This window comes from Pituophis catenifer, unplaced genomic scaffold, assembly GCF_029215685.1.
Source record: "Pituophis catenifer annectens isolate HBS135680 unplaced genomic scaffold, rPitCat1.0.hap2 SCAF_3, whole genome shotgun sequence".
Classification (NCBI taxonomy): domain Eukaryota; kingdom Metazoa; phylum Chordata; class Lepidosauria; order Squamata; family Colubridae; genus Pituophis; species Pituophis catenifer.
The window spans coordinates 69071509-69191062 of record NW_027256883.1 but is presented as its reverse complement, the minus strand read 5'-3'; the positions used below and the strand labels follow the sequence as shown (position 1 = coordinate 69191062).

The following is a 119554-nucleotide window of genomic DNA, read 5'->3' as shown; positions in this document are numbered from 1 at the left end:
AAAGTGAAAGTAAAATAAGCCCAAGTCCTTCTGAAAAGACCCTTCTGAGTATTTGTGGTACAGAACTGATGGTTAAAGATTTTCCTCTTCAACAATTCAACATTGTTTGAATCAGATTTTTTAAATACAAGTTGATGACCCATTGATTTTGAATTGTGAATAAGGTTATAGAAATATTTGGTCAAAAAATTATAGGAGTTATTAAGATGGATCCATCTAAAGATGAATCGGTACGATCTAAGGTCAAAGAGATTTCTCAAACTAGTATTGACTCAGCTCAAATTGTGTTGGCATTAAACAAATTAAGTGATAAAATTGAAATAATGGATACAGAATTTCAAAAAATACATTTAAAAATGGATAAAGAAAAGAAGGAAAGATCCAATCAGCTGGAACAAATAGTTCAAGAAATTAATGTTAATTTTGCTAAATACACAGCAGAAGTAACAGTGATAAAAGATAATGTAGAACAACTAAAGTGCAAACAAAAAAAATTGATAAGCAAATAACTGAATTTTTTTAAAAAAATGAAAAACAAGATAGAAGAATATGTACTCTGGAAGAAGAAGTTAGGAAGTCCAATATTATTATAAGAGGCATAGTGGAAGAAAAAGTGGACAATGTTAAACAACATGTTCTGAAATGGCTTAATGAACTCGGATTGGATAAAAATTTTACAACTACAGATTTGATAAGTGTCTATCGAATTGGATTTAGAAGACAACGTGAAATAATAAATGTTTTGGTGAGATTTGCAAGTGTTAATGATAAATTACAAGTAATGGCAAAAATTAGAGAAAATGGTGATGCTGTGCTGAAGCTTGAGGGAAAACAGGTCCAAGTCTTCCAAGATATCTCAAGAGAGGAAAGATCATGGGGATATTATTTGAAGCCAATTACTAAAATATTAAGAGATAGAGGTATTAAGTATAATTGGAGACCACCACAGCGAATGAAATTTTTCTATAAAAATAGAATGCATATATTTACAATAGAAATGGATGCGGTTCAATACCTCCATGAGCTTGGCTTTTTGGAAAAAGAGGAAGAACAAAGTGAACTAAGATCACAATTACTCAAAATGGGTGGAATTGAAGTATATACATCAACACCAGAGGAAGAAGGAGGGACGGTCGGAGGTTTAGGACCAAAACCAAAGAGGAAAAGAAAACCTGTTGAGCGTAAAGCAGCACTCGACACTATGCTCGTGAATGGAAAGAACGGAAAGACAGCAGCCGCCGGGGGGGGTTGGTGCGGGTGTGGGAGGCGTGGAAGGCACAGGGTGATGGTGATGGGGGTGCGAGGAGCGATTAGGAGTCTGGGGCGCACGGGGGGAAATTAGCGGGGCTCGCGAGTAGCTGCTTGAGCGGCGCAACGAACAACGAGCATGCAGCAACGATGCCGACGGAGGGCAACCGAAGAGTCTGGGCCGGTAGTGATGACGTCAATGGTGCGCGCCCGGAAGTAAACAGCGGGACCTTTAACTGCGCCCAGCTGACCGGCATTGGCCTAATCTATAAAGAGATACTGCCGGTGACCATTGATAGCCGCGTCTTCGCGTTGCTGTGCATTCCGGCCTCCTGGCTGAGCTGTTATCCCTCAGTAAACCAAGTTACATTGCTAAATCTTTCGTGTTGCTGGTTTTTTGGTGATCACGGGCCAGCGGAGGCCGAGAGAAAGACGCGGCTATCAATATGTCCTCACCGCTTAGTCGGCATGCCGGACGAGCGCTATGGCGGAGGGGGTTTCCGCGGACGGGCTGCCAGAGGAGATGGGGGAGGAGGCTGCAGAGGACACGATTATCGAGGTGTCTGACCCGGGTGTGCAGCCTGTGGTGCGGCCAAAGCAACGGGACCCCCCAAAGGAGGTAACCACCGAGCCCCGGGGGGCGACGGGACTTGAAGACACGCATGGCTTTGGGGCGGTAGCCCCTGCTGGGGCCAACAGATGGTGGCACAGTTCGGCCCTGACTGGCACACGGGTGCAGACCCCCCCCCATACACTGGAGCCCAATTCCAGGGCTGGAGGGAACGCCAATGGGTCGACGAGGACGATGGAGAATGGAGTTACTCCACCGGCCCAGGAGCAACCACAATGGACGTACTGCGGGACAGGTTCGGGGAGGCTAGTTTCCGTGATGCACCTTCCTGGCAGCCCTGGGCGCCCAGCATAGAGTCAACCAGGACGTGGCAGGGGACCGGGCCCAAAAGCAGGCCACGTTTTGCCAGTCCAAAGTTCAAGCTGGAACGGAGGATGAGCCGTGCCAGCGGTGAACACCTCCCAGCAAATACTGGTACCCGGGTTGTCTTTTGGCGGGGATGGTGCCCGTGTACCACCAAGGTCGGCTGCCCGACCCAGTAGGGAGAGAGGGGGACCAGATATGGATAGGCAATGACCCCCAGGGGGGGTTAGACCACCACCCCCTCAGCTGCACCAAATAGATCCGTTACCACAACGGGGGCCCGGGTTCTGGGCCCCACAGAACCATTGGGGCCTACCTCCAGTGCAGGCTACTTTTGATGGGACATCGGAGAAGGTAGCATTATTCCTTAGTCAGGTGATTAGTCATATGGACCTGTATGGCAGGTTATATCCCTCACAATGGTCCATGGTAGTAGCTGTGACAGCAGTACTCACAGGCGAGGCCGCGGACTGGGTCGCCGATCTTCACAGTGAACATGCTCGTGAATTGACAGACCTCGGACTGTTCTTGGAGGCGTTACAGGCCTGGTTTGAGGACGAGACCCGAACCCAGGTGATTGAAGGGGAGCTTGTAGGGCTGCGGCAACGTGGTCGACCTGCCAAGGACTACGTTAAGGAATTCCGCAGTCTAGCTGGGAAGTTACGCTCATGGCCAGAACGCCTCCTTATCCACCAGTTCCAATCCGGACTGGACCGGGAGATACGCCAAGCATGTGTGTACCGCGGTTTAGGACCTCGCCTGTCAGAATGGTACAAGGCGGCTGTTGCTTTGGACGTCGGCCTTAGGGAATTCAGGCCCAGGGGTGTGAGTCAGGTTCAACAAAGGCGGGGTCCCAGTCGCCCGACCAACCCCGTTTACTGGAGCCGGAGTTGGTGAGATAGGCAGGCACCCGTTCCGCTGTTTCCGGTGCAACCAGGAGGGGCATAGGGCAGCTGAATGTCCCTTACCGCCACCGCAGATGTCCACCCCAAGACCACAGGGACTGAACACCGTACCAACGGAGAGGCCTGGACGTACACTGGAGCGGTCTAGAGCAGCAACCCACGCTTCCCTGGCAGAGAGGACACTACAGTCGAGCGTGAGTGGTTCGCCTGGGATGGCTCGTGCTCCCGAAACCACGGTGACTAGCGAGGACGATGAAGACATCCAGGACCCCATGGTAAGTGAACCTGTACATCCGTTTCTGATACCGGTTATCCTACGCCATCCAAAGACGAAACAAGAGTGTAAACAGATGGCTCTAATCGATTCTGGGTGTACCAGATGCCTGATCCACCGTGTTCTGGCGGAGGAGTTAGGACTCCAGATATTCACTTTACGCAATCCCATTAGATTTGAACAGATGGACAGGACTATTCTTGGTGGAAAACCAACCGCCCACATAACTGAACCGGTTGTCCTGGGGGTAGGGGAACACCGCGAGCTCATCCGCTTCATAGTCGTCCCACAAATGGTAGAGCCTGTAATCCTCGGGCTTGCGTGGTTGGATAAATGGGAGCCAACCATTTGGTGGGAAGGAGGTTTCCGGAAGTTGCGGCTACCAGTAACAGCAGACCCATGTGCAAGAACACAACATGGGGTGGCGGATGCTCAGGTATACCCCCAGGTGTATAACGACCTTGCCCGAGTATTCAGTGAGGATGATTGCGATATCCTACCACCACATCGTGAAAAGGACTGTGGCATTGAATTGGTCCCCGGGGCGAAATTGCCAAAACCTCGGATGTATTCAATGACACCAAGGGAGTTGAAAGAGTTAAGAAAGTATATCGACAAAAACCTGGCATGAGGCTTCATACGCCCCAGTTGATCACGTCTGGCTACTCCAGTGCTTTTCCGGGAGAAGAAGGATGGAGGGCTATGCTTGTGCGTGGATTACCGGGGATTAAACGCTGTTTGTGTTGAGCCGTTATACCCGCTACCCTTAATAACTGACCTGTTAACAACGTTATCCACTGGGAAGATCTTTACCAAATTAGACCTTCGCGAGGCATACTATCGAGTACGTATCCGCTCCAGTGACGAATGGAAAACCACTTTCAACAGTCCCCTGGGGAGCTATCATTTCCTGGTGATGCCGTTCGGGTTACAGGGGGCCCCAGCCGTTTTTATGCAACTAATCAACGGGATATTGCATGATTATCTATATCGCGGGGTGTTAGTTTATTTGGACGATATTCTTATTTATTCAGACTCTCTGGAGGAACATATCCAGCTAGTGAGACAAGTACTTACTAGGTTACTGGAGGCACGGTTGTTTGTGAAGCTCTCGAAATGCGAGTTCCACCGTACAGAGATAGACTACCTTGGGTTTAGAATTACAAACACAGGCATACAGATGGACCCGAAGAAAGTGGAGGCAGTATTAGATTGGCAGGCCCCACGGACATGGAAACAATTGCAAAGTTTCCTAGGGTTCGCAAACTTTTATCGATGTTTTATCCCTTCATTCGCTAAGATGGCTTTACCGTTAACGGACCTCTTACGCACAAAGGGGCTGTTACCACCCGGGGTTAAACCCAAACCGGGGCGCGTGTTGCCCTGGACCTCTGCATGCCAAAAGGTGTTCGAAAGCCTCAAGCACCTGTTTTCCAAGGAGCCTGTCCTAAAACATCCAGACCTGTCACTACCTTTTATTGTGCAAGCTGACACTAGCGACGTAGCTGTCGGGGCAGTCCTCTTACAGGAAGACACATCTGGTAACTTGAGGCCCTGTGCATATACGTCGCGGAAATTCACAGCGTCGGAGCGGAACTGGGCTATTTGGGAGAAGGAAGCATTTGCCGTAAAATGGGCATTGCAGACCTGGCGACATTTATTGGAAGGTGGCAAGCACCCGTTCGAAGTATGGATGGACCACAAAAACTTAGAAGCCCTCCAGGTGCCACAGAAATTATCCCCGAAACAGGTGAGGTGGGCACAGTATTTCCAACGGTTCCGCTTTTCACTGAAATATAAACCGGCAGGGAAGATGTTCTTAGCCGACGCTCTGTCTCGAATGCCGCAGTATGGAAGCAAAAGAGCTAGTTCCTTACAGGCTTTGATACCGTCTGTACAAACGGAAACATGTGCCGTTAGAAAGCGGCATGATGATGAATGGCTTCCCATGTTACAAAAAGCATCAGCTTCCGATGACTGGCTATGCAGCAATCGATCGGTACTGACTCACCGAATGGGAGTAGCATGGTGGGGAACTAAGTTGTATGTCCCCGCTACGTTGAGACAACAAGTCCTAAAACAGTGCCATGATGTAAAGCCCGCAGGGCATTTCGGTTTCCTGAAAACATTGCACCTGGCCAAATGACAATTTTGGTGGCCTAGAATGCGGAAGGAAGTTGAGGAGTATGTTCAAAGGTGTCATGTTTGCACTCTCTCCAAACCAAGACCCGGGAAACCCTTAGGACTGCTCCAAACCGTAGCGGAACCCACTTGACCTTGGGAAGAAATCTCGATGGATTTCATTGTAGACCTCCCGAACAGCAAGGGCTATACCGTGATCTGGACGGTACTAGACCTCTTCTCAAAACAAGCACATTTTGTCCCCTGTAAAGGGCTACCATCAGCACGACAATTAGTGAAATTGTTTCTACACCATATTTACCGCTTGCACGGGGTACCCAGGTGGATTATATCAGACAGAGGGGTGCAATTCACGGCTCGGTTTTGGAAGGGGTTCCTCCATGACATTGGGGCCACTCAAGGACTAAGCTCTGCTTACCATCCCAGTATGAACAGGGCTGCCAAAGAGCTAACGCCATGGTAGAGTGGTATTTACGCTCCTATGTGTCATATCAACAAACTGACTGAGTAGACTTGTTACCTTTTGCTGAGATTGCCTATAACAATTCGGTACACCGTAGCACGGGGTACACCCCCTTCCAGGTCGTTATGGGGCGGGAATTTACTGCCATCCCAGAGTTGGAACTCCACACCCCAGCAGACACGACTCCCCAGGACTGGTCCCATAATGTACAGAAAGTATGGCCACAGGTAAAAGAAGCCCTTGACAGGGCGTCACAGGAATATAAACAACAAGCGGATAAAAAACGGGCTGCCTGTCCATCCTTCAAAATAGGGGATCAGGTGTACCTTTCTACTAAATATATACGACTACGACTACCAAGTCGAAAGCTAGGCCCCAAATATATAGGTCCTTTTCCCGTACTACAGATCATAAATCCAGTAACAGTCAAACTAAAACTACCACCTTCGCTAGGGAAAATCCATCCAGTGTTCCATTCCAGTTTACTGAAACCGGCTAGCAACCCCTTTGTACCCCAAAACCTCCCCGGACCAATAGAAGGATCGCATTACGAGATCAATGATATCATTGACTCCAGATACCATAGAGGACAGTTACAGTATTTAGTCAGGTGGACAGGGTATCCCGAGTCGGAAGCGTCCTGGGTTCCACTACCCGATATAAATGCCCCAAAACTATTAAGAAAATACCATTAAAAAAAACCCAGAAACCGCAACCAAAGCCAAAACGTAACCGATAATGAATGTTTCTTTTCTATCTTCCCTAGGTGGATACTTGGTAAGGGGAGCCGCCTGTCGAGCGTCAAGCAGCACTTGACACCATGTTCGTGAACGGAAAGAACGGAAAGACAGCAGCTGCCCGGGGGGGGGTTGGTACGGGTGTGGGAGGTGTGGAAGGCACAGGGTGATGGTGATGGGGGTGCGAGGAGCGATTAGGAGTCTGGGGCGCACAGGGGGGAATTAGCAGGGCTCGCGAGTAGCTGCTTGAGCGGCGCAACGAACAACGAGCATGCAGCAACGATGCCGGCAGAGGGCGACCGAGGAGTCTGGGCCAGTAGTGATGACGTCAATGGTGCGTGCCCGGAAGTAAACAGCGGGACCTTTAACTGTGCCCAGCTGACCGGCATTGGCCTAATCTATAAAAAGACGCTGCCGGTGACCATTGATAGCCGCGTCTTCGCATTGCTGTGCATTCTGGCCTCCTGGCTGAGCTGTTATCCCTCAGTAAACCAAGTTACATAGCTAAATCTTTCGTGTTGCTGGTTTTTTGGTGATCACGGGCCAGCGGAGGTGAAGGTTGTTGAGAGTGTGATTGCACAACAGCTCCCCCAGCACCTGGATGAAACGACGTATCTGGATCCGTTCCAGTCGGGCTTCAGGCCCGGGTACAGCACGGAAACGGCATTGGTCGCGTTGGTTGATGATCTCTGGAGGGCTCGGGACAGGGGGTGCTCCTCTGTCCTGGTCCTGTTAGATCTCTCAGCGGCTTTTGATACCATCGGCCATGGTATCATGCTGCACCAGTTGGAAGAGTTAGGGGTTGGAGGCATTGTGTTGCGGTGGTTCTCCTCCTTTCTCTCTGACCGGTCGCAGTCTGTGTTGACAGGGGGACAGAGGTCGACCCCGAGGCCCCTCATATGTGGGGTGCCGCAAGGGTCGGTCCTCTCGCCTCTCCTGTTCAATATTTATGTGAAGCCGCTGGGCGAGATCATCCGTGGTTTCAGGGTGGAGTACCATCAGTACACCCAGCTGTACATCTCCACCCCGGATCACTCCAACGATGCCCTTGAAGTGATGTCCCGGTGCCTGGAGGCCGTACGGATCTGGATGGGGAGGAACAGGCTCAGGCTCAACCCATCCAAGACCGAGTGGCTATGGTTTCCGACGTCCCGATATAGTCAGTTGACACCATCACTGACTATTGGGGGCGAATCATTGGGCCCCACGGAGAGGGCTCGCAACTTGGGCGTCCTCCTGGATTCACGGCTGTCTTTAGAAGAGCACTTGACGGCCGTGACTGGGAGGATTTTTTATCAGGTTCGCCTGATTCGCCAGTTGCGTCCCTTTCTGGATCGGGACTCGTTACGCACGGTCACTCATGCCCTCGTCACCTCCCGCCTGGACTATTGTAATGCTCTCTACATGGGGCTCCCCTTGAGGAGCACCCGGAGGCTCCAACTGGCGCAGAGTGCGGCCGCGCGGGTGGTAATGGGAGCGACATGGCGCTCCCATGTAACACCTCCTGCACGAGCTGCACTGGCTCCCGGTGGTCTTCCGGGTGCGCTTCAAGGTTTTGGTTATCACCTTTAAAGCGCTCCATGGCTTAGGACCTGGTTATTTACGGGACCGCCTACTACCACCAATAGCCTCCCACCGGCCAGAACGCTCTCATAGAGAGGGACTCCTCCAGGTGCCGTCAGCCAAACAGTGTCGACTGGCGGCCCCTAGGGGGAGAGCCTTCTCTGTGGGGGCACCTACCATCTGGAATGAGCTCCCCCCGGAGATACAGAGGATCCCGGATCTGCGCTCCTTCCGCCGTGCTGTGAAGACCTTTTTATTCCATCAGGCGGGCTTGGCCTAATCTCCTCCCTTTTTAAATATGTAAATTTTAATCTGTTTTTAAATTATTGGGGTGTTTTAATCTGTCTGGGCCAAAATGATTTAATTTGATTTTATCTGGTTTTTAAATTTTTTGTATTTATGTATTTTATTGTTGGCTGTTCACCACCCTGAGTCCTTCGGGAGTAGGGCGGTATACAAATCAAATAAACCTAAACCTAAACCTAACTGAGAAGGACATTGAAGTATATAAAAAAAAAATAGATAATTTTGTAATGGGGATAAAAAATCAAGATTAAGAAAATGTGGTATCAGAACCAAAAACAAGGTGGTTTAGGAATTCCAAAATTATTAAACTATTATAGAGCATTTAATATAAGAACAGTAGTAAAAATTTTAAAAGGAGATGTTGAACTTTGGGGTAGTTTGGAAATGAAGGAAATAAAGAAGTTTGGTTACAAATGGTTTTTGGAAAATTTTAAAGGTAAGGTTAAAATTTGTAATTATTGGTTAAATAGTTTGACTAAAAACTGGGACAGAGTAGCAAAAAAATTAATACCAGACTTATTGTATTTAGGTAAACTGAAAGAGAATTGCCCAATGAAATTAAATAGTAACAGAGAGGATTATAATAGAAGAGAAAGTGGAAACAATTAGTGAATGGTTGAAATTTACAGAAAATGAAATGAGGAAAGAGGAAATTTATGGAAAATTAAACATTAATTGGTTCAAAAGAATTCAAATGAATAAATGGAATAGGAAATGTAAAGAAAGGAATGATGAGAGTAGAAAGGAAACGGAATTTGAAAATTTGACATCTCGAATAATAAAAGATGAAATTGGGCCAAAGGGATTAGTTAGCAAAATTTATAAAATTATTAACTTTGATAATAATTCACAAATGGTAATGAAAGAGAATTGGGTAAAAGAACTGGGTATTGAAATTTCTAATCAAAATTGGAATATGAACTGGGTTAGCAGAATAATGAGGACATTATCAATAAGGATTAAAGAACATAATTATAAAGTTCCCTGGAAGTGGTATCTGACCCCAATAAGACTTTTTCAAATGGATAATAAAGTGGATAAAATGTGTTGGAGATATAAAGTGGAACTTGGGACATATGCTCATATGTGGTGTAAATGTAATGGGGTTGAACTTTTTTGGTCTAGGATAGAAAATGAAATATTTGAAATGATTAAGAAGAGGGTCAAATTGAAATTGGAAACCATATTATTATTAATATTGAATGAAACAACACTAACAACTGGAGAAAGAGAATTGGTGAGGATTTTGGTTATAATGGGGAGAATTATAATTGCTAGATATTGGAAATTAAATGTTGACTTAAAATTAGAAGAATGGTATAATGAAACATGGAAATTTGCATTAAATGATAAATTGACTTGTGATATTAAAATTAGAAGTGGTATATATAAAGAAAAAGTTTTTTGGAACACTTGGCAACCATTTGTGGACTTTGCACTTGGGAGATTGGATGAATCGGCGCCAATACCTTATCAAACAGATTTCTGGAAGAATTGAAGACTTTAATTTCCTAAAACTTCCTTTCCATTTGTATAGCACGTTGGGAGGAAAAAAATTTTCTTTCTTTACTATTGATTTTTGTATTGTTTTTTTTTCCTGTTATTCTTTAACAATAAAAATACAATAAAAAATTCCAAAAAAAAAAAAAGGCCATTGAAAAACAAATGGCCGAAGCCGAAAAGGCTGGAAAAAGCCAGGGCCTGGGAAGCCCTCCTAAGGGAGGAGCTGTCATTCCCCACCTCCAGAGGAACAGCTGTTAGAGCCATGCAAAGAACCAAGTCTCTTGCAGCCAATATGCTATCGCGCATGGTCACCAGGTGGCGGTAGAGAGCTGCTTTCTGCAATTCATATGGAGACACTTGACAGAACTGAAGCTTTCTCTAATACAGCTTCCAGCCTGTCTGCAGCAGGAACAGAGGGCCAAATTCCTCTTTACGTATTATTCGAACAGACACAGATCATAATCCAGAACTGATATAATGTGGATGTCAACGGAATTACAATCGGATGTGAAAGAAGTGGAAATTGACACAAATTTTTGGGCAGACCATAATCCTATGAAAATTAGTTTGACAGGGAAAAAGAGGGAAGCAAGATGGACATTAACAAGATAGATTTTAAAAGATGAAGAATTTAAATTAACAACTAAGTCTCTTTTTTAAAGAAAACAAAAAAGAAGATAGGTCCCTACAAAACTTATGGGATATGGCAAAGGCATACATGAGGGGAGTTGCCATATCTTATATGGCAAAGGAAAATAAAATAAAAAAGCAAAGATGGAAATGCCTGGAAGAAGAATATAAAAGATTGGAGGAGAAATTACAAGATGAGCCACAAAAGAAAAATATAAAACAACAAATGGACTTAATTAAACATAAACTGAATCTACTTGAGAAAAGGACTTGGCACAACAGTTAAAAAGGACTAACAAAAATTTTTTTGAGAATGCCAACAAACTGGGGAGATGGTTAGCATATAAACTAACAACACGTGGACAGATCATAACCCCCTTGAAAGGTGTAGGTGGTTGGCTGAAAAAAGAAAGTGAGGCGTGGATTATTCAACAATTGGAAGATGCGAGGGGGAACATGTAGAACAAAGAAGAGGACAAAATGAAAATAGCACAAGACTACTATACAGACCTTTATAATAAATAAGATATACCAATAGAAAGGATTGAGAATTATTTAAGGGAGGAAGAGGGGAGGACGAAAGAAAAATGTTGAATAAAGAAATAACAGTAAAAGAGTTAAGAGTGGCAATTTCGAGACTCAAAAACAATAAAACCCCAGGTCCAGATGGTTTCTCAGGAGAAATTTATAAAAAATTAGATGAAATTATAAAACCAACATTATTGGAGATCTGCAATGAGGTCTTATTGGAGGCAATGATACCAGAATCGTGGAGGGAAGCATATATTACACTACTTCCGAAAGAAGGTACAGATAAAAGCCAGATTAAAAACTATAGACCGATATCCCTTTTAAATGCTGATTATAAAATTTTTATGAATATAATTGCAGAAAGATTGAAAAAGATATTAAATGCTATTATACATCCAGATCAAAACGGTTTTCTCCCGGATAGACAAATAAAGAACAATATAAGAATAATTGTAGATACCCTGGAGTATTATGAAGCACATCCAGAAAAACAAATGGCCCTCGTTTTTCTGGATGCCCAAAAAGCCTTTGACAATTTAAACTGGTAATTTATGATTGAGCAAATTAAATTAATGAAGTTTGGAATTAAATTGGAGAAAATGATAGAAACAATATATAAACTACAAAGGGCAAAGGTAATAATGAATGGGGATATTACAGATACTTTCCAAATAAGGAAAGGGGTACGACAAGGGTGTCCGCTGTCACCACTGCTATTTATTTTCATATTAGAAATCCTATTAAACAGAATTAGGAAAAATTGTGAGATAAAAGAATTAAAGATTAGAAGAGAGGAATATAAAGCGTAGGCCTTTCCAGATTGTCACAAGTGTTTTCAGAATTGCTGTAGCTACTTGATCAGTCACAAACAGTATGGACCCAATCAAGCCATCTCCTGTTTGCAATTAACTGCAAGCCTTCCCCGCCCTAGTTAATTGCAGGTTAACTCCCCATATAAGCACGGACCTTTCTGCTTGCTATTTGGGCCTAGATGCTGTTTAGGCCTAGATGCAGAGCCAGTGCTGAAGCACCTGGACGCAGAGCCCAGAGCAGAGCTGCAGAAGGGAGGAGAACTCAGCTAAGGAGTCCTGACGGCTGCAGCAGAGATAGCAGCAGAAAAGGAGCCAAAGAGCTGTGTAAAGATACTCCCACGGAACTAACTGCAACTGTGAGTTGAGATAGCTGGGAGCCTTTTGAAGTCTCCAATTTCGGCTTGCCTTTTGCTGAGTTGAAGCACGCAAGCCAACATCTGAACTGTTGCTGCTGTTGGAGCTACGATCGGAGGGAGAGCTGGACAGTTTCCCTCCCAGGAGCTTCAAGCCACGTTTGCTGATTGAATTGTTTTTCACAGGTGACTTTTAGCTGTGAAGCTTATGCTGCTGCCCTTCTACCACCTCGATGATGTATCGACACCGAAGCTGTTTAATGTCATGTTAGTTTTTTTCTTATGGACTGTTTCAGTATTGTGGAGAGGAATTTAGGGAGATGGCCTGGCTTCATTTAACCAAGATAAGACTTTGTTGTTAATGTGCCTTTTTTAAAGATATGGTGTTTTTTAAACGTTTTGAAGTAAAGTATATTTTTATACAAGACTCCTCTGCTAGTTTTATTTCAGTCCTAGTGTGTTTGCTTGTGAGCTGGTTCACGGTTCGGGGACAACCCTCAACCCCATCCTCACACAGATGATGTGACACTTATTATTGAGGATCCTTTGGAATCGGGCCCAATTTTATTGCAAGAAATAGGAAGGTATGGGGAAGTAGCTGGATTTAAAATTAATAAAGGGAAAACTAAACTGTTGGTTAAAAATTTAACAATAACTTAGAAAAAAGAATTAGAAAAGGAATTAGATCTACAAATTGTTAAAAAAATCAAATATTTAGGGATTTGGTTATCAGCGAGATGTTCATCATTAAAAGAAGATAACTATGTGGCCTTGGTCCAAAAAATAAAAAGGGATCTGGAAAAATGGGGGAAACTACAAATATCATTTTTAGGCAGGATAGCATCTATTAAGATGAATATCCTGCTTAAAATATTATATTTATTTCAAACGATACCTATTATTTTGGATACAAATTTTTTCACAGAATTTAATAAAATTATCATGAAATTTGTCTGGGCTGGGGAAAAAAGCAAGAATAAGGAAAATCAATACAAAATGCTTTACCATTGGCACCTAGCCCTAGCAAGGCTGGCTAAAATGTACTCAAATTTAAGACCAAAATGTTGGAAATGTAATCAACATCAAGGTACCTTCTTTCATGCTTGAAGCATGTCTTGAAGTGAAAAAGTACTGGACTAAGATACAAGGATGGCTACAAAAGACAATAAAATGTCAAATAGAACTAAACCCGGAAACATTTCTCCTGGGAATACTTAAAACAAAATTTGATAGAAAGATATTAGATTCTACACATATTAACAGCGGCAAGAATTGCATTCGCGCAATACTGGAAGGAACGCAATACACCACCAGAGGGATTGATCATTCAGAAGATATATGAATGTGCCGAAATGGATAAACTTACCCTAGAACTAAAAGAAAAATAATAAAAAAATAAATTGAAAAAACAGAGAAGAAATGGATCAACAAACTACAAATTAAAGAGGGGAATATATGCTACCAAAATGAGAAGAAAAACATAGTCCAGGAATTTTATGAGATATTATATAAAGAGATTGACTGCCATACAGAGGGAAAATATTACGATGTTTTGAGAAAGCAGAACTACCAAAAATCCCAGAAGAAATAAAAAATATGTTAAATGAAGAAATAAGGATGTCGGAATTATTGGAGGCGATCCAAAAACAAAAAAATAATAAGACACCAGGCCCTGATGGTCTACTAATAGAATTATATAAAGAAATTCAAGATAGCCTAGGACAAGTCTTACTTGAAGTATATAAAGCAGTTAGAAGAGGCGAAAATACCATCATCGTGGCTCACAGTTGCTCATGCCCTCATCACCTCTTGTTTGGACTACTGCAATGCACTTTACATGGGGCTGCCCTTGAGGAGCACTCGGAGACTTCAACTGGTGCAGAATGCGGCTGCACGGGTTGTCATGGGGGTGCCTTAGTACTCCCATGTCACACCACTCCTTTGCGGTCTGCATTGGCTCCCAGTTGTCTTCCGAGTGCAATTCAAGGTGCTGGTGATCACCTTTAAAGCCCTACGTGGCCTAGGACCAGAGTACTTGCGAGACCACCTCCTGCCACCTGTAGCCTTCCATCGCCCGGTTCGCTCCCACAGAGTTGGCCTCCTCAGGGTACCTTCGGCTAGACAATGTCGATTGGTGATCCCTAGGGGGAGAGCCTTCACTGTGGGAGCCCTTACCCTCTGGAATATGTTACCCCTGGAGCTCCGGATAATCCCCAACCCCTGAACCTTCCACCAGGCCTTGAAGACCTGGCTCTTCCAACGGGCAGGCCTGGGTTGATTCTAAACTGATTTTGTAGCTTTTTAAATTCTTAATTCTTAAATTTGAATTTGTATTCCCACATTTAACCTTATTTATTGGATATTCTGCTTTAATTTGTCTTTTAACTTTTGTATTTACTGTTTCTTATTGTTGTGAGCCGCCCCGAGTCCTTCGGGAGAAGGGCGGCATACAAATCCAATAAATAAATAAATAAATAAATTTATAAAGAGGACAGAGTCCCTGTTTGTTTCCTTTTGTTGTGGTCCACCAGCAGCCTGCAAAGCTGACAGCAGAGTTGGACAGCGATGAGGCTGAGGAAGAACATGGGCCAGTCCTGGAGGCTGGGGAAGGCCCGGATGAGGGCTCTGTGTCGGAGGCAAGAGATAGGGCCAGGGCCATCGGGGAGTGATGTGCGGAATTCGGAGCCTCCAGAGGCTGACAGTAGAGAGGCAGAGGAACAGGAGGAGCCTGTTCCTAGAGCACGTATGAGAAGAGCTGCCAGAAGGCAGGAGCAGCTAAAGCAGAGAGGGCGACTCGGAGTAGGGCCAAGAGATGATTGGCCCCTCCCATAAGGCTTAAAAGACCAGCAACGGCTCTTGGCCTCTTTGCTGGAAAACAACCGTTGGCTGTAGTTATTTCTTCTGTTCCTGAACTGTTGCCAAGAAAAGTCTTTGGCAGTTTGCCTAATTATCCCAAGGTCAGAGATAAACTAAAGACTGGTGTTTTAAGGACTTTGCTTTCATTTCATTTAGAATATGCTGAAAATGAGTTAATTCTCAGCTGTTTTAATAAAATCTGATTTTTGGAACTGTTTGCATTTAATATTAACTACTTGGGCCTGGGTCACAACACCTTCCAGCCCTCTATGGTGGGACAAAAGGTTGCTCCATCGACCATGGGACAGTGGATTCGGGCATGCATTGCCAAGGCCTACGAGCTTCAGACTCTTCCAGTGCCTCAGAATGTGACGGCCCATTCCACCAGGAGTGCGGACACAACAGCGGCATGGGCAACACAGGCTTCTATAGCTTGTCGAGCAGCAACATGGTCCTCTCCATCCCCCTTCATCAGACATTAGAAGTGGGATGCCTTTGCTTTGGCCAAAGCGGCCTTTGGACGGCAAGTCCTCCAGAGGATCCACACTGAATGGGGGCTGAGGACCACATGCTGCTTCTCACCCATAAAACAGGCCGGCTTTGGTAAGTTCCATTCCTGGATTCCATTCCTCCCCAGCACAATGGAGAAGGGGCATTGGTCCTACCTGAACGCTCCTTCTCATGGCATTGGGAGAGAGAATCCAGCCACACCCTGGCAACTGTGTGGTCCACAGTCCAGGAGGGGCCAATGTTTTCAAAGGCCACAAAAGCCTCATCATCGCTACGCCTTCACCGAACTGGGAGGTCACCAGGCAAAGGACGCGCCACCAAAAATGATGACAGGCTCAGTCTCCAGGCAGACGAGAAGAGCAACACCCATTCCTGGATTCTCTCTCCCAGCACCATGAGAAGGAGCGTTCAGGTAGGACCAACACCCCTTTTCACTGAATGCAAGAAAAGAGGATGCCATCTGAATGTCCAGGATTCAGTAAATATTCCCATAATATATGGGCAATCTCTGGGAAGGCGTGCTATCTTGTCCAAGTCCCATAAACCTCACAAGAAAGGACTCTCAGGTTTCCTTGCGGTATCCAAACTGGATGAATGATGTTAAGATGGTGGCTGATGTAACCCTTGCTGTATCATACAGAACCGTATTAGCAATATTTTGAATTGGATCTGGAAACTAATAGGAAGCCAGTATGAGTATCACTGGAACCTTTGGATCATTTCCAAAGGCTGTCCCATATATATCACACTGCAACAGTCCAATCACATAGCAATCAAGATATGAGTTTCTCACAAAGCATCCTGGTTGAGATAGGGCACAACAGGTGTATAAATCAAAGTTGAACTAATGTCCCTCTGGCCATGAATTCTGCCTCCTGTTTAACTAGAGGCTAAATCTAAAAAGTGCTCCTTGTTGAGATCTATCCATTCAGGCAGGTATGGCATAGTCTTATCCAGAAATATAACTGGAATCTTTGTTAATGGAGTCCTTTAATGTTATTGGTGACAAATCATTTCATCTTGGAAGGGCTTAGTTTGAGCTTGTTTTGCCCCATTCAAATGATGACAAGTCTCCAAGGAGATGTATCTTTTAAAAGCATTGTTTTTGAATGTATTGTTTGTAGTAAGATTTTAAAATGTAAATGTTATGTCCTTATAAGGACATCCGCCGGGGATTGGCTAATCCTCCGGCGGGAGATTCAAAGAGCTGTCATTGGGCGGCTGAGCCTGCCGGAGCATATAAAAAGAACCCCGGCAGTACAGCCGCTTGTCTTTATTCTTGTGCTTTAATAAAGTGCTGAATTGGACCAGAGCTGGTCGCGTCTTCCTTTCCCTGCACCGATCTAACACTGGCGACGAAGGACTGAACCAAGCGACGAACCTCGTGGCGCGAAGCCAACCTAGAGAGCGAAGTCACTCAACAGCTGAAGTCACTGTAGGCATCTTCCAGAGGCATGGCAGCAGTTGAAGCCACGTTGCCAGCCCTTGCTCCTTTCCGCCCAGGGAAGGACAAGTGGAAGTCCTACGTGGTGAAATTCCGGCAATTCCTGAGAGGCAACAACATCAGGGATGCCGACGACGACCGCAAGAAGGGCATTTTCTTGGCCAACTGCGGTTCGGAAGTCCTCGACATGGCCGTCGACCTGGTGGCACCGCGGGACATCGAAGAAGTGCCATGGACGGACCTGCTGCAGATCCTGCAGGACCACTATGCCCCAACGGGAACACCGGTGGCGAACCGATTCACCTTCCATCAGAGGGACCAGAAGGAAGGTGAAACCATCAAGGAATTCGTGGCCGCCCTACGCCAAATCGCAGCCAGCTGTGAATTCGACCACGTTGACAATGCCATAGCTGACCGCGTGGTTTTTGGCATGAGGGACAGAGCCCTACAGAAAAAGTTCCTGAGCAAGAAAAAGCTCGTGCTCAAGGACGTGGTGGAGGAAGCTACAGCAGCCGAGATTTCCGAGAAGGCGGCAGCCGCAGTCATCCGGGCAAAAGGAATCCACAAGATTCACAGAACTGCACAGTCATCAACTGAGGATTCCACGGCTGGCTCGGAGTCGGAGGAAGAATCTGCCATCCACAAGGTATCCAGACCCCCAAGGCGGGAAACCTCACAAAAAAACTACAAGGGGGAGCGCTGTGCCAGTTGCAGAGGGGACCATGCCAGGGCAAACTGCAAGTGGAGGGATGCGACCTGCAGACGTTGCAACAGAAAGGGTCACATCGCCGAAGCTTGCAGAGCCGAAGAACCAGCCCCAGAACCCTCCAGCCACCGACCTCGTGAAAATCGGGAAGACAACGCGAGGTCATCCAAACGGTCCTCCTACCAGTCCAGACGGGGTGAGAGCGACGGGACCCGGAGGAGAGCGGTGCACCAGACGACCTTACATCTCTCCGACGACAACGTCGTCACCACCAAGTGCCACGTGACCGTACACCTGGAGGGAACCCCGTGCTCCATGGAGGTAGATTCTGGCTCAATCTACTCCATTATGGATTGGCAAAACCTCAAGTGCATCAAGCCAGACATCCGCAAGAAGGACCTGACACCCCTGAGATCCAGGCTGGTCAATTTTGGGGGAAACCCCATAGGAATCCTGGGAAGAACTTCTCTACAGACCTCATTCCGCGGGTTCCAAGGCAACCTCCCCATCACCATAGTTGAACACAGCCGCCCGACCCTGCTAGGCATGGATGGTTCAAGCCATTAGGGCTCAGGATTAAAGGGGTTAATCAGATCCTGCAGGATGAACTCGACACCCTCCTCGAAGAGTTCAAGGAAGTCTTCGATGGTTAGCTGGGGAAATTTGTGGGAAAGCCCATTTCCTTCAATCTTGATAAGACAATTTGGAACCTATCGATCATGCGGCATGGGAGACGCCCATTGTGACTCCCATGAAGCATGATGGATCTGTGCGCATCTGCGCTGATTATAAATGTTCAATAAATAAGGCCCTGTCGCAGAGCGCATACCCAGTCCCAGTGGTGCAACATCTGCTGCATTCACTTGGGAGTGGGACAATATTTGCCAAACTGGACCTGGCCCAGGCTTACCAGCAACTGCCAGTAGACGAAAAAACTGCGGAGGCTCAAACTATTGTCACCCATAGAGGCGCATTTAAGTGTAACCACCTCCAATTTGGAATTAGCGCAGCCCCAGGAATTTTTCAATCCATGATGGAACGCCTTCTCCAAGGCATTCCAGGGGTGGTGCTGTACTTTGATGATGTATTGATCTCCGGGCACTCTAAAACCCAACTACTTGAATGGCTAAAACAAGTTTTATAACGTTTCAAGGAGAAGGGCTTAAGAGTCAGGAGAGACAAATGTATCATTGGGGTCCGGGAGGTCGAGTTCCTGGGCTATCTCATTGATGGCTCTGGCATCCACCCCACCAAAGCAAAGGTTAGGGCAATACACGAAGCTCCAGCCCCCAAAAACAAAGCGGAGCTTCAAGCCTTTTTGGGTTTATTGAATTTTTATGCTGTGTTCCTAAAACAAAAGGCAACAGCTGCTGAGCCGCTCCATCGCTTGCTGGGGAAAGCGGTCCCGTGGAGATGGGGAGCAGAGGAGGAAACGGCGTTTAAGACCATCAAAGGGCTCCTATCATCAAACTGCATACTCATCCAATACCACAAGACGCTTCCACTGCTGCTGACCTGCGATGCATCACCATACGGGATTGGGGCAGTCCTCAGCCACCAACTCCCCAACTGATCAGAGGCACCCATCGCCTATTTCTCCAAGACAATGTCCAGCACGGAGAGAAATTACAGTCAGCTGGACAAGGAAGCCTTGGCCATCGTGGCGGGCATCAAGCGCTTCCACGAATACCTGTATGGCCGAAAGTTTACAGTCATCACCAACCACAAGCCACTATTGGGACTATTAGCGAGGAACAAACCCACACCCGGTTACATGTCACCCAGGATGACACGCTGGGCCATCTTCCTCGCCGGGTATTCGTACGAACTCATCCACAGACCTGGCAAGACCATCGGAAATGCCGACGCCCTGAGCCGATGCCCATCCCAGGAGCTGGTGGAGGACCCCGCACCCACACTCGGACTATTCCACATTGACAATGACCCCATCTGCCCAGTCACCTCCGCAGACGTGGCAGCGCAGACACAGGACAAAACTCTCAAACAGGTACTCTCCTGGGTCCTGCGGGGGTGGCCTACGGAGAGGGTAGCAGAGCAGTTTGCCCCATTCGCTAGGAGGCAGCAAGAACTAACCACAATGAAGGGCTGCATCCTCTGCGGCGACAGGGTCGTGATCCCTCGGGTACTCCAGCAGAATACATTGGAGACACTGCACAAGGGGCACCCTGGCATCGTGTGCATGAAGGGGCTGGCACGAAGCTACGTGTGGTGGCCCTCTCTGGACAAGGACATTGAGACCTGGGTGGCCAAGTGTGACCCATGCCAGGAATCTCAACCAGCCCCCCCTCGCGCACACTAATCCGAATGGGAGATGCCCAGCAGCCCGTGGTCAAGAATCCACATTGACTTCGCGGGGCCAATGAGTGGGAAGTACCTCCTCATTGTGGTGGATGCCTTCTCCAAATGGCTGGAAGTCGTGCCCATGGCATCCACAACAACAGAAGCCACCACGAGGGCACTCCGGAGACTTTTCGTGACGCATGGGCTACCGGATGTACTCGTTTCCGACAATGGGCCACAGCTCACCTCCAAGCCCATGGAAACGTTCCTGGCAGGACTGGGCATCCATCATGCCCTGATTGCCTCCTACAGGCCAGCTGGTAACGGGCAAGTTGAGAGGATGGTGAGGCTCACAAAGGAAGCCCTCACCAAGATGGGCACCGGCGATTGGCAAGAGAGAATTGACCAGTTTCTCCTAACCCAGCACATCACGTCGCACACAACAACGCGAAAAAGCCCGGCCGAACTGCTGATGGGGAGAAGACTGAGGTCACATCTGGATCGACTACACCCCCAGTACAACCCAGAGGTGCCATCAGATGCCAGCCACCCACCCCGCGCCTTCGCCGCAGGAGACCCGGTCTTCGTGCTTAACTTCCATGGGTTTCCGAAATGGCTTAAAGGCAAGAAGGAGAGCTCAACCGGCCCGAAATCCTACACAGTGGAGTTGGAAGATGGACAGGTCTGTAGACGTCACATCGACCAACTCCGGAAAAGGTGGAGGGGAACAGAAGGAAACCAGCCTGACGAGGGAGGCCTGCAACACCCTGACGAGGTAGGCCTGCAACACCCCGGCGAGGTAGGCCTGCGACACCCCGATGAGGCAGGCCTACCACATCCCAACGAGGTAGGCCTGGGACACCTTGACGAGGCAGGCCTACCACGCACTGACGAGGTAGGCCTACCACACCCCGACGAGGCAGGCCTGTGGCACCCCGGCACGGTAGGCCTGCAGCACCCCGACAAGGCAGGCCTACCACACCCCGACAAGGTAGGCCTACCATGCACTGACAAGGTAGGCCTACGACACCCCGATGAAGCAGATCAACGCCACTACCATGAGCTGAACCGGCAAAGGTCCAGAGCGGTAGACCGGTACCCACGGCCTGAGGGACATCGACTCCAACCCAGCGAGGAGGGCACCTGCCAGCCCAGCAAGGGTGACCTCCACCGCAGCACGGAGGTAGACCAGAGACCACCCAGGGGGGGAGAGCCACACCCCCCCCAGCAGGGGCAACAAACGACACCCCAGCCAGGGAGACCTCCGCCCCAGGCGAGTAGACTGGGAACGACCAGGCGAGGGGAACACACAACGACCTGGGAGAGCCAGCCAACAACCGACCGGGGAGGGAGACCACCAACCCAGACGAGTAGACTGGGAACTACCCGGCGGGGAGAGCACACAACACCCCAGCAGAGCCGACCGACGACCGACCTGTGAGGGAGACCTCCACCACCGGCCCGACCAGGCCGGCCAGCGCCAACCCCGTGAGGTCGACACACACCAGCCCAACAGCAGAGGCGAACACCACCCCGGCAGGGTCGATCACTACCAGCATCAACACCATCGCGAGCCGCAGAAGTTGGAAATAACACCAGTGGATTTACTGGACTTTGGACGGCACCCACTGGACCGCAGTGATGTCCAACCGTGAGGGTCCGGAGACTCTGGGCGAGGGAAGGACCGGCGACACCAGCAGGCAGATCCAACCGTTGCGGCCGGAGGTGCTGGGGCGGGCCCCGCACACTCGATGGCTGGACTCCGGGCTACCCCAACCGGGGAGCCGGAAAGGACAGGAGCTTCGCCCACCCAGGTCAGCGGCGAAGCTCAGAATGAACTGCGCAGGTCTTCCAGGACCATCAGACGCCCCGCCTACCTGCGTGAGTTTGTTACGCATATTGGTATTGACCTTGATGGACAACTTCCAGACTAAGGGGGAAGGAGTGTTATGTCCTTATAAGGACATCCGCCGGGGATTGGCTAATCCTCCGGCGGGAGATTCAAAGAGCTGTCATTGGGCGGCTGAGCCTGCCGGAGCGTATAAAAAGAGCCCCGGCAGCACAGCCGCTTGTCTTTATTCTTGTGCTTTAATAAAGTGCTGAATTGGACCAGAGCTGGTTGCGTCTTCCTTTCCCTGCGCTGATCTAACAGTAAAGATGTCAATGACCTATCTAGTATCCAATGAGTCTCACCAGTGATATTCATAAAGCCGTATCTATTGAGAAACACTTTACTAGATCAAAGAACAAAAATCTATTTCTGAATAAGCTTGAATATTTATGTCTAAAACAGCAGTTGGTAAATTTTTCAACTCTGAGAACTATTATATAATCTCATATTTTGTTTCATATGCAATAAACACAATGAAGTAATCTCTCATAAATTTACCCCTCAAATTTCAGGCATTTTAAATGTTTTAATACATATGTATTTAATTTAGAGCAGAGGTGGTATTCAGCAGATTCTGACCAGTTCTGGAGAACCGGTAGCGGAAATTTTGAGAAGTTCGGAAAACCGGTAAATACCACCTCTGACTGGCCCCGCCCCCATCTATTCCCTGCCTCCCGAGTCCCAGCTGATCGGGAGGAAATGGTGCTGGAAATGAATTCAGCCAACGATGATTGATGAAAACAGATTTTATTAGAAGAATAAAAGCAACTTTGCAAAATAGGGTGGTATCCCAGCAGAGATTTCAACAAGGAGTTTGAGCCAGGAAGCCACACCTAAAGTTTCAAAAGCATTACATTTTATAGTTCCCTATCCCGATGCCCACCATGCCCTTCCTACATCGCATCCAGTGACTGATCATGGCTAATCCGAAGCGCCTTTTAGAGAGAACATCATCTCTTTCTCTAATTACATGTTCATCAACACCTCCCTATAACTACCCATAAAATATTTTGCAAGCATGGCTCTTCCTTATCTCTATTGCTTTGGCATTAAAGAGTGGGCCTCTTTCTAGGGCCTCAAACAAAAGAAGATCTATTCTAACACAACATTGTTACATATTGGTATGCTTTCAGCATGTCTTCTCTCCAACTACCTTAAAGCAGAATAATGTCTAACAAATTTAACAGAGTAGCAGAGCGGGAAGGGACCCTGCAGGTCATCCAGTCCAACCCCCTTGCCTGAGCAAAATTGAATCTTTACTTATATGCATTTCTAACCTATATACCTACATACTATTTTATTTTTGAATTTTCTCATATCCTACAATGGGGATTTTGTAGTAACCTTCCCTTGGAGTGGGGTGGGAATGGAGATTTTACAGTATCCTTCTCTTGCCACACCCACCAAGCCACGCCCACAGAACCGGTAGCAAAAAAAATTGAATCCCACCACTGATTTAGAGGCTCTGGAAATACTGCCTGGAGTACTTGAAAAATCCTGAGGTTTATGAGGGAAGTCTTGCCAATCTCTGGCCTACATATTGCCCTTCTAGTTCCTTGGCCTGATGACCTCAAGAGGCCCTTCAACATTTGCTGTTTACCAGAATTTATGCTGGACTGTTGACAGGAGAATTCTGCCAAAAGCAGAAATGCAGATAGTCCTTCTTATAGCAAACAAATTTTGAGGGGAAAAAATTCTTTTGAAGGATTTATGAGATTTCTTGGAGGAAGAAGAAACGACACAAATAAGGAAGTCACCCTCAAATTTATCTTTTGATACATTCACGTCAACATCCTCACACTAAAATTAAGAGATCGTTTCTGCATATTTTTTGCCACATGGGGGCACCTCTCAGCCAAGTTTGTTAATGTGCCATCCCTTCTGAAAAGCAACAGGCTTTTTTTAGCGTGAAAATTCCATTAGTACAGTTTCCTCTGTCTATTTTAAAAAACAAACAGTGAACTAATAATGGGGATACCAAATTTCAATTTGCAGAACTGTGTAGAATTCATTTCCTTCTTTAAAAAAAAAAGGCTTGGATTGTTTAGGATGTAATTCAGGCCCTTATATCAAACTTCTGTGAGGCTGGAACGTTTTTTTTGTTGGAACCGACCATCACTGCCAGAGAAGCACCAGGATTTCCAAAATTGTGAACCTGCCTATCAAGCTGTGTTGGGTATGCTCTTCTTCAGTCTTCAGCTGCCATGTCAAGCTGCTGCTAAAGAAGTTCGCTTCACAATGTGATATTTTTGTAACCAAGGTAATAGAGGTTGCCCAGCAGCTAAGGAAGCCAGAATCAGCTTGCTAAAAAAAAAAAAAAATGCTTGAAACTTCCCCAGCCTAACAATTTTGAAATATAGGTACAAATAAGGCTATCCGATATCGCAAAATCCTTCAAATTCCAAAAGTTCAGTATCTTCTTTCTAGGGTCCATCTCTTGAAATTCTACAAGGCTCTCTCCCATGCAAAGGAGCAATTTATTTTTAAAGATTTATATGGCCACCCATATTGTATAACCCTGGGTGGCACACACACACACACACACACACACACAAATTTTAAAAAATCAAAATCAGTAAAAACTTTTAATTTTTAAAACATTCATGCACCCTGGGGCAGAACTTTCCCATATGTCTCCACACATTTTTGCTGGTCTCTTAGCCTCATTTTACCCCAGTGCTTTACCTCAGAAGGCTTCAAGGTCTTCTAGAGCAGTTGTCAGGGTTGGAGACCCCTGTTCTAGAGGGCAAAGAGGGAGGGGGACTGCAGGATCTCTGGGGGAAAGTGTTCTCCAAGGGCAAAGTCAGCTACAGAGAAGACCCACTTCCTAAACGTCTTGCTAGATGGCAACGTTTAAGGGAAGCAAGCTGGAGCAGGTCTGGGGAGCAGTCCTGCAAATAGCCTAGTCCCATGCATATTTAAGGCTTTAGAGATAATAACCAGCACCTTGAATTTATACCTGGAAGGAAACTGCAAGCCAGTGCAACCTATGTAGCAGTGGTATAATATGGGCAAAACTGCCCAAATGGCCCACCACATTTCTGAGCCATTTGTAATTTCCCAATGGTCAAGGACAGCCCCATGTAGAGCACATGGCATCAATCCAATTTTTCTACCCGAGGCATCCAAAAAGCTGTCTTATCCCTGCCTCCCAAGTTCTATTGGAGAGAAATCAATCATTTTACAAATGCCAGCCCTGAGCCCCAGAGCAAATAAGGGCAACAAACATGTTTAAAAATGGGGATGCCATTTAATGCCTCCGCAAATAAGTCAAAGCGGGCTGCTTTGCTCCACAACTCTCACAACAGCAGACAGAACCATCAAGCTTCTGGACCCCACTGGAGATTCTGTGTGATGGGAAACTACAAGTAACAGGTGTTTTCAGGATCAGCTTCAGGTTCCTGCAGGCCTGCTTGGACTTTTATTCCATGTCTTGCTGATGGGGTCCTGTATTTCTGCTCTCCCCAATTGGAAGAAAAGTAGGGGCTGAGAATAAGCCTTTCCAAATTGCTAAGCCTATTTTTTTTTCTTTAAAAAGTTGTATATACGTTGACATCACAGCATTTTGGCAAGTCTGTTTTGACCATTAAAAATATTTCTAAGTTCATCTGGTAGTTTGTTTTCCTTCACGCCGAGGACAAGCTTATCTCAGTTTTTTAAATTACCTACTTTAAAAGAAGCTAAGGAAATGTAACCAGATGACTGGAATTCATCTAGATTTAACCCAAGCAGAACAACTAGCTGTAACCACATGTACTTCTCTGAAAGTATGACTGACTTCTACATTAAGCAGTCTTGGTTGAAGGAAACGTACAAGAAACAAGCCATATTCAATGTAAAGCTGCAAAAACCTGTTGATTATACCAGTTTTTGTTATAAGTAGAGAGTTGCAAAGTATCACAAATCCGCCTTGGGCAAAGCTTTTAAAGTCAGCTTTTCAAGGTGCAAGGCTGAGAAAAGTCATGCTTTGTGTAGAGGTAAGGCAGGGGTGTCAAACTCACGTCGTCACAGTGGCATCATGTGACGTATCGGGACTTTTCCCCCCTTCGCTAAACCAGGCGGGGGCAGGGCCAGCACCTGACGCATCCAGCCTGCGAGTTTGACACCCCTGAGGTAAGGAAAGTGAACTTGATAGAAATATGCAAATATCATTACCTAAGCAAAGAGGACTGAAACACTGTTTAAGTCTTGGAAAGCAAGATAATATTCCGAAGCGCCTCAGGCAAATGTCTCCCTGAATCACTGGGCTGTAAGGAGGGGAGGTGCAGCACAATCAGACCTGTGAGATATTTTTTATTACAGTCATGCTCTGTAAAGTATAATTCTGAACTTCCTGTGGTATTGATCGTCTGAGTCTACCTAGTGGGTTGATGCTCCCTCAGGTTTTTAAAGGTGCGATTTTATGACAAGTCTCAAATCACCTTTACTTCTACAAGCAGTCCTCAACTTACAATAGTTTTGTTTAGTGACTGTTTGAAATTACACTGGCACTGAAAAAGTGACACAACTGTTGCAGCCTTCCCATGGTCAAGTGGTCAAAATTAAGACGCTGGGTAACTGGCATTTATCACAGTTGCAGTGTCCCAGGATCATGTTATCACCTTTGGAGATCTTCTGATAAGCAAAGGCAATGGGGACTCACTTAACCATGTTACTAACTTAATGCTTGTAGTGGTTCACTTAACGATTGTGGCAAGTAAAACGGAGCAAAATTCATTTAACGTATCTCAGTAACAGAAATGTTGGGCTCAGTTGTTGTAAGTCAAGGACAACCTATAGCTTTGTAGAAAAAAGGCAAATAGGCTTGCTACTTTTCAAGTCCACAGCTGAACCTGCTGCAGCTTCTCTTATTATCCCTCCCAAGATCCATTTTTAAACCATTTTTTAAAAAAAGGTTTTGTTTTATCCTGCCTTTATTATTTTTAAAAATAAGTCAAGGTGGTGGACACATAATATTGCTGCTTCTATTTTCCCCACAACAACAAACCTGTGAAATGAGTTGGGCTGAGAGAGTGACCGGCTCAAATTTACCCTGCTGGCTTTCATGCCTAAAGCAGGACTAGAACTCGTTCCTGATTTGTAGCCTGGAAGTAGAGATTGAGTTTAATGGTAGAAGGAGAAACTAGATAAATGAATAAAAAGAATTTCACCTCTCTTCCCAGCAGTAGATTTAGAGGTATAGGCAACTGGCAGGGGGAAAAGAGCTGTGCTTGGCCCTCATTTAGATGTTCCTGGGGACAAGTGAAACAAACTTCAAACAGCAATTGGATCCTAGATAAGGATATAGGTGAAGTTGGTTTAATTTCAACAACGGGAGTAGAGATGGCTTATGTGAAATTTATGGGTGAAAACATGAACTTAGCACAGGAAAACAAGAAGGTATGAGAAAGAAACTGAAAACTCCCTCCCTTTGGACTTTCCTTGGTAAAACAGAAGTCAAGGAGAAATATGCTATCAAGCTTTCCAAATTCTGTTATCATAGCCTCTATATCAGTCAATAAAGTATTCTATTATTTCTTTTAGTGCAAGTTTCCTGGTCTACCTCAAAGAACTGATGGGAGTAAAAAAAAAAAAATGAAGGTAGCAGCTGCTACCAATTGAAGACCTTTTTTTTTTTCCAAATTGCAGCACATCTTTTTAAAAAAGGCAGGTTTTGATCATAGTTATGGTCTTGATTTTCTAAACTACACCTGCCCCCTCCCCCATGTCTTGGGTTTGGGTTTGTTTGGGATTTTTTTGATCCCATTTTCAAGAATCTTTGGAAAAGGCACCATGGTTAGAAAAATGAAAGGCAGCAGGTTAGCAAGAGACAAGAGGGTTAGAAACTGCGATATAATTTCTACAATAACTCAAAAAAAAAAAAAAGCCGGTCCTGACAAATAATGAAGAGGCAGAAAGGCCTGACTCACTGAGCAAATTCTAATTAAATGTATAAAAGATGTAAATTGGATGTAGTTAAATACAATGGATATATTTTCTCCCCATATATATAAAGCTTTATATCTTCTATGGTAGTAATTTTGATAGGCTCTAAATCCACACCCTTTCAATGGCTACTTATGGCTTTTAGGCCTCAGGTCCTATACCATGTGTGACAGGCTCTTTTACATAGACCCAAATCAATGGGCCCCAAAACCTGAGCTAACATACCAGACAGGTCCCTAGGTACACACACACACACACAAGCATTCAAAGGGTAGTTAGTACTCACTACTGCTTTTTCTTACATCTACTACATCTACTACTACACCTACTACTCCTTAACAAGTTCTACTGCTGTAGAATAGTAGCTTTGCTTTAGGCTGCTTCAGGAATATGCTACGCACCTCCTTCCCTCCCTCTTTCCTCGTCTCCCACAACCAACACCACCACACCCAGCTGCCGCTCTGCTCAGCTTTTATAGGCAACTGTGCTGGCTAGGGAGAGGCCTTAAAGGGACAGGGCAACAGCAGCACAGATGCTGGCCATTTTGTAGGCAGCTTGTCCTCTTGACACATTTTTTTAGCATGGGAATGAATGTTAACTAGGTTAAGCATCCTGGATTAGGAGGCTACAACTTGAAGGATTGTTAGATGATTGCTTTTTCCTGTAGTTTTTAGCCATTTGTTGGTTGATTGGATTTTTGCAGCCTGAATTTGGTTAAGTGGCAGCTCTAAAAGCAAATTATTCCTTTTTTTTTTTTTGAGAGGGGTACATTTACTCCTCTAGAGCAGTATTTCCCAACCTTGGCAATTTCCAGGGGGTGTGGACTGCAACTCCCAGTATTCCACAACTAGCATGGCCATGGATAAGAATTTGGGGAGTTGCAGTCCATACCCTTAAAGCTGCCAATGTTAAGAAACCCTGTTCTAGAGGCTCCTAAACTATAGCTTACATTACCATTGATCCCAGTATCTAGGGCTGCTAGTGGAGTGAAGTGCTCAAATTCTCCTAGGAGGAGAGAAACAAAGAAAGGATCCTGAGCCCTTTGATTTGAAGTACAGTAGTGCTGCTTTACCAAAGTCCAGTAAAACCAAAAGAGTTTCTGTATTGTGCAGGCAAATCTATTTGTTTTCAGAGAGCCTGTCCCTGTTTCCTTTAAAAGCCAGGACCAAACAAACCACCAAGGTTATTTTTAATTCTTGTTTGAAGGCTCAAGCATTACAGCTATTGATAGCCAGCTCAAGTCTGCCTCAAAGATAAAAGCTTTTGTGGAGATTGCACTTAGGCATTTTGTCATCTTTCAAAGAAAGAAAATCTTGGAGGATGAAAAAGCAATGAAAACCCATTTCTCTCTTTCATGTCCCTCTCTCCAACTCATCTGCCTGGGTTTTTCCATTTCCACATAGCTGGAGGCAGAGATTTCAGATTTAACTCAGAAAAGAGCCCAGAATAGATTGCTCAGAAACCACAGATTGTGACAACATGATTCCTGATCCCTTCTTATGCAGTCAAGAACACAACCTTTTACAGAATTTCACAAGGTTTATTCAGTTCATTTGGTGTGTGTGTGTGTGTGTGTGTTTTAAAAACAGGCTATTGAAAGAGGGGGAAAAAGATATTCTTGGATCAAAATTTTTGAAAAGCTCAGGCTGAGTTGAATTAATTAAGTAATGTACACACACATGGATAAAATGAGATTAAATCCATGGCTGCCAGAATACTTATATATTTGACCATAATGCTTAGGAATGTTGAAACGTTTACATAGATTGGTACAATGGGAATTCGAAGCTGGTGCTGGTTTTGAGAATGAAAGTCTGAAGTTTGAAGATTTGGAAGTGTCCTTTTTCAGAAATAGCGCCAGGCTATAATTCTTTGGTGAAAATAGGCTGTGATCCAGATTTCCCATCCAAATAGAGATAACTGTACAGTCCTTTAGTGCTGTGGAGACTTTATGTCTTATCCTGACCAAAATAATCCATACTTCTTCCTGACTAAGAGAGTCACAAATCATCCAAATCAAGATCTCAGGTGTTTTGTTGGTTGAACTAGGTTTAGATTTTTGAATTAATATCAACATCATAAATCTGCTTCATACAAGATTTAAGTTTGAGGTTGATTACATGGATCCAACAAGGAAACTTTGTTATGGAAGAGTAAGGGAGAAAGATGCCACCCACTACTCTTTTTAAATATTTTTGTCCAAATTGTGGCCCTTCAGAGCAGGGGTGAAATCCAGCAGGTTCTGACAGGTTCTGGAGAACCGGTAGTGGAAATTTTGAGCAGTTCAGAGAACTGGCAAATACCACTTCTGGCTGGCCCCAGAGTGGGGTGGGAATGGAGATTTTGCAGTATCCTTCCCCTGCCATGCCCACCAAGCCATGCCCACCAAGTCACACCACACCACACCACGCTCACCAAGCCACGCCCACAGAACCGGTAGTAAAAAGAAATTAGATTTCACCATTGCTTCAGAGCCTTGAGAAATGGGAGGACAAAAACAGAAGGAAATTATTTCATATTTCCTCTTTATTAAAATGGGAATCTGCAGATGAACAGAGTCCATGAATCACGTGAAAGAACTGTTATAGTGCATTAAAGTAATTGACATACTTGAAAACTTGACACATAGTTTTCATGATATCTGCCCCTTTCACCTAGGAATCTCCATAAAGGTGAATTTCAATTTCAAAATATCTCAGCAAAGGTCAAGCTGACCAGGGAATTCTGGGAATTTAAATTGATGCATGTTGAAGTGTCCAGGTTGGGAAAAAAACTTAAATAAAACAAAGTATATAAAACCTGATATTAATTTATTTTTTCTCAAGCCATCCTAAAGAAATTTCCCTCAATGCTATTTATACAAAACATATTTGGAAAAAAGAGAAAGCCAATGCAAAAAATTTGTTTTCAAGCATTCTTTGTACACATTGTGATCTTGAAACTGTAATATTGTTTTTTTAAAAAGAAGAACCTCAGAATATTTGTGTGAAATGTACTTCATTCAAAAGAGAAACCCATTAGACCTACAATGACCTGTAGTAATATTCCTAAGCAAATATCAACTCCTGGTCAAGCTCATAATGTAGTTGAAGTCTTGTCCTAGTGTTGGTGACTCTTAGGAACTGGATGGGTATGAACAAATGTAAACTTAATCCCAAGAAAGAATGGTTTTGAATTAGGAAATCATCTGACCCCAGAGAGATTCCATCTCTACTTCTGCATACGACCCTCATTCCCACCTGGTTCATAATTGAGGACTATTTCTTGATTCATAGTTCCTGCTCAAGGACCATGTGGCTGCTGTACTAAGGGCAGACTTTACACAACTTTAGCTTGTGTGCCATTTGTGACCTTTCTGGATTAGGAGGCACTATTCACTGTCATTTAAACTTAACCCACAGTCTGGATTGGATTATGGCAATGCACCTTCCGTGGGGTTGCTTTTGAAGATCATTTTGATGCTACAGCTGACCCATAATGTTGCGTCTTGGGATGTCATGGCTGCTCATGATTAAGTCACATAACTCCTCTGCCCCCCAAAGCTCTACTAGATATGTTTGCATCCTTGTGTAATTGAATGTACTAGTTGTCATCTTTAAAGTCCTGCATGACCTCAGACCTGACTTTCTTTAGGTCTGCCTTCTTTCAGTTGCTTTTGCCTGTTAAGATCGGATAGAAGAAGTTGCCTTCAGACCAGAAGTGGTATTCAGCAGGTTCTGACCAGTTCTGGAGAACCGATAGCAGAAATTTTGAGTAGTTTGGAGAACCACCAAATACCACCTCTGACTGGCCCCGCCCCCATCTCTTCACTGCCTTCCAAGTCCCAGATTTTTGAATCCCACCACTGCTTCAGACCTCTTCACTTGGGGATTTTCAGGACTTTAGAGTAGCATTTTCCCTGAGAGCCATTCAACCTCAACCTTACCGGACCTTTAAAAGGCAATTTGAGCCCGCATCTTTTCTATAGGCCTTGAGAAAGAGTTTATGAAATGCTTCTGCCTGGCATATTGCAAACTGTGGTTTCCCAGTGGGGTCTCTTTTTTTTAATGAGTTCAGATAAATACTTTGATCTTTCATTATTCCATAGCTTGCAGTAAGGAATCTATTGGAATCAAGTCTGCTTATTGTCCAGGGCATGAGTTGTGAATGGTTTATTTGTTTGATTTGCAGGTACATTTTAAACTATATTTAATGGAACACAATGTATAAGCAGCTCAGAACCAGTTGTGATTGGAATATCACATAAAGCAGCTACCCAACCATCCAGCTAGCAAGAATGTAGCAGCTTTGTATGCTATCAGCTACAAATTTAAAGTGAGATGTAAGCAATGTTTTCTTGTTCCATTCAGTGATCACAGATAATTGGTACCGAAGATGGAATGGAAAGTCATACATTCATTCAAGACTTCCAGTAAAACATTCATCTAGCCCTGGAATGCAACGGAGGCCTTGAAACTGACATTCAAAATCATGCTTAAGAACATCTCAGTTTCAACAGCGAACTTTGTAATTAGGGTTTTGCTGAATTGGGTCATTTATTTATATTTCAGAAAACTATTACTCCAGACATACTTCGTAGAATACGTCTTAGTGTTATAAAACCATCTCATTATGTGAGATAGCAAAATAAATGACACACATTTTGTAGTCTATTTGCAAAATGATCTTATGCGTGTGCCAAATGAGCCTTTAAGGCTTGGAATTTTTCCTAGGGAACCCCCATTAGCATTAATGGGAGCTGCTTAAGGTTGAGGAAGCAACTGTGGCATCCAGAACAATTTAAAATGTGATACAATATGTTGTATTACCAATATATTACTCTCCTCCCCTCAAAAATGCATGCTGTTCTTTTTAAAGTTTTATTTTATTTTCAAGTTTCTGATGGTGCATATACAGGTAGTCCTTGAGTTACGACCACAATTGAGCCCAAAATTTATGTTGCTAAGTGAAACATTTGTTAAGTGAGTTTGCCATATTTTACAACTTTTCTTGCCACCGTATTTTAAGTGAATCATTGCATTTATTAAGTTAGTAGCATGGTTGTTAGGCCCGCCAGCGGCCTGAGCGGATTGTTGCTGATCCCGACGAGGAGGCTGGTGCTGTGTTGCGCCAGCAGCCTGTGCAGCCGGCGCTCGAGTCGGACAGCGAGGAGGCTGAAGAAGAGGTAGTGCCAGAGGCAGAGATTCAGCCAGGGCCTTCAGAACTTCCAGAGGCTCCTTCAAATGAAGAGGATGAAGTGGAGGAGCCTCTTCTCAATGCACGGGCACCCAGAGCTGCCAAAAGGCAGGAGTGGTTACTCAGGAGGAGGTCACCTCGAGAGTAAGGCTTGGGGCTAATTGGCCACTCCCTTAGCCTATTTAAGTTTGCACACAGCTTATAAAAGTTGCAGGAAACAACATATGTTCGCTCACTGGTGGATTGTCTTTGCAAACCTGGCTTCTGGGCTTTCTGCCAACTCTCGTAAAACTTTATCTTATCTGTGGACTTTCTGGCAGGTTGTTAAGGATGTTTTAATTAACAGCCTGCATTTGCAAAAGACGGTGTTTTGAAGTGAACTGAGTTTTGTTTGGAGTTTTGTGTGTGCTACATTCTTCGGGTTCCGTAGCTGGGGCAGAACATTAGGTGAATCTGGCTTCCCCATTGACTTTGCTTGTCAAAAGGTCACAAAAGGTAATCATATGATCCCAGGACACTGCAACCGTCATAAATATGAACCAGTTGCCAAGCATCTGAATTTTGATCACGTGACCATGGGGATGCTGTAACAGTCGTAAGTGTGAAAAATGATCACAAGTCAGTTTTTTCAGTGCTGTTGTAACTTTCAACGGTCACTAAATGAACTGTTATAAATCGAGGATTACCAAGCTGAGGGAAATGAAGCGCCGGAAAAGACGCCTGGGGAGCGGTTGGAGGGCCAGTCTTGCTGAATCTGATCGAACACTGGTAAGGTCGCATATTAAGGCCTACCTAGTGGCGATAGAGACGGCAAAGTCTAACTACTTTTCCGCCTCTATTGCGTCATCAGGGAATCGTCCGGCCGCCCTGTTTAGGGTGACCCGCGCCCTGCTCCATCCGGGAGTGCGGGAGGATCCCTTAGAAGGCAGGGCGGAGGATTTCGGACAATACCTGTATGACAAAATCGCCCAGATCCGGGGGGATCTGGACTCTGACTGGGTAGATCAGGGCAGGGTGACGAGGAATAGTCTTGAGAATGTTATCTGGGAGGAGTTTGATGCTGTGACTCCTGATGATGTGGACAGGATTTTGGGGAGACTTAGTGCGGCCACATGTTACTGGACCCGTGTCCCTCCTGGTTGGTACTGGCTTCCCGGGAGGTTACACGAGGCTGGCTCCAGGGTGTTATCAACGCTTCGTTGAGTGAGGGTTACATCCCCACCGCCTTGAAAGAGGCGGTGGTGAGGCCTCTCCTCAAGAAGCCGTCCCTGGATCCGGCAATATTGGCCAACTATCGTCCTGTCTCCAACCTTCGCTTTATGGCGAAGGTTGTTGAGAGTGTGGTCGCACGACAGTTTCCGCGATTCCTGGAGGAAACATCTTATCTAGATCCGTTCCAGTCGGGTTTCAGGTCTGGGCACAGCACAGAAACGGCATTGGTCGCGTTGGTTGATGATCTCTGGAGGGCTCGGGACAGGGGTTGTTCCTCTGTTCTGGTCCTGTTAGACCTCTCAGCGGCTTTTGATACCATCGACCATGGTATCATGCTGCACCGGCTGGAAGAGTTGGGGGTGGGAGGTGTTGCGGTGGTTCTCCTCCTTTCTCTCCGACCGGTCGCAGTTTGTGTTGGCAGGGGGGCAGAGGTCGACCTCGAGGCCTCTCATTTGTGGAGTGCCGCAGGGATCGGTCCTCTCGCCTCTCCTGTTCAACATTTATGTGAAGCCGCTGGTTGAGATCATCCGTGGCTTTGGGGTGAGATACCACCAGTACGCTGATGACACCCAGCTGTACATCTCCACCCCAGGCCACCCCAACGATGCCCTTGAAGTGATGTCCCAGTGCCTGGAGGCTGTACGGATCTGGATGGGGAGGAACAGGCTCAAGCTCAACCCTTCCAAGACTGAGTGGCTGTGGCTCCCGGCATCCCGATATAGTCAGTTGACTCCATCACTGACTATTGGGGGCGAGTCATTGGCCCCCACAGAGAGGGCTCGCAATCTGGGAGTCCTCCTGGATATGCAGCTGTCCTTGGAGGAACATCTGACGGCTGTAACCAGGGGGACCTTTTGTCAGGTTCGCCTGATTCGCCAGTTGCGGCCCTTTCTTGATCGGGATTCCCTGTGCACAGTCACTCATGCCCTCGTCACCTCTCGCCTTGACTATTGCAACGCTCTCTACATGGGGCTCCCCTTGAGGAGCACCCGGAGGCTCCAGCTGGTCCAGAACGCAGCAGCGCGGGTAGTGACGGGAGCAGCATGGCGCTCCCATGTAACACCGCTCCTGCGCGAGCTGCACTGGCTCCCAGTTGTCTTCCGGGTGCGCTTCAAGGTGTTGGTTATCACCTTTAAAGCGCTCCATGGCATAGGGCCTAGCTATCTTCGAGACCGCCTGCTGCTACCAACGACCTCCCATCGACCCGTGCGCTCCCACAGAGAGGGCCTCCTCGGGGTGCCATCAGCCAGACAATGTAGGCTGGTGACCCCCAGGGGGAGAGCCTTCTCTGTGGGGGCACCTACCCTCTGGAATCAGCTCCCCCCAGAGATAAGGAGAATCCAAGACCTCAGTGCCTTCCGTCGCGCCCTTAAAACCCATTTATTTAAACAAGCCGGGCTGGCTTAAGATGAAATTTTTAACTGTTTTTTAAATGTTTTAAACGTTTTTAATTGGTAAATGAGTTTTAATTGGGCCAAATTTATATATCTTTTAATTGTTTTTAATATTTGTCCTGCATGTTTTTTAATCTGGCTGTACACCGCCCTGAGTCCTCAGGGAGAAGGGCGGTATAGAAATCCAATATAAAATAAAATAAAATAAATATGTATCTGTGGGTAAAATAAGCCGATACACAATACAAGTCTCAGTTCAGCTATTTGGGATGGCTCTCAAGAGATACAGCTGGAACTTGTACAATGCAGTAAATGGCTAATAAATTTGAATGAATGAATGAATATGCTTATTTTACTTTACTGTTATCTATTGTTAATATGTATTTTTATAGTGTTTTATTCTTATTATGTACATGTTTCTATATTGTTTTATTTTTTCTAACATTGTAAGCTGCCCAGAGTCACCTTTTGGTGAGATAGATAGCAAACAAATTTAATAAATGACCAAAATTGTCCTTTTCTCAATAATACCTTGTATAAAAATTGTCAATTCCCAGCCAAGCAATTTAATTGGGTGAAAAGTTCTTGGTGCTCTCTGTTGCATCACTCAACTAGGCAACATCTTAACAATAGCAATAGCACTTAGATTTATAAACCGCTTCATGGTACTTTACCGTTCTTCCTAAGTGGTTTACAGAGTCAGCATATTGCCCCCAGCTATCTGTCTCATTTTACCGACCTAGGCTAAGTCAACCTTGAGCCGGTGAGGATCGAACTGTTGGCAATAAGCAGAATTAACCTGTAATACCGCATTCTAACCACTGCACTACCACAGCACACATCTTAAGTGTGTGAGGTTTGCTGCCTGTTTATATATAGTGTTGACTAAATGGGCCAGTAAGACCTTTTCATCTCAACCTACCCCACTAGGCTGTTAGGGAGATAACATGAGTTACCTATGTAAGATGTTGGGTACTAACCTAACAAACTCAAAACAAATAACAATTGTAACTCTTACAAAGGGTGTAATAACTGGAAAGCAGCAATGAAAAGTACCCCTCACCATGCTTTGTTGGCCAATCATAGACCAAGACTCTACAAGGCTACCAGTTGTAGAAATTAGTATGAAAGAACAGCAGGAATTGCCTGGCTGCAATTGGCAGCCACTAGATGTGAGTCAACAGGCATAGATAGGATTGTACTGTAAAGCATTATCTGACAAATAAATATACTGACTACAAAGACCCAGACTACATGCTGTTGTATGCAGAAAAGACCTATAGTTTATTTAAGTTGACAAGTGATCACAAGGTTGTAGGTAACATTTAGTTAGCAGCAACCTGCTGTATAAGCAGCGTGCAAGAGTTAGCTTAGCTCAAATGATCACAGAACAACAGAGACAGAAACACCATTAAACTTTCAATCATGACTGAGCATTGCTAGCACACTGGTCCTTTAATCCTTGCTGCTGCAGAATTTAAAGTTACCCTAACTCTATGGAGCGGCAGCAATTGTTACTGTTAAAGGAAAACTCTGAAACAGGAGACGGTTGTGGTAGCACAGGGCTGTCTAACTCGCAGCCCACAGGCCGGATGCGTCATACGCTGACCATGCCCATGCCTGGTTTAGCAAAGGGGAAAAAAGTCCTGATATGTGACGCCACTGTGATGACGCGAATTTGACACCCCTGTTGTAGCACCATTAACGTAGAACATTGATAAGTACATGTAAGCCAACATGCAAGGAATTGAGAAATTTATAAATGTTAATCAACTGTAAATACTTAACAAGATGCATATTGATTTTTTTCCCCTTGTTACTCAGAGAGGATAACTCAGCCTGCCACTGCTACCTTATCCACAAGTTTGTGGAATAAGTTTGCCTTGCTTGCACAATTAGACAATGATCTATCAGACTCAGGGCTGACCATTTGATGAAAGCTGTGCCCCACGGTGTTTAACAGTAGTTTTTTTCAGTTTCTCCACCTCACAGTTAGTAAGCACAGATGCTAAAGATCAAGCACTCTTCAACTGAATCATATCTATTGTTTTCCTGGAAGAGAAAAATATCTAATCGCCGATTGTGGTTTGTAGCTCCATCGTTTGACTTTTTCAAGTATACTTTTCACCCTGTATTATCTGGTTCCTTGTTGCTTGAACTCAATTCAGGGTGGATTCTGACTCTGAACATTATCAGATCTTCGCAAAAGGGGAACCAGTATTTTTGTAAGGTAACCAGATCTGGACTGCTGAAAATTGGAATAACCAAGACAAGAAAGGATTAGCATTAGGTGTGCCTTTGCTTTAATCCAAAGGCAACCCCAATTTTTGAGGTCCAAATTACTGGCCCTTACTTTTGTGAAGCGTACAATTTATATCTTTCAAAATGGCAGTCTCCAGAATCTAAAGTAAAATTAAGACAGTCATTCTGAGAGTGTCCCTTTTGAAATGAAATGCGGGGAAATATACATGCTTTCATTTCCAAATAAAATTTGCAGAGCATTAGTGTTAAAGGAGGTATAGTTTATTTACTAACAATTATTCCAGATAGGATTTGTTGGCACCTTTCCTTTGGATGTAAAACAATATTTACTTTAAGAGTTGCCATAGCCTTTACAACATTGCCTACATGACATAATTAAGCTAAAATAAAATATACATTGTAGACTCTGAAAGGGAAAAGTAGCATCAGGTTAATGGGTATCCTAAAATTAAGCCCCTATATACATCACAGAACTGATGGATGCTTTTGTTAAGGTGCTGACATAATAGATTCTATGAAATGTCCCCATATATACATATATGAGAATGCATTTAATATTTATAAATGTATATCGAAACCAATAAACTGAGATTGCTGAAAATTTTTGTCATTTCTAATTCATAAAATGAATTTAAAAATTTCCATATAAAAAATCTACAGAAAAAAAAATACATGATCAAGTTTAAAATCTGTACATATTATAGAAGACAAGTTCCAGTTCCTTGTTGGTCTGAGTCCATCTTGTGCATCTCAGTAAGATGCCATGTGAACCAACGAACACTTAAACAATTGTGCGTAATGGGAAAGATCTGTTACACGGTCCACCATATCTTGCAAAGTGGATGTGCTGGGATAATTCAAGGCAGCCACCTTGGTTGACATAACAATGCTTTTGAGCAAGTCGCACAGCTGGTTGCTGGAATTCATGATGCTGTTGCGCATTTCCTGAGTTGTCAACTGCCTAGTCAGGGTATCCCCAATGAAGACCAGTTTATGAGCGCTTAAGATGACAAACTTGCTATGAGCGACAAAGATCCTTGGGGGCTGCGCAGCACTGATGCAGCTGAAGAAGGCATCAATGGCGTTCAGGAGGGAATTAAAATGAGTTTCACATTGTTCTGAATAAAACAAAAGAAGCTGCCTCTCTTGAGTGGCTACCAAGTTCTTTGTTGGGTGAAGACTTTGAGGTGACTTCCACTTTGAGATGTCATTTTCTACTGGCTTGGTGATTTCTTGTTCCAATCGCTGGAACTGATTCAACTGAAAGGCAAATAGGAAAGTCAACACCATGTAGTTTTATCAGTGCTTGGTACCTTTACTTTTAGTAGATTTCTGAGACCTGGCAAGTTCACTCTAGGATCAGTAGGCTACAGTGGAGAATCCCAAGATGGGAAGAAGTATAAAACATTTCTTAATTGTTGATTATTATGATCTTTATGTTACACGTCTGTAGATTGTCATATGCAAGGAACACAGATTTAGGAATTTATCAATGAGCAACAATAATCTAAATTCACCATGATTGTGATGACTTAAAAAACAAACATCCCCAATGGGTGTCCCAAAGGTTCTTTTTCAAGAGGCAACTGGACTTTCTGTTTTTTCTTTGAAGATGTTTCGCTTCTCATCCAAGAAGCTTCTTCAGCTCTGGCTGGATGGTGGGGAATGGAAGGATTCTTCAAATGACCAGCTGTCTGCAAGGAATATAAATCCTTCCATTCCCCAGCATCCAGTCAGTGCTGAAGAAGCTTCTTGGATGAGAAGTGAAATGTCTTCAAAGAAAAAACAGAAAGTCCAGTTGCCTCTTGAAAAAGAACCTTTGGGACAAGCATGAACTGGATGACTGAGAATCTCCATAGACATCCCCAATGGGTGTTCCCCAATCATCCAGAGAAAACAGGTACAACTGTTGAGTGGCATTTGGGAAAAGATGACACAAAGCTACTGTAGGTGAGGAGTCAAAGGGTAAACTGATTATTTGAACTCCTTATAGCTTATAGTGTTCTGGAGAAGATCATCACTTGCAATCAATGGAGGCTTTAAAAAATTGTTCTTCTCCACCCACAAATTCATGCACATTTTTCTCAAACATGGTTCCTTGTAGGAGTGGGGAGAAGACTTGGACTCTTCCTACTCCATGTATATTAATTCTGTTCTGAAGCAAGAGAAAATGTAGCCAAGAATTTTTATTTTTATTTTATTTATTTATTTTATTTTGAATTTGTATACCGCCCTTCTCCCTGAGGACTCAGGGCGGTGAACAGCCAAGTAAAAACATCAAGTACAAATATTAAAATACAGTTAAAATATACATATATAAATTTGGCCCCATTAATTAAAAACAATAAACAAAACACTTAAAAACACTTAAAAAATTAGGCCAGCCCGGCTTGCTGAAAAAGGAAGGTTTTAAGGGCACGGCGGAAGGCACCGAGGTCTTGGATTCTCCTTATCTCTGGAGGCAATTGATTCCAGAGGGTAGGTGCCCCCACAGAGAAGGCCCTCCCCCTGGGGGTCACCAGCCTGCACTGTTTGGCTGATGGCACCCCGAGGAGGCCCTCTCTGTGGGAGCGCACGGGTCGATGGGAGATTGTCGGTGGCAGCAGGCGGTCTCGAAGATAGCTAGGCCCTATGCCATGGAGCGCTTTAAAGGTGATAACCAACACCTTGAAGCGCACCCGGAAGACCACCGGGAGCCAGTGCAGCTCGCGCAGGAGCGGTGTTACATGGGAGCGCCAGGCTGCTCCCGTCACTACCCGCGCTGCTGCATTCTGGACCAGTTGGAGCCTCCGGGTGCTCCTCAAGGGGAGCCCCATGTAGAGAGCGTTGCAGTAGTCAAGGCGAGAGGTGACGAGGGCATGAGTGACTGTGCACAGGGAATCCCGATCAAGAAAGGGCCGCAACTGGCGGATCAGGCGAACCTGACAAAAGGTCCCCCTGGTTACAGCCGTCAGATGTTCCTCCAAGGACAGCTGCCTATCCAGGAGGACTCCCAGATTGCGAGCCCTCTCTGTGGGGGCCAACGACTCGCCCCCAATAGTCAGTGATGGAGTCAACTGACTATATCGGGATGCCGGGAGCCACAGCCACTCAGTCTTGGAAGGGTTGAGCCTGAGCCTGTTCCTCCCCATCCAGATCCGCACAGCCTCCAGGCACTGGGACATCACTTCAAGGGCATCGTTGGGGTGGCCTGGGGTGGAGATGTACAGCTGGGTGTCATCAGCGTACTGGTGGTATCTCACCCCAAAGCCACGGATGATCTCGCCCAGCGGCTTCACATAAATGTTGAACAGGAGGGGCGAGAGGACCGACCCCTGAGGCACTCCACATATAAGAGGCCTTGAGGTCGACCTCTGCCCACCTGCCAACACGAACTGCGACCGGTCGGAGAGAAAGGAGGAGAACCACCGTAATACGGTGCCCCCCATCCCCAACTCTTCCAGCCGGTGCAGCATGATACCATGGTCGATGGTATCAAAAGCCGCTGAGAGGTCTAACAGGACCAGAACAGAGGAACAACCCCTGTCCCGAGCCCTCCAGAGATCATCAACCAACGCGACCAATGCCGTTTCCGTGCTGTGTCCAGGCCTGAAGCCCGACTGGAACGGATCTAGATAGGATGTTTCCTCCAAGAATTGTGGAAACTGTCGCGCGACCACACTCTCAACAACCTTCGCCAGGAAGCGAAGGTTGGAGACAGGACGATAGTTGGCCAATATTGCCGGATCCAGGGACGGCTTCTTGAGGAGAGGCCTCACCACCGCTTCTTTCAAGGCGGCGGGGAAGTGACCCTCACTCAACGAAGCGTTGATAACACCCTGGAGCCAGCCTCGTGTAACCTCCCGGGAGGCCAGTACCAACCAGGAGGGACACGGGTCCAGTAAACATGTGGCCGCACTAAGTCTCCCCAAAATCCTGTCCACATCATCCGGAGTCACAGCATCAAACTCCTCCCAGGTAACATTCTCAAGACTATTCCTCGTCACCCTGCCCTGATCTACCCAGTCAGAGTCCAAATCCCCCCGGATCTGAGCGATTTTGTCATACAGGTATTGTCCGAAATCCTCCGCCCTGCCTTCCAAGGGATCCTCCCGCGCTCCCGGATGGAGCAGGGAGCGGGTTACCCTGAACAGGGCGGCCGGACGATTCCCTGATGACGCAATAGAGGCGGAAAAGTAGTTAAACTTTGCCGTCTTTATCGCCACTAGGTAGGTCTTAATATGCGACCTTACCAGTGTTCGGTCAGATTCAGCGAGACTGGCCCTCCAACCACTCTCTAGGCGTCTTTTCCGGCGTTTCATCTCCCTCAGCTCCTCGGTGAACCAAGGAGCCGCGAGGGATCGACACCGGGTCAGAGGCCGCAAAGGCACGACTCGATCCAAGGCCCCACCAGCCGCCCGATCCCAGGCAGCTACCAGGTCCTCAGCCGAGTCGTGTGCCAGATCTTCAGGAATTGGCCCAAGCTCCGTCTGGAACCTATCAGGATCCATCAGGCGCCTGGGGCGGATCCATCTAATTGGGTCCGCCTCCCTGCGGCGGGGTGTAGCGGTTCGAAGGTCCAGACGAAGGAGTGAGTGATCTGACCATGACAAGGGTTTCATGTCTATATCCCCTATAATAAGACCACTCAACCACTGGCCAGAGACAAAAATCAGGTCCAGTGTGTGTCCCCCCCTGTGAGTGGGGCCATGAACTAACTGGGTCAGGTCCATGGCCGTCATGGAAGCCATGAACTCCCGAGCCATCTCTGACGTTTCACCAACGGACGGCAGATTGAAATCACCCATGACCATAAGCCTGGGTGTATCAACTGCCACCGTGGCTATCACGTCGAGTAGCTCGGGCATGTATCATGTGTAATGTACTTATACTTTATCTCTTAGTAAGTAAATATATACTTGGGGAGGTTGCTTTCTATTATTATTATTATTATTATTATTATTATTATTATTATTATTATTATTATTCATTTATTAAATTTATTAGCCAACCATCTCACTATCTAACTGACACTGGGCAACACAAGTTTTTTTTTTAAAGCCTCCGTTGATGTAAGTGTTCTTTTAGAACAACATTTCTACCTCCCAGAATCCCAGGGTCCTTGTCCTTCTATTTTGCCTTTCTGATTGTTTGGGTTCTACCTGTAGGGCTCTTTACCTGATGATGCTCCAGCTGCGCCTTGTTCTGCTTAACGATGTTTTCTTTTTCCAGCAACTCTTTCTGTTGCCTTTCAAACTCTTCCTTCCCCTAATCAGAAAAAAATTGAGATACAAAAAAAAAAATGTCCCATCACACAAACGAACACCTCTTCACATGGCAGTTAACTAGTTTATTAAACAGCAAGTATTTTATTGTGTTTACACTTGGGTTTTTAATTGGTAGTGAGGAAAAAATAAAGGAGAACTTATAGTTTTGATATCATCTTAATAAACAGGAGTTGCATAACCTGGGAAATGGCAGGGGAGGCACTAAAAGGTTGTGTGCATTCTGTGATATGGGTGGAGCTTTTTCATTTTTATTTCTATTGACCTGATGATGGTCCAGCTGCATCTTGTACTGCTTAATAACATTTTAACAGGAGAGAGAAAGTGGCTAGTTAGGACATATCTCTGGAACCCACAATCTGACTGGCGTACCTTGGTAGACAATTTCCATTCTCTGCTGAACAAGTAGGGAGAATGGAGGAGGGAAAGACAATAATTACTCATTGGCTAGAAAATGAAAGAGATGGCAGATCCATAACACAGATCTTAGATACGTTCCAATATCTAAGAGGTTGCCATAAAGAAGAGGGAGTCATCCTATTCTCCAAAGCTCCTGAAGGCAGGACAAGAAGCAATGGATGGAAACTAACCAAGGAGAGAAGCAACTAAGAAATTTCTTCTTAGAACTAAGAAGAAATTTCCTGACAGTTAGAACAATTAATGAGTGGAACGACTTGCTTCCAGAAGTTGTGGATCCTCCAATACTGGAAGTTTTTAAGAAGAGATTGGACAACCATTTGTCTGAAATGCATAGGGTTTCCTGCCTGAGCAGGGGGTTGGATTAGAAGACCTTCAAGGTCCCTTCTAACTGTTATTCTGATATTTAATCAGGGCTAAAATATCCTGAACTATCATATATCTCAATTTAGAAAGACATTTTTGTTCCTCACCTATCAATCAGGTTTGGGGCATTCATGATTGAATGACTGAAACAAGGAAGTATAGGTGAAAGGGAAGTTTGCTTTTAAATGGTGTGTCAATGACCACTTCAGACATAGTTTGAAAGGACAGTTAGAAGATGGATATTAAACAAACAAACTTTATTGTCATTGTATGTGTATACACAGTATACACATACAATGTGAATTCACTTAACACCCAAAGACCAGGTCCAACACACATAATCCCCAAACACATTCCCACCCACCACAATTCCCCACCCCTAACCACCCAAACATCCACACAACAGACCAAGTAATACTGTCCAACAGCTCACTGATGGTGGCCCTTTGGTTCATTGTTGAGTGCAATTATAGTAATAACCCACTATAGGTAAAAGTAAAGCAACAACAAGGAAGGACTGCTGACTTCAGGCCCTGCTTATAAACATTCCAGAAGCCTCTGGCTGACACCTCTAGAAAAGGTAGGTGGGACTCACCTGCAAGTGCACATAATCGTAATCATCCATCCAGCTCTTTTCTAAGCTATTATTGCTGTTGCATTGGTAAGGCTGGTTTTTAGAAAGGAGTGGTGATAGAGAAGTGCAGTGGTCCTGGTTTTTATCTCCAGGGTGCAATGTTAGAGCCTGAGGATTATCATACACATAATCAGCAGCAGGGTTCATGCCCTCCGATGCGTTTTTTATATAGGAGCTGCAAGGTCCTTGTTTGAAGAGCACCTCAGCATTGACACTGATGCTGGTGGTCAGTTGTTTGGCATCATCTGGGATCGTCCTTGCCACCATCACAAAACGATCCAGGTCATCACATTTGTTCTGAGGCTTGTTGACTGCTAGGACATTCAAGGACCAGCTGCAATTACTGAGGTCATGGCTAGTCTGGGTCAAAATCTGATAGGAATCTTCCAATCTCTGCAGCTCCCTCCTCATTTTATTGTAGAGACTAAGTTCTGACAGATAGGAAGCATTGGTAGTTGCCCCCTTTGCGAAATGGAGGTAGTCGACCAGTGACTGTTCCACTTTGTCAACCGCAGTATGTATCTTGTTGATACGTTTTTCCATGTTCTCGTACGATCGCCAGTCAGGATTGACAAAGGCCATCAAACTGGAGACAGCATTTTCTACTGTGTTCTGATTCCAATAAAGTCTCTCGATGGCAGAGTCAGGATCCAGTATTATCCTTCTGTCATGAGAAGGACTAGCTGAAAAAGAAGATTCCTTTGATGTTGTGGAAGATGTGGACATGTTACTCCGGGTGCTCCCTGTACTTGAAAAAGACAATCGGTTTATCCCATCAGTAACATCCTGTAGCCTTTTAGTGTCCTGTGTCACCTGTGGTGGGACGTCATATATTCCTTCTTTTCCATCTGGATTCAGACTTTCACTAAATGCTAGATGCTGTCCAGGAAAGGGAATTCCACGAGGGGTGTCATAAATATCTGCCTGGGGAACTATTTGCTGTCCAACAAAGTGAGTTTGGTGGCTCACTGGAACATCATAGAGGCCTTGTTGGAGTGGTGTCAGTTCAGAAGAGATGGCTGCCTTAGCTGTGGAAGGAGGGACATCATATACACCTTCTGAGCTCGCTTCGTGCTTTATGCCAGCAGCCAAATCAGGCATTCCTTCTCTAGCATCCATATCATCTCTGAATGAGGAAGACGGATTGGTACAGATCTGGAACGTAACAGGCAAACTTAAGTTACTATGCTAAAAGTAATAGCAATAGCCAGAGGTGGGCGTCACATACTGTAACAAGCAGTTCCCCCGGAACACAGGCAATAGCAATAGCACTAAAGACCTATATAGCGCTTCATAGTGCTTTACAGCCCTCTCTAAGCCGTTTACAGAGTCAGCATATTGTCCACAACAGTCTGGGTCCTCATTTCACCCACCTCAGAAGGATGGAAGGCTGAGTCAATCTTGAGCTGGTCAGGATCAAACTGCTGGCAGTCAGCAGAGTTAGCCTGCAATACTGCATTCTAACCACTGTGCCACCACGGCTCTTCATGACATCAAATTATCAAATGTATATGATTACCATTTACATGGACAATAAGCAGAGTTACTTGGTGGAAGAGCAGTCTCTGGCTGAATAGGGTCAAATCCCAGAAAAAAAAAATAATGTAATTGTTTGAAAGTGGCCAGTGAAAGTTAGTATTGGCCCAGAAAGCAATTATTTCAATGGTCTTCCTACAGCACAGTTAACCTGAACATTATGAAATATAAGCAGCTGGAAACATGTGTTTTTGAACTGCCATCTGTCAAGCTCAAACAGACGAGCCCAACAAACATCAAATCTTGTACAGTGGATACTTGGCACAAAATGACAACCTCACCCTACTACTTACACCTCATGGATACTAAGACATAACTCTGTATAAAGACTATTATAAATTGATCCAGTTTATACGTCAGCCTAATAGCCACTGACTAAACCCATTCCACCTGGCCCCTAAATCATCAAAATTATTTGCATGCTACTGTGTAGTACTCCTTGAGAATCTTCACCTTTCCACACTGTAGCTGTTGAGAACTCCCTCCAGATACTCAGTGCCCTTGTTCTTTTGTTGCTGTATATCTAAGCTGTGTTTAAAGCTGTTCCCTAGCAATATAGCAAAATTACTTCAGATCAGCAACAATGGAGGAACAATGTCCTTCAATGTTCAATTTAGGAGGAGAAGAAAAAATCCAAGGGCCGGGATGAGGAAAATATTCCCGCCAGTGAAAATCTTCTGCTCCACTACCAGAGAGAAAAACTACTACCTTTATTTTCATTGTATTGTTTTCTGGAGCGGCAAAACAGTGATCAACTTTTAATGTGAATTGACTTGGTGTGCAAAGACTACAATAGCCCTTACAAATTGGGGAAACAGTCAAAGCCTATTTCCTTGACCGGAGCATGTAGAACCAACTGGACTGATTACCTACCACATGCTAAACTAAAGGAGGAATATTAAGGGTTCACATGATGTGTGAATCCAGTCATTGTATCACAGAAATGAAGTCCAGACAAACTGACTGCACAACCGATGTGCACCCTGATATTAACCTCACATAGAGATTTGTGCTGACACGAGCCTCACAAAAGACTGTATCTTCTTCATAGTTGTTGAACTCCCCTTAGATAAGCACAAAGATACAATCAGTCCACTGCATGTGTACAGATTTTTTAAAAAAACACTAATTACAAGAATATTTTACATAAGGATAATAATTATGCTCGGCAGTATACCTTTATAACAGTTATAAAAAAAACCAAACAAAAAATAAATGGGCTATAAAGCTTGAGGGGAATGTTAACAGGCCTGGAGTTCAAAGCACTCTGCTATTTGTTCCCGTCTTCTCTTCGATGCAAAATACACTTTTTGTTTAAACATGTCTTCAATCCAGCATGAAATTACATGTTTGCTTGAAATGGAACTTCAATAAACTTACCCCTTTAGTGGGAGGAACGTCATAGATCCCTTGAGATTTCATATCACTCATTTGAGCTGCTTGTGGAGGACTTTTAACTGATCCAGGGGGGACATCGTAGATCTAAGCAGAAAAACAATGTGTTACTCAAAAGAGAAACATCTTCAGCCTTGATGAAATCAGTTTGGGCTCTCTAATTGATTCCTTGGCAAATGGCATGTCTTGGTAGGATAACTAAAGCTGCTCCAGCCAATAGCCGTGAATGTCTGTCCAATGTCTCCTGACAACAAACAAAATTTGTTTACGGTCTCTCAATCACCCTATTCCCCTTCCATGAACTTTTGAAAAACTGCTTTGGTTCATGAGCCAAGGGGCTCATTTCAGGGCCAGCCCTAGGATTAGGCGTACTGCCTCATAGAACAGAAGTTGGGAAGCAGAAGTGGCTTTTGGGAATTCCTCCTGAATCTCCTGGATGAACTCAGGAAGACAATGCTGGATATCTCACATTAGCCCCTTCAAAAGAGGTTGCTCCTCTCAGGTGGTCTAAGAGTATCGTGGCTTCACTTCTGCATGTAAAATGGAGGAGGAAGGAGGAGATGGGGGGAAGAATATCTGTTTGTTCTTTACCCCAAGCAGCAAAATATCTTGGCAGTGGTCTATTGCTGGCAGTTTTTCTGCCTCTGATGTTTTTACAGAAACACACCAGAAGCAGATGAGTGAAAGTCCCCTTTGATTATCAGGGGATTAACTGCCATCAAGACTTGGAAGTGCTCTGGGTTTTTCAGGGGAAAAAAAGAAAAACCGAATGAAGTCAACTAGTCATTTAAGGCTTCTTGGACAGCTCAGCAGGGAGCTGTAGACAATCCTGGTTCTCTGATCAGTTTATTTTTATGACCAAAGATGAGGGACAATACAGTACAGCAAGAAGCATAATATGCTGTATTGTTCCCCCACCTTGGATCTGTAACGGAACAAGAAAAGATTTTCATATAAAAACATAATGTACACAGTGGTTCTCAGCTACAGAAGATAAAAAGGCAGAGTTAAGTTCTTTTCACCCCATAAAATACTGTGAAAGGCCTTTGGTAGGTCAATTATTTTTCGGTTCAAATCACTTGATAGTGATGTCTTGTCAAGAAGAAAGAACTAGATAATGATACATTTGAAGCCATATATATGCAGCCAGGCTCAGGATGATCCCCCAAATTAAAAAACAAAACAAAAAGAGACCTTGAGCCCTCTGAAGTATTAATTCTTGTGATTTATCTCAGCCCCCCCACCCCCCGTCATCTTTACTGAAATACGAGTGCAGCTGCTGATGGTAACCATGCTTAATCCTCACATTGATGTCTAATCCCCAACAATTTTTATGAGGTGCAAGAACACTCCTCACTCTGTTGCACCAAGGCCAGAAAAAATATTCTCCACTATATATTAGATGTGGAGCTAGAAAGATTTTATAAGGTTGTGTGTGTGTGTGTGTGTGTGTGTGTGTGTGTGTGTGTGTGTGTGCTATTTATGTATTCCTGAAATAAAAGCTCCAATAATACGAAACCAGAACCAATTTTATGTTTTGTGGATCGCAGTACTAATAAAGTTGGAAACCACTGAATCCTTAAGGAAAGATAGGTTTGGCCTCTCTGAGGCCTCTTTACCATGACAGTAATCCATAGTTATTTTGCATATTATTCTTATAGCATGTTCCCTTCTCCCTGACTGCTGTTTCGGCCCCACTGGAATATGTTTATTTCAATGAAGTAGACCCCAGATTTCATAAGGGCTTGCCCAAATCTCGTTGTAGTATGTGATCATGAATAAAATGAAACTCTGTCTAGTTAGCCTAGTAGGCATTTAACTCAAATAAATTAAAAAATCAAGACTGGTTCTCAGATACAGTACATCCTGTTACGGTAAAACCTCAGTTTAATAGATGCCAGTGATGGATGTAATAGACACATACATTGCATTCAGCCCCTGTTTAACTGACTAATGTCTGTCATGTTTCTGTTAAAGTGAGTTTATGTATAAGATTTAACCGCAAATGACACCATTGTGCAAACAACACAAATGTGGATTTAATGGACATTTGTCCATTCTCTCTGTCCCTACAAATGATCTCTCAAGTCATAGTTTTACTGTAGTGAATTGATGTTGCACTAATACCAGCTCTATTTATTGTAAATGTTCATGGGAAAAATGGTTTCAGAATTTAGGGGGGGGAAATCTACACAATGGAGAATATTTACAGCCTTCACATATTTTTCATGATCAGATAAATTAACTGTCTCTCTTACAAAAGAGAGGTGGGTTTTCTTTTCTGCTTCCCAACTTACAGTGCATTTGTAAAATGTTCTGGCTATTCAGAAAGTAAAAAAGTTCATCTTGTCAAGATTAAAAAGAAAGCAAGTCACATGTTTAATTTAGAATGTGAAAATGAGATATGCGCAGAGGGAATAGATACAATGTCAAGACCTTGGTGGCAGTTTAATTTCAGAGCTGATGACATTTTTACTACTACCTACCCCTTGAAGAGGACGAACTGGTGGGATATCGTAGGTATCCTTCTGGTATTTGGTAGGAAACTCGTAAACATAACCTTGTCCTGACCTGACTGGAGTTACCACCTAAAGGTTAAAAGAGAAGTACAGAACCGTATAAATAGTGAGCATTTGTAGATGCATTTTAGCTGGTGGTTTTATTAGTGAGAAACTTAACCATCCTTATTTTGAATAGAAAAAAAAATATACACATCCAACTAGGATATATAGTTTAGCTCATGTCAATCATTTGTAACAAATGACATCACTCTGTTTACTTTACTTTTTCAATCTGTACACAAGCAATTAGCTGAGACTGATCTCAGCCATGGGAAACTGAGGTTTCTGAGACAGTAGACTAGGCCTAAAGCCTTTGAGGAAGAGGAGTGAATTCCAGTGACTTCAGGAGTGCCTTAGGTACTAGATTAGACTTTTCCCAACTGAATTTCTTCCAGAGTATTGGAATTATAGTGCTACAATTTCCAACTGGTATTTTGGCCATGCCGACTATGGATTCTGGATTTGTACTCCAGTGGTAGTATTCAACCGGTTCTACCCAGTTCAGGCAAATCGGTACTGGTGGCTGCGGGAGGCTCCGTCCACCCGATTGAGTTCAGTTGACGTGCTAAACTGGGATGTGGTTAATTTTAATTCAAAGCCAATGTGATTACAATTTGGACTGATTCAGCCCACACCACCCTCCCACAATTACAAGTAGCAGGTGAAGTTAGGATTAAGTGTAGGAGTGGGAAGGAGAAAAATGTATTGGAAGTATAATGGAGTCAAATCCTTCTGCCTTTTCTGCCAAAATCCCAATCTGGACAAGGCATGCCAAATTTGCAATACATTTTTAAAAAGCTAATGATGCAATTGCTAATTGCTTTACCTCTGTTTTAATGTATTCTAAGAAATCAACCTCATAGTTTCATATTAATCTTGGGCAACAAATGAAGGATTTATATCGAAATTGTCAATGAATGGCAACTTGTTAGTTTTATTTGCCTTTAAAAAATTATAAAGCCATCTATGAATAGTGTTTATAGAATAAACTGTTACTTCATAAACAGTAAACATTATATACTGCACACTGAATCCAGGGACAAAACTAACATGTCTGAAAATGGATAGTTAATCAATGAATTGCTTATTTTCACAAAAGAGGATTGGGGGGAATTGCTTTGATTTTCTCAAATAGGTAGCGAAAAACAGTAGATTTACTGTATGAGTTTGGGGAAAATGTAAGTAGAATTTATTCATAAACCTATTTTTAGTGTGCAGTTACAGTAAACCAGTTCATACAAATCAAAGGTAGTTTATTCTAGTCTAGTTGACATACAAATCCATGCTAATAAAGATTTTTGGAAAATAATTGTAACAGAATCATGCTTTCCTGTTAGTTCACTAATTCTATCTTACCATAAATGGTTATATCTGAACTCAGAATTTGTATACTGTATTGTAGAAACTAACCAAATAATTATTTAATAAACATTGTTTAAATGTAAAAGTAGATTACAGTTTGGTGTGAAAATACAGCATGGTGGTTTTTCTGAATTATTATATTAAATATTATGGCTTCCCCCTTGAGGTAGGTAGAATGGTTTGGCTAACCATTTTTCAATAAATCTGGTTTTACACTTGAATGATTCAGGTTGCAAAAATATATCTTTTAGTGGTTTAAACCAAGGTGGATAAAAATCGATGATTTTTTAAAATAAATAAATAAATAAAATTGGATGTTTTAAATTTAAATTGGATTTTTTAAATTTAAATCGGATTTTTTAAACTTTTATTAAATTTATTTTAATAAAATGCTTTTGGAGTAAAAATCTATCTAAAGATAGTTTTCTATTTAAGATACATTAATAATTTAGTTTATTCAGCATGAAATGGAACTTAGTTATGTAGCTAAGGCTGTATATTCTGCAATATTGGGACTGTTGCTGAGTCAACAGCGGGTCAGAGGAGGAGCTGCTGCAGAACAGAGATGACAATTGCTTTTTAAAAATTATGATTTAAATTGAGTCGATTTAAATCAAGCCTTTTTACTAGTGATTTAAATCGTGATTTAAATTGACTTGATTTAAATCAAATCCACCCTGGTTTAAACTAATTCTCCATCCAGCTTTTCAGTGCTTCTGGAAAAAGTCTCCACCATCACTAAATGTATGGCCCTTTCAACGAGCAACGTCAGGGATTAAACCTGTATGCAAAAAAAATAAAATAAAAAAATGCATTTAATTAACTGAAGTTTGGGTAATCCACATTTGTTCAACCTGTTTCCCAAAAATCCACATGAGTAGTTGCAAAAATGGACTTGAAAAATCTGAGGGAAAAGCACTTAATAAAGTGCTTAATAAAGCAGGCAAGAAGGAAACTGTCATTAGAAGTATCAACATGTCTTTTAGCTCCATATATTTTGCAAAACAGATGTCTATCCTTGGGGCAATAGGCACAACTATAAAAGTAGTTGCTTTTCTTTGTCATCACACAGGTAGCAAGAATGCTGACTTTTCTAAGAAAGGAAGTTTTATTTTAGATTAGGGTCTTCATCAGATTTGAATACATTTTGGCACTTTAGAGAACAGTTTCTATCTACCCTGCTATTCAGGTGTGCTAGAAGCAAAGTGCTTGACAAAAAATTTGCAAGATTTCTTCCCTGGCCTAAATTCATACAGACACAACAAACTGGAGTCTAAATAAAAGTGATAGGTAGTTATGTAAACTGAGGATGAATACATAAATGAATGTTCTCAGATCCTTATTTTCCACTGAAATGCAGAAAGCTAGGCTGCCCATTAAAGATGATGATATTTCATCTCAAGGGCTTCACTTGAAGTCCTTAGCTGCATGCAGTCATTTGACTGGTACATCACCTTAGTCAATCAACCACATTCTGTGAATTTGTGTTTTAAGTATGCCTTTATGACCCTACAAATGTGTTAATATATACAAACATACAGGAAACACAAATGCCCACGCTGTTTCCGTTTCTTTCACTCCTTTGAACATACAAGCAATTCTGGAGTCAGTCTAGTCTTAAGACTGATGTGCAAAATAATACAAGTTAGTCCTCAATTTATGACTGTGCATTTAACGATGGTCTGGAATTACGATAGCCATTGCAAAATGTTGCATTACCATTCCCAAGGTCATGTGATCACAATCTGGGTGTTTGGCAACCCAGTTGCTCACACTTATGACTGGTTGCCAAGCTCTCTGTGATCAGGTGATCAACATTTGCAATCTTGTTGCAAGGTTGCAAGCTGTTGCTTCTTGCTAATAGGGCTTCCTCTCGCCTCAAGGGAGGGCTAAAAGAACTGCCTCCTGAGGAAACTGAAGTCCTTCAGTAGGATGCAAAAACAGGATTCAAATCCTAAAGATTTGAGCTCATTCCTGCACCCTGCCAGAGGAGTTCCCCACTGTATATGGACAGGAACAGAATTCATTCAGTAGGCAGTTCTTTTAGCCAGCCCTCGGTCACAAGAAGGAGCCATAAATTCAAACAGAGAGTAGAGAAAGCACCCCAAAAGAACTATGGGATCAGATGAAGGAGGAAGGTCCTGGAAGGCCTAACACAGGCTGTACGTGAGTATCTCTTTGTTCAGGGGCTGGAAATCCTGCTTGGATTAGGCCAATGAGGATTTTCAGTTCCTCAGTGGAACTTCCCAAGGTCTCTCTCCCCACCCCCGCCCCCACTCCCAGTCCTGAGGCACTGTGCGCTCCTTACTTGGGACCATCCACTTAACAACTCGCGAGATAGCTTAATGATTGCAACCGGGAACATTGAGATTGAGGTTGTTGAGCACAGATCATTCAATGTCTTGCTTAATGATAACTTAGCTCAACATCTGAGATTCTGGTCCCAATTGTGATCATACATCGAGGATTACCTGTATCCTTCCGTGACAAGCTGTCTGACCTATTAATTTATAAAAAAAACACTGCTCTGGAACTAAAGTCTTTTTGTGCTATAAAAGAGAGAGAGAGAGGGAGGGAGGGAGGGAGGGAGGGAGAGAGAGAACATGCATTAACTCTGATCTTATTGAGAACTCTTTGTTTGCAACAATTTTTATATAACCAACAAGGTCCTGTGGTGTTACAAACTATCCCTTAGGAGTAAGAGATAATTTGAAACAAAAGCTTCATCTCAGGGTAACCTTACATTTTAATCTTTGGGCTAAGACAATTTTAGTGTTCAGTTGCTAATACAAACCATAAAGAAAAATGATCAGTCATGGCAGTTTTGAAATCTGCTACTCTGAATCCTAGCCAAAGACACTTGTATCATATGCATTTTTGGACATTAATATTTTCTTAGGAATAATAAAATGAAAATGTACACCACTTACAAATAGGGATACACTTTCTTCCGTGTATTTATTCTTAAAGGCTTGCTGTTCACTCTAAGGAGGGCTTCTAGGAGTTAGCCCAAACCTGGGTGAACATTTAATCTTTGCAAATAGCCAAATCATCTGTTGTGAGAGGCTCTATCCCGTAGAGTTAGTGTTTTAGGAGACCATTAGTTTTGCTGCTATAATTATTTATCACTGAAGTAAAATAATTGAAAATGATTTTTTTTAAACAATCAAGTGTTGATTCATTGATCCAGCTTCTCTCCTGGCCCTGAAATTGTGGGCTGAGAGTGAATCACTAGCTTAAAGTCATCCAGGTGGTTTTCGTGCCTAAGGCAGGATTAGAACTCACAGTTTCCTGATTTCTAGTCTGGTGCCTTAACTACTACAGCAAACTGTCTCCCTCCAGTTACTGCCATGAATGGTTTTGTAATTCCACAAGAAGAGGAATTGCATTCTCAATCCATTCTCTTGGGTAGGTGATCACAAGCATTTTTAAAATAAATAATCAATGATTTCTATGATGTCTGGCACATAATTCTTAAGATTCAAAACCTCACTGCAAAATGATCTGCAGTCTTATTTTTAGAGGCACATGAAAATAATCTACTTGGAATTTTAAATGTCTTTGTAAATCAACTCAATACCCTCCAAATCTGTAAAAAAAAAATTCCCCCCAAAATACAGGACTCATTAATACAAGTGACGTTTTTTATCCCTTATGATATAATGTTTGCAGTTCTTTTGTTTGTTTATTTCTTAATCCCTATGTACTGGAGTTAAGTATTTTCTCACCAAATACTAGCATCTTTTGTTGTTAGTTGCAAAGTCATGTCCGACCCATCGCGACCCCATGGACAATGTTCCTCCAGGCCTTCCTGTCCTCTACCATCCCCTGGAGTCTATTTAAGGTAATGCTGACTGCTCCAGTGACTCCATCCAGCCACCTCATTCTCTGCCGTCCCCTTCTTCTTTCAATCATTCCCAGCATTAGGCTCTTCTCCAGTAACTCCTTCTTTCTTAGGTGGCCAAAGTATTTGAGTTATTAGCATCTTTAATGAGTTATAATGACTGCCTTTTTGTCATATAATTTATAAAAAGGCATATCCAGAGTTTTCTATCTCCCCTGCCTTTGGGCTGCAGTATAAAACGCACCTTTGACAAATTCTGTTGTTTGGACTGTTTTGCAAATTTATTTTCAGTGCACCGCTGAGTTCTGAAGGAGATGGAAGATATGATCTCACAATTATTGAATGAACTCTTTGAGAGCTTCTGGAGCATGGGGAAAATGCCAGAAGACTGGAAAAGAGCTGGTGTGGATCCAATCTTTATAAACAGGGGAAAAGTGGATCCAGGTCGGTCAGCTTGACGTCAATACCTGGAAAAATCCCGGGAAAGGTAATCAAGCAGATGGTTTGTGAGTACCTAGTAATGAACAAGGTGATCCCTTGAAGCCAACATGTGTTTGTTAAGATCAGACCATACCAAATATGATTGACTTCTTTGATAAAACGACTAGTCCTCGACTCATAAACTTAATGTGGAGCCTGCCCATTATTTTTGCAAGTCATGACAGTCAACAAACAAAATGTCGAGCTGCCTCAAAAGTATGAGAGGCATGGGTTAGGGTTAGGCACCCTGTGCTTCACTTCTCACCCTCTGGGGACCCTGCAGGTATTAGGCCTGCTTTCCCAAAAAACATACTGGGTCCCTGCAAGCTGCCACTCCCTCTCAACCCTAGAAACCAGGGAATGGTGAACTACTTCCGATAACCTGCCAAGAAAACTGCAGGGACTGGTCCAGGGAATCACCAGGAATAAGGTGTGGTTTGAAGGTGTGCATGAGTCTCCCAGAGGTTTAATCATATCAAAACTGAGACTGAACCTTTGTCTTAATAATCCCAGAGTAAAAGAGATGGACTTCTGTCCCATATTCATTTGGGGGTGCATCTAAAGCTATAAGCTGTCAGGAAGAAAAATGCTTATACAACCAAATATAATGGAGCCTCTGTCTTGCTCCATATATTCTTACATCTTGCCTAGAAACAGCAAGTACAGCAATAGCACTTAGACTTACGTACCACTTCACAGTGCTTTAGAGCCCTCTCTAAGCGGTTTACAGAGTCAGCATATTGCCCCCAACAAACTGGGTCCTTATTTTATCAACCTCGGAAGGATGGAAGGATGAGTCAACCTTGTGCTGGTGAGAATCGAACTGCTGGCAGATGTAGCCTGCAGTACTGCATTCTAACCACTGTGCCACCGTGGGTCTTGTTTTATATTTCTGGCAAACACCTTATTCGGGGGGGCGGGGGGGAAGAGAGGCCAAAAATGCAGTGTGCCTCTGAGAATGACTGGTTCAGAGTACTTTGAAGTCCATTACAGTGCAGCACAACACCAGGCAAAGCTTCCCCAGGTCTGGTCATTTACAAAGGCTCTGCTGAGAATACTCTCAGTATTGAGAGAGAACTGCATGGGGGGAGGGGGGAGGGATTAAGAAACATAGGAGCTCCCAATCCTAGGATCCTCTCCCTGACATAAATGTGGCCTCTTCTACAAATGACTGGGGCAGCCTGCAAGCTCAGTGGCGATAAAATTCCACTACAGAAATGTACTGGAATTTTACATCTTGTTTTATGAGTCTGTTCTTACATTTGCACTTCACAATCCTTTGTAAATAAGTAAATCAGGTTGCAATCAAAAGATATTTCACCATTCATAGATCCAGATTTGCTGCATTAAGAGAAAAATCTCTTAAAATATGGTTTTGCCAACAAGGCCTGGGGATCCCAGGGAAACAGGGACTGTGAAAAATGGCTATGTTAGATCTGGAATGCACTCTCCCATATTTTTGTTTATTTTTATGTTTTAATTTTCTTTAATGTTTCACCAATACTTTGTTTTAATTATCTTATTTTATTCTTATTGGGTTATACAAATCAGATACACAGGCAGACAAGGCTGGTGGATTCTCCTATTCTTTCCAAGATCAAAAATCAATTATTTTTCTCTACTGCATTTCAGGCCCACTTAATTCTCCAGGTCCTGTTTCTGTTCTTAGGTTTCTGCAGTATATCCTCTATCACTAATTCTCAGGGAGACCTTTAAATAAAATGCAGTGATTATCCATAAAAGTGAATCAAGCAAAATAAAGCAAAAGTTTTTTTAAAAAAAAGACTTGGCAAAGGTAGATTAAAAGGCTTGGAAAAAGCTGGGTTGATTGGTTGGTTGGGCAAATAGCTGTGGATTTCTCCCATGCTTGTGCCTCTATTGGGGGCCTGAAAAATGCAAGCATGGGAAGGATCCATGTCGGTTACTCAATGTACGTTATTTTTTCCTACCAGCTATTGCCAGGACAGTGCGGGTTCCAGCCTTGTGGAAAAAAGCTTTGGAAAGATCTGAACAGGTCTTGAGATTGAACTAGAATTTCAATGCTTCTCTGGACTTGGGTTGTAACTGGGCACAGCTGGCATAAGGATGGGGCTGGCACATAACCTCTGGTCTATTGTCTATCACTTATGGTTCTACCCTCTCTAGATGAGTTTTATGATTAAATGACCCACGAATTCATTTTGTAATGTAGCTTTCAAAATAATGAACTCCCAGAGGAAGGAAACAGGGGAAGAAAAAAACCCCATATTCCCTCCCCAGTTGTCTCTTTGCCCTCCCTGCTTCTGACTTTCTGGTATGCAGGAATCTGTTTCCTGAGCAACGTCAAGGAACTGAAGGTTTTCATTTCTCCTCTTCTCTTTCCGAATGCTTGTGGTCATCTGGTTCTTCAAAAATTGTGCATTTCAGACCAGATTTTTAAACTTGTTTATGCATTAATGAAACCAGATGGTGTACCCACAACTCCTTTTCCTCCTTTGATATCTCTGACAATTGCTAAATGCTGTGATAATTTCTTCTGGGCAAAACAACCGGTAAGTGTTCTTTTGACTCTGCTGAGGCAAGTAGCGTACATGTGTCAGTCTTGCAGCATATAGGAATGCATTTTTTTTAAAAAAAGAACAAAGCTGGTTGCCTATCAGAGTTGTTCCTTCTCCAAAAGTGGTGACTGGGGCTTTTCTGGTGCCAGCTCTGTGTTCTGTTAGCAAGAGAAATGCTGACGGTGCATGTACTGTGTCAGGCATCCAACTTTGTGGTTCATTAAATCCTTTTTCCTTACCCAAGGAAAAGTGAGAGGAATTCTTCCTTTTTTGTTGCCTAATATAGAAGAACAGAAGAGCATTGGAGAAATGTCTTGCATGGTTGGATTTACGGTCTAGCTAATCCAATGTTTTTTCAACATAGCTAAGAATCAGTTTCATGGAAAAATGTAGACAAAGGTGTCATTTAAGTGGAGAACTGGACCCGTTCTTATTTCAGAATGTTCTTGGTTAGATTTTTTTTTTCTTAATGGAATTCCAATGGAATTATCATTGTGGAGTCAGACGAGAAACAGCACAAATACAGAAGAGAAGAACAAATATATCACTATTATGTTAAGGCTCTGATACGGATCTACTAGCATTCAGTTTATGCCTATCATGGAAAACCACTGGCAATGAGAATGGGTAGCTAATACAGCATCCTGAACATGCTTTTAACTTTAAAGTAGGGTTGTGCAATGTTTCAGATTCAATTTTTTAAAAAAAACCACCAAATGTATTGGTGGCTCATTAAAGCTGTTGTATCTTTTATATTTTTCAACAGCGATGCAATCCTGGAAGCAGATGCAACCATTCACTGCAGACAGATGCTGCATTTGCATTCTTGCATGGTCTAAAGCATTTCTTCCAAATTAAATCCAAAGAGATGTGCAGCCTTGCTTTAATCAACAACTTAACAACTTGAACAAAACCTACGCAAAATTCATCAATCTAGGAATGGATCTTCTGGAGAACTCTAGAATATTCTACCTCCTTTTGGATCATAACATGAGAGGGAGGGGGGTGTTTCAGCATTTTCCAAAACTATAAATTATCCAAACCTATTTAAGAAGTTCTGGATCTAATTTTCTGGATGAATCAGGACCATTTGATTCATTCTTCAAACCTCTTATAGATTGGAAGATTTATTTCTAGAACGCCCCCCCCCAATCCCTTTCCACAAAATAGTATAATCCTGGGGGAAGTGGACAGCTTTGGATCACTTAATTTTGCAATCCCTAAATTAAAGATATTCACAAAGAAGTGCGTTTTTTTTTTTTTTGCAGGTTAGCTACTATTGGTTCAGATCAATGCCATAATTTCTCCAAACCTTGAGGCAGAAGCCACACCATAACTGCACATCCCACCTTACAAAATGGTTAAAATGTGTTTTTTAAAAAATAAAAGCCCCAAATCCCACTTTACTTGACTCCCCAAAGTGCAGCTTAGCCATCAGAAAGTTATCCAGCCTTGGACTGAAGGATTGCTACAGCAGGGTTGCAATGAAACAGTGATAACACAACAAAAGCTAGATCAAAAGACAATACAGTAATAAATCCTCACGCTGTTAACTGTTCCAGCTCTTCTGCTGATATTGTGGGTAAGGGGCAGGAATGGATTACAAACAGCAAGCTTGTTCTAGTTTATAGCTGCAGTGAACTTTGAACAGGGTTCGAATTCCCTTATTCTTTTAATCATTACAGAACACTATCTAAGCATGTGATAACTGTGCAGGATTGTAGAAGTGGGCAAGTCCAAACAAGGTGGTGCATTTGGCAAGATTAGTTATTTATTTAGACCTCTTTCATGTGTCTCCTAAGAGCCTGAAAAGCACCATGGCAACGTTCGACTGTATTCTCTTGCTGATGGATGGAATTACATTTAGCAGGCGGAAAGATTCCCCTTCTTTTGAAGTTCTCCTACATTCCCCACATCTTGTCTAAAGAGCTGGGGAGTCCTCAAAGAATGATTGTGAGGGCTCAGAGAACTGCAGAAGGTAGAAAAAAAAATAATAGAAACGTTCAATAGCATAACATAAGAGTAACCTACATCCTTATCGCAGGAATACATAGGAGTAACCTATGTCCTTTTAGTTTCTCCAATCATGTACAGTAATAATGCAGGTGTTTTGATTGACATGGTGACTTACTCAGAAATTGCACCAGACCTTGGGAGATAAGCATAGGACATGAGATAAGCAAGTCCAAAAATCTCTTTACGCCCAAGAGCTAAGGAGCTTCTTGGATGAGAAGCGAAACGCCTTCAAAGAAAAACAAGGAAGTCCAGTTGCCTCTTGAAAAAGCACCTTTGGGTCATTACGCCCAACAATTCCATATTATAATATAATAAAAATCATCATATAATATAAGCATTATCATATTATATTATATTATAAGCATTATCATATTACAATATAGGCATTATCATATTATAATGCTTAATATACATTGTTTGTTACACCTGTCTAAAGACTTTCAATAGTTATTTGAAGTTGTTTATTCAGAAGGAAATATTTTTTAAACCAATTTTGCTTCCTTGTATTCTTTTAATCCTGTTCAAGGTCAAAAGGAAATGATGATATAACATGACTCAACAAAGGTCATTTCTGCCTATACGTCTCAATGTTTTAAGCAAGAACTGGCATCAGAGTGAAGAGTTTTGGGTGAAGGTACTTTCTTTTATTTCCTGCTATAGGCCAAAGGATCTGTTAAATGGCAGTTTCTAAAAATAATACACAATGTAATTAAAACAAATTGTTCTTAATGAAAGTATCCAATGTTCTCTACAACTTTCAGAATGTGGTTAACACTGAAACATGCAGCAACTTAAGTTGTGTTATAAAACGTAGATTAAAAATCCTTTCAATGTTCACTGAACTGGAACAATAGCAAACGTGATGACGTTTGCATACAAAGAGATTGTTTTGATTTTGCAAAATAAACTAATTAACAAACTGCCTTTTCTCCTGCAGAACCTCACCACAGAGTAGAAGGTCTTGTGCTCGGTAATACCATCCCTGTCTGCACTCCGTAGCACAAGTCTGCCCATAGCAACCCCCTACCCATCTCCCTAGTACATGCCCACCCAGGCAACCCTCTGTCTAATACTACCACCTCTTCCACACTTAACAAGGCACACAGTCCAAGGATTATGAGAATAATGGGACTGCTGTCGTTAAGTGATCATGTGACATTGCATTTTATCACTGAAATGCTTAGACATGGCAGTCCTAGTCCCAATTATTATCATAACCCCTCAATTTATGATCAAAATGGAACCCAAAATTTCTATTGCTAAGTCAGTTAAATGAGTTTTGCCCCCTTTCTTGCCACAGTTGTTAAATGAGTTTTGCCCCCTTTCTTGCCACAGTTGTTAAGTGAATCACTGCAGTGGTTAAGTTAGGTTGTTAAGTGAATCTTCCTTGCCGATTGACTTTGCTTGTCAGAAGGTGGCAAAAGGCAATGACATCAGTGGTGGGTTGCCCCCGGTTCGGACCGGTTCTATAGAACAGGTAGTAAAACCGGAGGAAGGCTCCGCCCACCAACCCTGACATCACCAGGACGCTTCTGCGCATGTGCAGAAGCTTCTGCATGAGCGAAGCAAGCGTCTGTGAGCGGCCTTGTTGAGAACTGGTAGTAAAGGTAAGTAGAACCCACTGCTGGATCACATGACCTTGAGATACAGCAACAGTCATAAAGGTGAGTCAGCCAAGTATCTGAATTTTGATCATGTGACTGTGGGGATGCTGCAACGGTCATAAGTGTGAACAATGGCCTTAAGTCACTTATTTCAGTGCTGTTGTAACTTGGAATGGCCACTAAACAAACTGTTGTAAGTCGAGGACTATCTGTATACATCAATGAGAATCCATGTTTTATTTAAATTTAACTTAACAAAATGGTTGATTAGCTTTATTGGATTGCTGCCTTTTGCTGCACTCAGAACCTTCACTTTGCAAGGCTTACAGCAAAAACCATCAGGTGAAGACATCATCAGTTCTGACTCACAGCTAGCCACTTTCACAAGTAAAAAAACACCCTTGTATATCACCTAGCTTTAAAAAGAGTTTTATCACTCTAATGGAAGATAATTTCTAGTTATTAAGTTTTGCTTTAGTTTCACATTGTTTCCATGTAGAATAAATATATATGTGGGTGGAGTGACAGTTTCCTGGAAGAATCATCTCAGCCACAGCCCACAAGAAAGATTTTTTTAGCACCTCCTCCCATAAAACTTAGTGCAAAAGCCCAGGACTTCCATGAATTTCTTCCAGAGAGGAGGAGAAAAACATGTCGGCCATCTGTTAGGGTAACAGTTTAATGCTGTAGGTGCCAACACAGAGTTAATCATCTGAGCAAATGTTTGTGCCACTTGTCTGAGCATATGTAGCTAGTAATTATGTATAGCTGTACTTTTATGCATGGCGTTGCACATGACTGCAAATAAACGACTTGTTTGTAAAGATGAATAAAATTTGGTGGAGCTCTGCAAATAGTTACATTATGAAAAGCATAAAGAAATGGAACCACATTTAAATAAAACAGAAACATCTCTTCCAACTAGCCTTGTCATTAAATGTTCTCCAAGAGCTGGCTGTGGCCAATGGTATGTCTGCCTAGTTAGCAGCTGGATCTGGCTCACAAGTACACTCATCATTGGCCAGATGTGCTGTTAGATCTCAGTTAACAAAACTCTGTTTGGATTGTCCTTGAAGCCCTCGGGAAGTGCTGTTAACCAGAGTTTTGACAGAAAAAAAAGGGCTTTTATTCATTTCATTTAGATCCAGGGTAGGCAATTATGGCATCTTTATGTCTATGAAGATTCTCAATCCTCCAGGTCAAGCTTGCCCCAAAGGTGCTTTTCAAAAGGCAACTGGACTTTCTTGGGTTTTCTTTTCCTTGAAAACATTTCACTTCTCCTCCAAGAAGCTTCTTCAGGTCCATGCTGGCTCAGGAATTCTGGGAGTTGAAGTCCATAGGTCGTAAAGGGGCCACAGTTGCCCGCTCCTGATTTAGACCCTGCATTTCCTTCAAGAGCTCAAGACCCTCCTTCCTGCTACTTCCCACTATAGCATACTGTAACGGAAGGGAAGTTGGGCTGCAAAGGAATTATTGGCCCAGTCATCCAGTGAACCTCCAGGGCTGAGAGTGAAGTAGAAGTTGGGCCTCTAAGCTGCCAGTTCTACACCTGATCCAGTATTCTGTAGTCTGCTGAAAACTCTTCTACTGAAAAATGTGTTTCTGTAGTTGATTAACTTTATTTATTTATTTATTGCTTTTTTAAAAAATAAATAACTCAAGATGGCAAACATACAGAACACTCCTTCCTCCTCTTAATTTTCCCACACAACAATAATCCTGTGAGGTGGGTTGGGCTGAGAGAGAGAGTGACTGGCTCAAAGTCACCTGGCTGATTTTCCTGCCTAAGGTGGGACTAGAACTCGCAATCTCCCATTTTTTAAATCCTGGTGCCTTAATCACTAGACCAAACTGGTGCTCTTACTGGATTGCTAATAGGGTTTTATTTTATTTTGTTGTTCTTGTTGTTCTTTGCTGTTATTTTTAATATGTTCATATTTGTTTTTTCTATTATTTTCATATTTAGCAAGGTGCATTGAGTGACTTTTTTGAGAGAGAGAGGAAAAGCAAGGTAATGTCTTCTAAAATAAGAAAAGAAAATGGATTGTTTAAATTTCTAAAATAAGTAAAAATCTAGACTGCATTGAAATTAATGGAGCTTGCATTCAAGTGAACGTATACATATTAAATACATATGTTATTTTCATTTGACTTTCATAATCAAGATAAAAAGTAATTAATGCTCTCTTGCCAAATTTGGTGTGAAAATGAATAAATCCGCTCACTCAGTCACAAAACAAACAAATTCTGGTCTCTAACTCAAACTTTCTAGAGTCACATTAGTGAATCACTCCTTATTCCTGGGTGAACGAGTTTTCAATTAGCGATTTTCTGAGAAAGCCTGCCAGGTAAAGAATAACCAGAGACATGGGTGCTAATGGCTGAAATGAATGAGACTGCTCAATAAATATGTAGAGCAAATAAAAGATGGAGCATTTCAGATTTTGTTACACTGGAAGCAAGCATAATGCATTTAACTGCAGGAGCCTTTTATACAGTATTTTGATATATGGGCAAACCTGTTCACTAGAATTCAAAAATTAACCCACATGCATGTTGCAATCATCCATAGAGCACCAACAAATCTGATGTTTCATATTATAGTTTTCCCTCCCCCCACCCCCCAATGCAGTACCTGTTCAATCAGCTTCCTTGCATCAAGGATTCAGTTACTGGTACTTGGTTGCTTGACAGCAAAATTAGGAGTACTTGTAGCGTTTGTGGTTAAAGTACATAATATTGGGACATACCCCATTATAGTCATCATGATTATGAACTTATTTACACAAAACACTTTTCTCCTCACAATCTGAGCCCATAAAACACTCATGTTGACTACTGTGGACAGAAGATCAAGAGAACTATGAGAGGGCAAGGAGAACAAAGCAAGTTATCAGCTTTAAGTAATGATATAATGGATGATACTACTGTATGAATGTGTCAGAGAGAGCAGCTTGGACTTGCTTGAAACACCATTTTCAAGGCACTGGTTTAAAAGGATGAAAAGATACTGGTTGGGACCACTATTTTCAATGAAGATATAAGAGATTTCTGCAGAAAGTAAGTTGGGGGTGGGAGAGGAGCGGTGGGATCCTGAGTTCATTTTGAATAGGAATATATACATGCATTCAGAGGATTACATTATGAAGGAACCAAAAATCGAATCAAGCCAAGAATTAAACAGATTACTTTGGAAATTAACATGTTTGAAAATTGGTTGCCAATTGGTCCGACTCTTTGTTACAACTTAGTTGTTGGCAACTTCTGAAAACTGAGGGTTCACCTATCACAATTTAATTAATGGTACATTGAAATGTTAAAGACAGTGCTGAATCGTCCTCAGAAAATAATATTGACTGGAAGATGAATGCATTTGCATTGAATTTCTTGAAGGAAAGAGAAGATACACATTTATTCATTAATTCATCTATATTTACTATAGGTACCAGGCTAGAAACTGAGAGTTCGTGAGCTCTAGCCTCATCATAGACATGAAAACTGGCTAGGTACTCTTGGGCCAGTCAGTCTCTCTTAGTCCAACTACCTCATGGAGTTATTGTTGTGGGGAAAATAGGCGGAGGAAAGTGGGTTGGATATATTCACTGCCTAGAGTTATTTGTAAAAATAATAAAGGTGTGATATAAATAAATTATGCACCACAATCCTGAGGGACCATCAACAGACAGGAATTAAGAATTGTTTCCTAACTATTATTGAAATGATCAGTGCACTTATATTATACACCCATTTGCATTAGTATAAATTTCTGTGGTTGTTTTTTGTTTAACAATCCATTTTAACTGCATGTCCATGAGGCAAATAGAACATAGCTACATTAAAAAGTAAATAGTTCCTCAAATTGAGTTTGGCTCCTGGGATCAACTATTTTATTTTATTTATTATTTTATTTTATTCATAACAAGTGAATTGCTTTTGCTTTCTTTTAATCTAGCCTTCAGCCCTGGTATTTCCTAGCATATGCCATCCAAATCCACCCAAATCTAACTTTGCTTCTCATTTTTTGAAATCAGGCAAGTTTGACAAATTTTTGTCCCATGAACCATTAACCAAAGCACAGACTAAAATCTATTTCAGGGTGAAGACCAAGGAATGAACACATTAGTCAACAGGAAGTACTATCAGTATCAGATTATATCTAGCAATTAGGGGCATTAATTGTATGTGTAATCTGAAAGCACCTATTACTAAGCACTTCTATTAATGACTACTGCATTCAACGTACAATCTGCATTTAGGAGCTGACTTTGGAAAGAAGACCTTGTGGCTGTGATTTCTGGCCTACTTTGGGTCTTTGTGTTTTCTGCATCCCAAAATTGCTTGATGGAATGTTTTGGAGAAATTGAAAACGTGTGTCCTTTGTGCTGTTTTGATTAGTTGATAATTAAAATCAATCATTTAGCATAGTTTGGCGGATCGAATCTCACCAGGCTCAAGGTTGACTCAGCCTTCCATCCTTCCGAGATCGGTAAAATGAGGAACCAGATTGTTGGGGGCAATATGCTGACTCTGTAAACTGCTTAGAGAGGGCTGTAAAGCACTGTGAAGCAATATATAAGTCTAAGTGCTATTGCTATTGCTATAGCTTACACTTTTGCTGTAAATATGGCCCAACAGTCTGAAGACAATGCTTTTGTCACCATGAAAGTGTGAACTTCTGAAACCATTGTTTTATACGATAACCTCATTTTTGCAGAATATTTTCCAGAACTGAATAAAAGCGATAACTTCTATTTGAAAAAAAAAAAAAACCTGACAAATTTAAGTGAGAATTAGAGCATCCTGCTCACCAGAACCACAACTATTTTGGCATATTTAAAATGAGAAATGAAACTGTATGTTGATGTTTAGTCCTCTTTTTCTAAAGTAAGCTTCACTTTGAGAATGATGTAGCAATAAATTGGGGCATTATGCGACTAAGGTTGAAACGAGGGCACATTGTGGGAGGGGGGGGAGTATTCTCCAAATGGAAAAAATGGTTCACAATCTAACTTCAAATAGTGCAGATGTTTTTCTCCCTTTAATGTTAAAATATCTTGTGCAGAAAGAACAAACAAAATTTAGCTGCTTTCACCATAACCACAGCCTCTGGCTTTCAAAGAGCATGTGAACAACAGCAATAAACAATAATGGGCCAGAGGAAAAAAATATTTTTTTTTCAATCTTTTCCCCTCCTCTCTCTCTTTCTTAATTGAGGTCATGATTGCAGCTTAATTGGAAGGAAAGACATGGGAACATGGAATAGTATGATGATGAGACTCATTACTGAGTGAGCCTTTGCCAATCTTAAATGGGATGGAGAAAAAAGAGAAGTTCCTTTCTTTTTGGTAAGGGTTTTAACACAGTCTCATGGAAAGCACAGTTTTGAACAGTTTGCTCTGAGATGTTTATATGATCGTATAGATGCTTTTGATGCGACTTATCTTTCTATTTAGTCTATGATATGATACTTTAAACACTTGGTAGCATACCAATTTTGGAAATACATTTTTAATAATGAATAGCAGGGTCTGGCTTTGCTACAATACACAATCCCTTTGTGCTGCTTTTGATGGGGATTTAATTATGAGCTAGTGCTCAGCTACAGCATTTGTTGTCAGTGCCAAGATTCAGACCTGGAATAAACAACATTGTAATAAATGGTGCCATGGACGCACATTCAAGAATGCATTGAGCTTCTCTACTGACTAAAATATCCTTTCATTTGAGATAAAATGTCAGGGATGTGAGGTAGCACCTACTACGACTACATCTAATTAAGTATTTCCATCTAGTTCATCATCAGCAGACGTATTCTTAATATTTTTTATAAAAATTATCAAGATATAAAAATACAAATGAAAATGAAAATAGTGGGGAAATGGGAAAGGAAAAGTGTGGGGGGAGAGAAAGTGTAGGATAAAAAGTAAAATGATTTCCCCATCATCAAACTTATTCTTGATCACACTAAACCTTTTAAGGATGTATGAACAAAGCTCTATATATCGTATAGTGGTTATCCATTAATTAAACCCAAACCAAATAAAATAAAATAGCTATATCTGTATATGGGTTCAACTTGTCACGTTTTCTAGTTATTTGGGTTCATCTATGATGGACAGGTTCAGATTTTGTGAACAAATTAAGGTAGAATTTCATATTTTGTTTATCAGCCTCAAATCACATTTGTTTGTTAAATATTTATTTGTTTCTTCAAAGGAGAATATTTGTAGCTCAGGTTGAAATGAGGGGTTTTTGTTGTTCCCTGACCTTTTTGGGGGGCAGATATTTCATTACCCGAACTAGGTAACATCATCAGTGCTACTCAAGTACAAGCACTGACCATGTTATCTAGTTTGGTAATGAAACGTCCGTAAGAAAACAACCAAACTCAGAGAGCAGCAAGGACCCCTCATTTGTTTCTTCATTTGCCAAATTTATATGGCTGCCCATCTCACACAAAGTGACTTTATGTAAAAAACAAAAACAAAAAAAAGGAATCAGAAGATTTTAACATATGAAAAGCAATAAAAATAAATTAACAAGACCATGAGAGGAAAGATCTAACAATACAACCACTATGCAGGCTTTGTATTATCAGAAATCCCAGAGCTTTCTAGTGTTTTCAAGGTTTTTCAGAAAGCCCTAAGACCGTGATGGCGAACCTATGGCATGTGCGCCACGGGTGGCACGCAGAGCCATGTTGCCTGGCACACCAGCTCAGCTCCGGTGCGCCAGTTGATTTTCGGGCCTTCTGGGCCCACCAGAAGTAGGGAAACAGGCTGTTTCCTGCCTCCGGAGGGCCTGGGGGTGGGTGGGGAAGGCCCGTTTTTCTTTCTCACCTGGCTCCAGAGCCTCTCTATGCATCTGGGGAGGGTGAAAACAGTCTTCCCCATCCCCTCGGAGCCCTCCAGAGGCCCGAAATGGCCTGTTTTCCAACTTTCCTTTAGACAGGAAGTGACTTTTTTGCTGTCCCCAGCCTCCAGAGCCTCTAGGGCCTCCGAAGGGGTGGGGAAGCCCTACTGGGCCATCAGGTGCCAGGAGCGGGGGGAGGGGTCATGCGCGCATGCGCAGGGCGGAGCACATAGAATTATGGGTGTGGGCATGCACGCACGCGAACCTCCCCTGCCCCCCCCTTCCTGGCACATGATGGCAAAAAGGTTAGCCATCACTGCCCTAAGAACTATTTATAAGGATCTGGGCAATTTATAAACATAAAATATAAAAGTAGGCAACTAAACCCATAAAACAGAGCAAATACAGAAAGGTGCATTATCAAAATCCCAAACAACACTCCTAAAATTCAAACGTTTTTCTGACCAAAATCATTTCAATTACTTTGCAGAAGACCTACACAGAAGGAGCTGGACATGTATTGGTGTTCCAAAGAGCTGAGGCCATCAAAGAGAAATTTTGCCTTCAAATCCATGTATCCATCACTTCTTATGGAGTAGAACCTTCAGTGATCGTACAGGACAAGCAGAAGGAAATGGTTCATAAGATCTCCCGGGACCTCACTGAATAGGGCTTTACAAGCGCAGTTTCTATCCAAGTTTCAGTAAAGGTAATCTAACAGAATGGCCAATGTTGTTTCTTTACCATTTTCAGTTCTGATCCCTGAATGGAAAGGATCTAGCTAATCTTCATTTAGGAGCTGAAATTTCACCTAAAGAAGATTGAAAACCCACTGGAAGTTTTTTTTTAAAAAATTATCTATTTATTTATTTGTCAAGAACGTATTTGGTAATAAGTATAAGCATGGATTGGATACATAAAATAAAAGTTGTCTACTAAAGCTGAATTGAGAGCAATAGCACTTAGACTTATATACCACTTCATAGTCCTTTACAGCCCTCTCTATGCGATTTGCATAGAGTCACTATATTGCCCCCAACAATCTGGGTCCTCATTTTAACGACCTCGGAAGGATGGAAGGCTGAGTTAACCCTGAGCTGGTCAGAATCAAACTCCTGGCAGTGAGTAGTGAATTAGCCTGCAATATTACATTCTAACCACTGTGCCATCAAAGTGGTCTCCTTAGGAAAGAGCACATCTTGCTAACTTCAAGGTTGGTCAAATTTTCTCACTCTCATTAAATACCTTCAGAATCCAGATGTATTCATTCATTCAACCAATCTATTTATTTACTGCCTCAGTCTTCATGAACCCTGCACAGGGTTCTACCACCAAATTTTGCATACAATTTGGCATTTATTAATTTGGCAGTTTGAGACTAAGGTGTTTAGCAATTCCACTTCCCCGACTCAAGAAGGATCATGAGCTATTAGTGACAACAGACATCACATTGCAAGCCCCCCCCCCCGACCAGCGCAATGCTTTCCAAATAGGTTTCTAGGCACCCTGGGAAACACAGTTTATCTGAACATTCCTGCTGATTCTCCTAATCATTCACACTCACAGAAATGTTTAAATAATCTACCTGGGAAATCTCCCCTCACTCACAGTACTCTCACTTCAAGGGCATCCCCCTCCCACCCCATTAGAGAGCTGACTCTAATCCTCCCACTACTTCATAATAATTGCTACATTCTTTGAGGAAAAAATTAATGGACTGCACCATACTGTACTATATTATGAAAATCATGGCTTGTTTATTCCAACTCTGATCAAGCTGGCTTCAACTGCCATTCTAAGAAGGAATAATAATATATCAAGAGCAGGGCAGTGTAAAAAAGCAGACTGCTGCACAAATCTTCTGCAGGTTAACTTCAAACCACTTCAGATTTATTCTACATTTTATTGACCTTGCAGTTTCACAACCATTCAATCAATATAAAAACAATAGCACTGAAGAAGGATATATATAAATACAGGAAAAAAACTTTAAATAGCATTCTAAAAATACAAATGTGCGGAGAAAAATTGATAAACTACCCAGATTTTGCCCTACAGAAGCAATATTATGGATCTGGCAGGTCCATAACGAGAGAGAATTTAACAAAATTAGGGTCATTATAATATAATGCAATAAGTTCAGAATATTTAGAAAGATTCCATAGGTATTCAAAAAGTAGTTGAGAAGGCCCAAATAGCCTAAAATTATACTGTTTATAAAGAATGTCTACATAACTTTGGGCAAAAGTCAGGTAAATCGTTAGGCTTATTATACTAGATTGGCAAGGATTTACAACCCATAATCGTTAATTATTCAATAAGAATAATGATAGAAATTAAGTTTACCAATCCAGGAAAGTCTATTGTGGTTTGAACTCTCTTCATATTTTACTCATGTGATCAAGGCAGATGCTTTGAAACTGTTCTATCATTATTTAAATCAGAAAGTGCCCAAATACACACATTCGAAAGATCAAAATCTTGTTCAATAGTATAAGATTTCCCCAAAGTTTATTTATCTTCTAAGCCCAGGTCATTATAGCAAGATAGCATTACCCATGATGGATAAATCAAATGTGCAGGATGTCAGATGGGCAATTCCAACCCTCCTGTCCACAGCCGAGGGCACTTCCATACCATTCTCACAGCTGTTCCTGACAACAGTAAAGCCAGACAGTTCCCATCCCAACATTGCCACAATTTCCCATTTGCATAAAGTGTCCTGAAAACTACGGGCAAGAAAAAGGAATTTCTCAGATTGAAAAACCATTTAAGTTACTTTAAGATCACCACAAAGCTAAAGAATGAAGTTAAACCTAAACATTTATCACTGCTGGTGGGAAAACCTGGAAAGCCATCAAGGATCTCAAGATTGTTCAAGAATTATGGCCTTTTAGACAGCCAGAATTATGGCCTTTTAGATAGAAGTAGCAAACGTGTTGTAAATGTAGCGGCAACTCAGCCTTTTTGATTTATTTTTTGTGACATACAATCCTGGTTGAGAATCTCATTTTCAACAAGGGATTCAAAGACTTATTCAAGCCATCCATCACTGATTTCAGCCAATTTGAAAGCATTTGTTTTCAGAGCTTATTTCAGCACCGAAGGAGAAGTTGATCCAGCAATGGCCTTCACATTCCTCAGTTATGGCATCACTCTAATCACCTGCCTGGAGACGTCTCTCTGACCTGCCTTGCCATGCCCGCCAGCAATAACTGCTGTGTGAGCATGGTTTTATAATGCTCAGTGCTTATCTAATGGAAACTGTTAAGTAGCAAACACTGTGTTCCACAGAGGGAATTAGCTGCTTGTAAGGAGCTCGGTGCCCACTCCCTTTCATAGGCAGTTTTTCAAAGATCTCTTTGAACAACTGGTCCCTGCAGATATCTGCTATTTTAACAGAGGCACATGGACTAAGTGGCACCAAGTTTTTGTCCAACTCATTTCTTGATATGCTAGTTTGCTCTTTCATGACATATTTTTCATGTTGAGAACCATTTGTAAATGTTTATTCCAGCTCTGCAAGTCTATTTTCTCATGTTATGGTCCCCTCAGGGTGGTGATATACTAGATTAAATATAAATATGTATGCATGGAGTCATCTTTTTGTCCTTGATGTGTATGCATACTTAAAGGTAAAGGTTCCCCTTGCACATATGTGCTAGTTGTTCCCGAATCTAGGGGGTGGTGCTCATCTCCGTTTCAAAGTGGAAGAGCCAGCACTGTCTGAAGAAGTCTCCGTGCTCATGTGGCTGGCATGACTAAACGCCAAAGGCGCATAGAACGCTGTTACCTTCCCACCAAAGGTGGTCCCTATTTTCCTAGCATTTTTTACGTGCTTTCGAACTGCTAGGTTGACAGAAGCTGGGACAAGTAACGGGAGCTTACCCTATTATGTGGCACTAGGGATTCTAACCGCTGAACTGCTGACCTTTCAATCAACAAGCTCAGCGTCTTAGCCACTGAGCCACCATAGCTGACATGCTACAGTATATCCAGGACAGTACTGGAAGCCTCTCTATTTTTTACATTGATGCTGAATAAATATGTCCCCCTTTCTCCTCTATACAAATTACGGCTGTGAAAATAAACCATTTTAAAAAGAAAGTTGTAAATGGAGAGATTTGTTGCATTTATTCATTAGCTTATCATCTTGCCTTCTCATTGGACAAGGATGATGACAAACTGTGATTTACACGAGAAAATCTTGCTAGAAGACAGGAGAAGTCATTTGCAGGCTGGCTGAAGGCTTCCAGATATTTTGACCCTCTGCTATTAATAAGGCTCTCTGAGATTATGTGAGATGGAATATTTTTAACTCCACAGCTTTGCCAAGACACACAGAATACTTGTAAGTATTGCCTGTATTAAACACAGCAGCTCATTTAATCTGCTAGGGACAGGTGTTGTCAGTTGAAGGAATGATATTCATATTTTAGGTGTCAAGTATTTATTTTATTATTTGTTTTTTATTAAATTTATATTTAATATCCCCCACAAAGTGACTCTGGGCTGCATGAAACCAGGAGTTCATCAATATATATATATTTTTTTTTGCAAGTAGGAGATATATGTTGGGATTCTATCTCACATTTCTTAGGGTTACAGCTTTAGGTTATGTAATTTGGCTTTGATTTTAACCTTGAGTACAGGTAGGATTCAATTTACAACCATTCATTTAGTGACAATTCCAAGTTACAACAGCACTTGTTGTGACTTATTACCATTTTTCATACTTACAGCCATTGCAATATCCCCATGGGCAAGTGATCAAAATTCGGACACTTGCCAACTGGCTCATGTTTATGACAGTTGGTTTCCCAGAGTCATCTTTGGACACCTTCTGACAAGCAAAGTCAACGGGGAAGCTAGTTTCACTTAACAACTATGGTACTAATTTAACAACTGCAGTAATTTATTTAATAACTGTGGCAAGTAAGGTCATAAAATAGGGCTCAACTCAATTAACAACTGTCTCAGCAACAGAAATTTTGGGCTCAGTTATGGACATAAGTCAAGGACTACCTGTATTCATATTAACTTTGCTTTGGACTCCAACTGTCCACTAGATAGTCACTCTTCAAATATAAGTTTTGCCAAGGTTTAAGTCCAAAAGAGTTTCCTATACAGTGATCTCAGCCTTTCCAGAGTAGCACTTAGGAGGAGGAGGAGGAGGAGGAGGAGGAGTAGGAGGAGGAGGAGGAGGAGGAGGAGGAGGAGGAGGAGGAGGAAGTAGCAGTGGCAAGGAAATGATTTCATATCAAAGTATTTTATATTGGAATTTAGTTAAGCAGATGAAATCAGTTTAAACATAATTTACACTACAGTTTCAAAATTCATAGAACCCAGTTGACAATCTGTCATCTGCTATCCCCAAATCCTACTTTGCAATCTCCAAACCACCCACACTACAAGCTGCCCAAATTTGGTAACAACATTTTCAATGACGTAATTTGTTAAAGACTTTTTGTTAAGCCAAGGGTTAGAACAGATGGGTTATGCCTCAGTGGGGTTTTTATACACCCATTTCATCTCCTTACTGGGACATCCTCGAATTTCTGTCCTCTCCCCCAAATGGACACAAATATTTTCCCCATTATTAAATCAGGTATCTGTGGACGGTTTGCCCAGTAAACAAATGTACTAGAAATTCATTTGCTGTCTGTAGAAAATATGTCTATTGCAATGGGGGAAGGAGGGAGGAATCCACAATCAAAATATCAGATAAGGTTTCTCCACCACCACTCCCCAAAAAAAGGCTGAATAGAAAATGAAATTCTTAAAAGCTATTAATGATTTTAAGTTTCTCTAAATTAAATGGGAGCGTAATTCAAGGTAAGCTGGAAGGATTCATAGTTGAAAAGGCAGTCAGAACTTCTGCTCCTATCAACTTCAGTGTTAAGATTAAACTTTGGCACTGCCAGACATGTACTTCCTAGCTGTTGTATGTCATTGCAACACATTCATAATGGCTAAATAACAAGACCTAAGTATTCCGAGGAGTATTCTGATAATCTTGCTTTCCAGCCTCATTATCAGAGGAAATGATTTATTTATTTTTTTATTTAAAAAATAAATATTTTTTTCCTCCAGCTTTTAAGAGGCAATTACCTTGACTCCTGCCAAGGACATGTTAATGCTGTAGAGGAGTGCCAGGTGACACTTTCTTTGCTCTAGATTTTACACTGAGTTACCCTTTTAATTATGATTATCCAGACTTCCTGTTATTTCTGGCATAGTAATAATGTCACTCTTGCATCATTTTTTCCATGTAGCCTGCAACATACATTCCTTAAACAAACGGGCACTTTTATCTAAAGCTGGCATTTGTATAACTTTGGTACAAATAAAGAAAGTGTGACCAATGAAGTGTCTAGGTGATATGCTCTAGGAGGCTGCAGATAATGTGAACCACACTCAGTACCATCTGTGTGGATTTATGTTAACAAAATTCTAAATCTTAATCCTTTCTATAGGAGCCCCAAAATGTTTCCGGTCTTCATAACAGCATGCAGGCTAGTTAATTTACAATTTGGATTGAATTCATTAAATATAGTTAAGGGTTATTTGTTTACAATTCTTTGGAATCTATCAAGGTTGACTCAATTCCATTTATTTATTTATTTATTTAGTCGCATTTCTATGCCGCCCAACTCCCAAAGCATGAGAGGGAACACAAGTCCCTTGGGTGTGTGGTCAGGTATCATTTGTGCTAGTATGGGATTAGTCCCAAACTGTCCAGATTTTGGCCCAAACTACCGTTCCTGCTTCTGATTTGAATTTTGATTTGAATACATACATTTAGAAGATAGAATTCAGGGGAATTGTCTAATTCTATTATCCTTGTAGTGCTTTGACCATAATGGCTGTTTGTCTCTCTTGGTTATTAACATACTTCCCTTCTGACACATTAAATGCATATTAAATACCATTCGTGTAGAATAGAAAAGTCCACCAAATTCAGACACTTTTTCAACCCCACAATAATGTGTTTCATGCAAATGCTTTGGAAGCAGATGCTTGAAATATTAAGTTGTACCCACCTTATTGCCTACATCAACTCCAGCAAAACTTCTCTGCCCGGATGGAGGCACTTGGTAAACATCGTGGGCAGTAGGTACCTGGTAGATTCCCTGATTTAGATAAGAAGGCGGAACTTGATAGATGGGATCCCGAGGAGAGGTATGAGCATTTGGCACTTGGTAGACTTTTTGCTGGTTAGGGGACTGAGTTGCTGGTCCTGAATTTGACAAGTCCTGGTGAGATGGACTCTCTTGTACAGGGCCTACCAGAAGTTTCACACGGTTTCCAGGAACAATGCCTTGTCGTCCATGTAAAGAGCAGAGCCACCATCCTTCCAATCCTTCAGTGTTTTGTTCTATCACAGTCAAAATATCACCTTTCCGGAAGGCCAATTCTTCTGCACATTCTGGGACATTATCATAAAGGGCTCTTGCCATAAGATTCTGCAGAGAAAACAGGGAAGGGAAGGAGAATTTAAGAATAATACTGCTAATTACTTGCATAATCAAATTTATGGTAAATATGTTAAATAAATAAAGCAACCTGAATACATCTGCCTTTACTTAAAAACATAGTTGACTTTATTTTGATAGTTTGTGTGGAAGAGACTCTGTAAGTTAAATCTTAAGATTACTCTCATGAAATGTACTTCAAATGTTTAATTTCTGATCCAGAATTTACAATTTTAGATTGAAGCATTCACTATCCTTCCTGAATTACAGGAATTTACAAACTCCAAGAGGGCGTGCACTTTGAAAATTGATAGAAGAGAATATTTGCAGCTCAGGGTTGAACTGTGGGGTCCTTGGTGCTCTCTGAGGTAGCACTCATGATGATACCTAGTTTGGTAATGAAATGTTTGCAAGAAAACAACCAAGCTCAGAGAGTACCAAGGACCCCACAGTTTGAAAGCTCTTGACACCACTTTTCTTGGTATATATTTTTTTAAGCCACTACATTTGTCTTTTCAACATTCATATGGCAGGATTTTCATTCTTTCTAATCATTTTCTCTCTCACCAATGTCCTCTACTTCCACCCCAAACCCATCTTGAAAAAGCAACCAGCTTAATAACTGTGCAAACACAATTCTTAAATAGCAATCACAACAAAAATGATTCAGGATTCTAGATGCGAAAAAAATCTAAATCAGAAACCTCCTGGGAAGGTAGGAGAACAACTAAAAACCTCATTGTTTTGAAATAATAGGTAAAATGACTATTGTCGTGTTATTACGGTATTATTATAAATGTATTAGCTACCCAACTTCTATGAATTCTTCATGAGGCTTCAAATTCTCCTCCCATCATTCTGAGCCACCAGACCAGAAATGTTAATATAAATGAATTGTTTAGATTGCTGTCTAATCCTACAGGAGCTATTTTCTTGTAAGCGAATGCTTTATGTAGCATGTTTTTCCTGTCAATTCAGCAGAGAAATCTTAATATCTAAAAGACTACTTTTCAATGTTTTAGTATTCATATTCCATCAAAGGTAGCTCCCCCCTAATTTTCAAGATACCAAATAGAGCAGTGGTGGGTTGCTACCGGTTCGCCTCGGTTTGGGCAAGCCAGTAGCAGCAGCGGTGGGAGGCTCCACCCAGCCACCCAGACGTCATCAAATATGATCTGCGCATGTGCAGAGGGGGTATGTGCGCGAGTGAACCAGTAGCAAAGGTAAGTGAAACCCACCCCCGAAATAGAGGGGGGGGAAATCAATACATTTAGGGCTCCCAAGTGCCTTTAAGTTTAGCTTCTTGTTCTTGAATCCAGTTCTTTCCTAAATCAGCCTCAATTGATAAGAAAATAATCAAGCTAAAGAAAGATGGGGATCCAACCTAGGTTTTGGCAGGAATCCACTGCAAAGCACGTTAGCTCTCCTCATCCTAATAGGTGGTAATATTAGCCCACATCTATTTTTTAAAAAGCCTGTTATCTCCATTCATAGATAAAATATGCCTTGCCCTCATCCTCTCTCTTTTTGGCATATGGGGATGTCTGGCACCATCTGTACTGAGCTTGTCAGCCAAGCAGGCTTTCAGAGAAAAGCAGACAAACTATATAGTGAGTCTTTATTATTAGAAATCTTCAGACAGGCTTGTCGTGAAATGTTTCATTTCTTGGCTTTGCTAGATATTGCAAAGTACAACTATTCATTTTGTGGCTTCAGTACTTCAAAGAGTTGCAAACTCTGAAAAATCATGAGGAATGTATACCTGGTCTGCTAACATACACAAGACAGACAAGGCATCTCATTTCACCTATTTATAAGTTTTGTTCAATTTGTTGCTGCAACTGCAAATAAATAATTGCCTACATTCACTAAACCATAGCAGTTTAATCTATAAATGTAATAAGATGTAAGAACAGCCTTGAGGGACAGGAGGAAGAGCCGCCATTATGAATAGGATCAGTATTCATAATAGTTTTTCCTAGCTTGGTCTACCTCAAAGGGCAGGCAATAAATCACTGGATAGATTTGTACAACACAATAAGCTGTAAACTATGATTTATTAACCACAATAGTCAGGTTCATGCAAGACAGCAAGGTAAAGCCATACACATCAATTTATGGCTTATAGCAATCGGTAAATCTAGCCACTTCCCAAAGGGGTTTACTTCAAAATCACAACTATCTCAAAACTATGAGAGGAAGTGTGGTCTAGTGGTTAAGGCTAGAAAGTGGGAGACCATAAGTTCAAGTCCCGCTTTAGCCATGAACGTCAGGTGGATAGCTTTGGCTCAGTCACTGCCTCTCAGCCCAACCCACCTCACACAGTTATTGTTGTTGTGGAGAAAATAGGAGGAAGAAAATGTAGTGGAGATGTTTGCAGGATATAAATAAACTACAACACTCGGTTTTGAAAACCCAATTTCTCATGCAAACCAATTTCACAATAAGCTTACTTTCTTTCCCACATAGTGGGGGGGGGGGGGAGAACAAGAGTTCTTTTCTGAATAATAAGCCACTTGATTAAAAGATTTTACACACAGAAGTGATTCATGTTCATTGCTCACACCTTCCTGAAAGTATTTTTCATGAAAGTGGCCCTGAGGCAACTCCAGTCACTACATTTGCTTTCTTCTCTTTGGTGTTCTCCAGATGTGTTGGGATTGCAATTCTAGAGCACCCAGCCTTTTGCCCTGTAGGCTAGAAATTCTGTGTAATGAATTTACAACACAATCTGGAAGGAGCCAGATAGAAAAAGCTGAACTCTGCATTGGCCATAGTAGTCCATCTATTTTGGTTGAAATAACACAGAGAGTTATGAAGAAAAGAATTTTTTTAAGCAAATGAATTGTTCAAGATAGTATGCATTTGCTTGGGTAAATTTATCATGCTGTAAAATTAATCAGGAATGATGATGGATCAACTTTATGCATTTCGCTTTTTTAGCTTTGCATTCCTATTGCCTTTTTTTGTTGTCTTAAATTAAGAACAAGATCATTATAAAAATTTAGGCTAGTTTGATGAACAAGAATTAATTTGAACATTCTACATAAATGGCAGACTGCATTTAATAGCTCTGTCAGCTAATTAAAGGGGTTTTAGCTAACTAATCACCTGCCTTTTGACAAATTATGAGCTAGATTTAAATACATTTACATATTCCCAAGATAATCAACGCAGATGTTAAAGGAAGTATATTTATAGTGTCATTCAATGTCAAGAAATAAGCCCCGGGAGTTCAGTGATATTTTTCTAAGTAAAATGGAATGTATTCTTGGTTTATTTGGAGTCTGATGCCAGCTAAACATGTATTCCTCTTCTTCAGAGTGATCTCAATTCCTTTATTTTAAACAACAAAAAGAAACAGGTTTGGGCCATACCTGTTTCTGCTGTGAGGGTGTCTATTTGCTCCGAAGAGTGAGAACCAGTTGGTACAGTGGTTAAGGCAGGGGTCCCCAAACTTGGCAGCTTTAAGACTTTAAGCTATGCTGGCTGGAGAATTCTGGGAGTTGAAGTCCACAAGTCTTAAAGCTGCCAAGTTTGAAGACCTCTGGGTTAAGGCATAGGAAACCCTGAGCTAGGAACAGGGAGACCATGGGTTCAAGTCCTGCCTTAGGCATGAAGCCAGCTGGTAAATTTTAAGGCAGTAGTTTCCAGGAGTCTTACCTCACATGCGTAAGGCCATATCTGTGCACAAAGACTTGGGAGTAATGTATTTATTTATTTATTTATTTATTTTATTAATTTAATTTATATACCGCCCTTCTCCCAAAGGGACTCAGGGCGGTGTACAGCCAGCATAAAACCCACAAATATAAAATTTAAAAAACAGTTTAAAAATATTAAACAGTTTGGCCCATATAATTAAAATAATCAACCCAATTTAAATGTTTAAAAAAGAATTAACAATTAAAATTTAAAAATTAGGCCAGCCCGGCTTGTTGAAATAAAAGCGTCTTGTATGTTATGTTCGTTTACCTTCATCCTCTTTTCACTGCTTGTGGCTGGCATTGATCACCAATGTGTCCTACTAATATTTCAACAATTTAGAATAGAATTCTTTATCGGCCAAGTGTGATCAGACACACAAGGAATTTGTCTCCGGCGCATAAGCTCACAAGTGTACATATAAACAGCAAGTAATCATAGGTCATAAATCATAGTTACAATCATTAATCGTAAGTTACAAACCACAACTGATAAATCTTAAGAAACCAATAGGAGAAGATAGTTGAGAAGATGAGTAAAGATGTGAAATGAGACAGTGCTGTGGGAATTTCCCTCCGTGCAGAATGATGGCACGGGGGCGGATGGGGGTGGGGGACTATCTTTAAGCAGGCTGGTTGCGATAGTTTTTTTTCTGCAGGCCTAACTATCCATTGAAATCTGTACCTGTCCTGTTTGGTTGCTGTGCCAAACCAGACAGTTATTGAGGTACAGTAATACAGGTATTTGCAGGGATCGTTAATCTGGAGTCCTCCAGATATTTGGGATGATAACTCTCACGGTCCTTTGCCTTTGGCCCAAAACTGGAGACACACCAGGTTGCTAGGTGGTCCCCTGTAGCGGATGTCTCTCCTTCTAAATTTATTGCACTGATGGCTTTAAAGATCCAAACTGCTACAGTTTCTAAGCAAAATCTTTTGCTAATCTCACTCAGATTAAGAAAAAAAAACATCACCCATAAAAGGGTAACATTTTGGGGGCATGCTAGAGAAGGTGGAAAAAGAGCTAATTCTTTTGATATATTTTTTTTAATTCAAAGCAAGGGAAGAAAAAAAAAATCTGAAAGGCCATGAGCCAACACATTTCGTAGAGTCAAAGGAAAGAGGCCAGTTAGCACTAGGGTGGGACGAGAGGGAGTATCCATCCTGTCTGATAAAGTAAACAGGGAGAGTGAGTGACGTAAGTCGATCATAAGAACCTAGTAAGGATACGCAACCTCAGTGTAAACAGTAAAATAATAATCAATGCACCGTAAGTACAGTGGCTTCTTTAATATCTATTTGCATTTAGTGCAAAAGACAGGATTGTATGTCGAGAGCTTCCCTGGGCCACAATAATTAATAAGAAAACTGCTGAAGAATTCTTTGCCAGCCCTTTTTTTTTTCCCCTGCCCCATTTGAAAGAAGGAAGAAGGAAATGCTCCCAGGCACGTATCTTTGTGTATCCTAAGCAATATACCAGGCTGATTTTTTTTTTGTTGTTGTACAGACCGACACCTACGCACACCATGAGTTTATTGTTACTGTTTCCTTGGTAGCTATCACCTTTTCTGAGTAAAGGAGGCACCCATTTCCACTATGAGTTGTTGTATCTTTTATCTTGGTAAGCGGGGGTAGGGTGGGTGGACGGTGGGAAGGTTGGAGGAAAGGAAACAATATGATGTAAGTGTCTCAAGCAAAAGCTACAGCAAACGATTGCCATTTGCCAGGAAGAATTTGCAGCCGATCTTTCATAGGCTGTTTTATTTCCCTCTCGCTGTTTGCCTTGCTTTTTTTACTCCAGAAGGGAGATTTGTTTGGCTGCCACCCTTATGTTGTTCAGGAAGTTGCCCGAAGGCCAGGTTGTTCTCCCAGGCCTTGGGTTTAATTTTGGACCTGTCAGTTTGCTTTGCCTTGCTTTATTTGGATTTTGTATTTTCTTTTCATCAGCTGAATTTTACTTGTAAGCCGCCCATTTGGAAGTCAGGCAACCTATAAATTAAATAAAGCAACAAACAAGTTTACAAACTCCCAGGAATGGTGAAAGATTGGTGACAATTCTTTGTCAGGAATCACTCTGAAAAAAACATTTTATATTCAGGTTCCCTGCCTTTTTTCCCCAGTTGCTGGAGATGGTACTGTATATAAAACTTTCCCTCTCAAGAAATAAGTGCCACAATGTTATATAAACTCTTCCTTTCAAATAGACAGAGAAGAAAGCTGTGAGTCATTAAAAGACCCTTCTGCTTACCTTCCTCCTGGTTGTAAGAAATTACATTCCTATAGCTAGGAAACCTATTAAAACTTATGGCTGATCATTTGTGAAATTTCACCCCACCCCCAGAAGGCATCCAAAGGGAATCTCTAAGATTAATAACAAAAGATACCATGGGATTAAAACAAGGTCAAGGAGTAAACCAAGGAAAATGCACACTGTGTTGTGTGCCTGATAATGAAAAGCTCTAAATGCCAGCATATAATTTTATGCCACTCTTTTATGCCTCAACCGCGCCTCCAGCTTCTCTTATCCCTCAGCCCTGGGATAAAGTGTCTATTGTGTTGCACTCTCAAGGGAAAACCCACTGAAGCATTGGGTGTGACAAATCTGCACAAAGCAGAAAGTAGAACGTTTTCTAGGAACTAAAACAGTCTAATTCCCACTACAGAGTTTAAAATTACAATTCTGGAAAATTCTGCTTCTCCTCCCCCCCTCAAGAAATGGAAATTTTATTTTGTCTAACTATTCAGTAGATGCAAATAGGGCGATCTTCACCACGGATGAACAAGTAAAGATGTTATCTAAGTTGTCTTAGCCACAGAAATAAGTATAGCTGATTCTTTTTTTAAAAAAAAGGTTGTTCTGTTTGCAAATGTATAACTACTTCTAGCAAATTCTAGGAAAATATTTTTCATAAAAATATCCAAACCTCTACACAGCTCTGCGAGTCAGTCAGATGGCTGTACAGCATGGATCTATGACACGTTATCCATATATACTTGAATTTTATACTACAAAGAACAGAAGAAATGGAACTGCAAGGCTACTCCAGTGATTCTGGTAAAGGAATGGGTATTTCCTACTGATCTGGGTGTTTCTCTCAAGCAGTGATGGCTAACCTTTTTGCCATTGCGTGCCAGGAGGGAGGGGCAGGGGGGTTGCACGTGCGCATGCCCACACCCATAATTCTATGCGCCCCGCCCCCGCACATGCACACACGACCCCTCCCCCCCGCTCCTGGCACGTGATGGCCCGGTAGGCCCGTTTTTCTTTCTCACCAGTTCAGGGCCTCTCTAGGAGTCTGGGGAGGGTGAAAACGGTCTTCCCCACCCCCCGGAAGTCCTCTGTAGCCATATCAGTGGGCATGGGAGCTCAGCTCTGCCGTGCATGCGCACGCCGGCCAACTGATTTTCAGGTCTTCTGGGCCACCGGAAGTTGTCAAATGGGCCATTTTCAGCCTCCGGAGGACCTCCAGGGGTGTGGGGAAGGCCGTTTTCACAGCAGAAGTTTCTGTACAGAAGCCATTCAGTCCTACAAACAAAAAACATGCTTCTTTATATTTCAAGGCACCTTCTCTGAAGCCAACTCAAAGCCCTACGCAGACCTATTTAATTCATCTTCACCATACTAGTTGGTCTTGGTAGAGAAAAATGATGGGTCTCATCATTTAATATAATAGGAATGGTAGTTCCCAGAGTCCTAGAGTTTATTCTCTTTATTCTATTTCAGTCTACTGGTCTTTAAAGATCCCTTCAAATATCATAAAGGCTGTGGTTCTCTTCCTCTTCCTTCACCATTCCATTTTCCTTGGCCATCACTCTTTAGATTATCTTGTTCTGTGACTTCACATCTACTTTGAGAGCCTCCTAAAAACTTTCATAATAAATAAAGTAAGACAATAAGATTGAAAAGGCTTTATAAATATATCAAAAGAACAGCTAAGGAGAAATGCAAGTATGTTGAAAGAAAGGTAAAGATCCCACTTCTGACATGCAGTCCCCCAGCCAAAGACAAAGGGTTCTTCGAGAAGAAATGTGTATATTGTCAAGTTTCGAGGTCGTCTCAAATAAATTGCATTTCAAACAAAGTCTTTGAAGAAAAACTCCTATTTATTAAGCACGGCATTCTAACCCAACTCCAAACAAAGCCAACACTGACGTCCAGCCCCAAAAACCCTCCCTTTCCGTTCCCCACTCCCCTGCACTCATTGGCCATCTTCCAAGTCATTCTACCCCAATCTACTCCAGCTCAAAGGAATTTTCCCCCTCCCATCCCATCTCCTAGGGGATATTATCTCCAGGGAAAATAAGTAGGTGAAAAGTCAAATGTCCCTTTCCAGATGCCTTCACTTCTCCTTCTTATGTCAGCACTAGAGTAAATGCAGGTTGAAGCGCTGACATATATATTTTGTGAAGAAAGAATGAAGGCTTTCTTTGTGGAAAGCTTTGGCTAAAAATAATTCTAGCAGGACACTTATTATCATCAAGAAATTCTGCCTATCCAACTCATAAACTGGGAGATTCATTTTCAAATTTTCAAATAAAAAGCGAAGATTTAAAGAAACATAAGAGGATGCTAAATGCCAAATCTCCACCATTTCGTTTTGGTGCTTCTCCCCAAATATCAGCCCTGAAGCAACTAAGCACTGTTAATTTGCCTGAAGGCCACAGCAGAAGGAAACATTTTGGCCTGGGTAGTATTTCTATTTATCATTCCATGGAGTTATTATATCGTAACTCCCTGTTTTCCTATACCACATCACATATGAGGTCCAGCAAAGGTTCCAATGAAGCCATCATCAGCTTTAGACAACAGAAGTAAAAGCAAGAATTCAAATGCATTTATAATCACCATGTACATGTTTTTTAAAAGGTAATTATAGCCTTGCTGTTTTTAAAAAAAAAGTTAAACCACTTGCATTCTTTCCCCTGGCATCATGTCCTAAATTCACATCCAAGATAAACCCTGCAATGCCAGGCTCATTTTAAGGTGTGGCATGCGTGCACTAAACAACAGTTAGATTCCAGATGTTTGGTTGGTTCTGCTGTTCAAGGTTTTGACGTTGTGCAAGAATGATTCAGACTTTAGGATAGAAGCTCTGAAGGCATGCTGACTAGTGTCTCCTTTTCTAATTAATTCTCTTCCTCTGAAGTCAATTGGGAGATGGATCTGAGAACAATAGTTGATCTTATTCATTCTGCATCTCTAGTACCATGAAAGAAGTTTCTTTAAATAAGTTGTGTTGGATTTTGCTGTACCACAGCTAAATGTGAAAGAAAAGAAAAAGGAAAATATTTTCTATCTGCCTTTTAATAAAAATGATTAACTAATACGATTTCTCAAAGCACGTTACTTGCTTACTGGCAATTATGATTATAATATAACATATTATACTCTTCTCCTATCCATACTTGGTTGTATTTCCTTTTCTATTATTCCTTTTGAAGGAAAGAAAGAACAGAAAAATAATATTGGGACAGATACATCAATGTTTTTCTGAGAAGTTTCTTAATTTATCTTCAAATCCAAGCCTATTGGGGGCAATTCCTTCTTCCTTAATGGAGTCTTATTCCCATTTCTCTATTAAAAAGCTATACAGGGATCAGAAGTGATTCCCAAGCAGCAGAAGAAAATGTTCAGCAGGCCATCTTACTGAAAGATAAATTAGTTTAATTTATAATAAACTGTTAAATGCTGGAGAGTAGGAAAATGAGAAGTTTTTAGTAAGGATTTCTAAAGAATGTCATCTGGTCTCATCTAGTTTCTTACAGAATGAATGAACTGGAAATGAGGTAACTTCACAGACTGGAAGCATTACAAGCCAAGTGAAGGGAAGAAACAAGTCATGATTACTCTAAAACAGGGGGTCTTCAACCTTGGCAACTTTAAGACTTGTGGACTTCAACTCCCAGAATTCCTCAGCCAGCTTTACTGGCTGAGGAATTCTGGGAGTTGAAGTCCACAAGTCTTAAAGCTGCCAAGGTTGGAGAGCCCTGCTCTAAAAGGCAAGCAAAGTGCCTTTTCTTTTCTTTCAGAGAAATTGAAGTCATTCTTTTAAAAGGCTCTTTTTTTTTTCATTGTCAGCTCATTATCCATCCATGGTATCCACTATCCAAGATTTAATCCTGGATAAACTGCCTCTCCCAGGCCAGAGGTCCTCTGCAGACTTCAATTGCAAGAAGGGAAGCAGTCAGTAGGTATTCCAGTTTGTTGAGCATATATTCCATCTGTTGGTCTGCTCATTCTGAGAGAATGTCCTTGTAATTTGGGTAGATGAGACCATGCCGGGGACAGGGTTAGGGCTCTGATCACCACCAACAACACCATTTCCCCTAACAGCCTTTTTCTTGAAAGAGCTGGGGAGATCTCAGGCACAGCAGAGTTAGAACTGCTTCAACTTGGATCCCGGTGTTGGGAGAGGTCACAGTGAGGTATCCCAGGCAACCGTTTAACCTTTTATTTTGAATTATTTTCAGACTTGAAGATCTTGAAGATGCAAATGGGTAGTTTGAAGAGATGAGGTCTACCACTTATTTACTTGACCCCTCTCCCTCCTGGTTGATCCAATGGGTCAGGATGAGATTGTCCCCATGTTTAATGGTCATGATTGATGCTTGGGAAATGTTCCATACACCAGGGGTCCCCAACCCCCAGGACGCCGTGGCCCACTAGGAGGTCATGGCCTATTCAGAATTGGGCCGCGTGAGTGACTGGCTGGAGCGTGTGTGCAGAACTTAACTTATATAAGCAGCAGGCCGGTAGGCACTCTCACATGCACTGGCCCACCACTCACACTAGTTGAGCTGTGCGCATGTGTGCAGGCCCACCACTCGCGCAAAGGCAGCATGCGTGTGTGCTGGCCTGCCTCTCGCGTGGCCCAGTTCCCCTGCACCTCCAGCTGGGTCGCCAAGCCGCAAAGGTTAAAGGCTGCTCCTCCAAACTCTTTAAATGATGCTTCAGACAATTTCCCTTGACCTGGCCTGGAGAATCTGTACAATTATAGGTGAAGGTAAAGGTTCCCCTCACACATATGTGTTAGTCATTCCCGACTCTAGGGGGCAATGCTCATCTCCGTTTCAAAGCCAAAGAGACAGCGCTGTCTGAAGATATCTCCATGGTCATGTGGCCAGCATGACTAAACACCAAAGGCGCACGGAACACTGTTTTTTAAAAATTAATTATAATAAAATACTAATTATAGGCCAGCATATAAAGAACAGTTGCCGGAATTGGGTATGTCTAGTTTAATTACAAGAAGGACTACGGATGACATAATATCAGTGTTCCAATATCTAAGGGGCTACTGCAAAGAAGAGGGGATCAACCTATTCTCCAAACCACCTGAAGGCAAGAGAAGAAGCAATGGATGGAAACTAATGAAGGAGAGAAGCAACCTAGAACTAAGAAAAAAATTCCTGATATTACAATTAAGGAGTGGAATGGTTTGACTCCAGAAGTTGTAGGTTCTCCAACACTGGAGGTTTTAAAGAAAAGATACAGTGAGTTGTACACAGTAGGAACTGACTGTTGGACTAGCTGGGCCAGATGGGTCTGATCCATCAGGGTATTGCTTATGTATAAAGCACATCACAAGGAATGCAGAGGAAGATATTATGATATCTTTATAGCTATCTGGCTTGAATTGTTCTTCTTGCAATGGTGTAAGGGGCATAAAGCTTTTTCAAGATATGCCCTGAATGATCAGAAAGACACTCACAGGCAATATGTTTACAGGAAACAGGGAGAAGAGCCAGACTCTGATCATATTTCCCAGACTCCATAGGGTTTTTCCAGAGAATTGAGAGCAACTCTGAAATGACATAATTTTATATAAAAAGGGAACCCTCCCCTTGTTCTTTTCCAGCCTAGTCTAGTCAAAGCTTTACAAGTTGCATAGACTCATAGAATTTGTCCCAAATATGTGCTTAGTTCCAATTTCCTGAATTTTGTTACCTCTGAAAGTGAAAGGGGCTTTCTTTTAAGGGCACAATATATTATGTACTGTAGTGCTTTTGTTCATAGACAAAAATACATAGACAAAATAGTACACTAAAAGAGAGACAAACAGATTCTGGGAATCAGCCAAACCAAGTTACGATTTAAATATTGCTCCACCAGAATTCATAGACATATGGTGCAAATATTTAGAGGCAAGTCTAAGAGATGCAGAGTTGACAGATACAATTATAACTTTATGCAGTTTATGATTTTTGGCAAGTAGTATTACGATATTTTGTCATCCATTGTTTTCCAGTTATTGTCTCATACATTTTAAGTGATTTAATTTGTGAAGATTTTATTTGACAAATATTTTCATTTGGATTGTAACCAATCTTGATGCGTTTTTTCAGAATAAAGAGGGGGGGTGTAAATGGTTTAAATAAAGAATAGGTCTGTGGATGAGGAAATTGTTTGTGGTTTAGGAATTCATATTTGCAAAAGCTGAGGTTGCTTGTGTGGTGATAGAATATATTGTGTAACCAGCCATTAGCTTAAAAAGGATACCAGATGTCATCTTGTATTGAACAGTGCAACTGTCATGACAAAGCTTGAATGGAGCTTCACTGGGATAGAATCTGAAGGATAAATTGATCCTGAATTTTAATATGTGAACATTTTATCCAGTTATAGTAATGCCATAAAAAGTTCTTATTAGCATCAAAGACATCAGACAGATTCCAGTTCTCATCCCCACTACACTTAACAGAATAATAGAAAAACAGAGTTGGAAGGGACTTTGGAGATCTTGTAGTCTAACTAGTCCTGCTCAAAACAGGAGATTCTATATAATTTCAGACAAAATGGTTGTCCAATCTCTTCTTTAAAACCTCCACTGGTGGCGCACTCAAAACTTCTGAAGGCAAGCTGTTCCACTGATTAATTGTTCTGTCAGGAAATTTCTCCTTATTTCTAGGTTGGTTCTCTTCTTGATTAGTTTCCAACCATTGCATCTTGCTCTGCTTTCAGGTGCTTTGAAAACTAGGTTGTAGCAGATATTGGAAGCCTGCTATCAACTCACAACTAATCCTTCTTTTCATTAAACTAGACATACCCAATTCCTGCAACCATTCTTCATATGTTTTAGTCTCCAGTCCCCTAATCATCTCTGGTTGCTCTTCTCTGCACTCTTTCTAGAGACTCAACATCTTTTTTATATTGTGGCCACCAAAAACAGATGCAATATTCCAAGTGTGGCCTTACCAAGGATAAAGTAGTACTAACACTTCTCGTAAACCTGATTCTATCCCCGAGTTATATTTAAGTAATTGTCCACTACGACGCTAAGTTCCCTCTCACAGTTACTGCTATTGAGCTAGGTACTCTGTACTCTATACCTGTGCATTTGATTTTTCTTGCCTAAACATAGAATCTTATTTTTCTCATCACTGAATTTCATTTTGTTAGATAGGGCCCAGTGTTCAAGTATGTCAAAATTCTTCTCTATCTTGAGCCTATCTTCTGGAGTGTTGGCTATTCCTGCCAGCTTGGTGACATCTGCAAATTTAATGAGTTCCCTTTCTATCCCCTCATCTGAAAATCTTCTGAAAAGATGTAGTTCAATGGGGGAGAAAGACAGTCATATATGAAATTCCCTCTTGAAGGTATTGAAAAACTACTTCAGCAAAGTCTAGTCAAAAACAGAATGATGTGACATTTTCTGGGCAATCAACTACAGTCATTTAGTTCTATAAAGCACAGCAAATAACAAAAGTACAGATGAAATTTCTGCTATTATGAATAACAATGTCAGAATTTTTCTGCATATCCAATTATTTTGAACTAATGGATTAAGCATAATATCTCTTGTTTCTTCGTGACCTTTTTACTTTTTTGTTGAGACTAGATTGCATTTAGCAAAACTTTATTCTCACAATTATTAAGCAGTTCTCAAAGACTACAGTGTCTGAATGAATCACCGGGTTTCCCTGCGAAAAGTCCAAGTTTCCAGTCAATGGGGCACCTCTCAAGAGAGGTCTCTTATTATGCTGCCTAGATTCATGCAGGCTAAATCCATTCTTATTTCCTCAACTTCATTGGGAGCATACTAATCCATCCGGGTTGCATGAATGAATGAATGAACACATGAATGAATGAACCCGTGAATGAATGAACAGGGGAACACACAAACTTCAAATAGCAGGAATGGGCCCCTTTTATAAGAGACCAAAAAACTAGCCAGTCTCTTCAACCTACACAAACAAAGCTGCCCAGTTTTAGCAAACTTATTCCTTTCATTTTTAAGTTAAATCTACCAGCTTCCTTAGGGACGGCAAACGAGGAAACCATGCAAGTTTCACTCTGATTGTCCCTGTGTCATAATGCTGCATGTCTGTATCCACAGGGCAACAACTTGCATTATGATGTTATGATACTATTTTTTTTGGGGGGGGGGGGGTTCATTTTGACAAAACTTTCCACTTCCATGGACACTTCTAGTTGTATCTGGCCATACATCTCAGGTTCTGAATTAGGTTTTTTCACAGATGAACATTTTCATTGTTGTTCAGATCTGAACAAAAAAGGAGAAAAAAACTCTCCAAAAAAGCAGTATATGGGATTCAAATGCTCACATGGCTTGGGCCCGGGGTACTTGCAGGACCACCTCCTACCGGCCTCCCACCGCCCTGTGCGGTCACATAGGGCTGCCCTCCTCCGAGTACCATCGGCCAGACAATGTCGGTTGGTGGCCCCCAGGATGAGGGTGTTCTCAGTGGCCGCACTGACCCTCTGGAATGAGTTACCCATCGGGCTCCAGACGGCCCCTGACATCCGCATTTTTCGCACCGACCTGAAAACATCGCTATTTCAGCAATTTCCCTGATCTGCTACGAGATTTTATTCTGTTTGGGGTTTTATATTGGCTGTTTTTAGGATTTTTATTGTTATATGTTTTTAATTCTGTGCGCCGCCCCAAGTCCTACGGGAGAAGGGCGGCATATAAATTTTAAAAAACTAAACTAAACTAAACTAAACTAAACTAAACTAAACTAAACTAAACTAAACTAAACATTGGATCTTGGACCAAGTCTCTTTGCTGGATCTGCGGTAGAAATACCTTGTTCTCACTTCTGCTTGGCAGAATACAACCCGCATCAGGAAATAAATCAAAGTAATTTTAAAAAACCTGACATTCCATTTATGCACTTGAAAATTTGTTGGGACAAGTATAGATCTGAGTATGGGAGGGTCAGGGGAGTTATTGTATATGGATAACTGCTCCTATTTTTTTGTAACATTTTAGTTTGGACCTAATGAATAATGATACATGTTATTTCCTCTTTCTCTCTATTTTTCTGCCCTGGCAGCTTAAAAGAACCATACTGGATCTCACAAGTTATGACGGGGTGCAGAGATGAATAAATACTTGCCCATCATCACCCACTATTTTCATAAAATTCTGAGTCACCTTTCATGCTCATTCCCAGCACCATTCTGAGAATGCAGCAACCCATATCCATCCATCACGAGCTCATTATGGATTTATCACACTTGAATTAAGTTGTAGTAAATTAAAGACAGGCAATATGTCATCCCCCGGTAGGCAGGCATCTATTGCAAGCTCCCTTTTAATGCTAAAACAAATACGCAGAAAGTATAAACTCCAGCATAATTTCATAGGAATCGAATTTCTGTAGGTCAAAGAATAAAGACACCCCCAGGAAATATAAATGGTGAGTGGCTACAGGCGACCTATTGCCTTCTATCTCTGAAGTCAATTTTCTCCATTATTATCTCACTGGGAATTCCAGAGGTTGTAATCCAAAACATTAGGAGAGTACTACATTTGATAAGGTGGGCCTACAATTTAAGTCCTGAATATAGCAAAACACTGTTCTAATTCTTGCTTTTGTATGAAACTTATTTGAGATCCCTCTGACACACAGTATTGGTTTGGTTCCTGCTCCTTAGCTTGTCTGATAATACTGTTAGTTCCAAAACTTAAGTACAGCTTCAATTTGAACTCTTTGTAAGAGATAAATTAAGCAGATAAATTAGACAAAGTAACCTTAGTTGTTTCCATGTTAGTTCTGCTGAAAGCTGCTATATATTTTCAGAAAGTATATCCAAAGTTGTGCATAACTACTACCATTTGCTTCAGGTTAGATAATTTACTTTTGGATCAAACAACCCAGACACAAAGAATGAAAACTAAGTCCTACTGATAACCGACTTCGGGACCGACTTCTGCCACCAATAGCCTCCCACCGACCAGTCCGCTCCCACAGAGAGGGTCTCCTCCGGGTGCCATCAGCCAAGTTATGTCGGCTGGCGACACCCAGGGGGAGGGCCTTCTCTGTGGGAGCTCCAGCCCTGTGGAATGAACTGCCCCCCGAAATACGAAAGATTTCCGACCTCCGGGTGTTTCGCTGCGCTCTGAAGACCCTGTTGTTCCGCCAGGCAGGGTTACTAACATAACGTTTTAAATTGGGGTATTTTAAATTTCTGGGATTTTAATTGGAGCCTAATTATTTAATGATTTTAAATTTTAAATTGTTGTCGTGTTTTTTGTGTTTTTAAATAGGCTGTACACCGCCCTGAGTCCTTCGGGAGAAGGGCGGTATAGAAATAAAATTATTATTATTATTATTATTATTATTAAATATATGTAGAAACCACCTTCGTTTCACTACTTTAAAAAGTCTGAAGGTCACAAGCAAAAACTCATTAGTAAAGAGAATACACTTACACACTTACAATTAAATTACATATTTAAATAAACTCAAGGTATCTTGCATTCATTTTATGGGGATGCACAGTTATAACAAGAGAAATACATCCATCATCCTAATCTATATGGATCTTAATCAGGCTGGCAGGAGATAAATACAACCAGAGGGCCACAAGTTTGGAAGAAGGCTAATATCATATTTTTGTTATTTATGTCATGTTTAAAACATATTTCACATCTAGAGTAATCCTTTTAAAATAGCAAGTGATTTCCTTCCTTGCCATATCAAGGCACACAGCTATGACGGTGTGGCTGATGTCTCATCTTTTGCTGATCTCATTCACCATCCTTTATGTCTTGACAGTCAGAGGGTAGTAATCAGGAATGTCAAGTATAAACATTTGAGACAGTACATGCCATTCCTATGCCCTTTACAGAGTTGCATGGTTCGGAGCTTTCATTCCCTTGGTTACAGAAAGTTTTTTTTAAAAAAGCAGATTATTAGAAATACAGTCATTCTTCCCAGTGACACTGTTTTTGTTTGCCTTGGCAATGCAGACTTTGTATTTAAGGCAGTATGCAATCCAAATGGCAGGCATTACAAACCAATTTGTTTAAGTTCCTTTCTTTCCTACAAATTATCTAAAAATAGATAATCAAAACTCTGTTTCTACAGTGGTAAGAGAAACCATGTAGATTGCGAACTGGTCACTTGGGAGTTCTGTTTCTGATTCTTAATCACCCAACAAAGTTTCTCTACAGGAGGTTTCTGGTATTTTAAAGGTAATTGGCATGCAAAGTTTGTTTGAATATGATTGTGCTAGTACGCATAATCAACTGTGGTTGTATGCACATTTTCTTTTCTCCATTCCAGGCTGCCCAAAAATGGAGCCTAAATTAATGCATGCTTGCTTGGGCTCCAGAAGTTCAAACGGGCCCATGAAAATATATTTCAAGGAAATTTTTCAAGGAAAAGCAATTGAGAAAAGAAATTAAATGCCTGTTAGCCATAAGGCCATTTTTTAGGGATGAAGGCACACAGGTCACGTACTGCAAAATCAGTCTCAGGCATCTCCATTGAAAAGCATTTCAGACTGCAGAACCAAGGAAAGCTCTACAGAGCAACAAACAGTAACAGTACCAGAGTTGGAAAGGACCTTGGAGGACATCTAGTCCAACCCCGTGCTCTTGCAGGAGACCTATACTATTTCTGATAGATAATTTTTCAGTCTCTTCTTAAAAGCCTCCAGTGTTGGGGCACCCACAATTTCCAAAAGCAATTTGTTCCACTGGTTAATTGTTCTCACGGTTAGGAATTTTCTCCTTAGTTCTAGATTGCTTCTCTCCTTGGTTAGTTTCCATCTGCTGTTTCTTGTCCTGTCTTCAGATGCAACAGAACAAAACAAAAAACAAAACAAGCAGCTGAAACTGGGCTAGATGGGCAGATTCCGTCTTCTAACAAGGTAAGTAGGAAAGCGAGGGGGGAACAGCTAAATTAGCGAATAAATCACGCGGCACAGCTGATCGTTGGAAATACCAGTTCTGACCAACCAGTAGCTTTTTTTTTACTACCGGTTCCCATGAACCGGTGTGAACCAGTAGCATTCACCACTGATGTGAACCAGGGGTGAGTTCTACTTACCTTTACTACCGGTTTCTAGCGGGGGTGTGCGCGTGCTCTTCTGCGCATGCGCAGAAGCTTTTGTGCATGCGCAGAAGCGTTTTGATGACGTTGGGGTCGGTGGGTGGAGCCTCCCGCCGGTTTTACTACCATTTTTATAGAACCGGTGCGAACCGGGGGCAACCCACCACTGATATGAACAAAGGATACAGTCATTCCAAGTTCCAGTCTTTTGAAACATAGCCCAGACAAAGGTCAAGAATGATCTGAGTTGTAGTCTCATAATATTTGAAGGGGCATGAATTCTCACTCACCCTATCTAATTAGAGGCCTCTGAACAATATGGGTTTTTTTAAAAAGTTTCTTACCCTATTCTTTTTCCCTGCAATTTATGACACACTGACATCAGAATTTCAACAATGAGACTGTAAGATTAACAACAAAATCTACAAGCCCAAAGTCACCCAGTGACCTTCTGTCAGTGAAGGTGAACCAGAATCTGGTTCTTCTAGCTTCTAGTCCAACATCTTAATCATTAGTAAGCACTCACTATCTGGACTGATGTAAACAAAAATTGTTTAATCTAAGTTTAAATAACTTAGATTAAGCAACAACTTTAATCTAAGTTTAAACAACTTAATTAAACAGTTAAACAACTTGCCTTTTGCAATTCAGCATAGATAATATAGGACAAACTTCTCACATTCTCAGTACCTGCAAGGCACCAAGACTGAGGAAGACTGTAACAATAATCCTGACCAGAAGATGTAAGGAAGAAAACAGGCCCCCATAATCATAGTCTCAAATTTATAAATTTTAATAAAACTATTTATCTGAAATATTTTAATTATTTTCCTTCAGGAGCAAAGGAAGGCCTTCTATCATACAAACAATTGCTATTTTTTTCTGTTTCGTTATAGAAATAACTGGTTGAATTTCCAGATTATTACATTTAATAGATTTGTCTTTTGTCTAAGACTGCTTAAATCACTTATTTCGTGACATAGTAGTATTATTACTATCACACAATGGGTGGGGAGTCTTAATTTTTTCCCCCTGTTTCATAGTTTATAAAGATTGCATATGAGATTTTGAAAGGAAAAATAGTAGGCAATATGTCCTATAAAGAATTTTAGCTGAACTAATAGGTCGACTAACTTATCATTTGTCCTTCCTTGACTTAGTGGGTTCACATGCCATATTAAGTTAGTTTTATTGGATTAATGTACTACATGAATTGAATCATTATAGGATATAAACCATGGTTTGTGGATTAGTGTATTATGTGAACCCAGCCATTATAACAAATTTACCACACCTTGGTTTATGTGTGAAGATATCTTCAAATTACTAACTTGCAGCAGTCATGCAGCTACTGTAGTTATAAAATAGTACACTCTGATATCATTTACATGTCTATGTGATTATCCTCCTGGGCTTGGGAATACTTACTACTTTAGAATCTGTAGTTTTGTATCTAGTTACTGTTTTGACTACTGCAAGAATTATAAGACAACTCCATTATTCTTTCAGACAACACAAAAACTAGTACATTTTAATAACCAGAATTTGCATCTATTAGTTAATAGAAAAATGTTCCAGTATAATTTCATACCTTTATATTTCTATTTACTACAGAATATCTAAAAGCAAGATTATATGGAATTTTAAGTTAGTTTCCATGAATTAGTTTAGGGGGAAAAAAACAGCAGAACCTTACCAATTTCCTTGAGGCCAAAAAGGGACTGCTTTATTGTACTGTCCTTCTCTGGGAAATTTTCTTATGGTCTCTTGGTTGAAACTGAGAAGCAAATTTGGTCAGGGATGTGGAGGAACCCACCCAAAACTGGCCCTGAAAACATCTTGCTATTTGTATGTATTCATGTATGAGTAGTTAGAGCACTAACTTCTCAACCCTAATTTCTTCTCCTTTGGCCAGAAACTTCCGGTAACTCCTCATCTAGTTGCAGCTCCCAACATCTCCCAGAATATGGTGCTTACTGCAACTTCCCAAGTTACAATTTTCTGCCTTGGAAACGCACCCACAAATCACTCTCCTAAGGACAAATTACAGAGTAAGAAGGATTTAAGTACCAGAATCTATGCCAGTCAGATGTCAGTAGACAGAAAAGCAACAAAAGGCTTGAGAAAATGCTGATCTAAATCCTTTCTTGAGTTTCTGATAAAGTGGGCCCTAGTTCAACTTTTTTTGCAATTGGTAAAGGTAAGGGTAAAGCAGTGGTGGATTGTTCCCGGTTCTGTCCTGTTCTTGAGAACTGGTAGTAAAATCGGCTGGAGGCTCCACCCACCTGCCCTGATGTCATATTTGGAGATCTGCGCATGCGCAGAAGCGTGTGCACTCCCATTGCGAACCAGTACTAAAAGTAAGTAGAACCCTGGGGTAAAGGTATCCTTGCGGGTTTTACTCCATAAGTTATTAACAATTTACGGAGCTCACCTCCAGTTCTTAAGCTTAAGAACCAGCACTGTCTGGAGACATTTCCACGGTCATGTGGCCAGCATATCACACCACAGCACAGAGCATACGATGAAACACTGAATGCTGTTACCTTCCCACATGCTTATAAGTGGTACCTATTCATCTATTTGCATTTACATGCTTTCGAACTGCTAGGTTGGACATAGCTGCAATTTTTAAAATATTTATTTCAGCCCCAAAGGGACCACAGCAGGTCATTGTTTGTTTGTTTGTTTTATTAGATTTATATACGATTCCCTGCAATGATATCACATGATATCATGTGATATCATTGCAGGGAAGAACAAAGGTTTTGGTGGTTTTAGATAATGGGGAGGGAAAATAGTTTTAATCTAATTCCATTCATTTTCTACCCCAAGTATAATTACACTATAATTTCATATCATGATTTCTGAAGGCTGCAAAAAAAAGGAATGTGGAGGGCCATAAGTGGCTTTTTTTCATAGGTTTCCCACTTCTGTAATATGGATTTACATTTTGCAAGAGAAGAACATTGTATGAAGGCAAAAGTATTATAGCCTTCTGAGATTGGACTAGTCTACCCAAGGACTCCTTGTTAAATACCCAACCAGCACTTGTTGGAAATCCAAGTACTGTTATCATCTGTATACTGTATTTCAAAACTGTTAGTGCAGTTATCTGAGATACATGTATGGCATTTCCCATTAATATATAATTAATGAATATTGATTGAAAAGAAAATTTTGAGGTGCAAGGATGATCCTAGCCAAGTTACTCAGCTTCAGAAAATCACTGCGGTGACGCAGGTAAATACAAATACAAATACATAATACATTTTGGAGGGTTGATTGGCTTGTTTTACAGAAAGTCTATAAGCAGTTCTTTAGCTTTAAGAAATTATAATAATTGCAAGGACTCATTTTTTAATATCTCTGGAGTCAACAGATGTATTCCAGAACAAATCACTTATGGACTTCAGATTAAGAACGCTAACTGTGGCTAAACAATTTTTTAAAAAAGATTTCTTATGAAAAGTAAACATACTAGTCTGACAAAAAAAAGTTTTATGGCAGCTAAAAATCTTCCATTTTTTATTTGTCTTTCTTTTGTCTGGCCCAGTGTTTTTCAAACATTAAGATCTGTGGACTTCAACTCTCAAAAGTTCCCCAGCCAGCATGCTGGGAGTTAAAGTCCACACATCTTAAAGTTGCCAAGTTTGAAAAACACTGGATAGACTGTTCTGTCTAGAATTATATAACAATCTCCTTAATTAGAACTGTTGATTTTTGCTCAATATAGAGAAAGCATATTATAGAACATGAAATATATTTTTTTCTGACTAAAATGGGTGAGTTCAACGAGAGCTGGTATTAAATAGATTTATTAATTTGAGTTTTGTGACAAGAGAAATACTTAGAAATACTAAGCCACAGTGCATTGTTTATAATCAGAAGAGAATTTGTAATCGAATCAAAATATGCCACATTTAATTAAGTGACTGCTGGGTTTGCACATCGCACTAAGACATAATGTACTTTGTTTGCTATTTTAGCATGTTGTGTTTATCCAGCCAATTGCGGTTTATTCAATGCTGCATGATTTAACAAACCATGGCTCACAATGCATGAATAATGAAATCGTTCTGGGTTTTAATAGGGCCATGCACCTCAAATCAGATCTCCTATTTCTTTCCAATGACAGGTGTCCTGAACTGAAGTGAAAGGACTCTGAAATTTCTAAACAATTAAAATACTGAACAATTAACAAAATTAACAGTCACTTGTTTTGGAAAAACTCAAGCACCATTAGAGCCTCGGTACAGACTTTACATATGTGAAAAATATAGCCACAAAGTGCAAACATTTATGTGTCTACTCAGCGGTTAGTCACTCCTAAGTAGATATGCCAATTTAACTTCAATCTCTTGTCTGAGCAATAAGAATTTATTGAGCAAACTTGGTTGTCCAGCACGATTGGTTAGGATGAAATGATTTGATTCAGTTAGACTACTTTGGAATGCTATCCCAAAAGCAAATTACATAGAAGCCAGTAAAGTATAGGGCTTCCAAGTAAACTTGATTGGAATCTTATATCACTTCAGTTAGGGTTTGCAAGCCTAAAAATAGAAAAACCAGTGTTGTTTCCTAATGACATGACAGACACATCTATGTACCTTTCTTAGCAACAACCTAGTCCAGACCAGGAAAGCAAAACTAAGAATATTAATCTTTATTATAAGGTTATAGTAGCAGAACTTGCAAGTCTCAAAGCACTTTCCCCTTCCTTCCTTTTACTTTCCAGAGAACTAAGCAGGATCCCTTCTGAGATACTTTCTCCACCCCAAACCTGCTTTGGATTCAGATTTCTCTTATCAGACTGTTGCAGTGTTTCTTCACTTTGGGAACCTGAAGATGTGTAGACGTCAATCAACTCTCAGAATTTTGGGAGTTGGAAGTCCACATATCTTCAAGCTCAAGGCTGAGATACACTGGACTGTTGTCTAAACCAGAGGTCTCCAACCTTGGCAACTTTAAGACTTGTGGACTTCAACTCCCAGAATTCCTCAGCAAGCTGGCTGAGGAATTCTGGGAGTTGAAGTCCACAAGTCTTAAAGTTGCCAAGGTTGGAGACCCCTGGTCCAAACTGTTGGCTCTTCTTCCAATATCCCAAGTTATTGTCACAACTCATTACATCTAGTTTATGATCCTCAAATTTCCTGGTGACCTTCCATCCAAGTTTTAGACAGTCTGATGCTGCTTAGCTTTTCTAAATCAAGTCAGATTGGCTTTATGTCATAATTCTAAGAACTGCAATTTTTAGAATACTATACTGCTTATCTTGAAGTTGTTGAATTCAGCACAAAATTGTCCGACTAATCCAAGCATATAAACTAGTCAACATCATACATGTTACCCATTTATTAAGATATATGAAAATATAGTTGTCATTAATTATAGTAATAACAGTTGTTTACAAAAATGATTTCCACTGTATCAGAGCAAAATATTGCCTGTAATCAGAATTTAGAAGAATTAGATATCTGCAGTTGCTTAGGAGAATGGAAGCAAGCCAAAATTAGGCCATGTTGCACTAGATAGATTATTTTCATACTATATACTGGATATAGTCCAGTAATTCGAGAAGCTTGATGAAGCTGGCCTTTCAGTAGGATTGATGGCCCAGTCCTTCTCAGGCCACTCTTTCTAAAGAGTACATTCACCAAAGTATAACATGAAGAAAGGGCAATTTTCCCTTTGTCCCATTTCTTACATATGAAGAGACTTACTGTAACCTATGCCAACAAACTGAGACATATACTTATGCTTTGCGATATTCCTTTCAGAGCTAAAATATGGTAGGAGCTTAATAGAATTTCCATTTGAAAAGGACCCTGAAGCACAATTTTAAGCCAGACTATGCTAGAGTTGGGAGGCTCCAGAATTCAGATAGCAAACAGAGATTTTGGATGAATGGCACCCATTTCCATTTGAGGTTTTTAACACTGCAAAGAACAGCGTGAAGGTAAAACCTGTTCCTCCTCTCCCCCACTTCTGCCTTCCCACCATTTTACATCTTTTGGCCTGCTGAATAATTAGAGAAAAGGGCATGCCGTAGTTTTCTTCCATGATCTTCTGGAAAGCCAACTTTTGGGAATTCCTAGTCTTTCTCACCTTGTTATATAGACAGGAAAGATGCAGTTCATAGGCCTCACATGATGACCCTTTTTAGGATGAGGCTGGGTGGTCACTGGTGGTCATATTAGTCACAAATTGCTGATGATTAAGCCATGCAATGTCCACTTAGTTTCACTATGAAAAAAAAGTCGAGTGCCTCTCAAATAACCCTTGAAGAGAAAAGCAAAAGGAGAGAGAATCGGCCTTGCTCATTTGTGTAACATCACTACCCAGTTCCTGTAGCCTCTAACCATCCAATTTGAAAAGCAAAAAATAAAAAAATAAGAAAAAAATTAGGAGTCATCAACAAAAATAATTCCACTCTCATTTGGGACATGTCAACAGCATGTCTGAGTAAATGAGTAGTCTGTCCTCTCCAAGTCACAGTAACAATTCCTCTGCCTTCCTTCTGCTTCTTCCGGATGCTTGTGATTGAATCAGCTCCTGTTTGGAGAACACCCTGGGCTATGACAGGGTTTCCCACTGCTCTAAACAGAACTGGGTGGCTCAATTTAACTACTTTTCAACTCTTCATCTAGGTCTCAGAGTATGATTGGAGATTACAAGGATTGTGAGAAACAGACACAGCACTTTATACACTATCAAACAATGGGCCTTACAGTGGTATTAAGGCCCTAGTAGACACACCAACCCTAAAGACACCAATTGTTGGCCCTGGTGCTATGGTTAATTGAAGTCAAATTGCAGGTAGGCAGGGGGGGTCTTATGAGTTCAGCTGCTTGAAGTTCCTCTCAAGAAATGGGAAGAGGCACTTTTAGTAAAATTACAGAAAAAGAGCTAATTACATTACTCCTAACCAGGTTTTTGCAACCCATGGTGTTGCAAATATGTTGGCCCACAGCTTCAACATGCACCAATGGCATGATAGCAGTAATAATCCAGTACTTCTGAATGATACCAGACTAGGAAAATTGCACTAGTTTCATGGATGTTTCCTATTGGCCTTCAAGGATCTTTCTGTCAATTTTCTGGTAATCATGCAATAACTGCAATAGCTGTGCAGTTATTATAATTTTTAAGTGTCTGCACTTAACGTGCAGTTTTCAGGTGCCTGGTAAATTCTGATAAGCCACAAATAGATTACTTTTAGGTACTATATTTATCTTTAGGCATGACTCTATATGCTACTAAAACCTTTGTGTCCATTTGAATATTGCATCACAGTGCAACAAAGGGCAACAATTTTTGAATCAACCTGTCACAAATGGGTTAATTTACAAAATGCATCCAAAATCTGAGACCCATGACTCCTGTGGGATTAAAATTTGGCAAAGTTTTGGCCACTTCTGTGCTGCCATGGTCAGCTGAAGTTACATCATTGTCATTTCCAACACTCCCTGCCAGCTTTCTAGAAGAAAAGTCAATGGGGAAGCTGGCAGAAAGTTAGAAGTCACTCCCATTCCCATTGTTAGCTGGCTTAAAGTTGCCAAGTTTGAGAAAGGCTGTCCTAGATTCTACTCAGTTAAATTTTACAGAATTCTACTCTAGCAGCAATCAAACCAGAGTTTCCCTATTTGTAAATGTATATATTGAGGTCAGTGGGATTTCTGAGCAAGCATGCACAAATTTAAAATAATAAAATAAGTAGTTTGGAAAGACAATAAATTATTCTGATTGGAATGAAGAGATTTCTAGTAAATTTGAAATTCCAGTGAATGAAATTATAGACTCTTTATTAAAAGGAGAACAAATCCCATTTACGCAAGGAATTTAGTGTAGGGAAATCATAACGATCATCCCTTGCTCTCTTGCCTGAGTCCAGATGTCCTGGATTACAATTCCCAACATCTACTACCAAGGCCTGAAATGCCAAAAAGTATAGTCCATCATATCTAGAAGCATCAGATCAAGGAAGCTAGCATTTTGCCCCACTGTCCATTAAAGCATATCTACTTAAAGTAAACAAGCAATTATTCTGCAATTATACAGTACTGCTTATCAAAACATGGTATTTCACTGGGGAAAAACATCTTTTCACATCGTCTACATATACTTGCACAAGACAATGTGAAATTCTACCTCCTCTCAAGTCAACAACTGATTGTTATGTCATAAAAACTATTTTCTAAGTACCAGGAAACAAAATCCTGATTTATGATTTCAGAAAAGCCAAAGAAATACTTGTCTTGCTTAGAGTCAGAGCTTGAACGGCTCCCAATGCAATCTTTTTATCATTTTTGCTTTGCTGTTGTTGTTAGTTGCAAAGTCGTGTCCAACCCATCACAACCCCATGGACAATATTCCTCCAGGCCTTTCTGTCCTCTACCATCCCCTGGAGTCCATTTAAGCTCACGCCAACTGCTTCAGTGACTCCATCCAGCCACCTCGTTCTCTGTCATCCCATTCTTCTTTTGCCCTCAATCATTCCCAGCATTAGGCTCTTCTCCAGTGAGTCCTTCCTTCTCATTAGGTGGTCAAAGTATTTGAGTTTCATCTTCAGGATCTGGCCTTCTAAAGAGTAGCCAGGGTTGATCTCTTCTACGACTGACCGGTTTGATCACCTTATAGTCCAAGGGACTCACAGGAGTCTTCTCCAGTACCATAGTTCAAAGGCCTCAATTCTTTGGCACTCAGCCTTCCTTATGGTCCAACTTTCACAGCCATACATTGCAACTGGGAAAACCATAGCCTTGACTATACACACTTTTGTTGGCAGGGTGAGGTCTCTGCTTTTTAGTATGCTGTCTAGATTTGCCATAGCTTTCCTTAACAAGAGCAAGCGTCTTTTAATTTCTTGGCTGTAGTCCCCATCTGCGATGATCTTGGAGCCCAAGAAAATAAACTACCTCCATTTCTTCCCCATCTTTTTGCCAGGAATTGAGAGGGCCAGATGCCATGATCTTAGTTTTCATAATGTTGAGTTTCAAGCCAACTTTTGCACTCTCCTCCTTCACCCACATCAAGAGGTTCTTTAGTTCCTCTTCACTTTCTGCCATTACAGTGGTATCATCTGCATATCTGAGGTTGTCATTTTTGCTTAGGCAGCATTAATACAGGTAGCCCTCGACTTATGACCACAACTGAGCCCCACATTTTTTTTGTTAAGTGAGTTTTGCCCCATTTTATGACCTTCCTTGCCACAGTTGTTAAGTGAACCACTGCAGTTGATAAGTTAGTAACCTGGTTGTTAAATGAATCTTGTTTCCCCATTGACTTTGTCAGAAGGTTGCAAAAGGCGATCATGTGACCTTGGGACACAGCAAGGGTCGTAAGTATGAACCCGTTGCCAAGCATCTAAATTTTGATCACATGTTCACGGGGATGCTTCAAGTCATCACTGTGAAAAATGGACATAAGTCACTTTTTTCAATGCCGTGGTAACTTTGAATGGTCACTAAATGAACTGTTGTGAGTTAAGGACTTCCTGTAGATTCACAAGTAAGCAGAAGATGTTTATAAGTAACTGAATGCAATCAGAACTGCTTCTCTTTTAGCTGCCCATTCAAGACTGATTTACATGGTTTTATGAGGGATTTGTCATATTTTCACCTTGCGTCTTAGTCAGAAAAGTTAAACATTTGCTATGCATATGACAAAACTGAGCTAACAGACTTATTTGTAAGTAATAAACTTGGCAGCATGACGTGTATCAAATTCCTTAGTTCAACAGGATTTAGGCTTAGATAAAGGGCATTGCGTGGGTCTTATTTGATACAATGTGCTTGACTCAGAACCATGTGAGATTTTATTCTTAAAAGGAACTTTGCTCCAGGGAAGCAAAAATGATGCCAATGCCCGGCATATGTTGGTATCTCGGCAGCAAAAAAGTTCCCACATTGGAAGCATCCCTACTCAAGGTTTAGAGCAGCCTTTCTCAGCCTGGCACCCTCCGGATGCGGGCAACTACCATTTAGTATAGAGAAAAGGACTAGGGGTGACATGGTAGCAGTATTCCAGTATTTGAGGGACTGCTACAAAGAAGATAGGGGTCAACTTATTTTCCAGAGGGCAGGACAAGAAACAATGGATGGAAATTAATCAAGGAGAGAAGCAACTGGAACCAAGGAGAAACTTCCTAACAGAAAGAACAATTAACCAGTGGAACAGCTTTTGCCTTCAGAACAGTGGTGAAATGCAATTTTTTTTACTACCTGTTCTGTGGGCATGGCTTGGGCGTGGTGTGGCTTGGTGGGCATGGCAGGGGAAGGATACTGCAAAATCCCCATTCCCTCCCCACTCCAGGGGGGAAGGATACTGCAAAATCTCCATTCCCACCCCACTCCAGGGGGGAAGGATATTGCAAAATCTCCATTCCCACCCTACTCTGGGGCCAGCCAGAGGTGGTATTTGCCGGTTCTCCGAACTGTTCAAAATTTCCGCTACCGGTTCTCCAGAACCTGTCAGAACCTGCTGGATTTCACCCCTGCTTCAGAAGCTGTGGGCGCTTCATCGCTGGAGATTTTTAAGACTGGGCAGCCACTTGTGTGAAACGGTACGGGGTCTCCTGCTTGAGCAGGGGGCTGGACTAGAAGACCTTCCAAGGTCCCTTCCAGCTCTATTCCGAATCGGATTGAAATCCCGCGGAGAGCTGAGAGCATCTGCAAGGACGCCAGGTCTTGGAAGCTCCGCTTAAAAAGGCGGGAATAAAGTCCATCTGAAAGGTGTCACGGCAGGAAGGTAGCAAGCTCCCGCTTTCACACTAACTACACCCACACACACCTCCAGTTTAAATTCTCCCGGGACCCTTCTTTTGACAGACCCGGTTTGCACACCGAAGCTGCTTGGGCACCATCCGGGGGGCGTTCGCTCCGTCCTTTCCTTCCGGAGATGTATCCGAAAGCGACTCCTTCCTTTTGCAACGAGCAGCTGGAAAAGTTGCTCACCCGCCCGCGCGTGCACTCAGCCCCCCCGCACCCCGGCGATCTCTTCCTTACCTTGTACTTCATGGTCGCGGGCGGGCGCGCGGGGTGTGTGTGTGCGTGTGTGTGCGTGTCGGTCTCTGCTCGGCGAAACCCGGTTCGATTTACAGCCAGCATCTGGCGCGAGCCGAGCGCTCCATTTCCCCGCCGCCTTCAAGCGCAATGTAAATAAGAGCCGCCGAAAGGATGCGCTGCTCTCCGCTTTGCCAAAGGGGCGCCTCGCACGCAAAAAGCCGCCGCTCCGCTTTCCCAGCCCAGTCTGAGCTCATTGTTTTGCTCCGCAGCGGGCAAAACGCTCGGCTCGTTTGCATACCGGGCCGTGATTGGCGAGAAAGGCAGCCGAGCGGAGGAGGACTGACGGGTGGGTGGTGGGTGGGTGGGAGGTGGCCACGAAGCGGACGTCGCCCCGCCCTCCTGCTCTCTCTTTCTCTCTCTCTCTCTCTCCAATCAGGGACGTCGCTTTTAGGGTTTGAGTGCGAAAGGCATCCGAAGTTTTGCTCCGAAGTTGATCGTTATATATATATATATATATAAAACGTTTTCAATATCCTGGACCTGAGATCTGTTACTTAAACCAGGGCTGTCTAACCTTGGCAACTTTAAGCCTGGAGGACTTCAACTCCCAGAATTCCCCAGCCAGCAAAGCTGGCTGGGGAATTCTGGGAGTTGAAGTCCTCCAGGCTTAAAGTTGCCAAGGTTGGACAGCCCTGACTTAAACGACTTCCTCCGCCAGAGTTTCTCTCAATATTGCGGCGTTATAAGCCGCGATTTCCTTAGGTGACACGGTCCCAGCGAACGACGAAGGGCCGTTTGAGAAGAAAAGAGATCTTCCTTGGTTGGCTTGGTGGTGGTTGGCTCATTCAGCGCTCTCTCCCGCTCTTCTGCACAGGCTTTGTCCTTCGGGCTGCTACAGCAAACGACCGAAGGAGGAAAAATACAAGCCCTCACAAGAAGCCTCTGAAACCTGATTTAAGAGCGCGGCCCAAAGTGTCAAAAGGAAATTCTCCTTTTCAAAGCGAAACTCTTTGACAGGAAACCGCTGACTTCGACTCTCGGGCCCTCGCTTGTCAAACGGAACCCGAGGTCCAAACAGACCTTCGTGTTTCTCAGCCTCTTTAAAATTTAAAGATGTGTGGCGGCTTTAAAATGTGTGGACTTCAAAACTCCCAGAATTGCCCACACTGAAATAACTGATCAGAAATCACAGGTGGCTGAAGCAATGGCCTGACACTTGATACCTGGACAAAATTAACCCCAGGTTAGTGTGTTGTGGAACAGCTAACACATAAGAGATTAGTTAAAAAGTGGCTGAGACAGACCACATTAGCTTTTCTATAGACAAAAGTCTGGTCATGTAGGAACCACCAAATCACACCTATGGTTTTGTTCTCCGTTCTCTCACAACCCCCGGGGTACCTCCGCCCACAGGGGGAATTTACTTTAATCAGACTTTCACAATTGCAGATACGTTAGGATTGCAACTCCAAGCTAAAGATGGAAAGTTGTGAAAGGCTTGAGTTAGTGGATTATGGATCACTTTTCACAGGGACTTTTGTGTGGCTCGAGATCTATACATTTTCATAATGTGCACCAAACGCAGGACCCGAATCATTTACTTGGTCATTTATTCTTCCACTCTGAGATGATAGCAAATCTAGCCTTATTGCTTTGACAGCCCAGTTTTGAGCAGGCTCTTCTATTAAGAATATAAGAACAGCTCTGCTGAATCAGATGAAGGCCCTTATTCATCCAAGATTTGTTTCCCAACAAGAAGTCTGTGCTACAATTTTGAGAATTGAAAAACTATTTCCCCTTATTCAGTTTCTCATGGTATGCATCGCATTATGAAATTCAGTTATATTCCCTCTCGGCCTCTGTTTCTGTTTTTGTTTTTGGACTCAAATTGCTATCCTCTCTTCTTGTTGGAAAAGTATTCAAACCTCCCAATCATCTTGGTTGATCTGTACTTTTCCCAATTCTATTTTTTTTTCAAACGAGGCCCTCTAGAATTGTCCATAGTATGCCAGGTGCCAGCATATCATGGACTTGTAAAGGGTCACTCTAGTGATGGCAATTTTATTTTCAATCTTTTCTTAATCGTCCCTAGCATGAACTTTTTTCACAGCTGCCATATGTTAACTTCACTTTTCATGGTTACAGAGAGTTCAGAGCCCAACAGTAGGTAATGGCAAGAAGCAGAGCTGTTCATGGGGACTGGAGAAATAATAATTTAAAAATCCCTGAGCTGGCAACCTAATATGACTCATATATGAAATCTCACCCAGAGCTAAAGAAGCTTCTTGGATGAGAAGTGAAATGTCTTCAAAGAAAAACAAGAAAGTCCATGATGCTTGAAAAAAGCATCAAGAAAGTCAAAGATGCTTGAAAAAAGCATCTTTGGGTCTCACACATATAATTACATGGTTGCAGCCATTAAGTTAAGCCATTTTTGAACAACGCTGCCCAGAATAGAGCTGATGGGACACAAAGGTGCTTTTTCCTTATTTGTTTTTTTTTTCTTTTGAAAACATTTCTCTCCTTATCCAAGAAGCTTCTTCAGTTCTAATGGATTGGTGGGGTAGTCCAAAATCCTCATGACCTGGATGATTGAGAATCTCCATAGACATTTAGCCCTGATGGGAATTCACATGTCACCACACCTTCCTTTTCTTGTTTTTCAACATTGATGGTCAATGAAGATAACGGCGGCTCAGTTTCATGCTGTTTTTTGACGGCATGGGGAAAGAAATTGGGAGTGATGACAGGAACAACCTTTTGATAATGTTGGAAGGAGTATTGGCACAGCAGATGCAGAGCAGTCAGAATATGCTTTCACTGAAACTTCCTTTATTTCTCACCATAACCCTTAGGAATTCAGGGAGCCAATCAGTCCCTTTTGAATTTGGGAATAGTACAGTGTTTTTGTTTGCTTCTGTTGCTTGTGTAGCTTGTGTAGGGTAGTAATATCTCAGTATCTGTAGGAACAGCATTTTAGTTCTTCATAGGAATTTAGCAAGTAAGGAAGTGGGCTTTGAATATCTAATTGCATTACACAAGGAACAATTGTCTCATAGTGGTTGAACAGTTGGTTTGTCCACTGAGACTCTGAACAAAAGAACCAGAAAGTAAAGTACAGGTAGTTCTCGACTTACGACCACAATTGAGCCCAACATTTCTGTTGCTAAGTGGAACATTTGTCAAGTGGGTTTTGGCCTGTTTTACAATCTTTCTTGCCTCAGTTGTTAAGTGAATTACTGCAATTGTTAAGTTAGTAACATGGCTGTGATGTGAATCTGGCTTCCCCGTTGACTTTGCTTGTCAGAAGGTTGCAAAAGGCGATCACTTGTCCCTGGGACATTGCAATCGTCGTAAATATGAACTAGGTGCCAAGTGTCCGAATTTTGATCATGTGCCCATGGGATGCTGCAATGGTCGTAAGTGAGAAAAATGGTCATAAGTGACTTTTTTCAGTGTCATTGTAATTTTGAACCGTCACTAAACAAACTGTTGTAAGTCAAACACTACCTGTACACAGAAGGGCCCGTTTGTGGTTCTAGAGCAGTGTTTCTCAACCTTGGTGTCAGGGTTCCGACCGATGCCCTAATTAAATCATGAACCTCAAGCCAAGCTTCAAAAGAAATCCAGTTATTTATTAGGAGCTTCATGTTGGCATGAACCAAGTGAAGCCAACTCTGACCTCACTTAATTCGTGTCTTGGCTCTGACCATGTTTCTCCCTCCCCCCAAGGTGTGTCATCAGTCACATTCCCCAACGAAGCAATTTTGCGGGTTGTAGAAGCCACTCCCTCCGGTTACTGTGGGTCATCCTGGAGACGACCTTGATGTTGCTGGTTGGAATGTGCTTTGTTTTGACTGAAATGCAAGTTCTTCGATGCAACTGCGAGGCTCGATTCACCATACCCCTGCCTATGGCAACTAGAGAACAGGTCAGGAATGCTTTGTGAGTTGACATTCAGCTTCCCTCACTTCCTGAAGGTGACCTGTGCAAAGCAAAAACAGTTTCAGTATAAGTATAGATTTTAGGGGTGCGCAACCCCCCCCCCCCCCGGCTTTGTTGGGTTGTCTTCATGGAATTTAGCTGTGAGGCAGTCAGCCCAAGATGGAATGAATGTATTTTCCAAGAAAAAGAAAAATAGACTCCTCTTTAAACAAAAGAAGGTATAATTGCCTTTCTTGATTACTACTCATCTTTTGACAGTTTTCACATTCACTGCATCTTAACTGGTCTTTCCCCTATCCTCGTCCTCAAGAAATGGTCTCCTATAATGCTTCAAATATTATTTCTGGGATCAAAAAAACACAAAGGTTTATCTTCCAAAGGAGAAGGGGGGGAAAAAGTGGGGGGAGGGTTTTTTATGCCTTAATCAAGTGCCAAGAACATAATTGTTTAAAATGACCCAAGTTGCCTGTTGGTTGCATTTGTGAAATAAAGGCCATAGTGAAAAAGTAATCTTGAGTTCACTAGGGAGCAAGCCAGAGAGAAATGAAATGGTGAAATACTATTGCCATTCTTTCTAATGAGGTTTAGATGATTCCTGGCCAGACGTTCACTATCTTGACTGGGAGAAACTCCAGCCAGACAAAATGATTTGAACAAAAAAAAAAAAATCTTGTCTGAGACTCAAAGCATTCTGCTAGTAGGACTTGGGATTTGTTTCTTTTATTCTGACCAACTTGGATCTGCACCAGTATTCCTAAAACACAGATGGACTCAGATTGCTTCCAAAGGTCTAAAAATGAGCAGAAAGCTGCATTTTCTTACCAGATTACTGTACGAAGTTTCCATTTCAGAGGAGATACAGCTGGATTTCCAGCAACCTTGAACAGGGAATCTGGATTTTCGTTCTTTTATTAGGTATCATCGGGCTATTTCTAGATTCATAAGAGGGTCCCCAAGACGTGCTTAAAAAAACCAATGTAAACACATCAGGAGCAAACTGAAAACACTGCATTAAATGTCACACTCCATATATGTAGTTATACAACAAACTGTTGTTGTCAAAAGGTGCGGTGAATATTGTTTTTTGCAAACAACCAGACAATGAATGCTTTTGTATAAAATGCTTAAATAGGGTGCTAGCCAAAGGTGGGTTTCCGCAGGTTCTGACCAGTTCTGGAGAATCGGTAGTGGAAATTTTGAGTAGTTCGGAGAACCAGTAAATACCACCTTTGGCTGGCCCCACCCCCATCTATTCTCTGCCTCCCGAGTCCCAGCTGATCAGGAAGAAATGGGGATTTTACAGTATTCTTCCCCTGCCACACCCACTAAGCTATGCCATGCCCACCAAGCCACACCGAGTAGTAACTGGTAGTAAAATTTTTTGAAACCCACCACTGGTGCTAGCCATTTATTTCCTTCCTGTGGGGAGCAAGGGAATGAGGATTTTTTTACTCCAAGATCAAGCTTGGGGTAGGGCACTGACTAAATGATGCTCTTTGTACTGTCTTACTGGTCAGCCAGTGGGAGCTCTTGATTTCTTAAATAGTTTGGCATTTCCAGATCAGTGGAAGTGAAGAAGACTGCAGCTCAGTTTTACTTCTTTCTGTGACTGGAGAATGGAAGTTATTTGACGTGGAAATTTCCTTTATTGCTAATACCTGGAGCTATTCACCTGGAAGTAACCTACAAGAAATTTGTAATGGACAACGGTTGCTTTCTTTAACTGAAAATAGACGAACAGAATGGCTCTATGAATACTGCCATATAGTTAGTCAGTGGATAGCACTGGTCTTAATTATCTTTATCTGATTTAAGGAATTTCTTGTGGAGTTTTTATTTAACTGGGATATTTAAGTTCTTCCTTGGCTTCCTGATTCCAACCTCTGATGTTTTCTAATCTGAGAAACTTTCTTTGTTCTCTAAACTGCCTATGAAAGTTACCCTCTTTGGCAACTGGTAATTTGAAATTACTATAATGAGAGCCAGTTAAGTATAGCAGGGAAGGTGTTGTGTAAGGTGTTGTGACCTAGGCTTCCTGAGTCATTAAAACACACGAGTAGTCCCAAAAACCTCTTTTATTGCAACAGCTGTGAATTACATTCATTCACCGCTGAGTCCCAATTAGTTGCAAAAAGTCCTTTGGGAGAAGTCCTTCAGGATAATCACCAACCTTTATCTCCCTTGACACTCTGCCAAAGACCTACTTGGCAAAGCCACACAGAGTCCAGAATCAACAGAGATGCTGACTGGGAACAGAATTAACAATGTTGCTTTCCTGCAAAGGGGTCACGTGCCTTTTAAGCCTTATGGGAGGGGCCAATCATCTCCAGGCCTTACTCCCAAGTCATCCCTTTAGTTTTAACTGTTCTTGCCTTCTGGCAGCTCTGAGAATGCGCGCATTAGGAACAGGCTCCTCCTGTTCTTCTGCCTCTCTGATATCCGATCTGGAGGCTCCGGAGTCTGCGCATAACTCCCAGATGGCCCTGGCCCCATCTCTGCTTCCAACGCAGAGCCCTCGTCCGAGCCTTCCCCAGACTCCAGGACTGGCCCATGTTCCTCCCCAGCCTTCTCACTGTCCAACTCCGCTGCCAGCTCCGCAGGCTGCTGGCGGATCACAACATAAGGCTCCAGCCTAGTAACTGGCAATAGCAATAGTACTTAGACTTATATACCACTTCACAGTGCTTTATAGCCCTCTCTAAGCAGTTTACAGAGTCAGCATATTGCCCCCAACAATCTGGGTCCTCATTTTACTAATCTCAGAAGGGTGGAAGGCTGAGTCAACCTTGTGGCAGTTGGGATTGAACTGCTGACAGTCAGCAGAATTAGCCTGCCATTCTGCATTCTAACCACTGCGCCATCACAGCAGGGAATCCTGCCTTAGGCACGAAATCAGTTGGGTGACTTGAACCAATCACTCTCTCTCTCTCAGTCCTAGGAAGAAGGCAATGGCAGTCCACTTCTGAAAATCTTGCGCACGGAGTTGTCCAGATGGCTGCCAGGAGTCCTGGCTGCCTATAAGGCAATGAAATAATATAATTGCTATAACAGTTAAACCCCACTGAAGTACCTTTTAGCTCTGTTAGATTCACCATTAGCCTTCCTAGCACCGATTTAAGGAATTCTTTCCCTAGAGAAATCTTCTAGTATCCAATACTAAGCTGATTTTTATGAATGGAGGCAAATGAGATGGGCTGATGAGCACTGCTTGACAATTCTTCCTTCCACATCTTGCACTTCTGCCCCCACAGATACTGCATGCTGTGCATGGCTTCATCATGTCGAGGAAGTTGACTACAGAAGGTAACAGATAATGGTTGCAAGAAAACATTTCACATGAAAACATTTCAGGAGTCACTTTGTGTTTCAGGCATTCCTCGATTTACAGCCATTTGTTTAATGACTATTGAAAGTTGCAGCAACATGGAAAAAAGGTGAATTATGACCGTTCCTTGCATTTACAACGGTTGCAGGGTGCCTAGAGTCACACAATCAAAATTCATGGGCCTTGGCAACCGTATTTATGGCAGTTTTACAGAGGCCTGGGGTTATGGGATCACCCGTTATGACCTTCTCAGCCAGCTTTCAACAAGTCATGTTTGCTTAATGACTGTAGGGTTCACTTAACAGCTGCAGTGATTTGCTTAAGAACCATGACAAAAATTTTTTCATAAGATCGGGTCAACTCACTTTACAGCTGCCTCCCTTAGCAATGGAAATTCTAGTCCTAATGGTCACAAGGATTTCCTGTACTTGGCTGGGAATAGAGATAGATAGATAGATAGAGAGAGAGAGAGAGAGAGAGAGAGAGAGAGAGATAATTTGTATTTTAATTCCTGTTAGCTGCCCAGAGTGGTATTGGTGACATGGACAGCTATATAAATCAGTTTAAATAAATAAATAAATTTAATTCCAGCACCAAAGTAAAATTCTACACGTATCTAATGAGAAGAAAATTAAAACACCAGCGGTTTTTACTTGCACATAAATGTGTCTAGGATTACAGCCAGGTAGAGCAAGATAGGTTGGGGCCTATGATGGTTCAGCAGTTAAAGACACTGAGCTTGCCAGCTGCTGTCAGCCTGGGTTCAAGACCCGAGCGCTGCACAACAGGGTGAGCTCCCATTACTTGCCGCAACTCCTGCCCAACTAGCAATTCGAAATTATGAAAATGCAAGTGGATTAATAGGCATCACTTTGTTGGGAAGGTAACAGCGTTCTGTGCTCATTGACATATAGTCGTGCTGACCACATGATTATGGAAATTGTCTTTGGACAATGGTGGTCCCTCGGCCAAGAAATGGGGATGAACACTGCCCTAGAATCAGACATGGCTGGACAGGGAAACCTTTATCTTTACAGCAAAGTAGAACAAAACTGGCAGAGTTCTACCAACTTGCTCTGGAAGTCAGGATTATTTTTATCATTAATTAGACCATTATTTAAGCAGTAGAATTAGATTTCTGTTCACTTTTCTTTCTTCTTTTTCTAAAGTAGGCCACAGATCTCGTTATGCATTTAAAAGCAAACAATTAAGTTATCTGAAAAACAAACCCAACATCTTAAACTTGGAAGCCCACAATATTTAAGGTCAAGAATATTCAACTTGAATCTTTTAAAAAATATCCTACTATTGTTGAGAGTTTCTTCAAAATTTTATTTATTCTCTCCGGGTATAGAAGGCTCCAGCTGAACTGCAATTATTTTTACACCACTCACAATGTGATTGTATTCCCCAAAATGTCTGAAACTGAATCCACTAGGAAAGTGATACCGAAGATGGTGGAACTGCAAAAGTAAAACAAACTCTTTAAAGGACATTTGTGGTCAGTGCAACATACTTACGTTTTCCTAACAACCCTGGATGTTAATGGTTTTACAACCTGATATTATATTACTGTTCCCTTTTAGAAAATTTAGTGTCTGACACTTAAATCCAATAAAACTGGATGCCGAAACAGCTATTTTAACGTGGGCTATGCTTGAACTTTGTAGGCTAAGACTGGCTTTGGAGGGCAGCTTAAACATACGGTTAGAATCACTGGAGGTCAAGTAAGTGAAATGCCAATTAATCTCGTGTCAGTGGAATCTGAGATTTTCCAGGCCTTTATTTATGTATTTCTTTGCTCTGCAGGCCTTCCTGGAAACTGACTCTATCAAATAGTGACCCTTTCTTCTAAATAAACTTACATAGAATTCCACTGAGTCTAGGTTTTCATCAAAGAACTGATGTAAAATTTAACCAACCATATTCTAGCCTAGAGTCTTGTGCAGATCCAACCCATATTGGAAGGAAGAAAGGAAGGAAGGAAGGAAGGAAGGAAGGAAGGAAGGAAGGAAGGAAGGAAGGAAGGAAGGAAGGAAGGAAACTTTATTAAAGTAAAAGAGAGGAGTGCTGTCTAGTCAGTTCAGTCCTGGTTATGCAAACGAGTTTGTCAGGGTTCCAAGTAACACCCCCAACAGAAGTAAGAGTCAAGGCAGTCATTTTCCTCAAAGTTCCATTTTATTAGAGATGTCATATTGGCACATCTGGGAAAACCCGAATTTGAAAGGCGCTGGGTTTTCCCCACCCAAAGTGAAGTCAAAGTCCCTTCCCCTGCACCCTCATGTCCATCATATGGACTAATCAGGTTGCTGTCCCAGCTGGAGTTGTCTCCCAATCACGCCTCTCCAGGTGCAGGATGAACATCCTTGACTCCCAGAGAAAATAATGTTGTTACAGCTATACATCTCACCCTGTCTCCATCCAACCCCCCTCCCGTATCCCACAGCATGCACATCCACCGAATGTGGCAGCCCTGAAGATCCAAAGTTAAAGATGGCCTCCAGGGCTGACACAGTTGTTACTTTTTTTCTACACCATTCAGCAATACCAGTCATCCAACATCTACAGTACCTGGGGGCTGCATGAACATGTGCCATTCTGTCTTGCCCACATAGCCCAGGCCCATCTTTCTCCAGAGCAGTCACAAAGATCACTATAGCCTGGTGATGGTGAACCTATGGCACACGTGCCATAGGTGGCACACAGAACCATGTTGCCTGGCATGCCAGCTCAGCTCCGGCGTGCACATGCACACCAGCCAGCTGATTTTCAGACCTTCTGGGCCCCCAGAAGTAGGGAAACAGGAGGGAGACTCTAGGAGTCTCTGGAGGCTGGAGACAGCAAAAAACGTCATTTCCTGTCCAACCGAAAGTTGGAAAACGGGCCGTTTCGGGCATCCGGAGGGCCTCCGAGGGGGTGGGGGAGGCTGTTTTTGCCCTCCCCAGATGCATAGAGAGGATCTGGATCCAGGTGAGAAAGAAAAATGGGCCTACTGGGCCATCGCGTGCCAGGAGCAGGGGGGAGGGGGGTCACGTGTGCATGCATGGGGTGGGGCGCATAGAATTATGGGTGTGGGCACTCACGCATGTGAACCTCCCCCGCCCCCTTCCTGGCACATGATGGCAAAAAGGTTAGCCATCACTGCTATAGCCTGTTTACACCAGATCAAATCTTGGGCTTTGCAAGCCTCTCTCTCTTAATGGACGAAGCAGGTAGTTGAGGGAAAGGACATATTTGCGCAATAGGAAAATAGAGTTCCGATTCAATCAGATACTGGATGGATCGGATGACTTTGGAGGGAAAAAACAAGTTTAACAAGGGATTTTTTCCCCTTCTCCATCTGCTGGCGGTAGAGCTGGCAAGACACTGTGGCTGAAAACACTGGCTGTGTTTGTACAGCAAATTAAACTTGGTTTACTTGAATTGATCAGATTGTTTGGGCTCCTTTGAACATGAAGTACATGAAGTACAAAAAACCCTAACCAACGTTAAAGCTAAGAGAGAAAGTTACTTTCCTTTACTTCCTTTACTACATTCTTACTGCTATGTAAAACAGCACTTTGATCAAATTTCTGATATAGGCAAGTACTAGTACTATCTATTTTTAAATATATATAACTAAAGAAATAATAACTAAACAAACAAACAAATAAATAAATAAAATAAATAAATACCTAAATAAGTATCATCCACATCACTAGTACAAATGTGTTCTCCCCCTCTGCTGAAAATGGAGATTTGTCTGCCTTTTAAAGTGGCTGCATCTATTTAATCATAAGAAGGGGTATGCAGCCAGTTTAGTTTAGTAATTAAAGTATCAGGCCAGAAACAGGAGACTCTGAATTCTAGGCCTGCCTTAGGCATAAAGTCAGCTGTGTGAGTTTGGGCCAGTCACTTTCTCTCAGCCCTAGGAAAATGGCAATGGCATGCCACTTTTGAAAAACCTTGTCAAGAAAACTGCAGGGACTTGTCCAGGTAATCTCCAAGAATCAGAGACATTTGAATAGAAGGGAAAAAAAAGTTTCTTTTATGACAATCATAGAGGCTCTAGATTTTAAGGCGTCCAATTATATCACAAACTTCTAGCGTTATCATCCAAACTCCTGACTTTAACACGGCTCTCAGGAATCATTTGTGGGTTACACCTACGCCAAGGTTTTTGTAATTAAGGCTGTGGAGGAGAAGGACCAGAACACTTTTGATTTAATTTGAGTGACCCAACTGAGTGACCCCAGCATTCCAGGCTGGGGAATTCTGGGAGTTGAAATCCACAAATCTTAAAGTTGTCAAGGTTGGACACTCCTGCTCTAGATATAAAAAGGAGTTTATAGGCAAAGGGGAACACTAAAAAAACAAGAGGCCACAACAATCTGAAACCTAGAATTCCAGATAAGACAAATACAGTTAGTCTAGGTAAAGTAATTATTAAGGTCTAAATAAACTCCTGTTCAGCTATCACTGCAGAGAATACTGTTGAAGAGAGATTATCTGAATTCCCCTTGGATCCTATGAGTAATACCTGTTCCCATTTTCTTCTTCATACTTTGATTTAAAAATAATAATAATAATAATAAAGCCTGTTTCATTGTTGCTTGCCCAATTAAGAAAATACTTCATCATTGATACTCTGGGTCTAATGAGTAAATCAGAATTTCTCTAAAGGCTAAATTTGCTTTTCCAACAACACTTGGAGGAATGAAAAAGACCCAATTTAGTTGTCACCAGTTCGATCATTGTGCAATTGAGATTATGTAGGAAGAAACTAAAACTAATTATATTTATTCATGTCTATCAGAATGGGGCCATAATATACTACGTGGTATGTGTAATATTCTCTCACTTGTGTTTTTTATCTTTGTTTATTGTTTTAATTGGTTTTAAGTTGTTTTGTGGTATGTTTTTAATGGTAGACTGTATTGTACACTGCCCAAAGTCACTTGTATAAATTTAACAAACAAACAACTAAACTACCCTGTTTCCCCGAAAATAAGACATCCCCTTATAATAAGCCCAATTGGGCTTTTGAGCGCCTGTGCTAAAATAAGCCTCCACCCGAAAATAAGCCCTCCCTGAAAATATTTAAATGCAGAGCTGGAAATCAGGTAAGATGGCAAGAGGAGCCCCATCTTGCTCCGCTTGCCCCAAAATAATAAGACCTCTCCAAAAATAAGGCCAAGCGCTTATGTCAGGGTTCAAAAAAATATAAGACAGGGTCTTATTTTCGGGGAAACACAGTATACCTAGGTGCTGGTCATTATAGGTAGTCCTTCACTTATGACCATTTGTTCAGCGACCATTCAAAGTTAGAATGACACAGAAAAAAGTGACTTATGACCATTTATCACACTTAAAGACTGTTATAGCATCCTCAAGTCACATGATCAAAATTTGGATGCTTGGCAACTGGCATTATGATGATTGCAGTGTCCCGGGGTCATGTGATCACCTTTTGCAACCTTCTGACAAGCAAAGTTAATGGGGAAGCCATATTCACTCAACAGCCACGTTACTAATTTAATAATTGCAATGATTCACTTAACAACTGTGGCAAGAATGGTCATAAAATGGGGCAAAACTCACATACCTATTATGCTTAGCAGTGGAAATTTTGGCTCAATTGTGGTTGTAAGTTGACGACTACCTGTATTTTCATTGTTCAACTCTGAATTAACCGTTAAGCAAGATGAGGACACAGTTAGGACATCAAGGGAGATGGGGCCACCACAGAGTGTTTTCCCGTAGCTATCATGCCGTTAATTCTTTTACCTGTCACACTCTCAGGCACATGGAACCCAGAGATGGTATTCAGCAGGTTCTGACCTGTTCTGGAGAACCAGTAGTGGAAATTTTGAGTAGTTTGGAGAACCAGTAAATACCACCTCTGACTGGCCCTGCTCCCATCTATTCTCTGGCTCCCGAGTCCCAGCAGATCGGGAGGAAATAGGGATTTTGCAGTAACCTTCCCCTGGAATGGGGTGGGAATGGAGATTTTACAGTATCCTTCCCCTGCCACGCCCACCAAGCCACGCCCACCAAACCATGCTGAATCCCACCACTGATGGAACCGGTTGCATATGTGTAAAGTTCAAGCTTATAATAAAACCTATAATAAAGGATTCTCCTCAGACTGCTCGCCTTCCTTTGGGAACAGATACATAGGTTACTATGGGGCTTCAGAAGGGGGTTAGTCCTGGATCTCTTGTGATTGCCCAATGATTTAAGGCTAATTAGGGTGCTCCCATGTGACACCTTGCCTGCGCGAGCTGCACTGGCTTCCGGTGGCCTTCCGGGTGCGCTTCAAGGTATTGGTTCTCACCTTTAAAGCGCTCCATGGCTTAGGGCCCGGTTATTTACGAGACCACCTTCTGCCACCAATAACCTCCAACCGGCCAATTTGCTTCCACAGAGAGGGCCTCCTCAGGGTGCCGTCGGTCAAGCAATGTCGACTGACGACCCCCAGGGGGAGAGCCTTCTCTGTGGGGGCACCCGCCCTCTGGAACGAGCTACCCCCTGGAATACAACTGCTCCCAGACCTCCGGACCTTTCGTCGAGCTTTGAAGACCTTCCTATTTCAGCAAGCTGGGCTGCTTAAAATTTTAATGGGTTATTTTAAGGGTAATGGGTTTTAATTTTTGGGAAGCCAATTCGATTTAATTCTGTTTTAAATTATTTTAAATTTTATATTGTGTGTATTTTAATTTTGGCTGTTCACTGCCCTGAGTCCTTCAGGAGAAGGGCGGTATACAAATTTAAACAATAAATATATAAATAAATAAATAAATAAATAAATAAATAAATAAATAAATAAATAAATAATTCTCCTTTTGAACCCTTCTCCCTACCT

The 119554-nt window shown here is 41.9% G+C and overlaps 1 protein-coding gene across 1 annotated transcript; it reads right to left on the bottom strand.

Moving 5' to 3' along the window:
• Nucleotides 1-38380: 38380 nt before the first annotated feature.
• NEDD9 (neural precursor cell expressed, developmentally down-regulated 9) lies at nucleotides 38381-105668 on the bottom strand. The gene is made up of 7 exons (XM_070940709.1): nucleotides 105441-105668; nucleotides 75989-76411; nucleotides 50176-50277; nucleotides 47675-47776; nucleotides 44720-45913; nucleotides 43235-43324; nucleotides 38381-39337 (listed from the first exon to the last, which is right to left on the bottom strand). Exons 1-7 carry the CDS (start codon nucleotides 105540-105542, stop codon nucleotides 38828-38830), a joined length of 2523 nt encoding a protein of 840 aa, XP_070796810.1. The 5' UTR covers nucleotides 105543-105668; the 3' UTR covers nucleotides 38381-38827.
• Between the last annotated feature and the right edge of the window lie 13886 nt (nucleotides 105669-119554).

Bases quoted from the DNA above. Each gene is read 5' to 3' on its own strand.
- NEDD9 (XM_070940709.1), bottom strand. From the start codon at position 105,542: ATGCTGGCTGTAAATCGAACCGGGTTTCGCCGAGCAGAGACCGACACG. The intron at 45,914-47,674 runs GTAAGTTTATTG...GTTACGTTCCAG, and splicing joins ACGTTCCTCCCACTAAAGGG to ATCTGTACCAATCCGTCTTC. The intron at 43,325-44,719 runs GTGAGTCCCACC...TTTTCTGATTAG, and splicing joins ACGATTATGTGCACTTGCAG to GGGAAGGAAGAGTTTGAAAG.